This window comes from Carica papaya, chromosome 2 (genome assembly GCF_054855325.1).
Source record: "Carica papaya isolate Zhongbai chromosome 2, ASM5485532v1, whole genome shotgun sequence".
Lineage (NCBI taxonomy): Eukaryota > Viridiplantae > Streptophyta > Magnoliopsida > Brassicales > Caricaceae > Carica > Carica papaya.
The window spans coordinates 10,473,156-10,609,086 of record NC_142310.1 but is presented as its reverse complement, the minus strand read 5'-3'; the positions used below and the strand labels follow the sequence as shown (position 1 = coordinate 10,609,086).

The window sequence follows — 135,931 nt, the reverse complement described above, 5'->3', positions numbered from 1 at the left end:
TGTGCAGCCCCTATTACCCTGTATTCTAAAAGCATCAGGTGAGCTAATATACCTACACTTTCTGCTGAGTGCGTTGGCTACCACATTACCCTTACCTGGATGATACAAGATGTTGGAATCATAGTCCTTGAAGAGTTCTATCTATCTTTTCTGATACATTTTGAGATCTTTTTGAGTGAATGTGTTTCAAGCTCTCATAGTTAGTATAGATCTGAAAGGTCTCGTCATACAAGTAATGGTGCAAAGTCTTCAAGGTGTGGATAATTGCGATAATTTCTAAGTCATTAGTGAAATAGTTTTTCTCATAACTCTTTAACTGCCTGGACCCATAAGCTATGATCTTCCCATGCTACATCAGAACACAATCCAACCCTAGGTAGGAGGCATCACTCTAAACTGTGTATCTACCTGCTCCCTCAGCAAGGCCAACACAAGTGTAGTAGTCAACCATTTTTTTAGTTCTGAAAAACTCTTTTCACAGTCCTTGTTCTGCTCAAACTTGATGTTCTTCTTTGTGAACCAAGTCAAATGAGCAACTAAGCTATAAAATCTTTTCACAAACCTGTGGTAATATTATGTCATCCCCAGAAACTACGAATCTCCTTGAGCGACGTAAATTTTTTCCAACCGAGTAGTGCCTCAACTTTTTCAGAGTTCACTAACAATCAATCTCTTGATATGATGTGCCCTAAGAAGGTAGTCTGCTCGAGGCAGAACTCAAACTTACTCAACTTTGCATACAACTTCTTTTCTCTGAGAACTTGCAAAACTTAAGTCAGATGGTGAACGTGTTCTTCTCTGATTTTTTAATAGACTAAGATGTCATTGATAAATATAATGACGAACTGATCTAGGATGATAACTTGAACACATGTCTATTTTAAAGAAGACTTAAGCACCCTACAATTGATCAAAAAGGTCATCGATCCTTTTGGTTTAAAAATATGTGAGACAAATGAATGTGAGGTATGAGTATCAATGAAAACATGTGCAAGATGATTACAGATAGTGTACGTATCCTGTATCACATCTGAGTTAGCTTCTGCATCTTGCTGAGTGAAGTTATAAGCGTTGCCCTAGATAGGAGGTCTGGTATGGTTCTGATTCTTCGGGCACTCTCTCGCGTACTGCTGGACACACCCACATATACAACAAGCATTATTGAGGCGATAGAAGGGTTGGTCCCCATGATCCTTGCCACAGTGCTGGCAAGTCCTACTGCCTCCTGTTACCAGAATCTGAGGAGGAGCTTGAGTCACTAGCCTAGGTCTCTTATTCTGCTGAACAGGTGTAGTGGGTGCTGGTCTGCAGTGTAAAATTGGGGGCTTGAGGTTCCGCACTGCTGGAGAAAAATGGCAAAGGTCCTTCTCCACTAGCTATGTCTTGGCTAGAACAGTTGAGTAAGTACTAAGCTTGAACACATATAGCTACTGTCTAATTTTAGGACGGAGGCCCCACTCGAACTTTCTTGTCTTTCTGCCTTCATCCATCATGCTCTCAGGGGAATACCGGCCCAACTTTAGGAACTTTCGAGCATACTCTGATAGAGTCATATCACCTTGGACTATGTGTGCAAATTTTGTTATTTAAAATATCAGAGATGCTCTGGGAGGTACTCTGTATTGAAGGCCATTAAGAACTTTTCCTAAGTGACTAGAACAGGTAGGGTGGCTTGCTTGAGCTGCCACCAACGACCTACCTCTCCCACCAATATGTAGGTGGCAAGTATAACTCTCTGTTCAGGAACCACCCCAAGAGTCGTGAAAGCCTTGTTTGTTTTAACTAACCAATACTCAATCTCTTCAAATGAGGACGTCCTTATAAAAGTAGATGAGTTTAGCCTTTTGTACTTCTCAATGTAGTCAAAATCCATCATGGGTGGAGCTGGGTCCCATTAAAGAGGGATTGGATTGTGCTGGGGAGGGACCCAATTCCCCCGTGGTGGTACTGGATGATACGGTGGAGGCGTCGAATTGTATTGTGGTAGTATTGGGTGATGCCGTATGAGCACCATATCATACTGTGGTGGTGCTGGATGGTACTGTGGAGGAGCAAGGTCGTACCAGGGTGGTTCAGGATCTTCTTGCTACAGGGGTGGCTCAAACTGTGGCAGCAGGGGAGGGTCAGGTAGCTCCCTCCTTTCCTCCTAGGCCTGTTGGGCAGTGATGAGTTTCTCCAGTATTTCAAATAGTCGGTCAACATTCTCTCGAAACGAACCCTCTCAGGCTTCTCGGTTTAGTGGGTTTCTTCCTCTCTTCATCTATCTATACTTACATTTCACAAGGAATTGTTGAGCGATAATTCATTTTTTTGGTGTTTCCTTAGGTCTTTGTTTAAGGAATGGTACCGGAGAATGCGGCTCTGATACCAACTATAAATACTCGGAACTTAAATAGAAATAAGGTCATAAATTAAATATAGAAATGTATAATAACGTTAGAGTTTATATTCCTTACACATAAATTATCATGCCTAATAGGGCTACATAAATGTCCCTTTCATAGCAGTTTATAAAACAAAAAACGTAATAACATATGAAAATGGTAAATAAATGTTGTAGGGAGGTTGACCTCCACTAACTCTCGATAGGATCTGAAGGGACACCTACTCACAGCCCTCATATTGATTAGGATCTAGATCTTGATATTCTTGATCTAAAATGGTTAATAAGAGAGGGGGTGAGCTACACTAACCCGATAAGAATATCACACTGCTCACCGATACAGAAATCAAAAGTTGGCAAAAATCATATAAATAACCAATAGAACTTTTAATTTAAGTAAATTCATTTATCATAAGGAAAATCATTTATTGCATATTTACCGTTGCGAGATTTTTAGAACCGATCTATAAAGACAATAACTAAAATAACATTATGATCTCATATTCAAGTGAGTAAGAACAACAACTTTCCCTTTTTATTTTGCTTACTGATATCATTAGGGGTCTATAAGGGTGTCCTACTACGCGTAAACCTAATATCCAAACTTGTCAACTAACCGGTCGTCCCCATACTCCGTCCGGTATGAGCACCAAAAATATCATTTCTCGATACCTCGTCTAACATGAGAGTGAATCGGGTCGTCTTTATATCATGTCCGGTATAACCACTAAAAATACCATCTTTCGATACCCTGTCTGGTATGAGGTAACATTCATGGTACGATTTTCTATGTATCCGATTTGTCAACTATCTCTCAGGATATCTAGTAACACAACTATTCATTAATTCACATAACCAAGCAATTTCTCATTTGTTTATTAATTTCAAATTTCATAAATACCCCGTAAATCACGCAAGACAAACTATATATGTGTCAAGAAAGTACAACTGAATCATTTAATTATTCTGATATATTATCATGTATTTAAAGTTGTAAATTCAAATAATCTGTTAAATATGACAAATAAATAACTAACCAGTTCCGACTCCATTAGTGACATATAATTATTCTCAAAGTTTTTCTAAATTTCATAAAATACCATATTATTGATTATTAAGTTTCAATTCCATAACAGAGAATAGGGTAAGAGATTCTTATCCGAATTAGTATTTGAAACACTTAACTTTCTACTGTGCCTACTGGCAGTCCCCAGATTTCTTGACTTTTCTTGCAGAGATTAAAACATGTTTCACGTACCTAAAATACCCCAAAAATCCAAAATTGTTGTTAAAAATCCTTTTTGGCCAATTTTGGGATTCTAGCACGGTGACACCGTTGTACTCCGACGACGACACCACTGCCTGCTGCAGTGTTTTGCCTCGATTTGGCCATTTTCGGTCCATTTTGGCCAGTTTTAGTTACCTTTATACATATCCCTGCGAAAAAATACATTAGGGGACCTCAGTTGGCCCAAAAAAAAATTCAGAAAACAAAAATTTATTGGTGGTGGGATTTTTTGGGTGCAGTGGCTCCACTGGCTTACTTTCGCGGCTGGAATTATTTCTTTGGTGAATCTATAGAAAATAGAACGGTGAATATAACGGTAGAAAAATTGCATAAAACGAAAAATGAGAAGGGGCTCAACGGAAAAGGTTGCGAGTTTTGCCCATGGCGGTTCTGTCAGGCTTTGCCCACGGTTTTCAGCTCAACTTTCATTCATTTTGCTCCGATATGGCCACATGAGTGCTCGCAATCAAATTCTGAGCCGGTAGGAGAATTTTTACTTTTTTTGAAGGTCGGAGGTGGCTCCGGTGCGGCGACAGTCGGCAGTCGACTCCCTTCTCCAGCAACTGATTCTTCTTCTCCGGTGGGAGGCTGGCGGCTAGGGTTTGGGTTCATTGGGATGTGAAATATTTATACCCATCTCGCATTACGTCTGATCGTTCATCGCGTCTGATCGTTCGATCGCGCCTAAGGAGGAAACTAATTTAGACCGTTCATCGCGTTTTATCTCGACCGTCCGATCGCGCCTAAGGAAAAAACGGATCCGGACCCTCCACACCCGTGAGATTGCTTCTGGGTCGTCCGATCGCGGGGCACACGGATTGATAGTGTAGCTTCCCGCGTGGCACCGAGTCAGTATGCCTTGCCACACGCCGCACTTCAATTCATTAAGGCTACTGACTGGGCGGTCCTATGTGACCAAAATTTCTTTATTTGCATTCTAATCCCTAATTTCTGATTTTTTTTTTCAAAAACACCATCCGAACACATATTTTCACCCATTTTTGCCAAAATTATTTTTAATTTCATCCTTAATTTATTTTTTCCAAATATAACAAAAATTTTATTAAATTAATTTATAAAATATATTTTTTATGCATCTCTAAATTAATAAAATTTATCCCATACCAATTTTTTTGGCCTAGTTATTGCACCATTTGTAAAGGAAAAAAAAAAGAGGACAAGAAATAGAGATGTTGGACAGAGATGAGAAGTTGATGGCGGCTGATCGAGGAACCAAAACAAGAGAAAGCCCAATTTTTATGTCTTTCACATAATCTAGCTGTTAGAATATAATTGTTATGCTCAAGATCTAACTATTCGTGTAATATATTGAATACATTATTATTTAATAATTTATTTTAATATATGACAATAATATTTTTATTTTCATATTTATTATCTTATTATTTAATTTATATGATAAAATATTTACCTGAATTTAGAAACTCTACATCAAGATAGAGATATTGATAATGAGAGTAAAACTTTTTTATAATTTAATCTAAAATATTTTTAATTATTGGATCATCAAAATAAAATATTAATGATTCAATAAAATTAATATATATGTGATGGTTTTTATAAGATAAAAATTAGTTTATTTTATTAAGTAAATTACACATATATAAATGATGCATATGGAGATATGACCATTGAACTGATCAAATTAAGAATTATTAATGGTTAATATTATATTAAATTATTAATAGAATATTCTTTTAAAATGATGAGATGCAAAAATTTTCTTTAACATGAGATCATTATAGTAATTAACAAGTTATTTATCATATTTTAATTATGAATACCTATAATCATAGAAGTATAGCTAAAAGGATATGAAGTGTGATTAAATACTTATAGAATTAATTATTTAGCAAAACAAAATTTGTCAACTTTGGTAAACTACTAAGTTAAAACCTTGATCAGGACAATTGAATGATGCAACAAAAAAATTTCTTATGTCATTCATTAGTCAGTTATAATTGATATAAAACATAGTTGGTTAACTATTAGGATTTGACAATTAAACCATATCATAGAGTTAACCCGAAGTAATAATAACGAAAGAAAATATTACATAATTCTTTAGCAAATTTTTAAAAATAATTATATATTTCATATTATCTAGTTATTAAGGAGTATTGTTAGACATTAACTTTAATTGGTAAATTGATTTGATTAATTTGTTACTGGTTTAGATTGAATTTATGGGAGTTGCACTCTAACGAGTGTTCTAATTTTTACTAAATGAATTAATTATTTTAATTATTTGATAATTAAATTAAAAAAATTAATTTAATAAAATAAATAATTTTTTTTATATAAATAAAATATTATTATATTTTTTACTTCCGTGTATGATATAATTAATATTGGAGATAAATTAAATTTTATATTTTAAAAATATAAAATTAATATTTATATTTTTAAGTTATTATATTATTAATATAATAATATAATATATGTGATTATTATAATAATAGAAATTTTGTAAAATTTAATTTAAAATTGAATTATTTTATAAAATTATTTTATTAAGTAATAATAATAAAATAAAAGGCAACATATATATGTATAAGAAATATATATATATATATAATTAGGTGTTGAAAAGAAAAAAAAAATAAAAAGGAGTCCAAATTAGTTTGGACGGGTACAAAAAGTTGGACTTGATAATTATATAATATATATATATATATGTAATTGGGTGCTGGAAAAAAAAATAAAGAAAAAAAAAACAGTAAAGTCCAAATAAGACTTAATAACTACCCATACCACCTATATATATATATATATATGAGTGGGGATTGCAAAAATTAGAGAAGTGAAGAAAAAATCTAGCCTCACACACCATAAGAAAATAAAAAAATTGAAGGAATTTTTTTTAATTTTGTTAAAATTTTATGAAAATTTTTTAACACAAATATTATTATATTCGTTAGCGCATTTTGTTTATCAAATAGTTGATTATCAAATATTGGTTTCAGTGTAAATATTCATAGAATGTACGTACTTTCAAATAATTTTAATTTAAGAATTCACTGTTATGTATATTTTAAATTTAATATTTAACTTATAATATAATTTTTAAAGTACAAATAGATTATATTAAATTTTTTTATATTTTTCATCACATGTTATAAATATTTTACAATCTTTCGCGAATATGAAAAAATCGAAAGAGGAATATTAGAAGATAAATAATAAAAAGGCATGAAAAAGGAAGGGGCTCCGATCAAAGTGCTAGTGAAATAAATTTAGCATTGACTTGAAAGAAAGAGGTTGCAAATAAGAGTAGGTGTCTAAACTGTAATATTCGGGTATGAAATTTAGTCTGAGATTAATTTTAAAATTAAAAAATATATATAAAATATGATTTTTAAATTTATAAATTTTTATTTAATGTAAAATTAAGAAAAAAAATAGGTAGATGATAAAATTAAAACAATTTTAGAAAAAAAGGGTGGGGTGAAAATTTAGGTTCATATGGTATTTTAAAAAAAAAATAAAAAATTGAGAGTCAAAATGCAATTAAGAAAAATTATGCCACATACAACTGCCCAATTAGCAGCCCCAACAAATCAGAGTGCGCTGCGTGGCAAGACACGCTGAGTCGGTGCCACGCAGGAGGTCACGCTGGCAATCTGCGTGTCCGCGATCGGACGGCCGAGATGCATTCCCGCGTGCGTGGACAGTCCAAATCCGTTTCCTCCTCAGGCACGATCGTATGGTCGCGATTAAACGCGATGAACAGTACAAATTCATTCTTTTTTTAAACACGATAGTATGGTCGAGATCAAATCGTGATGAACAATCCAGATTTATTTTCTCTTTAAACATGATCGAATCGTTGAGATCAAAGACGATGAACAACCAAGATTTAAGAGATATGAGTATAAATATCTCGCATCATACCGAACCTAAACTCTAACAGCTAGCTACCCGCCGGAGAAGGGAGCCGACTGCCGTCCCCCGCTGCGCGGGAGCCATATCTGACTGTCAAAAAATAAAAAAATTTTCATATGCGCTCGAAATTTAATTTCAAACACCCCATGGCTAAATCAGAGCAAAAAGAACCGCGGATGAGTCGAAAAAGGGAAATGTAACGGCCCCAAAAATTAAAAGAAAATGTATATATTTATTCTAAGTGCGGAAGCGAAATAAAATAGATTATGATTAACATCTCTTACACAATAACCAAAACGAATTAAACATATGAAAGAATAAACTAACTTAAAGGAAATACTATGAATGAATGCTATAAGGAAAACTAATAAATTCTTTGGCTTCTACTCGCCGTCTTCCTGCAGAACAGGCTCAGAAACTAAGTCCTCCTGATCTGAAATGGTTAAGTAATGAATGAGCTACACTAGCCCAGTAAAGACATCACACTATCTCATTGTCACAGAAGTAAAGGTTGGTAGAAAACAAAAACGACCAATGGAGCATAATTTATAACAAACTCATTTATCAATAATAAAATCCTTTACTGTCCACCTATCTCGGTGAGATTCATGAAAACAATTTATGAAAATAATTATATCATAAATATCATAAGATCACGCACACTCTATAACATAACACATATCATATTTTTGTATTTCAATCATCAGGCAACAAATTTTCTCTTTTATCAGCCTACTAGTATCCATGGGGATCCATAGGGGGTCCTTGCTACACGTGAACCATTCACATTAATAATTTAATTTCAGGGTCGTCCTCATACCCCGTCTGGTATGAGCGCCAAAACCATAAACCTCAATACCCCGTTCAGTATGAGAGTGAAACGGGTCGTCTCCATACCCCGTCCGGTATGGACGCTAAAACACATAAAGTCTCCATACCCCATCGGATATGAGAGATCACATTCCCGGTGAGGTTCCCTATGGACCCGGTCCGTCCACCATCTACCAAGATACTAGTTAGGCTGTCGGCATTATCCATTTATCAATTCACATACCTTTTTTCATTTTTCTTAATCTCAATTATCCAATCAAACATAAACACGTAAACCAGTAATGGACACCAAACAAGGCAACACAACATCGGGTTCACAATAATTCAAACCATAATAAATGAAACCGTGATTCATGCATACGAAACCATAAGATAAACACATCAAGCACCATACTGCATTCAAAACTATAAAATAAATCAAACAACACCTGGCCGAAAAATACATCAGATTCGAGCTCCATTAGCAATCTTAATTAATTATACATATCTATTAATTCATAAAATATCGTTTTATTTTTTATTATTTATTAAACTTTAATGACATGATAGGAAATAAGGTGAGAGATCCTTACTTGTTTCGGAATCTGAAATCGGGTTCTCACTGCGCCTACGGGCAGTCCCTAGATTCCCTGAATTTTTCTCCGGAAACTGAAACACACTTCTGATACCTGCACATGTTCCCAAATCAGACCCAGGGCCTTTTCGGCCAATTTCAAAATTCCGGCACGGTAGCTCCGCGACGGCGATCCACCTCGAGTTGGCCGTTTTCGGCCGAATTCAGCCAAACTTGCATTGGTTTCTGTGATAAAACACCCCTAGGGCCCTCGATTGGCCAAAAAATTACAAAAAACTGAGACTTACCGGCGGCAAAGCTCTCGGGTATAGCGGCTCCTCCAGCGCGAGTTGCGATTTGGTATTTTGCTCTGATCAACCTGTAGAGAAAAGGACGGTAGTCACATTGGTATAAAAATTATATCGAACAGATACCAGGAAGGGCCTCATCGGAGGCAAAAATTGAGAAAACCCTCGGTGGTGCCGTTGGGCTTCGGCGGTGTTTTTCGGCTAATCAGCCGGTGGTTTGGTTCCGATTTGGCCACAGGGAGGTTCAGCATCGAAAAACAAGCCAAGAGGAGAAATTTTACCTCGTTTGGCGGGCGAAAAATCCTCTGGTGCGGTGGCGGGTGGCGGCGGCTAGTTCCTCCGGTAGCTGGGTCGTCTTCTCCGACGAGGGTTCTGGCTGCTAAGGTTTGGGGTTGGGTGTGGATGCGATTATTTATAACCTTCTCCTTTTAATATGAGCCGTCCATCATGATTTAATTTGGGCCGTCCGATCGCAATTAAGTTGGAAATAAATCTGAACCGTCCATCGCGATGCGATCTGACCCGTCCGTGCGTGATCAAATATGGGCCGTCCGCACGTGTGAGATTTGGGCCGTCCATGCGCGCTTTTGATTTGGGCCGTCCGTGCACGTGGGAACGGATCTGGGCCGTCCGATGCGCGCACGCGGATCGCCGATGTGTCTCCATCCCGCGTGGCTTTCCGCATCAGCGTCCCTGCCACGCGGCGTGTCCTGGTTGGCCGGGGCTGCTGACCGGGCTGTTGATGTGTCACTATTTTTCTAAATTGCATTTTGACTCCCGGTTTTCGATTTTCTTTTCAAAAACAAATATAAAATTCAAATTTTCACATATTTTTCCCAAAATCAATTTCAATTAAATCCCAAAAATAATTTTACCATATTTTATTATTATTATTATTATTATTATTTCTATTAAATTAAATTAAATTAAATTAAAACTTTATAAATTAAATATTAAAATATAATAAAATTAAACAAAATTCTAATAAAAAAATAAAATAAAATAAAAATAAAAATAAAATAAAATAAAGGAAAATTTTGGGTGTTATAGGAAAAGGGAAAAATAGAGAAGGATTTTTAGGGAGAAAGAAGAAATAATAAAGAGAGCATGCTTAAAAGCAACAAAAGAATAAAGTAGAGAGTTCAAAACTGAACGAGGGAAGAGGAGAGAAAGAAAGTAATTTGTATTTTCTAAAATGTGACGGCCATGAAATGATACATCAAGACCTAATGATATTTCTTTGATTGTATTTTTTATTGATCTAACAAAGTATGAACAGATTTTGTATTTTCTTTTGATATATCCTCAAAAACAGATAAAAACTTTGAATATTTTCTATTGATGTAATTTTATTGGAGATTAAACGTATTTGAATCAATTGAGAATTGACTGAGATTGTAGCACCCGGAAAGGAGGAGAAAAAAAAAAAAAAAAAAAAAGGGCGGCCACGTCAGCAGCCACGTCAGCAGGCCCAGTCAGCAGTCCCGGCCAACCAGGGCCTGCCACGTGGCAAGACCGCGTCACTCCAAAAGGAGCCACGTTGGCGATCCGCGTGGGTGCGATCCGACGGCCCAGATCAATCACGCGATCGGACGGCCCAGATTCAATCGCACGGACGGCCCAGATTCAATCAAAAACGAACGGCCCAGATTAAAACAAAATGAACGGCTGTGATCAAAAGGCAAGGGGCTATAAATAGAACCCCCACACCAGACCACAAACCCTAGCCGCCAGCCGCTCGCCGGAGAAGACGAACCAGAGGCCGACCGCCGCCACCCGCCGCCAGTCGCCGCCGCACCGGGGAAATTTCCGACCGCCGATCGAGGTAAATTTCATACCCCCGACTCGTTTTTCCCCACTGATTCCTCCTATGGCCAAATCGAAGCCGAAATCCCGGCCAAACGGCCGGAATACGCGGCCGAAGCCCAGCGGCGCCGCCGCGCCCCCTCTCGGTTTTTGCCTCCGACGAGGCCCTTCCCGGCCTCCGTTCGATGCAATTTTTATATCACCGTGATCACCATTCTTTTCTCTACAGGTTGACCGGAGCCGAATCACCAAAACACGAACCTCGCCGGAGAGCCGCTGCACCCGAGAGCGCTGCCGCCGGTAAGCTCCGTTTTTCCGTGATTTTTTGGCCCCCCGAGGGCCCTAGGGTTGTTTTCTGACAAGGATCAATGCGAGCGTGGCCGAATTCGGCCGAAAACGGCCGAAAACAGTCAACCCGAGGCGGCTCGCCGCCGCCAGCGGCGGCGCCGTCGCCGGAGCACGGCGGAGCCGCCGTGCCGGAGTTGCGATTTGGGCCGAAAGGGGCCCTGGGCCTAATTTGGATTTTTTTTGGAACACGTGCAGGTACTGTTAGTGTGTTTCAGTTCCCCGGGAAAAATTCAGGGAAAATTAGGGAAGGCCTGCAGGCGCACTGTGAATCGTATTCGGATCTCGAAAACAAGTAAGGACCCCTCACCCTATTTCCTATCACGGTATTAAAGTTCAAAATGATAAAACGGTATTTCTTGAATTAACGCATGTGTGAAATTGCTTAAGGTTGCTAATGGAGCCTGAGTCTAGTGTGATTGATGATGTACTGTTATTTGGCCTGTTTACAGCTTTAAATGCAAGTGAGGTTTGATGTGTTCATTTTACAGATTTGTGTGCATGTACTACGTTTTTATTAATTATGGGTTGAATGACTGAAAAACTGATATTGTATGTTGTCTGTTGGTATGAATTACGATTTGCTTGTTTAAATGTGAATTGATGATGTTGATTGAGGAAAAGGAAAATGAAAGATTGTATAGACTGATAATTGTATTATGGGGGTCAGCCTGACTAGATATCCTGGAAGATGGTGGACGGACCGGGTCCGTAGGGAACCCTACCGGGATTGTGGTCTCACATGCCGGACGGGGTATGGAGATCTTATGGTTTTGGCGCCCATACCGGACGGGGTATGGGGACGGCCCGTTTCACCCTCATACCGGACGGGGTATTGAGGTTTATGGTTTTGGCGCCCATACCGGACGGGGTATGGGGACGGCCCGTTTCACCCTCATACCGGACGGGGTATTGAGGTTCATGGTTTTGGCGCCCATACCGGACGGGGTATGGGGACGGCCCTGGAAACTGATTATGAATGTTAAAGGTTAACGGGTAGCGGAACCCCTATGGACCCCCACGGATACTAGTAGGCTGGTAAATGAGAAAGGGATATGTTGTACAATGATTGAATTACAAGAGGCGTGATAAGTGTTATGTTTTACAGCTTAGATTATTCAATGATTATGATGATGTTATTGTTTTTCTCATATTGTTTTCATAAATTCCACCAAGGTAAGTGGATGGTAAAAGTTTTATTATTGATAAAAGGTTTTATTGTAAATTATGCTCCATTGGTCTTTTGTGTTTTTCTACCCACCTTTACCTCCGTGACGGTGAGATATCGTGATGTTCTTACTGGGCTAGTGTAGCTCACTCCTTATTTAACCATTTCAGATCAGGAAGACATGGTTCCCGAGCCCGTTCCGCAGGAGGACGACGAAGGGGATACCTAGAGACTCTGTAGTCATACTCATAGTTTTATTTTCGAGTTTCTCTCTTAGTTAGTTTAATCTTTTATATTTTAAGTACGTTTCTGGTTTTTCGTGTAAGGGATGTTAACTGAAATTTTGATCTCGCTTCCGCATTTGATATATTTAAATACTCATTTCATTTTAACATTTCCGGGGCCGTTACAGTTGGTATCAGAGCCGCATTTCCTCGGACCCATCCCTTACACAATAATGCCTTAGAGTAATACTCACCGATATATCGTTACCCAATCATTCCTTGTGAAAACGAGTACACGGGAATGAGGAGAGGAAGGCCCCCACTAAACCAAGCGGCCCAAGATAATTCGCTTCGGGAGGATTTAGACAGACTATTTGAGATGGTGGAGGCTCTCGTAGCTGCCCAGCAAAGGCAAGAGGAGAGAAGGGAGTTACCCGGACCTCCTCCGCTAGCGCAGGTTGAGCCCCCGCTACAGCAGGCTGATCCCGAGCCACCCCGGCAGGAGCCTGTTCCTCCACAGTACCACCCGGCGCCACAGCCGCGGTACGACCCTGTACCACAGCCACGGTACCAGCAGGCGCCGCCACAGCATATTCCAGTGCCCCCACCCCATCAGCAGGCGCCACCACAGGGTCCCCCAGTTCACCCTCAGCCGGCCCCAGTTCCTTTACCTCGGGACCCCGCTCCCTCCTTGATCGACCCCGGCTTCATAGAGAGGTTGTCTACAGGGCATGTGCCGTGGAGATAGCAGATAGAAAATTGAGGGTAGACCTGATAGGGTTAGACACAGGGGATTTTGATGTAATCCTAGGAATGGATTGGCTGGCGGCGTATCACGCCACCATAGACTGCTTTAATAAAAAGATTGTATTTAATCCTCCCAACGAGGAGCCATTTACAAGTTAATAAAATTATTCGGTACTGATTCTCCCTAATGACAAATTCTTTTCTTCTTAATTCCCAGTGCGTTGATATTGTATTTTCCCTAACTAGGTAAACCCAAGAAGGAAGTTTGTATCCAAGAGATTCCAGTAGTCCGAGACTTTCCAGACGTATTTCCGGATGAACTGCCCGGTCTACCAGGGGACAGAGAGGTCGAGTTCACCATAGACTTACAGCCAGGAACCCAACCCATCTCGGTAGCTCCTTACCGAATGAGCCGCATCGAAATGGAAGAGCTAAGGAAACAAATCACTGAGCTACAAAACAGTGGCTTCATTAGACACAGCATTTCCCCATGGGGTGCCGGGGTTACTTTTGCAAGGAAAGGAGATGGAACGTTGAGGCTGTGTATTGATTATAGAAGGATAAACAATGTAACAATTAAAAACAAGTATCCTCTCCCCCGGATTGATGACCTTTTCGATCAGTTGCAGGGTGCACAGGTCTTTTCCAAAATAGATCTACGATCAGGTTACCATCAGGTAAAAGTGAGAGCAGAAGACATCCCCAAGACGGCATTCCGAACCAGGTACGAACACTATGAGTTCCTGGTTATGCCGTTTGGGCTAACCAACGCCCCGGCCATCTTTATGGATCTAATGAACAGAATCTTCAGAGAGTTTCTGGATAAATTTGTCATCGTGTTCATCGATGATATCTTAGTCTACTCAAAAAGTAGAGAAGAACATGCTCATCATCTTGCCCAAGTCCTCCAGGTACTCAGGGAAAAGAAGTTGTATGCAAAGTTGAGCAAGTGTGGATTTTGGCTCGAGCAAACCGCCTTCTTAGGACATGTTATATCGAAGGAAGGGGTGTCGGTGAACCCCGAAAAGGTTGAAGCGGTACTTGGTTGGAAAAGGCTGACAACAGTTAAGGAAATTCGCAGTTTCCTAGGGATGGCGGGTTATTACCGCCGGTTTGTCGAAGGGTTCTCCAGTCTAGCGGCCCCTCTAACCCGACTCACAAAGAAGAATGCAAAGTTTGATTGGAATGAGAACTGCGAAAGGAGTTTTTCAAGCGACTGACTACTGCACCCGTGCTGGCTCTACCGAGCGGATCAGGAGGGTATACAGTTTATAGTGATGCCTCCTATCTGGGCCTGGGTTGTGTCCTGATGCAGCATGGAAAGGTTATAGCATATGGGTCTAGACAGCTAAAGAATCATGAGAAGAACTATCCTACCCATGACTTGGAGCTTGCCGCAATCATACACGCCTTGAAAATCTGGCGCCATTATTTGTATGGAGAGACCTTTCAGATCTACACCGATCATAAGAGTTTGAAGCACATCTTCACTCAGAAGGATCTCAACATGCGTCAGAGAAGGTGGATGGAACTCCTCAAGGACTATGATTGTGACATCCTATACCATCCAGGTAAGGGCAACGTAGTAGCCGATGCCCTCAGTAGGAAGAGTGCAGGCACCCTAGCCCATCTGATGGTTTCGGAATGCAGGTCCATTGGGGCTACGCAGCAGGTTCGACTGCAAGATCTGAAGAGGGCCACATGTTTGAGCCACCTAGCAGTCCAACCCGAGTTAATCCAAAGAATAAAGGAAGCCCAGTCAGTCGACCCCGCCCTAGTAAACCGCAAGAAAGATGCAGAACAAGGAGTGAACTCAGACTTTCAGATCTCCGCCGATGGATTGATTCGTTTCAAGAACAGAATGTGTGTCCCAGACGACAATGAATTAAAAAGAGACATCATGACAGAGTCCCATAGTTCAAGGTTCGCCATGCATCCAGGAAGTACAAAAATGTACCAAACTATGCGACCCCGATTCTGGTGGAATGGGATGAAGAGAGATATAGCCGACTTTGTATCTAAGTGCTTGGTATGTCAGCAGGTCAAAGCAGAACATCAACGCCCAGGGGGGTTGCTTCAGCCTTTACCGATTCCAGAATGGGAGTGGGAACACATCACCATGGACTTCGTATCGGGACTACCCAAGGCACGATCGGGACACGATGCCATATGGGTAATTGTTGATCGACTCACTAAGTCTTCCCACTTCCTGGCCATCAGAATGACTGATTCGTTGGACAAGTTGGCAAGAATGTATGTCCGGGAAATAGTCAGACTGCATGGGGTCCCGGTAACAGTGGTGTCCGACAGGGATCCCAGATTCACTTCTCGGTTCTGGAATAGTTTCCAGCAAGCTATGGGAACAAAGCTGTCCCTTAGTACTGCCTTCCACCCCCAAACCGATGGACAATCAGAGAGGACAATCCGTACGCTGGAGGATATGCTCCGAGCTTGTGTCCTTGACTCCGGAGGCCATTGGGACGACCATCTACCCCTGATAGAGTTTGCCTACAACAACAGTTACCAAGCAAGCATCGGCATGGCCCCATACGAGGCGCTATACGGTCGTCCGTGCAGGTCACCGATTTGTTGGGAGGAAGTGGGCGATAGAAGATTGTTTGGCCCGGATTTGGTGGAAGAAACCACGTCCAAGATAGTTAAGATCAAGAAGAACATCCAGACGGCTCAGAGTAGGCAAAAGAGTTATGCTGATACCCGGAGGAGAGACCTGGCCTTTGAGAAAGCTGACCGGGTGTTTCTTAAAGTCACCCCCTTCAAGGGAATTAGTAGGTTCGGCAGAAGGGGAAAATTAAACCCCAGATACATTGGACCCTTTGAAATCTTAGACAAGATTGGTACCACTGCCTACAGACTTGCACTGCCCCCTGAGCTCTCCCGGGTTCACAATGTGTTTCATGTATCTATGCTGCGCAAGTACAATCCGGACCCTTCTCATGTCGTGGCTCATGAACCGCTTTCACTCCGAGAGGACTTGTCTTATGAAGAAGTACCGGTCAGTATCACAGACCGAGAAAGCAGAATACTCCGTAACCGGGAAATATCATTTGTAAAAGTCTTGTGGCAGAACCACACGCCTAGGGAGGCGACTTGGGAGCTGGAATCAGAATTTAGGGCCCAATATCCTCATCTGTTTGATCAAGAGTAATGAGGCAAATTTGGGGACCAAATTTCTTTATGGGGGGGAGAGTTGTAGCACCCGGAAAGGAGGAGAAAAAAAAAAAAAAAAAAAAAAAAAAAAAAAGGGCGGCCACGTCAGCAGCCACGTCAGCAGGCCCAGTCAGCAGTCCCGGCCAACCAGGGCCTGCCACGTGGCAAGACCGCGTCACTCCAAAAGGAGCCACGTTGGCGATCCGCGTGGGTGCGATCCGACGGCCCAGATCAATCACGCGATCGGACGGCCCAGATTCAATCGCACGGACGGCCCAGATTCAATCAAAAACGAACGGCCCAGATTAAAACAAAATGAACGGCTGTGATCAAAAGGCAAGGGGCTATAAATAGAACCCCCACACCAGACCACAAACCCTAGCCGCCAGCCGCTCGCCGGAGAAGACGAACCAGAGGCCGACCGCCGCCACCCGCCGCCAGTCGCCGCCGCACCGGGGAAATTTCCGACCGCCGATCGAGGTAAATTTCATACCCCCGACTCGTTTTTCCCCACTGATTCCTCCTATGGCCAAATCGAAGCCGAAATCCCGGCCAAACGGCCGGAATACGCGGCCGAAGCCCAGCGGCGCCGCCGCGCCCCCTCTCGGTTTTTGCCTCCGACGAGGCCCTTCCCGGCCTCCGTTCGATGCAATTTTTATATCACCGTGATCACCATTCTTTTCTCTACAGGTTGACCGGAGCCGAATCACCAAAACACGAACCTCGCCGGAGAGCCGCTGCACCCGAGAGCGCTGCCGCCGGTAAGCTCCGTTTTTCCGTGATTTTTTGGCCCCCCGAGGGCCCTAGGGTTGTTTTCTGACAAGGATCAATGCGAGCGTGGCCGAATTCGGCCGAAAACGGCCGAAAACAGTCAACCCGAGGCGGCTCGCCGCCGCCAGCGGCGGCGCCGTCGCCGGAGCACGGCGGAGCCGCCGTGCCGGAGTTGCGATTTGGGCCGAAAGGGGCCCTGGGCCTAATTTGGATTTTTTTTGGAACACGTGCAGGTACTGTTAGTGTGTTTCAGTTCCCCGGGAAAAATTCAGGGAAAATTAGGGAAGGCCTGCAGGCGCACTGTGAATCGTATTCGGATCTCGAAAACAAGTAAGGACCCCTCACCCTATTTCCTATCACGGTATTAAAGTTCAAAATGATAAAACGGTATTTCTTGAATTAACGCATGTGTGAAATTGCTTAAGGTTGCTAATGGAGCCTGAGTCTAGTGTGATTGATGATGTACTGTTATTTGGCCTGTTTACAGCTTTAAATGCAAGTGAGGTTTGATGTGTTCATTTTACAGATTTGTGTGCATGTACTACGTTTTTATTAATTATGGGTTGAATGACTGAAAAACTGATATTGTATGTTGTCTGTTGGTATGAATTACGATTTGCTTGTTTAAATGTGAATTGATGATGTTGATTGAGGAAAAGGAAAATGAAAGATTGTATAGACTGATAATTGTATTATGGGGGTCAGCCTGACTAGATATCCTGGAAGATGGTGGACGGACCGGGTCCGTAGGGAACCCTACCGGGATTGTGGTCTCACATGCCGGACGGGGTATGGAGATCTTATGGTTTTGGCGCCCATACCGGACGGGGTATGGGGACGGCCCGTTTCACCCTCATACCGGACGGGGTATTGAGGTTTATGGTTTTGGCGCCCATACCGGACGGGGTATGGGGACGGCCCGTTTCACCCTCATACCGGACGGGGTATTGAGGTTCATGGTTTTGGCGCCCATACCGGACGGGGTATGGGGACGGCCCTGGAAACTGATTATGAATGTTAAAGGTTAACGGGTAGCGGAACCCCTATGGACCCCCACGGATACTAGTAGGCTGGTAAATGAGAAAGGGATATGTTGTACAATGATTGAATTACAAGAGGCGTGATAAGTGTTATGTTTTACAGCTTAGATTATTCAATGATTATGATGATGTTATTGTTTTTCTCATATTGTTTTCATAAATTCCACCAAGGTAAGTGGATGGTAAAAGTTTTATTATTGATAAAAGGTTTTATTGTAAATTATGCTCCATTGGTCTTTTGTGTTTTTCTACCCACCTTTACCTCCGTGACGGTGAGATATCGTGATGTTCTTACTGGGCTAGTGTAGCTCACTCCTTATTTAACCATTTCAGATCAGGAAGACATGGTTCCCGAGCCCGTTCCGCAGGAGGATGACGAAGGGGATACCTAGAGACTCTGTAGTCATACTCATAGTTTTATTTTCGAGTTTCTCTCTTAGTTAGTTTAATCTTTTATATTTTAAGTACGTTTCTGGTTTTTCGTGTAAGGGATGTTAACTGAAATTTTGATCTCGCTTCCGCATTTGATATATTTAAATACTCATTTCATTTTAACATTTCCGGGGCCGTTACAGAGATTAAATCAAGATTTTTATGATATGATTGGCAATATTAGATATTTCCATTTTCCTTTTGAAATTTGTTTCAATGATAAAGTGCATGTGAAGCATATTAGTTCATGATGCCTTCATTATCATTTTTAGACTTATTGTGGACGTTCAATCCCCTTTATTTTATTTTCTGTGGTTATATCGTCTTCAAAATCATTTTATATCCTAAATATTTATCTTTGGCCAAGGTTTTAATTATTTTATAGAGGGGATTCTTTAAATAATTATTAAAAAGAATGTCTTAACTTCCATTTCACATCTATTTTATTTATAATGAAAATATAAAGTGTTAAATCTTTATTTTTATATTATTCTTAGATTAATATAAATATGGTAAATCTTTGTACAATAATATTAGCACCTATATAAATATATTGTAAATTTGGATGGTTGATATTTGTATGTATATTTTCGAACAAAAACTAAAAACTAATTATTAAATTAGTTTTTTAAATTTTGATACTGACTATAATTTAATATATAATATTTTTTAATTATAATTTGATTCTAACTTTTTATTTTTAAATTTGTTTTAAATATTTATTTATTTTTAATTTTTAAATAGAAAAATTTAAAATAAATATTTAAAAAAATAGTTTAAGAAAAATTTTTGATTAATTAATTTAAAAAAATTATAACATAAAATTAATGTAGTTAATACACAGATTGAAACTTTACAATTTTTTAAATGTTATGACTAAATCTAATAAAATATGAACATTTTGTGAGAAGAAAAGAGAAACAGAGCAATTACAATCCCGCCAAATTCCCGCCATTTTTCTAATCTCCCTGGACGCTCTCTTGCACCGGAAGCAGCGTTCAGCGTCTCACTCATTGAGTCACTTTGCTGGTTCTTGCGTCAAACTTTGATGTTAACTTTCCGTTCATGCAATTTTCTGCTCTACAAAGCTTCTCATTCGCTAAAGCCTCTTTCTTTGCACTCCCTTCCATATAAACCCTTCTCTCTTAAACCCCTTTCCTTTTTCATTGTTGTAAACCTTCACTCACGCAGAAACATGTCTTCTCGTCCGTCCGCCTTCGACGCACTTATGTCCGGAGCTCGCGCTGCCGCCAAAAAAAAGCCGCCACCCCAGTCTTCTTCTTCTTCTCCGAAGAAACGCAAAACCCTAGATACCCAAATTCCTAATCCAATCGAAACCAGCGATTCATCATTACTCAGTGAAAAGCCTCAGGATTCGGTTAAACCTGCTAAGGCTCCCCTAAAGCCCAATTCGAATCGATCTTTGCAGCCCCAAGATTCGGGAAATGAGGCCAAACAAGACCATGAAAAGGCCAAGCAAAAGAAGGTATTGAGCGAGAAGGAGAGAATTGGGGAATTGAAGAGCAAAGTGGGGCTTTTGAAGAAGAAGGCCGCTGATTTTGACCCAAAAAAGGTGGCGTGTTGGGGGAAGGGAGAGAGAGTGCCGTTTCTTTTCCTCTCGTTGGCTTTTGATATGATCTCGAACGAGACAGGGCGGATTGTGATCACCGACATTGTATGCAATATGTTGAGGACCGTGATTGATACAACTCCGGCGGACCTGGTGGCTGTCGTGTACCTTGCCGCCAATAAGGTAGCCCCGGCTCATGAGGGGTTGGAGCTGGGAATTGGGGACGCGTCCATTATCAAGGCGCTCTCGGAGGCGTTTGGGAGAACTGAAGCTCAGGTTAAGAAGCAGTACAAGGTGATTGTTGCTGGCGGGTTTTGTTTATTCATCATATGTTTTGCTAAAATGACTATACAATCATTTTGAGGTGGATACATGCTTGTCATTTCCATTTGTTTTGGGGTCTTCTTGTTCATGTAGGAATTAGGAGATTTGGGTCTTGTAGCTAAAGCAAGCCGATCATCTCAATCTATGATGCGCAAGCCTGACGCATTGACGATTGCCAAAGTTTTTGAAACATTTCAGCTAATTGCTAAGGTACATTATCTTCATCACTTACTGTTCTAAAACCATATTTAAGAATTTTATCTAATTTGTTTGAAGGGGAAAGAGTTTGTTATTGGGGACTGATTTAGGTGTACTTCTCTATACTATCTTCCTCTGGCCTTCCTGTTTGTGTTTGATATTGCAGTCGTTTGAAATTTTATTATTATTGCAGTTTCTAGTTGGTGTCCAAAATAAGAGTTTTTTTTTTTGAGTGCAAAAATAAGAAAAGTTGTCTAGGAAGATTGAAGACAGCTATATCCTAGGATGTATTGTCCTTATCCAAGCCAGTTTGCTTGGGGAGATTGAAGACAGCTAAATGTACCTTTTAGAGGTCCAGTTATGTACCAAAATAGTGGAACAAATTATTGTTGCGGCTTCTTCAAGAAAGACAAGTGGATATTACTATTGTTTAAATAGTTGTGGATTTAACTGATGTTAGCACGGAAATATTGTATACACTGCATAAGCACCAGTGTACCGTGTTCCTTCTGGACTGGTGCCATTGTAACCATGTCGCATCTTGTCTTCTTCATCCATAAACCTGAACTTCCGGCTAATTTTATGATAATCTCACAACTCATTTCTTTGCCTTACCAATCTCCACATATCCTATGAATGGTCGTCAAAACTTTAACCATTTTAGGTGAGGGCATTTTTAATGGAACTATAAATTTTGACTTAACTTAAAACAGCAAGAAAGAAAGATGTTAAATTTAACAGTTCCAAGGTTGCTGTTTTTATTTATATAGCTTATGGAAGTGATAAAGAACACAAAGTTTTATGAGTTTTAAATCTGTTGATCTTCTAGCCAATCGATTTTCTTTGATTGGTCAAGTATGTAATTTTAATGATGTGAGCAAACAGACTCCTGGTAGGTTATCTTTTCTATATGTGATTTCTTTCCCTCTTTGCAATTCAATTGCATGATGCAATTTCTTGGTTCCGTAGTTGGTTAAGAAATGAGAACTCGTGCCTGAAATACGAGACTGTTAATTATGTTTATCTTTGGTTTTTCTTACAACTTGCACGTATTGTATATTGATCTTAATAGGAGGCTGGAAAGGATAGTCAGGAGAAGAAAAAGAATCGCATTAAGGGACTACTTGTTGCAGCTACCGACTGTGAACCTCAATACTTAATTCGTTTACTTCAGGTTGCAACTTGGATATTACTTTAAGATTAGCTTTGTTGGCTCCTTTTGAGCTTTTCCTGGATTTCCTCTGCAGGCAAAGTTGCGAATAGGTTTAGCGGAGCAGACTCTTTTGGCTGCATTGGGACAAGCTGCTGTGTATAATGAAGAACATTCTAGGCCACCTCCCAATGTTCAGTCTCCTTTAGAAGAGGTTAGCTGTTTTCTTAGGTGAAATAATGATGCTATTCTATCTTATGTTATCTACCAGGATATGCCAACTGTGATGGTGGACTCGAAATTGCTTTTGTCATCCTGTTCTCTTTTTGCTGTTTCAGTTCCCTATTGAAGTGCTAAGACCGTCTTGACTTCTTGATGGTATCCAGTAAAAATATGGAGAAAATTTGATATTTGTTTAGGCTGAGTAGAAGGTTGATATATTCTTGTATAATCGGGATTGGATTATGATGAGGGACCATCTAACCTTATAAATACATGGGTGATTGGTGGTAGTTAGACAGACTATTGATGAATAAAGCGTATTGGTATTCACTAATTGAGTTGAGTGCTTAAAAACCTGTAAATGTAATCATAATTGTGATCGTGACAACCCCTTTCACTGTGATTTTGGTTTTGTTTGCAAACCTTGTGATTATTGATTAGATTTATCTTTTTCTTTTCTCTTAATTTTTTTTTCTGTTCTCTAAACCCCATTTCATTGTGCAACATAAGATCAACCTCTCATTGTTGTGTTACGTAATATCTAATCAAATGCAACAAACCTATGTACTAAAACAATGATTTTAGTTTATGCTATGGACATTTAATTCTAACTTTTACTTATCAAAGCGCATGGAATTTTTGCTCCTATATGCATCTTTAGGTACTTCAGGGTTTTGAGCATCATTTTGAATACATGATTGCTTTTGATGAGAGTGCTTTTTGGTTAAAATAGCACATATGCCATAACGTTTAAGAATTTGTTGTCTCTCTTTTCATTCTTGATGTTCTGTTTGAAATATCTCTTGGAAATAAATTGATGTGGAATAAAAAGATCCCAAGTTGAGGCGTAGTCAATACTAAGACATACTTGTGCAATTGAAATTATGTTATTAAGGGTTTTAGGTTTTTTAAGAACTTTACCAATAGGCTTATTGTTAGTATGAATTTATTATTACATTTCCTATTTAGCAAGAGTTCTATTTAATTATTCTCTATCATAGATAATTCAATTAATTAGCTCATCTTCTTATTCGGCTTATTTCCTAGGTAGAGTTAAAATGTTCTTATTTTATTATATTTAGTGTCTATAACTAGGATATTTTAACTTAGTTGTTATATAAATATTGAGTTATTGATTTAACTAATGAGATATGAGAGCTTCACTTTTGGTTTTTAATAATGTTTTGGTGAGTGTTGTTTTCAAGTTCTCTTTGTTCTATATCATTTGGTATGAGAGTGTAATTTCAATTTGTTAGACTATATTTTTATGCCCCAAACTTTATAATCCCATAGCCCAAAAAAAACATAAACATGGTCAGTGGTGAGAAGCTCATGGCCAACATTTACAAAATCTTGTCGAAACTCTTTCTGAGAAAACTTGAATAGAGTGGTGGGGAGGGTTTTAGGAGCACGTTAAACATGCTTTTGTAGAAAGAAGACAAACACATGATGCAATTGTGGTTGATAATGAAGTGGTAGATAGCTTATTGAGATGTAGAGTTGAATGGGTGATTTGATTTACAAGCTAGATATAGAGAAGGCATGCAATCATGAGTCTTGGAGCTGTTTGCCGTATATATTATTTAGGATGGGTTTTTTTGCCCTAGATAGCATTCATGGATAAAGACTTGTATCCACTGACTTTCACCTCTGCAGCTCTAGTCATCATGGCCCTCCAGATTTCTTTAAGGTATCAAAGAGCCTAAGGCAGGGAGATCCCTCTCCCCACATCTCTTTATTATTGTAATGAAGATCTTAAATAGACCGATTAAGAGAGCTAGAGACAACCAGGTTTTCAGGAACTTGACAGTGGAGGGAAATAGTGATAGTAAGGAGGTTATCCACCTTTTTTTAGATGATGCGCTACTATTTTTCAAGCTTGAGTTGTAATTTTTATTCAAAATTAGATATGTGCTCCTATGCTTTCAAGCATGTTTAGTCTCAAGATCAACATATCAAAGTCATAACTTGTTAGGATAGGAGACAAGAGGGTCGATCAACTTGACTAGTATTTTGGGATGTAAAGGGGCTGTTTTTCCTATGAAATGTAGAATTTATTCTTTGGTGCTAAATTCAAATATATAACCATCTGGGACCCCATTGTCAAAAAATTTAAAGCTAGAGTAGCAGTTTGGGGGAGATGACTCTCATTGAGAGCGGACTTACCAATCTCCCTACCTATAATTTTGACTATTACAAAGAGCATGATAAAGAAATTGAAAATATCCAATTTAGATTCTTATTGGGTGACACAAATGAGAAGAGGACCTTTCACTTAGTTGAATGGAAGTCAATTAAAGATCCGTATGATAAGGGTGGCCTAGGTATCAGATCAATTTTAGTTCAACTAAATATTACAAGGAAAGTGAATTTGAAAATTTATGGAGGGAATAGTTTGTGGTGGAGAGTGATCACAACGGAGTTTGGTATCGACAAATTAGGGTGGGATCCTAGAAATTCAAGAAGTTCTTATGGTGTCGGGTCATGGAAGAAGATTGATATGAGAAAAAAGAGCTCCAAAAATTTATGGCATGGACGGTTGGTACGGGTCAGAAGGTGAGATTCTACGAGTGGATAGAAGATGGTTAGTGATGCGGAACTCAAGATTAAGAAGTGTCATCCAAAACCCCCACACATAATTTAACATGTCAAAACTTAATCTCTAAATAAACGTTCCCTACTTAATCCACAACCAATCTGTGACTGCAAACAATGGTAATTGGAAAAATAAATAGAATTGAGAAGACGTCTTGAGAGTTGTCTCAATAAATAGAAACAATTTTTCACTCAACGAGACGGTTGAAGAAAACCTCCCAAAGAGCCTCACACTAGCCAAAAGCTAAAGATTGAAAATAAATTTGAAATTTTACAACCTGCATAGTAAGGCCTTTATATACTCATAAGCCTTATTAATATGAGTAAAAATGAGAATTAAGTCCTAGGAAAACTTGAAATACAACCTTATCTAGAATTCTAATTAAAAAATTAAATTGAAGACTCATAATCATAAATGAAATAAAACTCTTCTCTCTTGAATGGAGTCTTGATTATGGCCGAATGCATCTTTGCCTTTATCTTGGACACTTGGATCGGATTGGACTCTCATTATTTAATGAATATTTGAAGTAGAAATTGTGTTGAAGATGATAAAAATTTTAGCTATGTTTGAATAGAAAACCAACTCTTTTTTCTTGTGGGAATCGGCCATGAAGAGGAATCCTTATCTCTTTAAGCTTTCCTACTTCAGACATGCTTTAGACTTTTTTAAAATATTGATTTATGAAACAAGAAATCTAAATAGGATTCTTAAAAGGCTAATTGGCATTCTTGGGATAAAATTGCCACAATTCCCAGTTGCTTTATGAATCCCAAGGCTGAATGCCACCAAGAGAGGAAGAGATGGGAAGAATTCCTCATGGGAGAGAGTTTTCTTCTCAGGCGGAACTCTCCTAAATCTCGGTCATGTGTCCTAACTTGTAGGAGGATGCATGGCCAAGGCTTATCTTTGGGCCCCAACCTCCTATTTTATGGGCTTCTCTCTTGGTTTCAAGCTTGCTTCTTCGTGGATCCACTCTTAGACAAATAATTGGAATGGTTGCTTGAGTTTTTTACTGAGCTCTTGTGATTGATCAATTAGGCATCATTATACTCTTCCCAAGTGGCCCAAGTCCATCATTCGTCATGTGCAAACCTTGTTTTCCTTGTTGGGGTTTATGTGTGGGCACTTTAGGGTCCAAACTGCAAGGATCATTTGTTGGACATCCTTGGCCGCTTGCTTGCTCACCTGGACAGCCCATGCCATGGCTTGGATGGATGGAGTAGTCCCTTGAATGTTCCATGTCGTCTAGGATCATATCAGTTAGAGCATCTTTTCCCTTGGATCTTTTCTTTAGCTTGGATCATAGAGGCAATGATGAGAAAATTCTTTCTCATATCCAAGGGTAATGAAGTCTGGACGGTGGATCGGAATAAAGACCTTGATGATTGAGAGGTAAACGAGTATGCAAGCTTAATCCAATGTTTATGATGAGGAAGACTTTCTGAAGAAATGGATAAACCAGGTTGGAGACTTAAGCCAAAAGGGACCTTCTCTCTAAAACCTTATCACTCCCATCTGGCCGCAAGTGGAAGTATCATAGAAGTTTTCCCATGGAAACTGATATGGAAAGTCAAAGCATCTTCTAAAGTAGCATTGTTTAATGTATCCTTATCATAGACAATTTGATTAAGGTGGGGAAGGTCATCATGAATAGATGCTATTTATGTAAGAGACACGGAGAGTCTGTTAACCACCTCCTTTCATGCCCTGTTTTCTACTGACTTTGGTGTTTGGCTTATAGTCTTATGCGGGGATAAGGTGGGCTATGGTTGGTTAGTTAGAGAGGAGATATAGGTCTGGAAAGACATTCATGGGGATAAAAGCTACAACAAGGATTTGAGTCTCATGCGGCTGGCTACACTAGGTTTAATTGAAAGAAAGAACAGAAGAACTTTTAAGGATGTTGAATAGTCTTTTGATAGGATTAAAGATACTTGGTTCCAAATCCAATGTTTTTTCATTAATGGTCATTCTTCTTACACTAGTGAGTATTTTGAGGGCTTGATTGATATATTGATGAACTTGTAAAGTTTTTATAAATGGGATGTATTCCATTGGTACTTGTTAATATTGTACTTTTACTTAAAAAAAACCGTAATGTAGAAGTTAGTTGTATCAATAAGGCACATAAACTAACCTAGATCTTTGGCTACACATGTCCGTCGACCATTGTTAGGAGGTGGTTGACACCTCCCTCGTCATTGGCATTAGAGGTTCCCCATCAACCTTCCATTGGTTCTCAATCCTCAATTCTTTAGAGTTTTCCTTACCTGCTAGTAACAACTCTAAATAGCCATTTTCTTTCCAGAACTTGACATTGTTAGGCATTTAGAAAACTGTCAATGGACACATCAATAGCCCAAACCTCGAAGGCCAATGGCCACCAGATGACTGCACATGATCATCACAAGCTGAAAAATGTGAGTGGAGATTTTGCAAGCTGTTCTATAGTCGAGTCGTTTTGGAATGCATCATTTTGGAGTTTTAATCTTGTTATGAGCTGAGTTTTTTTCTAGAGTCGAATTGTTTCTAGAATTGAGCCATCTCTAGAATGGAATCATTTTTGAAGCCTAGCCATTCTTGGAGTTGATTCAAATTTTGAGCTGAGGTGCTTTTAAATTAATTTGAGCCAAACTTTGCAATTTTACTGATAATTTTTAAACAGTTGCTGATTTTGAGTTTTGTTTAAGGTAAGTCGGACAAAATGTGCTTGAATTTGCCCCCATAAATATGTTCTTTCTCATAAAAGAGGGATTTTGGACAGGTTCAAACATGAATGGAGTTAATTATGTCTCTTTGTTACATTCCAAAAGGCAACTAGTTCAGTTACAAAGGATGAGGCACAAACGATTTAAAGGAATTTTTTGATCAATATGGCTATTTGGACATGGGATTCTCTAAGGATATTCCTTACATGATAGTTGTTATCAGATAGAAATTTAATATTATTTTCCAAGGTCTAAAGTAGGAGAAACAAGCGTCTCCAAATTTGAACTCTTAGGAGGCTTGCTGGGAGAGAATTTTAACGCTTGACAAGGTGAGAATTAGAGGTTAGATTTTGGTGAACAGCTGCTATTTCTGTCTGAAGGCGGAGAAAACTTGTAATCATCTTCTGCTGTGGTGTCTTACTGCCTACAGCCTTTGATGTATGGTATATGGCCTTTTGGGGATTGAATGGGTAATTGCTGGTTCAGTTGGTGGGGAAATTTGGGGTTGAGACAGCTTAAGTATAAAAAGAAATATTAAAAATTTAATCATTTTGACTGTTTTTTGGGTTCTTTGGAAAGAGAGAAATGGTAGAGATTTTAATAATATTAAGAGTAGCATTTATAGACTAAAAGATATGTGAATTTACTATTTTGGGTTTATTTTATTAGATTATTAGATTATTAGTGATGTGAATTTTAGGAATGTTATAAATACACTAATATTATTGTAAATCTTTTGTACATAGGTGTATCCCCGATTTTGATATCTTGTCAATATATACTATTTATCTAAAAAAAATGCAAGAGAAAAGAAATCACAGGAAGAATGTGCAATTTATATCCTTTCAAAGTTGATATCGAGGATTTAAAATTAGTTGTCTAGGAATTAAGTGATAAAATTGACATGTTTAAACCAATGATTGAAAGTCACTTAGGCTAAGCAAGTCTTGGATATTTTATTACACAAGAACCTAGTATATCTAAAACTTTAGTATAACATGATACCAAAGGATGAAAAGGTAAACGAATTGGATAGTGAGCAAAATTTTGTAAAGGTGCAACAACTTAATGATCAATCTCGAAGTTATAAACATAAATGAGATAACTGAAATAGTAAAAGAGATTGTAGAAGATGTTTTGGTTTAGTGTCAGCCAATAAGCTTGAGTTATCGAGTGTGGGTCTTTCGATTTAGTAGCAAGCAAAGACATTACCATGTTGAGCATAAGGATATTCTAGTTGATTGGAATTTCATGAAGAAGAAAGAAGCCATACTTGAAGAAACTATACCCCTTTTTCTTTTTATAGCCACTATTGAAAGTTAGAGTTTAACAATTCTTCCATTTGTATTTTCAAAAACAAATAATTCTTCTATTTGTAGATTTTGTCATGACTAATTGTTCGTCTACTCCTTTGGAATCCATGAGCTTGGAAGCATCTTGTATTCTCAAGAAAATTTCAAGTTTTACAAGCTTATAATTGTTTGGAAGATAAATTTTAGTTTTTTTTTTTTGAAAATAAAAAGTATGATAATATTCATTACTTCATAAGCACCAAGATTATTGCCAACCTATGCAAATAAGCTTGTAGAAGATTTTGGTTTAGTGGCGGCCAATAAGCTTGAGCTATTGAGTGTGGGTCTTTCGATTTAGTAGCAAGCAAAGACATTGCCATGTTGAGCATAAGGATATTCTAGTTGATTGGAATTTCATGAAGAAGAAAGAAGCCATACTTGAAGAAACTATACCCTTTTTTCTTTTTATCGCAACTATTGATAGTCAGAGTTTAACAATTCTTCCATTTATATTTTCAAAAACAAATAATAATTCTGTTTGTTGATTTTGTCATGACTAATTGGTCGTCTACTCCTCTGAAATCCATGAGCTTGGAAGCACCTTGATTTCTCAAGAAAATTTCAAGTTTTACAAGCTTTTAATTGTTTGGAAGACAAATCTTAGTTTTTTTTTTTTTGAAAATAAAAAGTATGATAATATTCGTTACTTCACAAGCACCAAGATTATTGCCAACCTACGCAAATAAAGCAACTCTTGGTGGAGCATTAGTCTTCCAGATCTGTTGAAAAGATAAACTTGTCTCCTTATATTCTTAATTAAATAATTATGGAAAGACCTTATCGAGAAAGAACCTTTAGTATTAAGTCTCCAAATTGGTTGCTTATTACTTCTGTTAATTGAGGCGAGTGAGACCATATGAAGGAGAGTCTTACAATTGATAATTTACTAATCATTGAGATTTCTCGTAACTTCCACATGCCACTCCCTTTTCCTCTCTCCCTTCAATTATCTTTAAATATTTTTAAACTGAAGAATTCTTGTTCTATGCAATAGCATGGATATGGAAAAACTATTCTTTGAGTGATCCCTCGCTTAACCAAGTGTTTTGCCAAAAACTAATTCTGTTCATGATGCTAAACCTCCACTTGATACAATCCTGACAATTTTTTTATTTTCTACTTCAACATTATAGAACTTGAGCTCAAGTTTTCACAAAGTGGGGTAGAATGATACAGACCAAGAAGATCCTAATTAGATATTTAGTGAAACATATTTATGTAATTATAACACATATGTATTATTAATGATATTTAGATTATTTGGAAACTATTGCTTGTAGGCTTGTTTTTGGTATGAGTTTATTATGTTTCCTATCTAGTTATTTTCTATTATCTATTATAAGTCATCAAATCAATTAGCTTATTTCCTAGGTAGACTAAAGTATTCTGTTCTGATTATGCTTGATGTCCAAAATAAAGTACCCTAGCTTAGTTGCTATTCAAACTATTCATGTAATGATTATACAAATATTAAGCTATTGATTTAATTATTGAGATAGAGGATCTCCAATTTTAATTCTTGATAAATTTTTACCTGGTATTGTGTTCAAGCTCTCTTTGTAAAACATCATAAGTATATCATAAATGTCTATGCAGGCTGCAAAGATTGTTAAACAAGTGTACTCTGTCCTTCCCGTCTACGACAAAATTGTCCCTGCACTTCTTAGCGGTGGGGTGTGGAATCTAGCAAAGACATGCAACTTTACGTTGGGCATCCCAGTTGGACCAATGCTTGCGAAACCAACCAAAGGTGTAGCAGAAATCGTAAATAAATTCCAGGACATGGAATACACATGTGAATACAAGTATGATGGAGAACGTGCACAGGTGGTGCTATTGTCTTAGATATTTGGTATCTAATTTCCATAATTGCTGCTATACATGTGGCTTCTTTCACTCATTTTATGCAGATACATTACATGGAGAATGGTTCGGTTGAGATATACAGTCGAAATGCTGAGCGGAACACTAGCAAGTTTCCTGATGTTGTTGTTGTAGTTTCAAGGTAGAGTTCTGTTACCATCATGGACTTTTTACCTGAATGGTGTATTAATTATTTAATAGGAGCTTCCTCAGAGAAGTAAGGAGCTTCTAGGAAAATTATAGGATAAATTAAGGTTAATTTGTGTACTTAAAAATTTTGAGATAGAAGGTAGTTATCACACCTTAAATTTCTTATATATTATGTCTAAGGATTCTTTAAGTATCACACTTGAGTATTTTATTACATCATACAATTAGAAAACTAAGCAAATTCTCAAGGAACTAGTTATCGAATAATTGGCCTCCCTAAAAACTGATACTAGAAAGGTATTTATAGTGCTTTTTGTGAAATTTCAAAAATTAAATTTCTTGTTATTGAGAAGGAATACATACGTGGGTGTATATAGCTGATGCAAAGAGAAAATAGAAGAAAATAACTTTAGCAAACGAAATAAGATAAAATTAAATCTTTGTATTAGTGGGACTCCCTAACTAGTGTCCCATTTATTAATAAGTTTAATTTCCTAACATTGAGATAGAAGATTGAGGGATTTTGCAACACTTTCCCTCAAATTGATAAATGAGCATCTTTTATTCCCAGCTTGTAGATAGGTCCTTGCAATGCCGATTGTTGAGTTACTTTGTTAGTACACGTACTTGTTGGCCATTAGTTGAGACTTATAGAGTACAAATCAATCTCCTATTTGACTTTTCTTTTTTGAAGTGTTTATCTATGTCTTCGATGCTTTATTGCATTTGATCATGAGTAACGTCAATGGCGTACTAGTTTTTGCCAAATAATTCTATCTAGTTCTTAAACACTTCAAAACTATCTTAAGTCGTAATAATTCACACTCCATATGCCATTGCCCTAAAGTTTACATTTGTATTTGATCTAGTGACCACATTTTGCTTCGTGTTCCTCTAGGCTACAAGATTGTTCTCAAGGAAAGTATAGTAACTATAGTAAATTGCCTATCAACTAGTGAATATGCATAATCTATGTCAGTGTATGCTTTAGAGACCAATCTAGTGTACTTTTTGAGTAGAATTCCTTTTCCATGATTAGCTTTTTCATAATTTAGTATTCTATAAAGAGAATGAAATTGAACCTTTTATTGGTTTACGCATGAATTGGCTAACAACACTCATGATATATCTAATGTTTGGTCTTGTATGAGCAAAATATACATGTTTTTTTCTTATCATTCTCTAGTACATCTTTTTGCCCATAGTTGAATCTTCATTTGCCTTTGATTTTGCTCAATTGGTGTGAAAATTGGTTTACAAGCTAACTATCCTATCTCCCTTAGGAGATTTCACATATCTACTACAAGATGGAGATGCCTTTCAACAATAAGCTTCTTCAATTTCTAGAAATTACTTCATCTCTTAAGTTATTTTATCACGAATTCTCTAATTAGTTGCTTGTTAATGCTTTATTCTTTCTCATTATTTTTTGCAACAATCAGGTTATAAACATATACCATGAGAGCCGTGACTCCCCATGAATTCTATTGTTTTTATGAGTGTATGATCTTCCTGACTATATCCATACATTGCTTTGGCAAGTCTTCCAAACCAAGCCTCAGGGACTGCTTTAGAACTTGTAATGCTTTCTTTAATGAACACACCTTATTGTCTCTTAGTTTTCTCTTGAAGTCCATAGGATATCTATGTATATGTCTTTCTTTGAGTTAACATTTGTTAACATCTAAGTGTTTCAAATACTAATCAAAGTTACCTGCAAATGACAAGAAAACTCTTACAAGTATTCGTTTTTTTTACTAGAGCAAATATCTCCTCATAGTCCATACCATCGGTTTATGTATATCTACTTGCCATGAATTTGGCCTACATCTTTATAAGGAGTCATCTGACTTGTACTTCATTGTACAATTTCTTATGTTTTGTTCTTCTCTAGTGCCTGCATCTCTTATCTCGTAGCATGTTTTCACTTCTTATAAAATAGTATCTCTTTAGATTTTAGAGAAAAAAATATTAACTTTATTTTCTCATATACTTATGAGATTACAAGTAGATTATTTATACAAAATTTCTATATACGAATAAGGAAATTTATATTGTTGTAGAGATTTTAATTGATTTTACTAATTAATTACATCATCCCCGTCACAATAATCTGGGTCATTTGGAAGGAAACAAACAAGCGTGTTTTTGACGGAAAAGAATTAGAATTCAACACTTTTAAAAAACCATTGATTTCATTATTTTGGCTCTACCATACTTGAACATGATATTGATAGTAATCTTGATTTTGCTTCTATTATAAATATATTTATCGATTTATAAATTTTGTACATGGGCGGTGCCCCCTTGGCACCTGTATCAATACATTTTATACTGTTCTTTCAACAACAAAAAATAAAGAAAAAAATATCTTAATTAATGAGATAATGAAATATTTTAGTCAATACTCCCCTCTAGTTGATGCAAAAAATATCACACATGTTCAACTTGTAAACTAAGTTATGGAAAGATTTGTTGCGAAATCTTTTAGTGAAAACATCTGCCTCCTGTTTATTAATAGACACATGATATAGGAATAAGAAGCCATCAACCACTTTATTTTTTATGAAGTGTTAATCAATTTCAATAGGTTTTGTCTGATCATGTTGAATTGGATTATAGGCTATGTTAATGGTTGCTTTATTGTCACAAAATAAGAATATGGTATTTTCTTTGAACAATTTTATTTCTTTCATTAGCTGTTGCAAATATAATAATTCACATATTTTTTGGGTTATTGCTCTATATTCTGCTATAGCATTGGAATGAACAACTAAATTTTACTTCTTACTTTTGCAATTAATCAGGTTGTCTCTCACAAGTGTGCAATAACCAGTAGTAAACTTGCTATCATTTGGTGATCTAGCCTAATCAGTATTTGTAAATGTTTCTATCTTACAGTGACTATTTTTGGAAAAAAATAGATATTTTATTAGTATAAATTTTAAATATCACAATATGCGAAAAACGACATCTAAATGAGGCTTTCAAGGATCATGCATGTACTGACTCACCAGACTAATTGTATATACTATATTAGATCTGGTATGTAAGAGATAAGTGAGTCTTCCAACCAATATCTGATATCTCCCCAAGTCTACTGATGTATCGATTTCCACTTGTACTTTATAATTGCTTTCAATAGAAAATTCTGCCGGGTTGCAGCCCATTATATTAGTTTCTTTTAATAAGTTTATGATATATTTTCTTTAAGAAATGAAGATCTCTTTATTAGATTTGACAACTTCAATTCGGTATAAGTACTTCTGTTTTCATAAATTATTTATTTCAAACTCTTAAATAAGAAATTCTTTCAATCGAGTCATTTCCCTTGCTTTATCTTTAGTCACAACAATATTATCTACATGAATAATGAGAATAGTGACCTTACCTTCATAATATTTGTTGAACATGGTATAATCACTATTGCTTTGTTGATATTTAAGAGAAATTATAACTCTTCTAAATCTTTCAAACTATATTCTTGGAGACTACTTCAATCCGTATAAGGTTTTCTTTAATTTACAAACATTCTCTTGTGTTCTTTTATCTTCAAATTCATGGGGAATATGCATGTATACCTTTTCCTCTAAGTCTCCATGGAGGAAGATGTTTTTCACATCAAACTATTGTAAGTCTTAATCAAAGTTGGTTGCACAAGATAATAATATTCTGATTGTATCCATTTTCGTGACAGATGCAAATGTCTCTTGATAGTTCGCTCCATAGGTTTGAGTAAGCCCTTTAGCCACTAATCTAACTTTATACCTTTAAATTGACCTGTCTGTTTTGTGTTTTACAGTAAACATCTATTTGCAATGAAACATCTTTTTTCCTGATGGAGGTGAAATAAGCTCCTAGGTTTCATTCTTTGTTAAAATTTTTACTTCTTCAATCATGACTTTCTTCCATTTGAGATCCCCTAGAGTTTTGAAATATACACAGAGAAAAGAAATAAAACGAAAGTTATATAGGAGGGAGATAGAAAGTCATAAGAAACAAAATTAGATATAGAATGTTTAGTGCAAGACTTGACTCCTTTTGTAAGACCAACGAGTTTATCCACATTATCAGATAAATCACAAAGTAAAGTTAACTCACTATTTTTTTCAGGAATTGAGGAATATTCTTGACTTGAGTTAAACTGCACGATGACTTTTAATGTCTTATTATTCTTTAAATATCTCTTTAAGTCTAGTTTATATGGGCGCCCCACATTATCTTCTTGAATGAGACCTTGCGCGGTACTCTCCTCGTGAATATAATTGTCAAGAGTTAATATGTCAAGAGTTAACAAACTGAGAATAATCTCTTCTTTCTCACTCTCTCCCTGAAAATATGTTGGGTTTGGATTGAAATAAAACTCGGATTCTCTAAAAGTAACGTCCATAGTCACAAAAGGGATAAAAATAATTGTAACCTTTTTGAGTAGTGGAATATCAAAAAAATATACATTTAAGGATGTGGGGTTCCAATTTGCATGCATTTCTAACATAGACAAAACAAACATATTTGGGGGAACAATATATGAATTTTTTCCTTGTAAAACTTCTAAAAAACTTCTAAAATCGAGAGTTTTCAAAGACATTCTGTTCGTAAGATAAGTAACTATAAGAATTGTATCTTTCCAGTAACTTTTCAGTAGATTCATAGTGAACATAAGAGACCGAGTTACCTTTAATATGTGTTTATTTTTTCTTTCAGCAATACCATTTTATTCACTGGTATAGATACAACTCATCTAATAGATTATCTCATTAGACTTTAAGTAGGTACGAAATACACCATTTATATATTATGTACCATTGTCTGTTATTAAAATCTTAATTTTAGTATCAAATTGTGTATATATCATTTTATAAAATGACTGAAAGTATGAAAACACATCGCTTTCTGTTTTCAACAGATAAATTCATGTTAATCTAGTACAACAGTCAATAAAAAAACGAATTATTTATGACCAGATAAAGAGGTGTTTTGAGTAGGTCTCCAAACATGAGAGTGGATAGTCATAAAAGGGGGTAAGATTTTTATGATTATTCACATGATAGGAACTCTTATGTTTAATTTACTTACATACATCACAAAATAAAGAATCCGTGTTTTGACTTCTATTCAAAACATATAAGCCGTCCTGCAGTCTATCAGTGTCAATTGTCTTCCCTATTTGAGATGCTGAAGGATATAATAATTAAGAAAAAAATTAATTTTATAGTTAAGATCTCTAGTGATGGGACCGATGGATTAAAAATTATAAGAAAAAATAGGTACATGAAGGACTGAAGAGTCTGCCATGTGTTTGTTAGTTATATAGTTTACAATCCAAATATTGGTATTGGAAATATCAGGGAGATGAGTAATACTTGATTTTACCACTTTTGATGTATCAATGATTGATAAATGGTTAAATTGAGATATGATACGTTTCAGGATTTGAATCTTCTTGTTTGAAAAGATTCCAATAGTTGATGAAGGGTAATTTGAACTAGAAACAATTAATTTCTTTGCTTTTATCATTGTTTAAAGTAACTAGAGTTAAGGGCAGTACAACATTCAGTAACTAATCACAGCAAGGTAGAATGCACCATTTGACCAACACCAATGAAGACCAAACAACCGTTGCAAGCCTGGAGGCGGTGACTAGAAACAACCCAGTTTGGCGAGGAAATGATGGCAGATGCAGCACGGATCAGATTGGCTCGCTCGGCTCGGCTTAGGGCGAAAACGAAACAGATTAGAATGGCCTGATGTGTAGAATGATTAGATCTGGACGTCTCCATGCGCGGAAGGTCAGAATAGTGTGACGAAAGGTTATGACCGGCGGATGCAGCATGACTTAGTGTGCGGATGGAGCAGATAAGGGCAACTCGACTTGCAGAAGGGCCAGATCAGGTCGATTCTGTGCTTGGAATGGCCTGAACAGTGCGATGGAAGGCTTTGATTAGTAGATTGGCCGAAAACGTGGCAGCCGCGTGAAGGTAGGAGCCGGGAGGCGCAATTCGCGTCGAATTCGTGTGACAAGGTTGGATTTGTCCTGATCAGACTTTTCTCGCGGCAATACAACGCGATTCGGGCCGGATCCGTTCGATTCTGCAGCGCATGTGGCTCACTCACTCTGGAGATGGTCACCTAAGTCGGAGAGCAGGTCGGCGGTGAGGCTGTGACTTTGTTGGGAGTGGCGATGAGATTAGATCTTGATAAGTGGGTACCAACTAAGTCTATTTTGTTATTTAGAGTTTGGAAAAAATTTTGAAATTAAAATATTAAAAATAATTTTATTTTGTCTTTGATACCATATAGATTTTAGAGGAAAAAATATTAACTTTATTATCTCATACACTCGTGAGATTACAAGTAGAGTATTTATATAAAATTTCTCTTTATGAATAAAAAAATTTACATTATTGTAAAGATTTTAATTGATTCTATTAATTTATTATGTCATTATAAAGAAAAAAATATCTTAATTAATGAAGCAGCGGAATATTTTAGTCAACAATATCAAATAAAATATGGAGAATATTTGAACATTGTTTAAACTAAGTAGAAAGCTCCAATTTGAAGGTGAGAATTTTTCAAATAACACATCTAATTATGTCACAACGTTCAATATTTTCTCTAATAGGTTTGGTGTGAATGGGCGAGGATGTTGACACATATAGAGGTGATATGATAAGTGATACATGTGGAGTGGCATGGGGACTTTGCTAGTGGAAAAGTAAAACAAAGTCTTTTCCTACTCAAAAGTGATATAGATATAAGACAAAAAATTTCATGGTTGGTGGATGGTAATGCTCATACCCTTTTTGGATTGGTGAATAATCGACGAATATACACTTGATACCCCGTGCATCTAAAGACTTACAGGATGAGATAATTTGCTGGTTTTAGATCAGGCTTATGAATCTATAATCTATAAGTTTCTAATTGGTTCATCTCTGATAGTTAATCATTAATTAAGAAATGGAAAAATTACTTGAGAGTGCAAGCAATTTTTCCATGGATCCAGACGAAGGCAGTCCAAAGACTTACAGGATGAGATAATTTGCTGGTTTTAGATCAGGCTTATGAATCTATAATCTATAAGTTTCTAATTGGTTCATCTCTGATAGTTAATCATTAATTAAGAAATGGAAAAATTACTTGAGAGTGCAAGCAAAACATACACCTCTAGGCTTGATTCTAGAAGGCCCCTTATTTTCTTGATCTTCTACTTATCAAACCCAATCATGTCTAAAAACTTCTCTTGATTCATGATGAAGTTGAGTTAGTACAATTTTTCTGCTATCCTCCTCATTGACCGCATACTCAGCTTGATGGCTTACCATTGAGTTCTAATACTTCTTTTTAGGATGTCTTGATTTCTTGCAATAAATACAGAGGGACGATCCTTGTTATACCTTCATGAGGATCTTGACAAACTTGTCCTCCCATCTTTCTGTGTTGAAAATCTTTTTGTTTTCATCACCATTATTGAACCTCCTAGGACATTAGGTTTCAGCATAAACCCTGTGAAACTCTTCTTGGCTCAAAAAACAAGAATAGTTTCATTTAAAGATGCTAACTGTTCCTTGCATGGATATGGACCTTGCTTTGATCAAATTCAATGTTGAGCCATGCAAGAAATTGATAATTTGATCTTTTCAATAAAATGCTACAAAACCATGGCAATTTTTTTTTGCCCCTAGTTTAAGTGCAATGATAATGGTAAAGTTCTTCCCATAGGATCTATAATAGATTTCCGTACTTGATAATAATTTTACCACTTTGTTCGTCTTCCTAGTTTTACTTTAATCTTGTCCATTTGTGTTGCATAACGAGTCTTAAAATACGTCTCTCAAATAGTATTCCAAATTTCCTTACCTGTGGATAAAGGATATATGTGTCACTGATTGTATGATTCATTGAATTCCATAACCATGACATGATCATTGAATTTGCTTCATGTCATGCATCGAAGGTTGGATTTCCTTCCTTTAGTCCCGTCTCTTTGAGAAGACTGTGTTTTCCTTCTCTTAAAATATTTTTCAATAAATTGGGATTAGTTAAGTAATTTCCATTCAATCTATTCTTTTTGGCTATTTTGGAACTCATACCATTTGATTGATGAGGACGTTTCTGGTTTAGGCAGTGGTGTTGAAAGACAAAATCATCTTTCTATTTTTGGCATCTTTTCCAGAATGGTTATAGGTTATCCTTCTGCAAGGATCTAAGAACAGAAAGTCCAACAAGAATCCTGGCGACTAAGGCTGTGGATTGAGAATTTGAGTATATTGAAGGAGTCAGCAATGACAGTCAGTGTTAGCTATGTGGTGATGAAGGCCATGAAAAAGAACCAATTAGAGCATAGGAGATAGTGCATCAGGGTTGGCTTTTATGCACACAGGCACATGTAGAAAGAGTGAAAGCGTGCTAGGATGGACATGTGTTGAAGCGGGTTCAAAGATAGACACATGAGCAGAGGAACAAGTCAACAATAGGGACAAGTCAACAATAGGAACAAGTCAACAATAGGAACAAGTCATCTACCAGCTCATTAGCAATCAAAACTGCACCCAACATTTGTTTGCTACCCCATAAATCATGTTGACACTCCCCACCACCCTTACCATTCTAGTCATTCTTCTCGCTGGGACTTTTGCAATGAGTTTGTATTCACAACCCACTGAACTGACACATGGAATCCCTGATACTTGTTGCCTCCTTAATATTTGGGATGATCACTAGAAAGTAGAGTTAAAATTTTGGAAAAGACCAGGTCATGAAATTCATTAAAGTGGTTGTTAGTCACCTTTTATTATGTGCTAAAAACTCTAAAGAAAATCCATGTTAAAACCATTTGGTCCTGGGTATTGCATAAGGCTTTTCAAGATTTCCACCTCTGAAAATTCTTGATCTAGAAGCGGTTTGTCATGTTTGTCCAACTTCTTGAACTCCGTCCCATCAAACATAGGCCTCCAATGAGAGTCCTCAGTGTACAACCTTTTAAAAAAAGGTTTTGTCCATTCCCTCAACCCCTCATTCCCCTTCACCATTGATCAATTTCTTGTTCTTCGATATAATTAAGTTGCCTACGATGATTAGTTATGCCATGGAAGAATTTTTTATTTCTATCTCCCTCTTTGGTTTTTGTAACTCTCGATTTCTATCTTTAAAAAATCTTATCCATTTGGATTCTATTAGCCAATTCAAGACGTGAACACTCTCTTTTCCCTTGGTCCTCCCTAGACAACCCACTTTTCCTATTAGCTTTGTCAAGATTCTCTAACTTCTGTAACAGGAAATGTCTAGTCTCTGTCTCTCCACCCAATCCTCCTTGCACCACTCCTTTGTTTTTGGTTTTACTGCAATGAGCTTCTTGCCATCCTGTAACTTGCATTACCTTCTACTTCAGCCACATTCCACTATTCTTTGACTTTATCCTGGAGCTTTGTCACCTTCAACCATTTATGCTTAAATCTTAATAGGTAGACCTCATTTAATCCCTTTGGAATCCAATCAAATGGAAAAATAATCGGAAATAGTATGTTGAAGGAGCTTCTAATATACTCTAGATATCCGGGACTGACAAGAGATCGAAACTAGAAATCCATGAATCATGAAGAATCTAGGACTAGATCTTTGGTTTGACTAGGTAAATTTGCCTTCAGAGAGTAGCAAGTCCTTGAAAGACAGCCTGTTCATTGTATCCCGAAACTCCTAAACACAAGCCTTGGAAAAGTGATCCTTATCTCCAAAAAAATTATATTGAAGTCCCCGCCAACAACCTACGGAAGGTCCCATCTCCTCCTACACTCCTCTAAGTCTCCTAACATTTCCCTCTCCCTTCCCTCTCCTCTACCATAAACACCTGTAAACGCCCAACGTCCCTTCTGCCTTCAAACAAATATGACATAGAGCACTCTCCCACTAATACATCAAGGCATCTCAGACTGTTTTTGCTCCATAATACAGTGATGCCACCTACAGCCCAGTTGCAGGCAACTCCCTCAAACCCACCCCCTTTATCTTCCAAAGTGCCAAACTATTTGAGAAGGAGTTCACTTTCATTTCTTGAATGCAAATGGTTATTAACAAATAACCTACTTTACCCTCAAAAAATTTAACCTCCTTTACCCTCACAAAAACTTGTTAATTACACATATTCCCCTATTTATAAATCATGAACTCTTACTGTTAATAAATTATTATTTTAAATAGAAAAAAGATGAAATTTTAAATTTGTTATTGTTAGTCAAATATTATTAGAACTAAAATAAAATGGTATTTATTGCAGGAGATGTCACCTAAAGATCTATGTTTGGCCCCAAAAGAACTAGGAAAGGTGAGAGAGTCAGCCTTCTTTCTTAGAGTGGTCTGTTTTACACAGATGGGTTAAAGGATGGCTTCGGTACTGTCATTGGTACTGCAGTCGAGCACATGCACCTGGTGTGACCCTAGAATCATTCTTTTCGCTCCTCTTCAACCAGTCGAGCGGCTTTTGCTCCTACTTTAGAAATTGCCGAGCTTGTGTTTTTAGGGTCAGCAGGCCGAGCCTGCAGTTCTAATGATTTCATATATACAGAAAGACTCATTCTTGTCTTTCTATTTTTTTTTTTTTCATAAAATCAATATTAAAACATCAACTTTAGGCTTTGTGGATTAAGGAAGAACTCATATGATTCTCCTTCCTCGACTTAAATACATGAATTCATATTTTATTTATTAATACTTACTGTAAAATATTAAATGTGCAATTGTTCAGTTATATTTTAAACTAAAAGTAAATAATTCAATTGATATATATTTGTTGAATTTAAAAATAACTTAAAGAATTAGAAGCAGAATCAAAGTAACAACCAAAATTATTGAAATATCTTACTAACTTCCTATACAGTTTTGGTTATTTCTGTTTATACAGTTAGTTTTACCAAGCAAAATAATTTCCACTTTTCGAAGTGACAACGGTTTCTATAGCTTATTTCTTCCAAACACATAACAACTTCTTCATTAAAAGCCTTTTTACTAAAAATTTATTTTAGCAATATTTTTACGACTTATAACACAAGTGTTAACCATACCAAATGGACACTTAGAATACTAAATAAGAAGTAAATGCTGTACTGTATCAATGAGTACTGGCCTATAATGTTGTATTTGTTGTATGATGTACATATATTGTCTTATTGGAAAATACTGGTCAATATTGGCGAACCAGTCAATATTGGCTGTAACAGCCACTTTTTACAGACTCCCCGGTATTGAATTTGATATTTTTAAGTTCATAAAATTTCATACTTCTACGAAATTCAAAGTATTATTTTTTGAATATTGATATGTTATTAAGAAAGCTAGGGAAAGTAACTACCCAATGTGCTTTGGAGTCTGTAAGAACTACTCCTTCATACTTCTTATATGTTACAAAGAACAGTGTGACTTAATTTAGTTTCTATTAGCTTATTTAAAAAATTGATTTATCTTGATATTAAAATAGGTCAAACATACGAATTTTATTTAACATTTAATAAATAAAATTACAATTGTACCCATTTGTAGTTACTTGTACCTGTTTCTCTCTTATTTTAGATTTTTCATTCTCTCCCTCTATCCTTTTCCGTGTGCAGCAAAGGTCAATCATCATAGATTCTTCTTCAGCTCCAAAATTCTAAAAGAAGAAGAAAAATAGTGCGGATGCAAGAATATTAAATAGCGGTAGACATATGATTTTATTTACTAATCATTAAATAGTTCTCATATTTTTAGGCTACTTTAATGTTAATAGAAATCAAGCAAAGGGTTATTGCTATTTGCAACGCATGACAAGAGTTGATAGTTTTTACCACTGAAATGTTAGGGATAACTGTTACCAGCACCAAAATATGGCAAATAATTGTTGCTTTTCCAAATAAAAATTATATTTACCAAAATTTAAATTTCTAATTACTAAAAATTCAAATCCCTAACCCTAATATCAAAATTTTCACACTCCCTCTCTCTATCTCTCTCTCTCTCTTTCTCTCTCTCTCTCTCTCTCTCTCTACCTCTCAGGATTAGGAAGGTCTCACTCTCTCAAGTTTTGATGAAAATTATTGCTAATTTTGATAGATCCAAAAACACATAGTTCTAGACCTTAGGTTTTTTGCTTAAGGAGGAACATCCTCTTATTTTTTTGAGGATCTAGGGGACCTTATAAATGTTTTGCTTGACATATAAATTTTGCATATGGGTTGCACCTCCTTTTGTGCTTCTGATAGATGTATTTTTAGAAAAAAAAAGTTCTAATGAAAATATTTCATTTTAGTATATTTGTGTATATTGTCTTTTTCCCTCAACAAAATTTTATGGTTTTAGTATGATCTTAGTCTTTTGTAATTTTTATTTGAGTCTGACTTATTTAGTATGTCTGCAAAGTAAATATTCATATCCAGTTGTTTATGGAAAAGATTTATATGTAATTTACGTTGCTTGATTTTCTTTTAGAAACAATATCTTGTTTAAACTCTGTTGTTTAACATGGCTTGTTTAGTTTAAATAGTTATTGTTTTTTGGAAGGACCTTGCTGTTACATTTATAATTTGATATAGGTAAAATAAAAGTAACAAAAAATCTGAAACATGCCAAAAGTTATGGGAAGTTGGTTGATAAAGAGTTTGTTTAAATTAAATTTATCTGATTTCATTAAATTTTTTAATAAATATCTTTAATTTATAATTAAAATAAAATAATTTCCAAGACATATTTTATAATGCATATTTTAATTAAAAAATATATAATATATTTAATTTAATAATAGATAAATAAATACATCAGCAAACTTTGAAACCAAATATTTTTAGATTTGGTTTGGCTCGTGTAGCTGAACTAATCTTTTTTCATGCTTGAATTTGGACTCGAGCCTAAATTTAAACAAGTAAGATTCTTTGCGATCCTATTTGGCTCATTAGTGGTCCTATTTAGAATACGAGAAACTACTTCGGGCTATCGTGTCCATGCAGTCATCATATGAACGAACTTAGTTAAAAATTTGGGTAACATAGACTATGAAACTACTAGTGTTCCCAAAGTTTTAAACCTCTTCAGCATTTTTCTTCTTTTTCTTATACCTGGAGGTAGGTGTCTTCAAGACATTATTAGAATTGTATGATGATAATTGTCTTAGCTTTTTGCTGAAATTTACTGTCTGCAGGTTAAAGAAGTCTTCTGTGAGATCTTTTGTTTTGGACTGTGAGCTTGTTGCTTATGACCGGGAAAAACAGAAAATTCTGCCCTTCCAGGTGAAGTTTTTCAGGTCAACTTCATGATCTTGTTTAGTTGTCAATACTGGGGCCTGTCATTTCTTGCTGAGTAGTCTTTTGACCTGCATAGATTCTGTACAAAAATGGAAAATGTTATTAATTACGCAGTATCTTGTGGATCACAACAAGGTCAAAATTTTCTTTATGCTGTAACTTTCTGTTTCTTCCCTTGATTTCACTTGCTGTAAGCAATGTGACAGCAGTCAGGGTTGTTAATGTTGTAGGGTTTGCACTGGTACGCATATAAGGAGGGACACATTTAGTCTGTGATACAACTTTTCTTAAACAGAAAAGGAGATAAATTTTTTGATTTAAAGTTCACAATATTCCAGCCAAGTCCTTTGACTGGTAAAGATCTTCCACTAAATGATCCCTATGCTCTTGCTACCCCTGCCCATAAAAATCTTTTCTTGCACCTAGCTGCTACCACTTAGATTCCTGCCAATTTGACCCTGGTGCATTTGACCAGTGTAGGTGACCTTGTACTATCAACTCTTTTCCTGGAATAAGGTTGGCTCAAAATTCCCTTGGAAGCATATTGGAAGGAAAAAGGTTTCCTTTGTGTTGCCTTCTTTGCTTGACACAAAATCTCATGATGTATAACTTGAGGGAGTGCGGTAAATTCATTGTTAATGGTGCCTGATGTGCTCACAAGAGGATGAATTCCTAAACCATCAACTTCTATTGTGTAAAGAGGCTAGAAGATTGTGGGATTCATCTTTGGCCTTCCTAAACTTGTCTCGAGCAGCCAATGATTTGATTGTGGACAAAACACAAAGCTTGAGGGTTTGACTTCGCTTGCCTTAAGCATCATTGGCAAATACGCCTTGCAGGCTCCTTTTTGCAAAAGAGGAAGTAACAGAGGTATTGTTTTCTTGCAATTGTGATAAAACTCTTGAACCTAATAAAGTCATCTTTGTCCTTCCTAAACTTGTCTTGAGCAACCAAATGACCTTCTCGAGCAGCCAATAATTCATCTTTGACTCAATAATTTTAGTTAGAAAGAGTTCACCCTTGTAAAATAATAGAGAAAATAGGAAAAATATTTTTGGTATTTTATTCTAATGGGTTAGAGATATATATATGTACAAAAGATAGATGTATATATGACAATATAAATCATTTTATTAATGATAGAAAATCAACTAATAATTATATGAGAATATTCCGTAATATATTATGTAATATTGTAACACTCCTCTTTAAGCTGAAGCATACATATTAATTATGCACAGCTTGTTACGACGATATTCAGTTTGATTTCTATTTAAAACCTTTGTAAATATATCACCTATTTGTTCTTCTGTCTTTACATAACCAGTAAAGATCAAGTTTTTCTAAATCTTCTCGCAGATGATGTGATACTCGATATGTTTAATTTTTTCATGGTATGCTGGATTTGAGACAATATGAAGGGCAGCTTAATTATCACACCAGAGTTTTGTAAGTAATATGAGACTCTAACCTACTTCAGCTAAGAGGTGTTGTATCCATAAAACTTCATATGTAAACTGGGTCATAACTCTGTATTCGAACTCTGCACTGGATTGAGATGCAACGGTCTGCTTTTTACTTCTCTATGATACCAAGTTCCTATCAACAAAAATACAATAATTTGTAGTGGAACTTCTATCAATTTTAAATGTAACCCAATCAGCATTTGCAAAACATTCATTATGCTTATGCCCATGAATGCTAAACAATATATAAAGTCCTGGAGTACATTTTAAGTAACACAAAATTTGTTTCAAAACCTTTCAATGTTTGACTGTAGGTGCGGACATAAACTGTTTAACAATACTGATATGATATGCAATATCTGAATGAGTCATTGTGAGGTAATTTGGTCTCCCAACTAATCGTCTGTACTTTTTCGAATTATCAAAGGGGGGTCACCATCATCTTTAGTAAGTAGATCAAGTACATATTTCTTCTGAGATAAAAAAATCCATTTCTTGCTTCCTGTTACTTCTACTCCCAAGTAGTATTTTAACTAATTCAAGTTTTTGGTGTGAAACTTGGTATGTAAGAATGACTTGAGAGAGGATGTTCTTATACAGTCATCTCCTGTAATGACAGTATTGTCAACATAGACAATAAGAAATATAAAAACAACTACTGACTATTTATAAAAGATTGAGTGATTCACACTTGCTCTTTTTCAGCCCAAATTTCAAAGGTACTTCACTAAATTTGTCAAACTACAGGCGGAAATTCTGTTTTAAACCATACAAAAATTTCTTCAAATGACAAATTTTTTCATATTCTCTCTGAGCAACAAACTTAAGTGGTTGTTTCATATACACTTTTTTTAGAGGATCGCAATGAAGGAATGCATTTTTGATATCCAATTAGTATAAGAGTCAATTTCGAGATATTGCAATATAGATGAATAAATGGACATATGTAAATTTGGCCACTAGAGAGAAGGTATACCCTATAAGTTTAAACATAATCTTTTACTACAAGTCTATCTTTAAAGTCTTGTTACAGAGTCATCTAAGTTTATTTTGATTGAAAATACTTATTTGCACCCTACAACCCTTTTTCCTTTGGGTAAATCTACCAAATCCCAAATGTGATTTTTATTGAGAGCATTTATCTTCTCAAATATTGTATTATGCCAATCAGGATGATTCACAGCTTCCTTATTTGTTTTGGGTATAAAAATTGAATTTATAAAAGTAATGAAAGAGAGACGAGAGAGACAAATGGTCATATGAAATAAAATTAGCAATATGATAAGTTTGATCAGACATATGCACTGATGTTTATCTTTGCGAAGACCAATGGAAAGATCAAGATCTTGTGGGATAGAATCAGATGACGAGGGAACTGGTGTAAGACATTTATCAATAGTCTGTTGTTTTCTTGAATAACATGAACAATTGGTGGTGGTACTTAGGTCAGAGGCACACCAACACTATCATCAGTTTGTTCAAGTAGAGCTGAAGATGTATCATCTACAAAAATACTATTATCTGTTTATTTAGTAGAGACACTTGGTGTGAACGTATAAATGAGCCGCTCATCGTCCGCTGTCTTGACTTGTAGAATTGGATAATGAGGAGAAGAACGACGTATTATCTGAAAATATCACATCAATTGATACTAAATATTTATTGACATCTGGAGAGTAGCTTTTCCGAAGACGAGAATATCCAAAAACACACTTTAAGCCTTTTGGTTTCAATTTTATCAAATTAGGTCGCACATTTCAAACATAACAGATACTACTAAATATTGTAGGTTGCACCAGAAATAAAGATTTATTTGAAAAAAGAAAATTGTAGGGAGCATCTCCATCGAGTACTGTAGATGACAGATGATTAATCAAGAAATAAATTATAAAAAAATCAGCTCAGAATTATTTATGGACTTGTGTTTGGAACAAGAGGGCTTTAGTTGTATCAAGTAAATGGCTGTTCTTCCTCTTAACGACTCCATTTTAAGAGGGCATATCAACACACGATGATTAGTAAAGAATCCCGTATTGAGTTATATAGTTCTGAAATGAGTGTGATATATATTTCTTGACATTATCATTTCTCAATACATATACAGAAATATTGAATTGGGTATTGACTTCAGTATAAAAAGCGCAAAAGTGAGAAAATATTTTAAAACGATTTTTCATAAAATATATTAAAGTCATTCGAGAAAAATAATTCAAAAAGGTAACAACGCACTAGAACGCCTTTGTAGACGATCCTTTACTCTGACAACATCTAGGGTTTCTCGAACAATGTGATCTCACACCGGGTAAATCCTTAACCCTTCCCCCTCTTACTAAGGCTACAGAATGTTCTTGTGAATTATGGTCAATACCGGGTATATAAGCAGTGATTTCAAATCCTAAAATATTGTTTTGGATGAAACAAGACAGGGGCTCCAAATATCAAAATGAATTAACTCAAAAATAGACTCAGCTTGTCTATTAACTTTTAAACCTAACGAATTACGGTGATGTTTCACAAACCGACATGATTCGCAATTCAGTGAAAATATATCATGAAATTGAGAATATAGTTTCTTCAACACAAGGAGGGAATGATATTCCAATTTACAATGTGTTTCAAATGGAGAAATAACATTAGAGCAGACAACCAATTGAGGCACCCATGTATCAAGAATGTAAAGATCATCTGATACATGTCCTTTACCAGTAATCTGCTTCATCATAACATCTTGAAGAATACAATGATTAAAAAAGAATGTATAAAACAATTAAAATCTTTAGTAAGTTTACTCATGTAAATCAGATTAAAGGTAAGTTTAGGTAAACTTAATACAAATGATAAGATAATAGATGAAGTTAGTTTTTTGGTCCTGGAATTCACAATGTTATTGATCGACCCATCAGCAATGGTTATAGGAAAATGTGTTTTGTGTAGTCGAAAATTAGAAAATATATTAGAATTATCTATCATGTGATTTGTAGTATTAGAATCAATCGCCCATATGTTGGAGGAGAATATATGATATTTTTTCACTGATTCAGTAAGAGTAGAAAATTTATTTCAAGATTCTTGATACTGAGAAAGTTTAGAATATTCATCAGCTGAAATCATAACAATTCTATCAGAAGATGAGATAGCAGTAACAATAACAATATTAGTGGTTTGTGTCCTCCGATTAGAATTTTGCAATTTCTTATGTTATCCTTAATATGCCCTTGTTTACGACAATAGTAGTAAATAATATTACTACCCATTTAAATCTAAAAATTATACTGTCAGATGAGAACCACTTGAACCACCTAAAAACTCAGCAAGCAGGAAAAAAAAAAAAACGAATACAGATAATTACTACTATAAAAAATAAACAACCACTCACAGGGAGACATCACTGCCCAAAAAGAACACCGTACGCAACCACTGGAGCACCCTACGCACTGTTGGCATCAACCACGCTCTGCCACACGTTAACGCACATGCTGTCACTGGAACTCCACGCGCCACCGTCGGCCACCACCTGTTGTCGTGATCTGGACCAAAACCACCACAAAAGCTCGCGACTCGTTAGATTCGGCATGAATCTGATGAAAATCGCACTGGAAAATGCCGGATTTGGCCTTTATGCATAACCGGCTGCCGCAGGCTTCTTCTTCTCCAACAAGCTCTGTCGCATGTAGAGCCACACGCACACCGTTCTGCCTTCCTTCTCCAGATCTCTCTTCACGCAAATCTCAAAGATCGCCTATCGCGATCGCTCTCTGGCCTGTTGCGACCAAACTACGCCGAAGCCTTTTTTCTTTCCATCTGAAGGCTCCCTTCGCACAGATCGAAACCGGTCTTCTCTCTCAATGTAGCAACGGCGCACCAACAGATCTTCTTCTCTTCCACGTTGTGTACTGCCGCGCCTTCAATCCGTTGCACATCCCTCTGTTTCCTCTCTCTTTGATTTGTTATGTTTTCTTTTCCTGACATTCTCTATTCCGATTCCCTCTAAAACTTTTGTTATGATACCATGTAAAATAATAGAGAAAATAAGAAAACATTTTTGGTATTTTATTCAATGGGTTGGGATATATACATACAGAAGAAAGATTTATATATGATAACATCAATCACACTATTTTATTTCAAAAAGAAAAACATAAATCACCCTAGTAATATTAGGAAATCACTAATGATTACATGAAAATATTCCGTAATATATTCTATAATATTCAAACAACCCTAAACAAACCATCTTTCACGAGAAGCATGTGTTGGTCACTGCCAAAGGGGTCAATCCAACAGTCTGTCATAAAGCCAATATAAAACTCAAATCATCAACCATCCAGTCATTTGCGTTCCTTTTTGGTTAAGATAAGTTTCAAACAGATCATCATTTACTTAGTAGGAACCACTCATTAAAGCCTCCTCCTCTTGAGCTAAGCCATAAATGCTAGCTCGAAGGCCTATCACCACACTACCAATCACCAAAAAGTTGCCAACCTTGAACTGAACCGGCTACACAACCCTCCATTCACGACTAGTCCGTCCTTGGAAACTAGATTCTCTCTTGATTCTTGTTATTCCATCGCCTCCGTTCAAGGTCATACTTGGAGTAGACTTTCCACCTGAGAGGACCCTCCAGGGCATTAATCTTGATGGCCATTTAGCAAGCACAGAAATCCACAAGAGATTTGATGCTCAAACCCTCAACACAAAGATATTATTTTATGGGTCTTGAATGATAAAATTGCATATACTGTAAGCTCATTTGAATCCCTGGAATGGGACTTAACATTAGACAGATTTCAATCACTTTGTCACGAAGAGGGAGTGACAGTTGGTGGGAAAGTTAGACAAAATACTTTAGTAAAGAATGAATGCACCTCCATTGGTAAGGAAACCTCTCTTCCTCCTTGCAAGCTCGCCTCTCCATCTCATCGAAAATGGGTCTACTTAAGTAGTTTATATTATCCCTACTAACATATTCTCACCCTTGATTTCTATTTGTTATTAGGTTTCTCTCATATTATTTGTCTTTCGTTTGTGAGAAGCAAAAATTCTTATCACATTGTTTATTGCTTCTTGTTTGCTAAAAATATATGATGTAGATCATCTTATGGCCCAACCTTGCTTTAAATCATATGGATGGTTGGCAATCATTGTCTCTATTTTTGTGGCAGATCCTCAGTACTCGAGCTCGCAAAAATGTGAACTTGAGTGATATCAAGGTTGATGTATGCGTCTACGCATTTGATATGTTGTATCTTAATGGCCAACCACTTATTCAGGAGGAGTTGAAAGTTCGTAGAGAGGTATGCCTAATTATAGCTCATTTAGTTTTGAACTTGCAGTGCATTGTTTTGCTGGTTGAGATCTTTCCAAGTGATGATTCTCTGTGGATATTTCTAGTTGTTATCTAAGTATGTGGCAGGGTCATTTTACAGCTTTAGGTATCTATTCATCATGCTTATTGGCATCTTATTTCCACTATGATGAGTTCCTGTTAATGTTTCAAAGCAGTAGGGTAGTGGAATTATTCTACCTCCAGTGTACCACTTAAGATTTATGAAGGTACCACTTGAAAGTTATGATGTTTAACTTGTTCAATTTATTTACTTTCAAGACAGGAGTTAATTGGTTACTTCTTGTTTGCAGTAAAAAAAATAATACTGATTACATTTTTTGTAACCATGGAATTGAAAAACTCTTCTATTTTTGGCTTTAAATTTTTTTGGGGTCAAAATAAGTTATTATGAACGTTTTTCTCTCTGATGTTATCAAGAACATTGGTTGACCCTAAATGATGTTGATGCAATATTTTACATATTAAAAGTTATAAGATGATGCTTTGGATTCCAAATATTGGTCTACTATTTATTATTGTTGATTCGCATGGAGATGCTGATGGTTGAGGAAAGGTGAATAGATTTGAGCAATCTGAGTTTCAAAACATGTTGGAAGATTTTATTATGATTCTCCATCTAGAAGAGGTGGTGACTTGATTATGCTTGTTTCTCATTTTGTGTTCTTCTTAGTTAGAAGTTTACATTTTCGACTACAGCTGTAAAACCTTTGATCCTCTTGAGCTAATCTTTGTATCACAGTATTTTTTCTGACTAAAAATGTTACTTTTTGTTTGTTCTAATTTATCTCGGATCTTTATAGATTTTTGGGAGTTAATTATATGCCTACTTTTGGCACGTGGCTTTTGCTTGTTTCAGAGGCTTTATGATTCATTTGAGGAAGAACAAGGGTATTTTCAGTTCGCAACAGCGATAACATCAAATGATATAGATGAAATACAAAAGTTCCTTGATGCTGCCGTTGATTCAAGGTATTTATTGCATGCTTTAGATGATACGCTCTAGGAATGGATATGAATCTCGTATTTCGGGAAACATACTGATAGTTCGATATTTTGGTTGCAGCTAGCCTTGTCCTAAAGAAAATGTTAGTCTCATGGTCCTTGCATTAGGATCTTGCTATGGGGGTTTAACCCCCCACAAAAAAAAATCATAAGTTTGGAAGATGAATACTTCTTGAATCATCTTCCTTTAGTTTTTATTTTGAAGTAATAGAATGGCCTCCTTTAGAAAAACCTGCTAGTTCTAACAAAAGTAAGAAAATCCTCAAGAAACCTTTTTATTGGAAACTTTTCACTACCTACCATTTGATTCTTCTATTAACATTAAAGGGTGTTTAAAATTGTGGAAGAATAAATATATATTTTGTCGAATATTAGGTCGCTACATATACAAGTGAATAGTAACAATATAAGGAAACAATATTAATTACAAGGGTCATAAAGGTCAAGATATATTACTAATATACCATTTACCCTAATTTAGCCCTTATATACACTTCTTAAGACTCCATGTTAAAAAAAATACACTTCATAAGACTCCATCTCAAATTAGTGAATAGATATTATTCATTCTCAATTTGACAATAATTGTTTGAAATACAAGATTACTTAATCCTTTAGTCAATATACCAACGAATTTCAAGGTGGCGGACATGAAGTACATTTGACCCACTGTCCAATTTTTCTATGATGATGTGTCTATCTATTCAATATACTTAATTCTGTCATGTTGTATTAGATTGTGAACGATGTTAATCGTTGACTTATTATCACAGTAAAGCCTCATATGTCTGTTTTGTTGAATCTTTAAGTATTCTAAAATTATTTTCAACGATAAAAGCTTATACACCCTTTGAGTCATAGTTCTAGACTTTGACTTTGCACTAAATTGGAGCTATCATATTCTGCTTCTTACTTCTTCAAGTCAGTAGATTCCCTCAGATAAAGGTACAATATCCAGAGGTAGATCTGCTATCAACTAGTGATTCCACATAATTCACATCAATGCATATTTCAAGAAACACTCTATTGTTTTTGAACATAATTTATTTCCCCATCTTACCTTTCAAGTAGTGAAGTATTATGTTGTCAATTTGTATGTGCATTTCTTTGGCTTGCGTATGAACTGGTTCACCATACTAACTGCATGTGCAATGTTTGGCCTGGTAAATGACATATATCAATTTCCCTATTAGTCTCTGGTATATTTCTCTATCCATAATTGGATTTTCTTCTATTAGTCCTAGTTTATTACTAAGATCAATGAGCATACTATCATACTTGTATTCTAGTTTACTAGGTTTCTTCTGTCAATCCCATTTTATGATTGAGATCAATGAGATGAATATTATGGATTTTGAGTATGTTACCTCTATCTTGAGAAAATATTTTACTTCCTAGTTCTTTAATATCAAACTCTTTAGTCAAATATTGCTTGAGAACTATCTTTTCTCATTTATCATTTCCTGCAACAATTATGTCATCTATATATGCCAGGAGGATTGTGACTCTCTCTAACTCGAGGTGCTTAATGAATATGGTGTAATCTCTTTGATTTTGTTGTATTTCATGGATAACATTATCTTTACAAATCTCCCAAACTATGCTTGAGGAGATTGTTTTAACCTAGAAAGTGCTTTTTTTAGTTTGGTGTATCTTGTTCGTTCTTACTCCCTTAACAAACTTGGGAAAATTTTCTACGTAAATTCCTTTTTCCAATTCTCCATGTAGGAAGGTATTATTTGCATCAAACTGCTGTAAGTGCCAATTGAAGTTAGCCGTTAAAGGTAGTAGGATACATGCTATATTCATCATTGCAACGGGTGCAAATGTCTTTCTGATAGTTAATATCATAGGTTTGAGTATACCTTTTGGCCACCATCTTGTCTTGTACCTCTTATTGTTCCATCGGGGTTGTACTTGATAGTGAACACTAACTTGCACCCAACTATTATCTTTCCCTTAGGTAAGTCTATTACTTCCCTTATTTAATTTTTTTTCAAGTGCTTGTGTTTCAATACTCATGTAGTTTTTCATCCCTCATAGTTTAAAGCCTTAGATAATGTTTAAGGGATGGATACTGCATCTAAACTCATGAAAAATTCATGTACAATAGTGAATATTTTTCAAAAGAGACAAAATTTAAGACTTGATAGAGTTGATGCTTAATGCATTCTCGTGTCCCTTTCTTAAGTGAGATATGCCTGGATGAACTTGCATATGGTTAATGTGTACTTCAAGAACTAACTCATTTAATTCTTTTTAAAAGAATCCTCTTCCTGGACTTCTTTTAGATATTCTAGGATTGTATGAGCTACTTGCAAGGGTACTTCCTTGGAGTCTTGCATAAATAGACTCATTGAACCAACCGAGTATGCTATATTCAGCCTTTTATGGTATAGATAAATGAGTTTCTCGACTAAATGTTGGTACATATCTTGATCAACACTAAGGTCTTCACTAGATTGATCAAGTTTATGGTTAGGATCTATAGGAGTTGGAACAGGTTAACAAGCCAGTCTTCCTGTTTCTTTTAGGAGATTAGCAACATTTTTCCTTGTGAAATGAATATCTCCAATTCGGAGTGAGCTACTTTAATCTCCAGAAAGGAATTCAACACTCTCTAACTCCTTTATTTCAAACTCCCTAACTAAATGTTCGTTCCCTTTTTTTCTTTTTCATCATTGGTAGTCATAATTATATCATCAACTTAGAATACAAAACTCTAAGTTCCTCTGAATCTGAATTCTTGATAAGCAATGTATGATCTCCTTGGCTTTGTTTATAATTTATAGCCAAGTTACCTTAGCAAATCTTCCAAACACACCCTCAATGGTTGCTTCAACCCATAAAGAGCTTTCTTTAATTTGCAAATTTTATTAGCTACCATACTATTTCTTCTTCCAAATCACCATAAAGGAATGCTTTCTTTATGCCAAGGGTAATGTGACCTTCATAGTGTTCATTTTTGTCATTGGTACGAAGTCTCTAGATAATCCACTCCATGTGTTTGGGTGTATCATTTAGCTACTAATCTCACTTTATACCTTTACAAAGATCCATTAGTTTTGCATTTCAAAGTAAATATCCTTTTACATTCCACAGTTTTTTTTTTTTCTTCGGCAATTCAACCAATCCCTAAATTTTATTTCTCTAATGAATCCATCTCAATGGTCGTAGCTTTCCTCACTTTTCATTAGATAATGCATTAGATAAGGTCTTAGGTATGAGAATAGTACTTAGGTTGTTAAGGGAAGTTTTATGGGAAGGCGAGAATCTATGAAAGGATACTGTGGGATAAGGGATACAGAGGTTGTTTGGTACACTCTCAGATTTCTTTCCTCGAGGGAATAGGGAACTTACTGTCATCATTCTAAGTTTTTGTTTCACTAGATTTTTCAGAAAGGGTGGGTTCTGATATCTCACATACTCATTTACTGGATGTTCCAGAGTAGATTCCTGGATTGCTATCGGATCTGGAAGGTCAACTAGTTTTTTTTTTTTTTTTTAATTCAACGATCCATATCTCTTTATAACAGTAATAACTTTTGTAGGCACTTTATCATGTATGACTGAGTCACTAGGATTAGGTGCCCTATCAGACTCAGATGATTCTATCCTAGGAATGGATGACAAGGACAACGGTGAGAGAGAGAGTTCAAAGGGGTTATCCAAGTTATCCTTCTTGTCTTCCCAAGGTACGCACTTTCTAGATAAGGTTGGGAAAAATAGGGTATAGCTTCAGCAAATATTATATCTGTAGACATGTATTTTTTTGGAAGATGGATCGTAACATCTGTAGCTTTGAGTTGGTAACCATCTTGTAAATATTCATTTGACTGCTTGAGGTTCTAGTTTTTTTTGTTGAGGACCATGTACATGGACAAATGTTGTGCAACCAAAAACTGGAGGCATCAGGTTATGGAAAGTTCTGACATCTGGATAAAAATTGAGAGAGATATTGAATGGAAGTTTTTGAACCTAAGATCTTCGATGGCATCCTATTGATCATATATACAGATGTGAGAACAGTTTCCTCCAAATGTGTTTTTGGTGCATTATGATGAAATAGGAGAGCCCTAACAGTGTTTAAAGGATGATTATTTTTTCTTTAAGCCATTCCATTTTGTTGTGGTGCATAATTGCAAGATGATTCATGAATAGTGTGTTCCTTTTGGAAAAAAAGATAACAATTTCCTTTTAGGCGACAGTTTCCTTATTCATGAGCAGCTAAGCAACAATTTCTTTTTCCACACAGCCATAAAAATTATCCTGTAAAGATAATGGCATCAAAGAGCACCACATGCACTTTCTTAATGTAAAACCAGAATATGCAAAATGTGAAATTCGTCCTTGCTGTGCCCAATTTTTGTTGTTGATGTGGTGAATGATAGTTACACTGCTTTCCGTAGTGTTTTTATCCCATGTGAAAATATTTATTGTCACCTGTTATCTGCTGTGCAGTCTGAACTCAATTCTAGATTTTACTTGAGCACCAGGCTACTAAAGAGCATGTGCAAACAAATCTCTTTAACTTTATACATAACTCTGTCTTGCTCATTTGGGCTGATAAAATATGAGTGGCTGCATCAGATATAGCAACAAACATTATGAGTTGCTTATGTGTTTGTGAAAATGAGATCGCAATTATATATTATTTTCACCTATTAAAGATATCTGTATTCTTATGGAAATCTTTCTTTTCTAGTTATTAACTCATTTTAGTTTGCAGTTGTGAGGGTCTAATCATCAAAACATTGAATATAGATGCTACATATGAGCCTGCAAAGCGCTCACTTAACTGGCTGAAGTTGAAGAAAGATTACATGGATAGGTAACAGTTAGATACTGAGTATATCCTAATTTAAATCCAGCATTATGGTTTTTAAGTTTATATCAGTTCTTTGCAGTATTGGAGATTCAGTGGATCTAGTACCTATTGCTGCTTTCCATGGTCGAGGGAAACGTACAGGTAATTCCCATGTAGCAATTTAGGTCACATCTTTTACTGTATATACGATGTACTTACTCCAATTTCCTTGATGCACTATTTCTCTGTCAAAGCTTTGTATGACAGAAACAGTATGTATGATGCTTTTCTCTTGTCACTTATATCTTTTGGCATGTCTTCAGCAATGTATTTATCCTCTTCTCCTTAACAGGTGTCTATGGTGCTTTTCTCTTGGCTTGCTATGACAGCAACAACGATGAATTCCAAAGCATTTGTAAAATAGGTATGCAAAATTCTGCTGCTGCTAAGTAGCTACTTAGTCCCTACAATTAAAAACTCTTCTAATCTATTCCTCTGATTTTCCTTGGTCATTTGAAATGGTGGACAGGCACTGGATTTTCTGAAGCAATGCTTGAAGAGCGTTCTGCTAGTCTTCGTTCAAAAGTAATTCCTAGCCCAAAGGTTTGTGTTTGATGCAATCACTAGCCATTATGTATTTGTATTATTTCTTATATTATATTGTTGTTAATTCCAACAACCATTTCTTTTCCAGCCATACTACCGGTATGCAGATGCAATCAATCCAGATGTTTGGTTTGAGCCTACAGAGGTAAGATTGTAGTAGACTCATTCTATTCTGGAATCTATAATAGTACTTGTATGAAATATAGTAACTATACTGTATGTTCGAAAGAAATATAAGTAGTTACAGGGATCTCTATGCCAAGAAAAGAAAAACTATGAAGAAAATTTTAACAATATGAGAAAGATTTATATTAGAAAATTAAAATATAAAAAATATATTTTATATTCTAACCTTCCTCTTAACTGGAGTATACCATATACACAAAACTTGTTATAAATGAACTTCATGCGAGCCCCTCCTAAGAATTTTGTATTTGGTCTACTGACTTTACATAGTATTCCAAATCATATTTTATAGAAAATTTTTCTTGGATAAATTTACAATCATCTCAATGTGGTTAGTTCTCATGAAATACTGGTTCGTAACAGTAGATTGCTCCTGGTTATCCTGTAAGGATTCTATGGTTTGGTGATTGTGGACAGCCACATATTTTAAAGTTTTCGATATAGTTCATAACAAAGTTGATGGATCTTTACTAGATCCCCTTCCCTAATTAACTTAAAAATGATTCTCATTCTAGCTTATTCAAAACTCCTAATCTAAATAACATTTTTTCCTAATTAAAACTAAAATACCAACCTAAACCTAAAAGATGGTCAATCGCATAGAGAGATCAGCCCGAAATTCTGGTCACTTGCGGGCCTGCACCTAGAGTGTGACATATTTTTCTGCTGCTTATTTTCTCTCTTGGTTTCTTCCTTTTCCACTTAATTTTCTTTCTTTTTTTTCTTTGCTTGCATCTGGGACCTGCTTCTAGTTTTGATATATGAAAATATTTTTTAGTTTTCATTTTCTAAATTCATATATATTTATCTTATAAGGTAATATATTTATGATTTCCTATTGGCTAAGTTTTTGCATAACTGGTCTCAATTATTTCATAGTTTAGGCTTAAACATGTGAACCGAAACAGAATTTAGGACATGATAGCTAAAATATGATATGACATAGGAAAGAGCAGAAAGTTATTTTAATTTTTTTAGAAAATTGGTTTTGTTTTTACTTAATTATACTCTAAAATAATGTTATGATTTTTTTGAATTAAAAAATTTATACTTTTGAGTATCCTACAACAATACCACCATTATTAATTTTTTAAAAAAACTGTTTATGCACGTCTCTGAATTTAAAAGTGAAAATTTAAAAAGAAAATTATGCATAAAGAGAAGCTGTGTATTTTCTTAATCAGTGATTTTCTACCTCCTTTGTTTGGATTTTAAAACAAGAGTCTTTTTCTAGGAATCTGATCAACAGCCTTAAATGGTGGTTTTAGATTTGGTAAAAGGAGCCTTTTGTTTTCATGCATATGATATACTTGTTTGCTAACCTAACAATACAAATGTTCTTACAGGTTTGGGAGGTGAAAGCTGCAGATTTGACCATTAGTCCTGTTCATCGTGCAGCTATTGGCATTGTAGATCCTGATAAGGTTAATAACATTACCCTATGCATAGATGTGGTGCTTTTAGTCAATTGAAAAATATTGTTTCCTGTATTTCTTGGATAAAGGGTATTTCTCTACGGTTTCCACGCTTAATACGTGCTCGGGAAGATAAGACTCCAGAGCTGGCTTCAACATCTGAGCAGGTGAAGAACAACTGCTAGTTCCTTTGTCTGATATAAATTCACTTTGTAATCTTTTTTGCTTTACATCTTTTCCTATTTTTTTTTTCTCAAGGTTGCTGAGATGTATTCTGCACAGAAACACAATCATCCAAACAATCTCGATGACAATGAGGAAGACTGAGGAACTGAATTTTATGCTCTCCTTGTTATTGGGGACTTCAATTTTCATGAAGTTAAAATGGTGTTCATGCTAGACCCATATGAGTAGACTGTGACAAACTCTTTGCCTCAGAGCCCCAAGCCTAACTTCAGAAGCACCATTATTGGGTCTATAACATTTGTAAGATGGTGGAGGATGCATAGTGGAATAAATTATTGATGATAAAAAGTTGATCACAGTGAATTATTCTTCAGACTCACATTGATATGATTGTGGATGTATTGCTGCTGCAAGATTTATGAGTGGTCTGATCTCTTACAAAGCGATTAGGAGAAGCAGCGGGAGATGATTATTATTTATGGAATTTCTAAGTTCATTTTTGCATTCTCTATATTAAGATCTTAGCCTAACAGCTCTCAGATTAACGAAAGAAATGTTCATCAAACATCATTTTCCCAAAAGCACAAGTTTGCTGGTGGACCAGGATGCTTATCGGGATTCATCCAGATTCTTCTTTGTAATGCACATACATACTATAAGATGGTAAATGAAGTTTCCAAGTGATCAAAAGTTGTTGTATTTTAGCTGGGGCTTCTTGTTGGTTTTCCTAGCTTGTCCGGGGATTGGTGAAATCCGAAAGGGATGAATCATCTATCTGTAAATTCTATTGCTCTATTAAAGTTTTTATGAACCATCTCATTTGATATTCTTAAGTTCTGTTTGACAGCTTTTGGATCGAGTTTGTGCCGATTTATGTGTTATAACTCCGAGAATCCATGTTGGAATTATAATGTTTATGTAATTTGAGTCGTAACAGGTTTTGTGTTGAAGAGGTTAATTCAACTTTGTTATACAAGTGGCATGGCCTGGAAAAATGATCCTTATAATTTTCTTCTTCAACAAATTTTGCAGCTAAGGATTGTATGATGGTGTGTGGTGAAAGTTGTATGCATAGAAGGGTTATAGAACCTCTAAGAGGCAGGAAGGGAGGGAGTCCGATGAGAATCTTGAAAGTAAGTCTCTTTTGAATGATTACATGGGTCTTCGGTCAATCTTACTTTTCTTACTTTCTAAAGCTTCTGCCTGGTGGATTGGTCTAACCTCTTGCAGTGTGTACTTATCATTTGCTGCCTGACATCTCAGTTTGCCTCTTACATGTTCTCTATTTTCTGATAATGTATTGTTGAAGTTTCTGGGATTTCGTTCTTGCTGAATATGATAAAAGGTTCTGCCTGAGTAGTATATTATATGGTAGATTATTTAAATCGTCCAATGAAATTTGAGATATTTCAAAAGGAAAAGAAAAAGAAAAGCATGTATAGAAAAGGAGAAGATTGATTGGAACTTAAATAGTCAAGAAAGGAGTTAATAAAATGATACAATCACAAGAGCAGCAGATCCTGATTCTGATTTGCGGGATCCACTTGGCCCGACAAGCTGGGCTCTTTAGGCTTCCTGGTTGTTGCTTCTCTTCCAAACCCCCAACAACTTCCCAATACTCACACAAAAATCTCCACTCTCTCTCTCTCTCTCTCTCTCTACTGAATTCAAACTTGTGAGCATGTCACTCTGCACACCTTAACAATTGATACAGTTCGAAAAACCCATCAAGCTTATCATGCCCTACAACACATTCCAAGGTTTTGAGCATGAGATATGGAACTTATCATGCCCTAAAAACATTTTCAAATATTTGAGCATGATACAGTTTGAAAAACCCATCAAACTTATCATGCCCTACAACACATTCCAATGTTTTGAGCACGAGACACCAAACTTTTCATGCACTAAAAACATTTCCTAAGTTTTGAGCATGATATAGTTCGTAAAATCACAAACTTACCATGAATTGGGCCACGGTGTTCTCTTAAGGTTTTTAGGCCCTAATTATATACCAATACCTTTTCTAAGTAGCAATAAGGATATATAGGATATGAGTGTTAGAAAACTACTATACAAAAATCACTACTCTGGGATCACTCTCTGGGGTCACTTACCCATCTTCATCAACTATCACTAACCTACATATATATATATATATATATATAATAAGAGTAAAAGAAATTAAGAATTGTCGAGTTGTTTGGGGCTACTGTGCCGTGGTAGTGGTAGTAGTAGTCAGTCAATGGAGAACAACTCTTTGAAACTTTACTTCTGTGGGAGAATCTGACCCATCACACGCAGCTCTTTTCCTGTTGAGTTTGCTACCGCAGCCATTGACGCTGAGAAAGGAGTCCTGGTGGAGAAGCTGCGGCGGCGGTGATGGAATTGTGACCGGTGGGATCTCAAAGGACTCCAGCGGTGGTGGTGGGTGTCTCCATTGAGGCAAAGGTCCGGCCAGGAGAAGAGTCTGCAGAAGCGGACCGGCTTTCATAACCGCCTGCAAAAGCTTTCCCTTCTCAGGCAATGGCTTCTCTGGAAGTAACTCAATTGTGGACTGCGATAGAGGTTGAGGTAGCGGTGGAATTGTGTCAATTACCGGAGATGAGACAATGCTTTCTTCACAGTCCGATGAAGAGAAGCCATTGTGGGATCTAGGTTCATCTTCAATGCTTGAAATTCCAGAAAGAGGAGCTGTTTGTTGTTGTTGTTGTTGGAGAAGGAGTCTCTCAAGAAGTAGTGTTTGGCACTTGATTTGAGCTTCGTCTCTTTCCTTGGCAGTCTTGGAAAGTAGATCTTTGAGTAAGAGTAGCTGATCATCTCTCTTCTTCAGCTCCTGCTGAACTGCAATTCTTGTTTGTTCAAGCTCCAGAGTAGTGTACAAGAGAGAATGTTTCAAATCTTCCATGGTCTGCAACATCCAAAACCCATGAACAATTTAGTTCCCAAAACCCAAAAAAGAAAAAGAAAGAGTGGGAAGAGAGAAAGAATGTACCTTTCCCTGGCAGCAATAAGCAAAGGTGAGAAGAGAAGAGCGATGGTTGTCCATGGCTGAATAGGTAATGGAATGTTGAAGGGGGAAGAGGGTAATTATAAGGAGAAAAGAAGAGGAGGTTATTAGACAAAAGTGGAAAAGGCCAAAACCCAAACCCTCTTTTTTCCACTCTCAACACTCTCTCTCTGCTTCTTTCTACTCCCACACAGACCCTAGCAAACAAACAAACAACTACCATTTCCTTTTTCTTTTTTCCCCTTTTTTTTTAATTAGATATATACATATATATATACACATTATTTATATATTGGAATTCTTCCTTTATATAAAAGAAAAGAAATAATGAGAACTACTTCTTGAGTATTTAACAGTGTGAAGATTAAACCAAGAAATTATACAAATACATGAAGATTTGATTTACTCTTGCAAACACTAAAAATCACAACCTACTAGCACTTAATAGTCTTAACAATCCCAAGTTTTAATAGGAAAGATGATTTTGATGGGTATACCAAGTGTTAAATTTTAAACCAAATTTATGTATTGAATATACAATCAATAAAAGATAATTGGTAAAAATACTTAATTTGTTTGTATATATAATTTATTTTCTAAATACCAAAACGTTTTTTAAACATTTAATTAATTGTTAACATGCCTAATCATGTTTTTGACAATACAAGAGATTTCTTACACGTGAGCTGCCTCTCCATGTAAATTATCATTTTCATCCATTTGCTCGCTAACCGTAATTTTTTCTTTAATCTTCTTTTTTTTTAATAATAATAATTAAAAAAAACGTGTAAAACGAAGCAAAAAATAATATTAATATTTTATGACCTTAATTTATTTATTAGCAGGAAAAAATCATGTGTAAAATTAATTTATAACTATGAAAATGATTTTATACAATGACTACGTATGGGTTTGATATTCGGTTTTCATTAATAATTTTATAAAAATTTTAACTTTGAATAAAAATCTAATACTACATTATTGCATACTTATTCATTATATAAAATACTGTTTTTTTTTATTGTGTTTAGTTAAATTAATTCCAATAATTATTAAGTATCCGAGTAAAGAAATTAAATTTTTTTTAATTAAAATAGCGGTACCGAGATAAAAACTTTATTTACTATTTTGAAATATAGTTGACCTCAAGTTTAAAAGATCTATCACCGAATAGATATCTTTTGCGACTAATTTTTTTGATAATATGGTAACCACACTGATACATATAATAATTATTAATATAATTCATGCAACTATTTATGCATTAAACTAATTTTTTTTCTTGATCAAATATAACTAACTCAGAACCGGTAATATTATTTTAATAGTTTCTGTTCAAGAATCTTTTTAAATAATTAATAAGATAATAAAATGTTAAAAAAAGAGGGAGAAGGTAGCTAGTAATATTAGGTTAAGGTAGAATTATCTTACTTTTGCCTTAGAAATTCGAGAGAATTTTTTCCACGCAATAATCTACTTGTTGTGGTAGGATCTCTTGTGGTCCCTTTTATTTTCTTTTATCCATGCAATAATTTACTCAACTTAATATCCTTTTTATAATCAAGAGAATTAAGAATAATATTCAAATAATCCACTAATGTTATGATACTGATAATTAATTATAATAATTTAAATTTCAAACTCATAATTCAGAGTATAAGAATGAAAAAGTGAATTATCTCCTTTTGGATTAGCTTAATCAAATATTTAATGTTTAAAAAAAAAACTTTTATTTTTTTATTTTTTATTTTTTCCATTCTTATTTTTCATTTGGGTATTTTACATTCTAATCTAAGACTATTTAATTTTAAATAAAATTATCAAATAAATTTTTAAATCACTACTAGTCGTTCATACTTAATGGATATAGGATCATATATTTTAATGTCTAATTTAACAAAGTGTGTCTGTGAGTGAGAATGAATAGAAAAAATATCCTTCAACTAGTAACGAACATTATGCTAGGTATGACCAATCTATAAAGCATAAATATGTTGACTTTGAACTATATATATATATATATATTCTAACATAAAACTATATAATAGTAAGAAAATGATTCTTTATAACTTGGATTTGCTTGATCTTTCCCTTAAGTAAAACTTTCATTGGATGTAAAAGGCTTTCTAGGATCATAATCCCTTTTCATGAATTTGTTGAACATTATTATTTCTAAAATAATTAAAATTAACCTCATATAAAATCTCATTTGGTATTTAAAATAATCCTTCTAAATTTTCAGAAATGTAAAGCATATTGTTCAAAATATATATAAAATTTCATTGCAGTGCAGTCAATTATTTTTCTAATAAATTTCTATTACCTATTGGTTAAATTAAGTGTAAATTTAAAAGTCTTTTTAAATTTGTCACAATTATGAACTCTAAGAAATTAAAAAATAAAAATTCAAAAAAGAAACTAAAATATATTTTACAAAATTGATAAATTATTATCCAAAATCGAAAACTTCTCAACTGACTAATTGATTAGGATTTAGAAGAATTTTCTGCTACATACTATTTTTTTCTCACTTAGGCAGCATTAACGTACTTATGGTAGAGATGTTTATTGACATTTTAATCCGATACCATCGAGAAGTCTTTTTCCGGTACATGTACATATAATTTTTTTAGTAATAAGTTCATACACAGAATTATATCTGTAAGAAAAAAAATTATATCTGATTAAGCAAAATATCATTTACATGTTTTTGTTGACAAAAAGAACACAATCAAAAGTTCAATATTATAGAGGGATGGTTAGTACTACTTTTTTGACTTGAGGAATGTTTGCATTCGCAATTTTCTTGCTCATATCATATTCATCGCAGACGACTTCACAGTTTGTAATGTTTGTATGTGCATGTGCGTGTGTGTGTGTGTGTGTGTGTATATATATATGTATATATTATACATTTTTCTTCAAAAATAAAATAAACTTCCATAGTGCTTTCCATGTTCCCATATATGTTCAAGGGTCAACGGTTGTCAGTTTGATTGATCAGCAAAGGGAGCTGGTAACCAAACCAAACTTTTTCACCTATATTTTTGCCAAAGAAAGTTGATGGACACGTTTTGAACAAACCCTTACTGAGTCTTCTTTCTGGGGGACAAATCAAGCTTCTCTTTGACTATTCCAAGACTAGATTTATACTTCTCACTCCTATTTAGTTATATTTATTTATCATACATCTAACTATCACTTGGGTGTATAACAAACTTCATCTTTCCTCTCTACTATACCAACACGTGGCAATTACTCTCGTATTGGATTAGAGATTGGGATGGATAATATGGTAACATGTCTTTGTCTACTTCGAATGAGAGTAAGTAAATTAATAAATTAGGGGGTAGTAAAGAAAAGTACATGTAATAAATTATTTGATTGTAATGCTACATATTATAAACTTTACCTACTTGCACCTAACATGACCCATTTCCTTTGATTTGTGTATGTATATATATACATATCTCATTTTTTTATATTTGAGTATTAATCACATACATATATTTACATATAGCTGCTCATTATCATACACCTATAATTTCCTTTTCAAATTTCCTCTCTCCTCTCTTCCCTGCACGCTGTTGAGTAACTCATCCCTTTCATAGATATAGTTGTTATCTACATAAACAACAAACACTCTTTGGAGTATCCTATTGCAGGCCAAGCTATAATTCTAGGAGATGATGAACAAGCTTGAAACAGAGAACACAATTAAGACAAATAGCTTTCGAGGACACATCTTAGACAAACAGCTTGCGAGGAATGACATATTTTGCAAGTCACGATTAACAACCATTTTGTTTCCATTAGCAATGCTTAGTTAAAAGCACAACGACCATTTGAAGGGACGATGTCTTCCACATCCATGTTTAACACTTTTCATGATCACAAGTAGTAGCCAAGTACGTAATTTCTTTTTCACAGTTCATTCTCTTGTATTTTTTTTCTTAATTTTTACTAGATAACTTTGCTCACTTGTGGTCTTTATTTAATTTTTTCTCCTTCATATAGCTAAATTGCTAAGTAGACAACCTCCAATTCTTCTTGATTGGAGTCTAGGTTTTCTTTAGTTTTCACAAAGTTTTTTCCCTTATATTGGCACAAGCAACTAGAATTTACTTATGTAATTCTTATTTTATATTTTTTTTAAACTGAGATATTTTACGTATTATTTATTTATTATATATTTTATTTGTTTGCTATTACTACTATAATATTTGCTTCATTTCACATTATATACGTACATATGCATGCACTTTGTTGGCTAGTATTTTATTTTATTCGAAAAATAGACATTCTTAGTTCTGATCTTTCGTTTTTTTTTTTTTTTATTTTCATTCTTTGTCATTAAAAAAGTTCATAAACGAAGGTTGTCCATCGAGCACATTAAAATTGACCCCATGATTGTAGATTTGTTAATGAAAAGATTATAATAAAGATATCTAATGAATATATTAAGAGCACTGGCATTGTTGAAAACAATTATTTATATTATGATAATATTTAAGTTATAATGAAGTTTTATGTTCTTTATGTATCTGAGACTCTAAGTTCATTTAATTATTATTTCTTATATGCTTTATATATTATCTCATTATGTTAGTGTATACATAAATGAGCTACATGATTATAAATTGAATTTGTCTCTGATAAAGACGTTATCAAGGACCATTATGATATTTTTCATAAAAGATCAATTGAGTAAGAACTAATAATGTGATACGTGGAAGGAAATATGTCAAGACAATGATATACGACCTCTATGATTCTTTTTAGTTTTTCTACTTAATGATAATTTATGATTAACAAATGTAATGAAGAATTAACTTATGATCTATTCGTTATTATTAACTAAAGCATAAAGTTATAGGACATCACAATGGACAAGTAAAAGAATGTAACAACTCATTCGCATATAATTCAAATTGACTTGTTGGACATATAATAACTAACACTCATGCAATTTGTTGGCATGTGACCACTATATATTCTATGGTGTATACAGATTTTTCTCACTTGGCCATTATGAAACACACTCTCCGTTACTGAGAATGGGACGAGTTTTGAATTTAAATTTTACTTAAAACAATCTTATCGATTTCGTTTCGTAATGTTTTAATATTAATATCTCATTATGTATTTCCAATTATACAAACAAGGTATCAATAAAAACCTTTACAATCTTAAGAGTTCGTGATAAATTTTCAACGCCTAATAATTAGATTAAAATTTAGAGAAATAGTATGCTAAAATAATGTAAAAGTGGACATAAGAGACACATGGAAGGACATTTAATCGAAAGACTAAAAAGATAGTTAGGGAGAAGTAGGAAGAAAGATTCAAGTCTCAGAGAGACCTATTACTCGAGCCCACATCAAAAGCATATAAAAATCCTTCAATCTTCTCATTCAAAGTTGGATCAATTAAGACATCGACCTTGAAGCACAAGAAGCTGCAAGAACAAGTCCAAGAAAATAAGAAAAAAACTGGTCATATATGATTCTGACTTAGGAATAGCATGACCGAGAACATGGAGGTGCAGACTGGCTCACTTGCACCAAATTAGGAAAGCCTAGATTGTGTTTCTCTTTAGGGAAGGATTTAGCTCTCTCAATGGACTTTGACTACCTACAAAACAGAAGCAAACAGTTAGGGAATAATAGAAACAAAAGTTGAGGTGAAGAAGTTAAAGAAAAAAGAACTCCTATAGCATATACACACCAAACTAGAGAATGATTCTCCTTATTGCAAGCCATATTATAGTTTCTAAAGTTGTTTCCCCTATCTATAATAAAGAAGAAGAAGAGAGGAAAAATGTCAAAGATGAGTAGAAGAAGGAAATTGAAAAGAGAGAAGAGGAAAAAGGCCACACAACATGGGAGAGTGGGTGTCCGCCAAGGGAGATGGAGTCTTGCTTGACTTCTAAATTCTCAAATTGTTCACAACTCTAGAAGAAGTAATATGTCCAACCACTACCTACATAAAAAATTAAATAATAAAGAAATCCGAAGATTGAGCCATGTGGAAGACAAATGTCAAAGTGCAAAAGGGAATCTAAAACCTACTAAAGATGAGGAGTCTAGCTTAGTTAATTCCAGCCTTTTTTATTGCAATTTTTTAGTTTTTGAGTTTTAATTAAATTAAGTTTTTAGTATTTTATTGATATTAGAATTAAGAATTAAGTTTAAGATTCTTATTTCTTAGTTTGAGTCAAATAAGGATAACCAAACTCTATAAATAGAAGCCACCACCCCTTTATGTAAACACAATTCATTTATTAATAAAATTCAGGTATTCTTCCTTTAAGCTTCTAAGCTTTCAAGAGTGAGTGAGTGGGTCTTCAATCGATTTGTTGTGTTAGGAATTGGAATCTTTTATTGAGGTAAGTCTCATTGTATCTTTTTAATTCTAGTTCTTTGTTTCTGTCCCTATAACCTTAATTTTCACTCTCATGTTGAGTGCGTGTCAAATAAGAAGGGTTTACTTAAGATTTTGAGTTTCTGGTTACTAATGTATATGTAGAATTTTGGATTGCATTCTTGATGACGGGTTCTACATCATAAAAGCTTAGCTTAATTATAAAAGATTTTTTTTCACTTTAATTTGACAAGCTTTTAGAGAGAACATCAACTCATGTAAAAAATTGAAGAAAGAAATTTTTGTAGTTTCCAATACTTGATTATATCTAAATAGTACCTTGACCAATGAGTAATAAAGAGAATTGACATACCAAAATAACTATCTTATACTAATTGAGATTTTTTTATTTCTAAGCAAAGATTGAGATATGTTTGCATTGTTATTACTAGTATCGCCATTTGCTTCATTATGGCTGGAGCAACAACCAATAAAAAATTTTATGATCTAACACTTATATAAGCATGATGATTTTTTTGAAGAGAGTATAGAGATTGTTTATGGGTGTAGAAAAAATCATGTTTTGTTTTCCCTCATGTCCTTTTTTATGCTTAGACATATGTATTTTATGAGCAAGATTTTCTCTCTTTCAAACTCATATTAAGAAAGATCTTTAATAACGATTTTTTCTTAAGTTAGGATCCACCAATCATGAGGAATAAATAATAGATTTAGGTCCAAAACCGACCAAATATTAATAAATTACATCTTGGCCTTTTAAAAAAAGATTTTCTTATAATTGAAATGTGAAAAGATAAGGTTTGTTGGTTATACCTTAGCCATATAAAAAGACATTTTATAATTTTCTTTTCAATGAAAAATTTTAAATCATTAGAAAGTCTGAGGTAGTAAGAATAAGTAATTTAGAGATCTAAAGACTACATAAAATTGTAAAAAAAATCCTATACTACCTTTGGGATAACATACGCCCTCCCTCCAACCTCTCAAACAAACAAAATGTAGGGCCCGTACACATCAAATTTGTGTATGTAGGGGTATGGTACATTTGGGTACCATAGGTTTTGTATAGTTGTGTTCATTTATTTCTTTTATTTTGTGTTATTTGACTTTATTGTTAACTTTTCTTATAAATTTTTTAAAAATATTTTTATCGCTAATTATTTACTCTCATCAACCTTTACTCACTTGCAATTTATGCCAGTATTCTCAGAATCAGTTGTGGATACAACAAAAAAGTTGAGAACCAACATTAATGACACTAGTTATTTAGAGGTCATGCATGCGTGGTAAAATATCATAAAAACAAATGACATGAAAGATAGCATGCGATAAGGGTTGATCTCTTAGGTGAATATCGTGTAGAGTATTATCTCATACACAACCTCAATATATGATATATGTAAATACATATTTTATTTTACAGATTATGTACAAAATAATATACTTTTTTTTTTTCTTTGAACATGTATAAATCACAAAAAAAATTTCTTTTTGAATTCGTAATAATATATTTTAATTTTACTTTTAAGGAAAATTCAAAACTAAGATCTCTATCTTACATTATAACTCAAGTAATTGCAAAATCAACACATGTTGGTTTATCATTCACAAAATTATATACATAGATTTGCACGTATAATTGTTTATATTATATACAAATTAAAGGTATAGTTAAATCATAATATTAATGTATTGATTCTTGACGCTGAAGGATCAATTGGGTTGTTACATATAAATTGATTAATAATAGGGTATAGTCTGGATACTAGTAAGGCACTTTTTTAAAATTTCTTTTAAATAATTTTGAAATAATCTAACAAAAAAAATAAATACAAAGTTCAAGGGGAATAAAATGGGAGCCGTGCCTTTATGTCCCATCTGAAGAGTCTGATTATCTTTGGCATTATATATATATATATATATATGTCTTTATCAAAATGAATTAATTAATTACATCTATATATATATGTATATATGTATATATGTATATAATATAATATAGAAAGGGTAGGAAACGGCAAATTGAAGCATGAGACCAAGTGAATATACACGGCCACACACTGCTTTCATATCACCTTGAGAAAAAAAGTTGCAAAGATTCGCTGCCCACTTTCTTCCTTTTAACTACAATAATAATTTTCTCTAGTATTTTATTTGACAAATTAATTATTCATTTTTAATATTTTAGAAGAAAAAAAAAAAAGAACCCTCTTTAATTATGATGTAAATAAAATGTTTTTTTTTTCACGCATATAATATTCAGGATCTTTTAAAAAATTTGTGGTAAAAATCAAATTTTGTATCTTTGTCATTGTAATATCAAATGATTGGAATTGCAGTAAGTCATATAAGGTTGTTTGCACAAGGCAATGTTATGAGAATGGATATGTATATATATACATATATATGTATATATATCATAGTAATAATAATCATGATAGGCATAATGGGCATTCTCATAATTAATGATTATATTCTCAATTAATTAAAAACCCATTTCAACTTTAATAGCAGGAGCAGACAGGATAAATGATTGCTGGATCTCTTTTACCAACATAATTTATCTCTAATACAAATAAATTAAATTAATTAATTAATTTATAACACATATTATTATCGTATTAATTTGTAGTGCCTCTATTATCATCCGGTTTGCAGCATGCACAACATAAATGTTATTTCCATTTCATTTCCCTCAAGAAAAAAAAAAAAAAAAACAAGTATAAGTTTGTTCATTACGGAATTTTGTCGGCCAATTTCTGGTTTCATCATTAATTAATATTTTTAATTCCGTATTTATCAACTCCTAATTTGTTGATTAAGAATTTACCGGCCATAATTTCAAATTAACTTTTTTGTTATTTGATAATATTTTGAATTATATTAATCAAATCCTATATTTCTAAGCTATACATTCTATCTCAATTTTGTGGTACTATACAACCATTATTTTATATGAAATATATTAGTTATTGATTTTGCGATCCGCGTACAAAAATATAAACTATGTATTATATAATTTTATATTAAAATAAGTAGAGTTTGAAAAGGATTATTAATATTAAATTCTTCCAAATCCCATCATCTTGATTTGCTTATGCAAGCTTCTAATGAGATGCTAACAACTATATATATGGTTAGGTTTTATGGAGGCCCCTTGTATTATTTATTTGATTGATTTCCCTCGTTTATATTTAAAATAAATATATATACATATAATTCTTTTGTTCCCCAAATAAAACAAGAGAAAAATCTGTTTCATACATGTTTGTGAGAAAAAAAAAAAGTACATATACATACATATATACATATGTATGTATATGTAAAACCTATTTTGTTTGACTACATTTCACATTCAAAATCTTACCCCTTTAAAGCTATTTCTAACAAATTCAAATTTTTATGAAATTTTTAAATAAATTCATACTTAATTTAGTTGAAAATAATAAAAGAATTTACAAAATTAATCTCACATAAATTAATACGAAATTGAAATATCTATTTCTAGTTCTCTTTAATTGAATGAAATTTAAAATAATTAATTATATTTTAAAGTGGAATTTATTAATGAAATTAATTCTTGTTATTTTCTAATAGAATTTATGCCTCTCCTAATTGAACAAAACACTATATATTTTCAAATAAATTTTAAAAGATTTTTTTATGTTTGTTCCTAACACAAATTAAGACTATCTTTGCTAGAAATTAAAAATATATTTATATATATAATACATTTATAAATTTATATTTAATTTAACTAGAAGATGATGTCAATTATATTAAGAAGACACATTAACCTGAGTAAAAGAAACCTTGGACATAGACAATGACATATGATTGAATTATTTTTTCAATAGGTTTTATAAAAAGAATACGGTATTCTGTCAGGCTCTGGCATTTTATTGGAGCCTATATCTTTGAGGTGCATTGTAAATTTCTAACTCTTAAGGAATACTTTATTTTATGTACAAAGACATAGTTATCCAGCTATTAAGGCTCGAGTTAGACCTTAACAATTAGTTGCTATGATCTTCATAAGGGTAAAGGGTGATGGGCTTACCTTTTAAGGATGAGTTATTAGTTGTGTAGATAAGTGAGGAAGAGTATGTGGTGGGGTTGACCTTGGAGTAAACTGAGAAGAAGAGGCTACATGGTACATACTAGGCATAAGACAAGAAGATTTTTTTGGGTAAAGGGTTGGTTATGGGTTTATGATAGGTGGGGTAAAGATATATACAGGCTGAAATAGTAGTAGTAAATTTTGTTAAGAATTTTGTTGGGCTTGTTTGAAGGAGGGACCCATTAAGATCGGTAGTACTACTCTCTTTGGACTGCAAGTGGGGTTATTTATGGGCTTCTTGTGGACTGGGTAAGGGTAGAAGTAGCTAGATTGGTGCCGGAAGCCCTCGATAAGATGGGGAAGAAAAAAAAGAGTATGGAGATATTGGTGTAATTAAATGAGAAGTTATAGATAAAACTTAGGAAAAAATAAGGGATCCATAAGCTTTAAGGGAAAAGTGGGGTATGTTCAAGTATATAGTTGTGAGGTTGACGGGTAAGACGAAGGGAAGTAGGACAAAGAGGCAATGAGTGAGTTGGGGGGGTGGGGGGAAAACTGATGAGCTAGTGAGGGAGAGAAAAATAATTGTTGTGGTTTGAAGAATAGAATAATAGTTGAAAAAGGTAGTTCTTGTCATAGAGTTTGATTGTACATGGGGGTAGGGCTGACGTGGAAGAGCTCTTAGAATTCCATACAGGATGAGGTCAAAAAAATTATTGGATAATAGCTGCCTCAGTTTAGGCATATTAAAAATTAGGAGAATTAACATCATCTTTTATATGTGTACTGAATGGCCTGAAAAATTTTCTTGAGGAAAAATGATAATGACGGTTTTAATGATAGGATAGGAAAAATAAATATAAAAAATAGATCCATAGTTGTAATTGCATATTGAAGATGGACCCAAATTTCTTCTTCATTATGTAAAGTATTGGACATATTTGGTAGAAATATATTATTGAAATTAAATTCTACTTTAATTCGTAAATAATCTTACCAATGTCTCGAGGTATTTGAGATTTTGACATTTAGAACTTGGCCTAAAAGACTTCCTATTTAGGTAGCATTTTGTGTATTCATCATGCCTAAATGTAAGCTTTTAACTAAAACTAGAGTTAGCCAATAGTAAAATCCATAGTTTCTATGATTGTGTGGTGGGAACAAGGCTTCACGGTTAAGGGTTTGCCTTTATTTGATTAAATACCTCTATTTAATATATGTTTCTTAAAAATCAAACGGGCAAAATAAAATAAAAAAAGTTTTGTTTTAGACCTTGGATTCTATTAATTGTTGAGTTTCGTAAATATTATTTAGGATTTATGTTATAACTGCGATAGTAATGAAAGCTGGTGATAGAATTTTACCTATTAACATGCTTAAACATTTATATTCTGTATTATCATAGTTCACAGTGTGCTTTAAATTAATATAAACTAATTAACTTGTTTGCTAAATAATGAACCCTAAATTTTTTGTAGAAAGACATGGAGATGGTAAGGGGGAAAACAAGGCTGCAGAAAAGGAATAGAAACAGAGATAAAAGTTGAGAAAGGTAAAAATGATAATAATCAAAACATACAAGTACAGAGAGATGGTAAGACATGAGAAAATGGGATGTAGCATCAAAAATTATTTATAGTAGGGAAATGTATTACTCCTTACTAGGAATATACATCCTAGAAAGGAAACCGACAATTCTGTAACATCTTATATTAAAAGTTATAACCAAAGCCTCACTTGAACATAATATAAAACACATGTTTGTAATCACACTTTGTATTTTGTACTATTTATTAATTGATAAATATTTAATAAAAAATTATTGAGTTTAGTCATGTATAATAAATATATTATTGTTTATTATTCTTTTGCGTAAAATTTTTTAAGAATATCATTATCAAATTATGTAGCTACTTATTTTTCTCATTAACTTTGTCGTGCACATTTAACTTGTTACATTTTCCGTTCTTTCTTATACATCATACATGTGCACGCAACAACCTTTCCAACATATATCAATCTCGCATGTGCATACGTGATTAATTGTATTTAAGTTAGAAAAACAAAAAAAATGTAAAAACATGATGTGTTTTAAATCATACCAAATATAAATTGATAAAACTTATAATCCTAATCAAATCAATATATATATGGGTGTGTGTATATAAAGAATATCCTTGAAACTACATGGAGAGAATTTACCAATTGGAATAAAACAGAATTGATTGTAAGATATATGTAATTGAATGTTACATCCATAGATGGAATATACCTCCTTGATTTGTGTTGTAAATTATTTTGTTTCTTAACCATTTAAAACAACTTTAATGTAATTAAGTCTTTAAAAGAGAAAAAAGAGAGAGAGGAATGGGGTCCCAACGGCTAATACCTGTCGGGTGGGGTCCAATAAAATCATGGATGCCAACTTTTGATTAACCGTGTGGGTCCATCTAAAAAATATAATTTTTTATTTAAAGAAATAAAAAATAAAAGTGAAATAGGGTGATTGGGGCGGGGCGTTTAAGTCTTTAGGTAGGTCGTCAATTTCAATATCCCAAATCATATCATGTTTAGGATCTTTTGAATCCCAAGCGGTGGTTATGCTTTTTTTAGGTTGTGATTATTGGCCTCATCATACTAATTCTCTTTAATTAAAAAGTTTTTATAATTAATTCTTGATAATACTACTGACTGAGAACCCATTCAACTAGGAGGTTAAATATATATATATATAGTTGAATAAAGTTTGACTCTATATTGATATATATATATATATATATTTATGGATGATAGTAATATAGAACTCATTTTAATACCTTTTTTTTTTTTTGTATTTCTGGTAATTTTCATCATTATTTTTCCATGGTTAAGCTGGTTAAAAGCTAATATTGTCCTAAAATTTTATAATTTAGGGAAAATGCTAGAGCTAACTTAAGAGTCATAACAAATTTAAAGCTTTTACCTCTTTTTTAGATGTAAAACATAAGTTCCCTAAAAATCATTTGTCATTTTGAATTATTTTTATTAAAAATATTATTTTAAGTTAATCAATCAAGATTTAAATTAATTTGGTTAAAAATAAAACTATAAAGATTTTAAGTTTAAAAATAAGGACTCAGAAATTTTAAAAACAAACATAAAAAACACAAAGAAGAAAAATAAAAATTAAAAGAAATACAACCAATCTGAGTCTATTTGAAGTCTTAAAATGATGTATCATACATTCTTTGAAAACCTTCTCGTGTCAACTAGGTGATAAGTCTTTTTACGATCTCTAACAGGTGGTATTATGAATTCTATTAAGTGTGAGATCTCAAAGTAATTATAATGAAAAATTAAAAGAATGTAGTCCCAAAGATGAAAAGTTAATAGAGGATGTCACTAAGGTATTCCTAAAGTCAATTAACACAGAAGTAGGTGGTCAATGATTAAATATAGAAGTATAAAAGTTAGGGGTCAATAATTAGAAGAACATAACAATTGTTATGAAGCACATGACATATTTTGGATTTTTATATTTTATTTTAAATTTTATGATATACGAAAATCTCACGAGAAGATAAACTTGGTTAATTTGAATAATAATTTTTTTACTATAAATTTTGAATATAAGAAAGATATTATTGAAGTCCTCTTAAAGGGGTTATGCATCTTATTTAATCATTACTTATAAATTGAGAGGTAAGTTTTGGCTTTTAAACCTCTTTGTGATGAGGAGTTGATTATGGATGCTACCAAAAAACTATTAAAAACTCATTGATATTCGATGAAAAGTAGCACGAAGGATATGTATGCCAGATTTTGTGTTAAGGTGAATTTGCAAGCTCCTCCCGTAATTTATTAATCATAAATCTAATTATCCTAAAATCCTTAAGGTGATGTTGAGGTTAAGGAGATGCAAGCTAAGCCCAAAGGTAGACAAGATGATGAGAGAACAAGATACTCTCTATACATGTGTTATATGACATGTATCATTTTGATTTACCAAGACTGACATATAGAATAGATAATGACATATAAAAGACATCCATATTATCTAAGACATGTAAAGAGATTATGATTATGAAAGTGGTATAATCATAAAAGATAAGCATTTTTATCTCCTATAGAGGATATGTAAACATATGGAGTTGATGATTTTAAAATATTAGGGGCGCAATAAAGGGTGGGAAAGAAGAATTTATTAGATTTCTTAATTTAAAATTTGTGCTATCAAAAAGGAATGAGGATTGGTTTTTAAGGACTTTGAAAGCTTAAATATGGTTATGTTTGTTAATCGTATGTGACACCTTATAAATACTCCTATATACTCTCAATCAAGATTATGATAACAAAATATTTTTTCAAATATGCAAATTTGCTTAAATAAGACACAATTCAAGTTACAAATGATGTAGTATCCTTTAAAATAGAAATATATTGGATTTGGGCCTATGATGGAGAATTAACAATGGTCAATACATTCTTCTATAAAGGGATAATTAATCACTCTCTGAACCGATATCACTAGTTTTAGTTTTCAAAACTAGCATATCTGTTGTAACACTCAAAATTTTTTATTTATTTATTTATTATTATTATTATTTTACCGAATTATTTTTAATTAATTCTAAATAAATATAATTAAGTGTTAATCGAATTTAATTTATTTTAAATTACTTTAATTTATATTAAATAGAAATAATAATAATAAATATAATAAAAGGGAGTAAAATTATTTTAGGAATTTAATTGAAAGCAATTTTGGGAAAAAATGGTGAAAATTTGGGTTCTGGGGGTATTTTTGAAAGAAAATTTGAAAACCGGAGGTAAAAACGCAATTTGAAAAACTTGCGCCATGTCAGCAGCCCCAGCCAACCAGGACACACCGTGTGGCAGAGACGTTGACGCGGAAGGGAGCCACGTGGGTGATCTGTGTGCGCGCGATCGAACGGCTGAGATCCGTTCTTGCGTGTACGGAAGGCTCAGATCAAAAGCGCGTACGAATGGCCCAGATTACACGCGTACGGACATCTCAGATTGAATCGCCCACGGACAGTCCAGTTTGTATCGTGATGAACGGCCCAGATTTATTTCCTATTTAATCGCGATCGGACGGTCTAGATTAAATCACGATGGACGGCTCAGATTAAAAGCAGAAGGTTATAAATAATTTCATCCACACCCAAACCCTAACCCTAGCAGCCAGAGCCCTCGCTGGAGAAGACAGCTCAGCCACTGGAGGACCGACCACCGCCACCCGCCGCGGCACCGGAGCACCTTCCGGCTGCCAAACGAGGTAAAAATTCTCCCCTTGGCTCGGATTTCGATTCTAAACCCACATGTGGCCAAATCAAAGACAAAACACAGGTCAATTAGTCGAAAAACACCGTTGAAGCCCAGCGGCGCCACTGCGGGTTTTCTCAGTTTTTACCTCCGATGAGGCCCTTCTCGATTCTCGTTCGATGTAATTTTTACACCATTGTTACCACCGTTCCTTCCTCTACAGGTTGACCGGAGCAAAACACCAAATCGCAATTCGAGACTGAGGAGCTGCCGCACTGGAGAGCCTCGCCGCTGATAAATTTCAATTTTCAGTGTTTTTTCAGCCCATCGAGGGCCCTAGGGGTGTTTTATCACAGGAACCAATGCAAGTTTGGCCAAAAACGGCCAACCCGAGGAGGATCATCGTCGCCGAAGCACGGTGGAGCTGTCGTGCCGGAATTTCAAAATTGGTCGAGTAGGCCCTGGGTCTGATTTTGACTTATTTGGGGACATGTGCAGGTACAGTAAGTGTGTTTCAGTTCCCGAGAAAAAAAATTCAGGGAATCTAGGGACTACCCGTAGGTGCAGTGAAAAATCGGTTTGAGACTTCGAATCAAGTAAGGACCCCTCACCCTATTTTCTATCACGGGATTAAAGTCTAATAAGTGATAAAACTGTATTTTATGAATTATATAAATACATGTAATTTATTACGGTTGCTAATGGAGCCTGAACCGGACGTATTTCCCTGTCAGTTCCTGTTTGGTTTATTTTATAGTTTTAAATGCAATATGGTATCTGTTTTATTCATTCTAGGGTTTTGAATGCATGAATCACTGCTTACTTTATTTCGGCCTGATTTCGTGAATATAATAATATGCTTGCCTTGTTGGGTGCTCGTTAATTGTTTAAGTATTCATGTTTATGTGGGAAACGGAAAACTAAGAAAAAAATAGAAAAAGTATGTGAATTGATAAATGGATAAGTTGATAGCCTCACTAGATATCCTAGGAAATAGTGGACAGACCAGGTCCATAAGGAACCCTACTGGGAATGTTGTCTCATACTGGACAGGGTATGGAGACTTTAAATATTTTGGTGCTCATACCGAACAGGATATGGGGAGTGCCCTAGAAATTAAGTTTGTTAAGGGAATAGTTTACAGGTAGCAGGGACCCCTATGGATCCCCACGGATACTAGTAGGCTAATAAAAAGGGAAAACTGTTGTTTGATGATTGAAATATAAAAGTATGACATGTACTATGTTACAGATTGTGTATGAACTTATGCTATCTATGATATTATTGTTTCCATATGTCGTTTTTATAAATCCCACTGAGGTAAGTGGACGGTAAATAGTTTGATTATCGATAAATAAATTTACTTGAAACTTATGCTCCATTGGTTGTTTTTTGTTTTCTACCAACCTTTATTTTTATGACAGTGATATAGTGTGATGTCTTTACTGGGATAGTATAGCTCACTCCTTACTTAATCATTTCATATCCGGAGAACTTGGTTCCCGAGCCCGATCTACAGGAAGACGGCGAGTAGTTACCTAGATGTTCATTAATTTCTCTTATAGTCTTTCATTTCCAGTATTTTCCTTTAGAGGACTTATTTTTGATATTATTAGTATGTTTTAGTTATTGTGTAAGGGATATGAACCAAAACCTTTTATTTTGCTTCTGCACTTATATTCTTTATATATATTTTCCTTTTAAATTTTTGGGATCGTTAAAGTTGGTATCAGAGTCGCGTTCCTCGGACTCGTCCCTTACACAATAATACGTAGAGACATACCAAACCAATGAATCATTACTCAACCATTTCTTGTGAAATATAGGTACAGAGAGATGAGGAGAGAAATACCCCCACTAAACCAAGCAGCTCAGGATGGTTTACTTCGGGAGGATGTTGACAGAATATTTGAGATGCTGGAAAGGCTCATTCCTGCCCAGCAAGGTTGAGAGGAGAGAAGGGAACTACCCGAACCTCCCCCACTGCCACAAGTTGAGCCACCACTACAGGAAGAGAATCCCGAGCCACCCTAGTACGAGCCTGCTCCTCCACAGTACCACCCGGTGCCACCACCGCAGTATAATTCGGTGCCCCAGCCGCAGTACTGCCCAGCATCGCCACAGTACAATCCGGTGCCCCCACCATACCAGCAAATGCCACCACAGGGCCCCCCAGTCTATCCTCAGCCCAGCCCAGTCCCCCTTCCACGGGACCCAGCTCATTCCTTGATTGACTCAGGCTACGTAGAGAGGTACATGAGACTGAACCCTCCCACTTTTGCAGGGGAATCCTCTTTTGAAGATGCCCAATACTGGTTGGCGGAGACGGAGAAGGCTTTCAAGACCCTAGGAGTGGTTCCCGAGCAGAAGGTCACTCTTGCTACCTACATGCTGGTGGGAGAAGCAGATCGTTGGTGGGAACTCAAGCAGACCACCTTGCCTGTTCCAGTCACTTGGGAACAGTTCTTAGCAGCCTTCCATGCGGGTACCTCCTAGAGCACATCCGACATCTAAAGGAGATGGAGTTTGTCCAGTTAGTCTAGGGAAACATGACAGTGTCGGAATATGCTCGTAAGTTCATGGAGTTGGGCCGATACTCTCCTGAGACATTGATAGATGAGGGCAGGAAGGCTAGGAGGTTCCAGTGGGACCTCCGCCCAGAGATCAAGCAACACTTATTTGTACTGGAGCTCAAGACATACTCAGCCGTTTTGGCAAAGACACAGTTAGTGGAGAGGAGCCTCCACACCCTTCCTCAGTCAGTAGGGAGTCACAGACCCTCAGCTCCACCCCGTAGACCAGCACCTACTGCGCCCATTCAACAGAATAAGAGGCCCAGACCAGTGATCCAGGCTCCCCCTCAGGCTCCAGTGGCAGGACGTGGTAAGATCTGTCAGCATTGCAGTAGGGATCACGGGGACCGACCATGTTACCAACTCAACAACACTTGTTGCATATGTGGTAGTGCCCAACACTATGTGAGAGAGTGCCTAAGGAACCAGAATCAAGGAAGACCTCCTATTCAAGGCAGAGTTTACAACCTTACCCAGCAGGATGCCGATGTCGACCTGGATGTAGTACAGGGTATGTATACTATCTGTAACGATTTTGCTCATGTTTTGTTTGACACTAGTGCATCGCATTCATTGGTTTCACCTGTTTTTGCATCCAAATTTAATGTATTGTCTGATAAACTTGATTCGATGTTAATTGTGTCTACTGTTGGGAGTGTAATATTACTAGGAGAAGTTGTCTACAAGGCTTGTACCGTGGAGATAGCAAATAAAAAACTAAGTGTAGACCTGATAGAATTAGACATAGAAGATTTTGATGTAATTTTAGGAATGAATTGGCTAGCAGCGTATCATGCCACCATAGATTGTTTTAGCAAAAAGGTTGTATTCAATCCTCCAAATGGGGAGCCATTTACAAATGAATAAAATCATTTAGTACTTATTACTTGATGACAATTTTCTTATTTGTCGAGTTCTTTGACCTTGCTATTTTCTCTAACTAGGCAAACCCAAGAAAGAGAATTATATTCAAGAGATCCCAGTAGTTCGAGACTTTCCAGATGTATTTTCGGATGAGCTGCCCGGACTACCAGTAGACAGGGAAGTCGAGTTCACCATAGACCTACTGTCTGGCACCCAACCTATTTCGTTTGCTCCTTACCGCATGAGTCGCGTTGAGATGGAAGAGCTGAGGAAGCAGATCACTGAATTGCAAGACAGTGGTTTTATCAGACATAGTGTGTCCCCTTGGGGTGCCGGAGTCACTTTTGCCAGGAAGGAAGATGGAACGTTGAGGCTATGTATTGATTACAGAGGATTGAACAGGGTCACAATAAAAAACAAGTATCCCCTTCCTAGAATTGATGACCTCTTTGATCAGTTGCAGGGTGCGCAGGTCTTCTCCAAAATAGACCTGCGATCAGGTTACCATCAGGTGAAAATAAGAACAGAAGACATCCCCAAGATGACCTTTCGAATCAGGTATGGACACTATGAGTTCTTGGTCATGCCATTTGGACTAACCAACGCCGCAACCATCTTCATGGATCTGATGGACAGGGTCTTCAGAGAATTCATAGATCAATTTGTTATCGTATTCATCGATGACATCCTAGTCTACTCAAAAGGCAGAGATGAACATGCTCACCATCTAGCCCAAGTTTTGCAGGTTCTCAGAAGAAAGAAGCTGTATGCAAAATTGAGTAAGTGTGGATTTTGGCTTGAGCAGGCCACCTTCCTAGGACACATCATATCAAAGGATGGAGTATCAGTGAATCCTGAAAAGGTTGAAGCAGTGCTCGGCTGGGAGAAATTGACATCAGTCAAAGAAATCCGTAGCTTTCTGGGAATGGCGGGCTATTACCGCAGGTTCGTTGAAGGATTTTCTAACCTAGCGGCTTCCCTAACCTGACTTACAAAGAAGAATGCCAAGTTTGAGTAGAATGAGAACTGTAAAAGAAGTTTTACAGAACTGAAGAAACGGCTGACTACTGCACCCATGCTGGCCTTACCGAGTGGATCGGGGGGATATACGGTTTACAGTGATGTCTCATATCTAGGCCTGGGTTGTGTCCTAATGCAACATGGGAAGGTCATAGCTTATGGGTCTAGACAGTTAAAGAGCCATGAAAAAAATTATTTCACCCATGACTTAGAGCTTGCCGCAATCATATACGCCTTGAAGACCTGACACTATTATTTATACGGAGAGACCTTTCAGATCTATACCGATCACAAGAGTTTGAAACACATATTAACTCATAAAGATCTCAACATGCGTCAGATAAAATGGATAGAACTTCTTAAAGACTACGATTGTGATATCTTGTACCACCCGGGTAAAGAAAACGTCGTAACCGATGCACTCAGCAGAAAAAGTGCAGGTATCTTAACCCATTTAATGGTCTTAGAATGTAGACAAATTGGGGCTACACAACAGGTTCGACTTCAGGACTTGAGGAGAGCCACATGTTTGAGCCATTTGACCATCCAACCTAAGTTAATTCAGAGAATAAAGGAAACTCAGTTAGTTGATTCCGCCCTAGTGGCCCTCAAGAACAATGCAGGATAAGGAGTTAGTTCAGAATTCTGAGTCTCTGTTGATGGGTTATTCTGATTTCAGAAGAGGGTGTGTGTTCCGAATGACAGTGAATTGAAAAGAGACATTATGACAAAGGCCCATAGCTCAAAGTTTGCCATGCATCCCAGAAGCACCAAAATGTACCAAAGCATGCGACCCCGATTTTGGTGGAATGGGATGAAAAAAGACATAGCTGACTTTGTGTCTAAGTGCTTGATATATCAGCAGGTCAAAGTAAAGCATCAGCACCCAGGCAGCCTACTTCAGCCTTTACCGATTCTGGAATATAAATGGGAACATATCGCCATGGACTTCGTGACAGGGTTACCCAAGGCACGCGCAGGACATGACGCCATCTGGGTAATTGTTGACCGGCTCACCAAGTCTTCCTACTTCTTAGCCATCAGAATGATCGATCCCTTGGACAAGTTAGCAAGAATATATATCCAAAAAATAGTCAGATTACATGGAGTTCTAGTGACAGTGATGTCCGACAGGGACCCTAGGTTCACTTCTCAATTTTGGAGTAGCTTTCAGCAAGCCATGGGAACGAAGCTGTCCCTCAGTATTGCCTTCCACCCGTAGACTGATATACAATCAGATAGGACAATCCGTATACTTGAAGATATGCTTTGAGCTTGTATCCTTGACTCTGGGGGCCATTGGGACGACCATCTGCCCTTGATAGAATTTGCCTACAACAACAGTTACCAAATGAGCAATGGCATGGCCCCGTATGAGGCATTACATGGGCGTCTATGCAGATCGCCGATTTGTTGGGAAGAAGGGGGCAGTAAGAAACTGTTCGGCCTGGAGCTAGTGGAGGAGACCACATCCAAGATAGTTAAGATCAGAAGGAACATTCAGACGGCTCAGAGCAGACAGAAGAGTTACGCGGACACTCGGAGGAGAGATTTAGCGTTTGAGAAAGGTGATCAGGTGTTCCTCAAGGTCACTCATTTCAAGGGAATTAGTAGGTTTGGCAGGAGGGGAAAACTGAACCCCCGATTCATTGGACCATTCAAAATCTTAGATAAGATTGGTACTGCCGCCTATAGACTAGTACTATCTCCAGAGCTTTTCAAGTTCCACAATGTGTTCCATGTATCCATGCTACGTAAGTACAACCCAGACCCCTCTCATGTCTTGGCTCATGAACCGCTTCCACTTCAGGAAGACTTATCTTATGAGGAAGTACCACTTTGTATTACGGACCGAAAGAGCAGATTACTCCGCAATCAGGAAATATCCTTTGTAAAGGTCGTGTGACAGAATCACACGTTAAGGGAGGCTACATGGGAGTTAGAATCAGACTTTAGAGCCCAATACCCCCAGTTGTTCAATCAAGAATAAGAGGCAAATTTGAGGGACCAAATTTCTTTAAGGAGAGAATTGTAACACCCAAAAAACTTTATTTATTTATTTATTTATTATTATTATTATTATTTTACTGAATTATTTTTAATTAATTCTAAATAAATATAATTAAGTGTAAATCGAATTTAATTTATTTTAAATTACTTTAATTTATATTAAATAAAAAAAATAATAATAAATATAATAAAAATGAGGTGAAATTATTTTAGGGATTTAATTGAAAGTAATTTTGAGAAAAATGGGTGAAAATTTAGATTCTGATGGTATTTTTGAAAGAAAATTTGAAAACTGGGGGTCAAAACGCAATTTGAAAAACTTGCGCCACGTCAGCAGCCCGATCAGCAGCGCCGACCAACCAGGACACGTCGCGTGGCAGAGATACTGACGCGAGAGGCCACGCGGAAGGGAGCCACATGGGTGATCCGCGTGCGTGCGATCAAACGGTTCAGATCAGTTCCCGCGCGCACGACCGACCCAGATCAAAAGCGCATACGGACGACCCAGATTGCACGCGTACGGACGGCCCAGATTGAATCGTATACGAACGGCCCAGATTGAATCGTACACGGACGGCCCAGATTGCATCACGATGAATGGCCCATATTCATTTGCTATTTAATTGCAATCGGACGGCCCAGATTAAATCGTGATGGACGGCTCAGATTAAAAGCGAAAGGTTATAAATAATCTCATCCACACCCAAACCCTAACCCTAGCCACCAGAGCCCTCACCAGAGAAGACAACCCAGCCACCGGAGGACCGACCGCTGCCACTCGCCGCCTCACTAGAGCACTTTATGACCGCCAAATGAGGTAAAAATTATCCCATTGGCTCGGATTTCGATTTTAAACTCACATGTGGCCAAATCGGAGCCAAAACATCGGCCAATTAGCCAGAAAACACCGCCGCCGTGAATTTTCTCAATTTTTACCTCCGATGAGGCCCTTCCCGATTCCCGTTCGATGTAATTTTCACACCATTGGGACCACCGTTCCTTCCTCTACAGGTTGACCGGAGCAAAACACCAAATCACGACTCGAGCCGGAGGAGCCACTGCACCGGAGAGCCCCGCCGCCGGTAAGTTTCAGTTTTTGGTGTTTTTTCGGCCCACCGAGGGCCATAGGGGTGTTTTATCACAGGAACCAATGCAAGTTTGGCCAAATTCGGCCAAAAATGACCAACCCGAGGCAGATCGTCGTCGCCGGAGCACGGCAGAGCCACCGCGCCGGAATTCCGAAATTGGCCGAGTAGGCCCTATGTCTGATTTTGCATTATTTGGGGACGTGTGTAGGTACCGTAAGTGTGTTCCAATTCCTGGAGAAAAAAATTCAGAGAATCTAGGGACTGCCCGTAGGCGCAGTGAAAAATTGATTTTAGACTTCGAATTAGGTAAGGACCCCTCATCTTATTTTCTATCATGGGATTAAAATCTAATAAGTGATAAAACTGTATTTTATGAATTATATAAATATACGTAATTTATTACGGTTGCTAATGGAGGCCGAACCGGATGTATTTCCCTTTCCGTTCCTGTTTGGTTTATTTTACAGTTTTAAATGCAGTATGGTATCTGTTTTATTCATTCTAGGATTTTGAATGCATGAATCACTGCTTACTTTATATCGGCCTGATTTCGTGAATATAATAATATGCTTGCCTTGTTGGGTGCTCGTTAATTGTTTAAGTATTTATGTTTATGTGGGAAACGAAAAACTAAGAAAAAAATAGAAAATGTATGTGAATTGATAAATGGATAAGTTGATAGCCTCACTAGATATCTTGAGAGATGGTGGACAAACCGGGTCCATAGGAAACCTTACCGGAAATGTTGTCTCATACCAGACGGGGTCGTCCCCATACCCCCTCTGGTATGAGCACCAAAACATTTAAAGTCTCCATATCTCATTCGGTATGAGACAACGTTCCCAGTAGGGTTCCCTATGGACACGGTTCGTCCACCATCTCCCAGGATATCTAGTGAAGCTGTCAACTTATCCATTTAACAATTCACACCCATTTCCTATTTTTTGTTAGTTTTCTGTTTCCCATATAAACATGAATACTAAAGCAACTAACGAGCATCCAACAAGGCAAACATATCATTAGATTCACAAAATCAGGCCGAAATAAAGTAAACAGTGATTCATGCATTTAAAACCATATAATAAATAAATCAGATACCATACTGCATTTAAACTGTAAAATAAATCAAATAGGAACTGACAGAGAAAAATATCCGGTTCGGGCTCCATTAGCAACCGTAATAGATTACACATATCTATTTAATTTATACAAATACAAATTTATCATTTATTAGACTCTAATCCCGTGATAGAAAATAGGATGAGGGGTCCTTACCTAATTAGAAGTCGAAAACCAGATTTTCATTACGCCTACGGGCAGTCCCTGGATTCCTTGAATTTTTCTTCTGGAACTGAAACACGCTTATCTTACCTACACATGTCCCAAATAACTCAAAAATCAGACCCAATCCCTATTCGGCCAATTTCAGAATTTCGATACGGCGGCTCCGCCGTGCTACGGCGACGGCGCTGCCGTGAGCGGCGGTGATCCGCCTCGGGTTGGCTGTTTCTGGCCGTTTTCGGCCATATTCAGCCAAACTTGCATTGGTTCCTGTGAGAAAACACCTGTAGGGTCCTCGATGGGCCAAAAAAACACCGAAAACCAAAACTTACCGGCGGCGGAATTCTCCGGTGTGGTGGCTCCTCCGGCTCGAGTCGTGATTTGGTGTTTTACTCCGGTAAACCTGTAGAGGAGGGAACGATGGTCACAATGGTGGAAAAATTACATCGAACGGGAATCGAAAAGGGCCTCATCGGAGGCAAAAATTGAGAAAACTCGCGACAGCACCGCTAGGCTTCGTCGGCATTTTTCGCCCAATTGGCTGGTGTTTTTCCTCTGATTTGGCCATATGCGGGTTCAACATCGAATTCTGAGCCAATGAGAGAATTTTTACCTCGTTTGGCTGTCGAAAATTGCTCTGTTGCGGCGGCGGGTGGCGGCGGTCGGCTCCCTGGCGACTGGGCTGTCTTCTCCGGCGAGGGGCTCTGGCGGCTAAGGTTAGGGTTTGGGTACGGATGAGATTATTTATAATAATCCGCTTTTAATATGAGTCGTCCATCGCGATTCAATCTGGACATTCCGATCGCGATTAAATAGGAAATGAATCTGGACCGTTCATCGCGATGCAATCTGAGCCGTCCGTATGCGATTCAATCTGGGCTTTCCTTGCACGTGCAATCTGGGCCGTCCGTGCGCGTGCAATCTGGGCTGTCCGTGCGCGTTTTTGATTTGGGCCGTCCGTGTGCACGGGAACGGATCTCAGCCGTTCGATCGCGCACACGCAAATTGCCTACGTGGCTCCTTTCTGCGTAGCCTCCCGTGTCAGTGTCTCTGCCACGCGACGTGTCCTGGTTGGCCGGGGTTGCTGGCGTGACATAATTTTTCTAAATTACGTTTTAATCTCTGATTTTTAATTTTCTTTTCAAAAATACTCCCAAAACCTAAATTTTCACCCCTTTTTTCCAAAATTATTTTAAATTAAATCTCTAAATAATTTTACCCCTTTTATTATTATTATTATTATTAATTCTGTTTAAATAAATTAAATTAAATTAAAACCATATATTATTACATAATAAATCATTATATTATATAATAATTACAAAAATTAAAATAAAATAATAATAATAAAAGAAAAGGGTTGGGGTGTTACAACTCTCCCCCCCTTAAAGAAATTTGGTCCCTCAAATTTGCCTCTTACTCTTGATCGAACAAATAGGGGTACTGGGCCCTAAAGTCTGATTCTATCTCCCATGTAGCCTCCCTTGGTGTGTGATTTTGCCATACGACCTTTACAAATGATATTTTTCGATTGCAGAGCAATCTACTCTTTCGATCCGTAATGCCAACTGGTACTTCCTCATATGATAAGTCCTCTTGGAGTGGGAGGGGTTCGTGGGCCAAGACATGAGAGGGGTCCGGGTTGTACTTGCGTAACATGGACACATGAAATACAATGTGGACCTTGAAAAACTTTGGAGGTAGTGCTAGTCTGTAGGCGGCAATACCAATCCTGTCTAAGACTTCGAATGGTCCAATGAATCAGGAGTTCAATTTTTTTCTCTTGCCAAACCTACTAATTTTCTTGAAAGGAGTGACCTTGAGGAACACCCGGTTGCCTTTCTTAAACGCTAAATCTCTCCTCCGAGTGTCCGCGTAACTCTTCTGTCTGCTCTAAGTCGTCTGAATGTTCCTTTTGATCTTAACTATTTTGGATGTGGTCTCCTCTACCAGCTCTGGGCCGAACAATTTTCTATCACCCACTTTTTCCTAATAAATCGGCAATCTGCATTGACGCTCATATAACGCCTCATACGGAGTCGTGCTAATGCTCGCTTGGTAGCTGTTGTCGTAAAAAAATTCTATCAGGGGCAGATGGTCGTCCCAATAGCCCCCAGAGTCAAGGACACAAGCTCGAAGCATATCTTCAAGTGTACGGATTGTCCTTTCTGATTGTCCATCAGTCTAAGGGTGGAAGGCAGTACTGAGGGACAGCTTCGTTCCCATGGCTTACTGAAAGCTACTCTAAAATCGAGAAGTGAACCTAAGGTCCATGTCGGACACCATTGTCACTGGAACTCCATGTAATCTGACTATTTTCCATATATACATTCTTGGCAACTTGTCCAAGGGATCGGTCATTCTGATGGCTAAGAAGTGGGAAGACTTGGTGAGCCGGTCAGCAATTACCCAGATTGCGTCATGTCTTGTGCATGCCTTAGGTAATCCTATCACGAAGTCCATGATGATATGTTCCCACTTCCATTCCGAAATTGGTAAAGGCTGAAGTAGCCCGCCTGGGCGTTAATGTTCTGCCTTGACCTGCTGACATATCAAGCATTTAGACACAAGGTCAGCTATGTCCCTTTTCATCCCATTCCACCAAAATCGGGGTTGCATGCTTTGGTACATTTTGGTGCTTCTAGGATGTATGAAATACTTTGAGCTATGGGCCTCAGTCATAATGTCTCTCTTCAATTCACTGTCATTCGGAACACACACCCTGTCATGAAATCGGAGTAACCCATCGGCAGAGACTCAGAATTCTGAACTAACCCTCTATCTTGCATTGTTTTTAAGGGCTACTAGGGCAGGATCAGCTGACTGAGTTTCCTTTATTCTCTAGATTAACTCAGGCTAGACGGTCAAATGGCTCAAACATGTGGCTCTCCTCAAGTCTTGAAGTCGAACCTGTTGTGTAGCCCCAATTTGCCTACATTCTGAGACCATCAAATGGGCTAAGATACCTGCACTTTTCCTACTGAGTGCATCGGCTACCACGTTGTCCTTACCCGGGTGGTACAAGATATCACAATCATAGTCTTTAAAAAGTTTTATCCACCTTTTCTGACACATGTTGAGATCCTTTTGAGTCAATATGTGTTTCAAACTCTTGTGATCGGTATAGATCTGAAAGGTCTCTCCGTATAAATAATAACATCAGGTCTTCAATGCGTGTATGATTTCGGCAAGCTCTAAGTCATGGGTGGAATAATTTTTTTTATGGCTCTTTAACTGTCTGGACCCATAAGCTATGACCTTCCCATGCTGCATTAGGACACAACCCAGGGCTAGATAGGAGGCATCACTGTAAACCGTATATCCCCCCGATCCACTCGGTAAGGCCAGCACAGGTGCAGTAGTCAGCCGCTTCTTCAGTTTTGAAAAACTTCTTTCATAGTCCTCATTCTACTCAAACTTGGCATCCTTCTTTGTGAGTCGGGTTAAGGGAGCCGCTAGACTAGAAACTCCTTCAACGAACCTGCGGTAATAGCCTGCCATTCTTAGAAAGCTACGGATTTCTTTAATTAATGTCAATTTCTCCTAACCGAGCACATCTTCAACCTTTTCAGAATTCTCTGATACTTCATCCTTTGATATGATGTGTCCTAAGAAGGTGGTCTGCTCAAGCCAGAATCCACACTTACTCAACTTTGCATACAGCTTCTTTCTTCTGAGAACCTGCAAAACTTGGGCTAGATGGTGAGCATGTTCTTCTCTACTTTTTGAGTAGACCAGGATGTCATCGATGAACACGATAACAAATTGATCTAGGAATTCTCTGAAGACCCTATTTATCAGATCTATGAAGATGGCTGGGGCGTTGATTAGCCCAAATAGCATGACCAGGAACTCATAGTGTCCATACCTAGTTCGAAAGGCTGTCTTGGGGATATCTTCTATTTTTATTTTCACCTGATGGTAACCTGATCGCAGATCTATTTTGGAGAAGACCTGCACACCCTGTAACTGATCAAAGAGGTCATCAATTATGGGAATGGGATATTTGTTCTTGATTGTGACCCTATTCAATCCTCTGTAATTAATACATAGCTTAAACGTTCCATCACCCTTCCTGGCAAAAGTGACTCCGGCACCCCAAGGGGACACATTGTGTCTGATAAAACCACTGTCTTGCAATTTAGTTATCTATTTCCTCAGCTCCTCCATCTCAACGCTGCTCATGGGGTAAGGAGCAACTGAAATAGGTTGGGTGCCAGACTGTAGATCTGTGGTGAACTCGACTTCCCTGTCTACTGGTAGTCCGGGTAGTTCATCTGAAAATACATCTGAAAAGTCTCGGACTACCGGAATCTCTTGAATACAATTCTCTTTCTTGAGTTTTCCTAGTTAGAGAAAATAGCAAGGTTAAGGCACTCGACAATTAAGGAAATTTGCCATCAAGAAATAAGTACTAAACGATTTTATTCATTTGTAAATGGCTCCCCATTAGGAGGAGTGAATACAACCTTCTTGCTAAAGCAATTTATGGTGGCGTGATACGCCGCTAACCAATTCATCCCTAAAATTACATCAAAATCTATCGTGTCTAATTCTATCAGGTCTACACTCAGTTTCTTATTTGCTATCTCCACGGCATAAGCCTTCTAGACAACTTCTCCTAGTAATGTTGCACTCCCAGCAGTAGATATAAATAACATTGAATCAAGTTTATCAGGTAATACATTAAATTTGGACGCAAAAACAAGTGAAATAAATGAATATGATGCACTAGTGTCAAACAAAACATGACCAAGATGGTTACAGATAGTGTACATATCCTGTATTACGTCCAGATCGGTGTCAGCATCCTGCTGGGTGAGGTTGTAAGCCCTGCCTTGAATAAGAGGTCTTCCTTGATTCTGGTTCCTTGGGCACTCTCTCACATAGTGTTGGGCACTACCACATATGCGACAAGTGTTGTTGAGGCGGTAACATGGTCGGTCCCCGTGATCCCTGCCGTAATGCTGACAGATCTTACCACGTCCTACCACTGGAGCCTGAGGGGGAGCCTGGGTCACTGGTCTGGGCCTCTTATTCTGTTGGACAGGTGCAGTAGATGTTGGGCTGCGGAGTAGAGCTAAGGGTCTATGGTTCCTTGCTGACTGAGGGAGGATGTGGAGGCTCCTCTCCACTAACTGTGCATTGGCTAGAACAGCTTAGTATGTCTTGAACTCCAATATAAATAAGTGCTGCTTAATCTCTGGGCAGAGGCCCCACTAGAACCTCCTAGCCTTCCTGCCCTCATCCATCAATGTCTCAGGGGAGTATTGGCCCAACTCCAGGAACTTACGGACATATTCTGACACCGTCATGTTCTCCTGGACCAACTAGACAAACTCCATCTCCTTAAAATGTCGGATGTGCTCTAGGAGGTACTCTGCATGGAAGGCTGCTAAGAACTGTTCCCAAGTGACTGGAACAGGCAGGGTGGTCTACTTGAGTTCCCACAAGCGTTCTGCTTCTCCCACCAGCATGTAGGTAGCAAGGGTGACCCTTTGCTCAGGAGTCACTCCTAGGGTCTTGAAGGCCTTCTCCGTCTCTGCCAACCAATACTAGGCATCTTCAAAGGAGGATTCCCCTGCAAAAATGGATGGATTCAGTCTCCTGTACCTCTCTACGTAGCCTGGGTCAATCATGGAAGGAGCTGGGTCCCGTGGAAGAGGGATTGGCTAGGCTGAGGATAAATTGGGGGGCCCTATGGTGGTACTTGTTGGTATGGTGGGGACACCAAATTATATTGTGGTGGTGCCGGGCAGTACTACGGCTGGGACACTGGATTATACTGCGGTGGTAGCATCGGGTGGTACTGTGGAGGAGCAGGCTCGTACCGGGGTGGCTCGGGATTCTCTCGCTGCAGTGGTGGCTCAACCTGTGGCAGTGGGGGAGGGTCAGGTAGCTCCCTTCTTTCCTCTCGACCCTGCTGGGCAACAATGAGTCTCTCCAGCATCTCAAATATTCTGTCAACGTCTTCCCGAAGCAAACCATCCCGGGCTGTTCGGTTTAGTGAGGGTCTTCCTTTTCTCATCTCTCTGCACCTGCATTTCACAAGGAAGGGTTTAGTAATGATTCATTGGTTTGGTGTTTCTCTAAGTATCATTATGTAAGGGACGAGTCCGAGGAACGTGGCTCTGATACTAACTATAACGACCCCAGAAATTTAAAAGGAAATGAATATGAAGAATGTGGACGCGGAAGCGAAATGAAAGGTTCATATTAATATCCCTTACACAATAACTTAAACGTACTAACAATATCAAAAATAAGTTCTCTAAAGGAAATACTAGAAATGAAAGACTATAAGGAAACTAATAAACATTTAGGCATCTACTCGCCGTCTTCTTGTGTTTCGGACTCGGGAACGAGGTCCTCTTGATCTGAAATGGTTAAGTAAGGAATGAGCTACACTAGCCCAGTAAAGACATCACACTATATCACTGTCACAGAAGTAAAGGTTGGTAGAAAACTAAAAACAACAAATGGAGCACAAATTTTAAATAAATTCATTTATCAATAATCAAACTATTTACCGTCCACTTACCTCAGTGGGATTTATAAAAACAATCAATGGGAACAACAACATCATAGATATCATGAGTTCATACATAATCTGTAACATAACACATGTCATACTTTTATATTTCAATCATCAAACAACAGTTTCCCTTTTTTATCAGCCTACTAGTATCCATGGGGATCCATAAGGGTCCCCGCTACACGCGAACCATTCCCTTAAAAAATTTAATTTCTGGGACCGTCCCCATACCCCGTCCGATATGGGCACCAAACAATAAACCTCAATACCCCGTCCGGTATGAGGGTGAAACGGGTCGTCCCCATACCCCGTCCGGTATGAGCACCAAAATATTTAAAGTCTCCATATCTTGCCTGGTATGAGACAACGTTCCCGGTAGGGTTCCCTATAGACCCGGTCCGTCCACCATCTCTCAGATATCTAGTGAGGCTGTCAACTTATCCATTTATCAAATCACACCCCTTTCTTATTTTTTCTTAGTTTTCCGTTTCTCACATAAACATGAATACTAAAGCAATTAACGAGCATCCAACAAGGCAAGCATAGTATTAGATTCACAAAATCAGGCTGAAATAAAGTAAACAGTGATTCATGCATTCAAAACTATAGAATAAATAAATCAGATACCATACTGCATTTAGACTGTAAAATAAATCAAACAGGAACTGACAGAGAAAAATGTCCGGTTCGGGCTCCATTAACAATCGTAATAGATTACGCATATCTATTTAATTTATACACATACAGATTTATCATTTATTAGACTATAATCCCATGATAGGAAGTAGGGTGAGGGGTCCTTACCTAATTCGAAGTCGAAAACCAGATTTTTACTGCGCCTACGGGCAGTCCTTAGATTCCCTGAATTTTTCTCCAGGAACTGAAACGCGCTTAGGGTACCTACACATGTCCCAAATAATTAAAAAATCAGACCCAAGACCTATTCGGCCAATTTCATAATTTCGGCACGGCGGCTCCGTCGTGCTCCGGTTCGCGGCGGTGATCCGCCTCGGGTTGGCTGTTTCTAGCTGTTTTTGGCTGAATTAAGCCAAACATGCATTGGTTCATGTGAGAAAACCCCCCCAGGGCCCTCGGTGGGCCAAAAAAACACCAAAAATCGAAACTTACCGGCGGCGGGACTCTCCGGTGCGACGGCTCCTCCGGCTCGAGTCGTGATTTGGTGTTTTGCTTCAGTCAACCTATAGAGGAGGGAACGATGGTCACAATGGTGGAAAAATTACATCGAACGGGAATCGAGAAGGGCCTCATTGGAGACAAAAACTAAGAAAACCTGTGGCGGTGTCGCTAGGCTTCCGCGGTGTTTTCTGGCCAATTGGCCGGTGTTTTTGCTCTGATTTGGCCATAGGTGGATTCAACATCGAATTCTGAGCCAATGGGAGAATTTTTACCTCGTTTGGCAGCCAGAAATTGTCCAGTGCGGCGGTGGGTGGCAGCGAATGACTCCCTGGTGACTGGGTTGTCTTCTCCGGCGAGGGGCTCTGGCGGCTAGGGTTAGGATTTGGGTGCGGATGAGATTATTTATAACCATCCGCTTTTAATCTGAGCCGTCTATCGCGATTCAATCTGAACCGTTCAATCGCGATTAAATAGGAAATGAATCTGAACCGTTCATCGCGATGCAATTTGGGCTGTCCGTGTGCGATTCATTCTGGGCCATCGTGCGCGTGCAATCTGGGTCGTCCATGTGTGTTTTTGATCTGGGTCGTCCGTGCGCGCGGGAACACGTGACTCCCTTCCGCGTGGCCTTCCGCGTCAGCGTCTCTGCCACTCGGCGTGTCCTGGTTGGCTGGGGCTGCTGACGTGACATAATTTTTTTAAATTACGTTTTGACCCCTAGTTTTTAATTTTCTTTTCAAAAATACTCATAGAACCCAAATTGTTACCCATTTTTTCCAAAATTATTTTCAATTAAATCCCTAAATAATTTTATCTCTTATTATTATTATTATTATTATTAATTTGGTTTAAATAAATTAAATTAAATTAAATTACCCATATATTATTGCATAATAAATCATTACATTATATAATAATTACAAAAATTAAAATAAAATAATAATAATAATATATAAAAAAATACACACATTGATATGATTGTCTTATTTTATTCTTTTAGAGTTGACTTTATTATTAGACTACTATTCTTTTGGATTTGAGTTTATTATGACTTTCTACAGAATATTTTTTATTTTTGGGCGTTTAAAATTTGAAATAAGGTAATACATAAAAACTTTAATATATTTATAATTATATATTTTTCTCTCTAAAAAAAAAAAGGAAAGGATGGCCCAATGGATCACTTCATATTTATAATTATGTTGAAAGAGATATTTCAATATTTAATTTGAAATTGAGATTTGGTAGAGATGCCTAAAGGTCACGAGAGTGACTGATTCTCTTTCTTTTATTAATCTTTTTTTTTTTTTTTTTTTTTTGCTCAAGAAAAATAATAAAGGCTATTTTAATTTTAGAAAATACATAATTATTATAAGCTTGTAATTCAAAACAAATGGTGATTAAGGAGTTAGATTCTGCCATCAATGCCAATTTAAGCAGAAGATTTGATGAAAATTTGAAAGGCCCCACACGGTTTTCTTATTATATGATGACACAAAATTTTAAATTCAAAAGATTTTGTGGTGCATAAGACACAATCGAGGATTTGTTGTATTTGACTAATAAGGCCTAGTCACATGGTATAACAATTTGGTCATTACCCACTAATTATGGTCATTAATAATGTATTTTGAAATTAGTTAAATTAAAATTTGTTCATATTCATCATATTAAGAAATTTTCTTTAAAAGAAGTTTTATTGTAGTATTGGGGATGGATTCCTAACTAAGTTAAGTGCTACGACAATTAATAAAATTAGAAAAGGGTTGTCCTAAGATTTACTCATAATATTTTCAAAATTCGTACTTTTTTTTAGTTAAATAAAAAATTTTCATACACTTTGTTCTCTAAAGGAATGATAAGAATTAAACTTCACTATTAATTTTAATTTCTAGGTGAGAATATCATATTATCTAAATTGTATACTTTTGACATACACCTAAAGCTTTGAATTTAACTCGAATTATAAAATTTAGAATTATTATTATGTCTCTTAGTATAGTAGTATTTTATTTTTAATAAAAATATATTAATATATTAGTACATTTGTATCATAATATAATTAAATAAATTAATAATAAGTTTAACGTAATTTAACATTATAAAATTCTTTTAAATTTAAAATATAGAATCATTTGCACTCAAAAAATAGACAGAACTACTCACCCTATAAGTTCAAGATCAACTTCTTGCTCTCTCTTGTCAACTCAACCATTTCTTTAAAACAAGGCTAATATATGTTATTTCACATACGGATAGCAATTATCCAAGTATGACCATCATACTTCTCATTATTTACATAATAATTTTAAGTGAGTAAAAAATAACGTTTGATGTAAGTAAACGAAGGTTGACAAATAAGATCAGTAGTTGATAAATAAGAGTAGGAATTGATAAATGAATGGGAGAGATGAGGTATGGGTAGAGGTTGATAAATAAGGAAAAAAATTGGATCACACACTTCTGCCAACAAAAATGAATAAATGACAAACTTTGGATTTTATCCTTTAGATCATTACAATGTTCAAGTAAAGAAAACGAGTTAACAAAACCTAAAAAGTAAGTAAAAGCTTCTAAAGTGAGTTATGAATGTAAAATATAGAGTGTTCTCCTTAACTCATTCTTTGTCTATCTGTATGTTACCTACTTTATAATTTATGGTATCAAAAGGAGTTTTATAAACATTATAATATGGTTATAACGAAAGCATAATGTAAGAGTTATGCCATAGTAACGTAAACTTAAATCCTAGTCTTTAAGGGTAGATTGACTATCTTTAGTGGAGCTTAATTATCCTTGTCATTGCATTTTACTTGGTTTCTAGGTGTCACTAACTTGGTTATCATATGTTGCTAACTTAGCTAACAAGTATCCTATATGACTTGATCACTAGTCATTCTAGCTTTATTATTAATAATCTTATTCCTCTTAAATATCGTGCTACATACAATATAATAGTCACATATTAATGTGTGAATTTTTCACTTTTGGAAGTATTAGATGACCCCTACTTCTATTAACTTAGCGAGTGAGTGGAAATAATTACTAAAAAAAACTTACAATTTTCTATAAAAGAGTTTATATGATAATATTCTAATTTTATCTTATCATAATGTTAATATAATTTTTTTTACAGCCTCAAAGGATGAACTAATGTGTTCACCTTGGGTCATGGATTATTGTGTTCATGCTTTGGGTTGACCCTTCTACCTGCCCTTCATGTTCTGTTTGGATGATTTTTGTGATGGTTCATTAATGTAAGATAATATATGATAAGTGTACAAGATGGTAATTGATAGATTATGACATGTTTAGAAAGACAATATATTAATGTATGGTAATGACAACTGTTTTGTTTGGATTGATAGATTGATATACTTGTATATTAAGTCAAATTACCACATTGTCCATGTCTTACTATACATAATATTGAAGTGAAAAAAAATACTTATTTAAATTGTAATTAAGTTATTTAACTTGAGAAATTATTTAAACTGTAATTTTTATTAAATTTTTTTATTAAAATATTAAAAAATAAATTTGTTATGAAGAATAAAAATTTATTTTTTATAGTTAGTATAAAAAATTAATTTAAAACTATAATTTTTTAATTTTTAATTATAAATTAAAAAAATCTAAAAAGAAACAGATTGAGAAGAAGAGAAGAAAAGAAAAAAAGTAGGTTTGGCTGCTGAGAAGGGTTTTTTCGAATGTAAAATAAAAGTTATAAAAATTTAATAAGGGTATAAATATAATAAAAAAGTTAGCCCGTCAAAAACCACCAAATATGTGGTTTTAAAAAGTTACCTAAATTTTGCTTTTAGAATACCATAAAAAATCCTAAGGTAACCATACTATCAGCAAACAAATATGATTTTGTCATCATTCAAATATAGGGTTAGAGTTGGACTAATATGTCTACCCTCTAAAGTCAGGTGTGTCTATTTGCTTTCTTAGGGTATACCTTATTGTCCCATTTAAAGGCATACAACCTGTATCTCTCAAAGTAATCTCTTCTATTTGACATTACAGGTGTAATGACCCTGAAAAATTTAAAAGGAAATGCATATAATAATTTGAGTGCGGAAGCGAAATAAAGGTTAAGGTTAACATCTCTTACATGATAACTCAAAAATATTAACAAACATCACAGAACAAATTCTCTAAAAGAAATACGAGAAATGGAAAAAAATAAAAGAAACTATAAAGTATCTAGCATCTACTCGTAACCTTCTTGCGGATCAGGCTCGGTAACCGAGTTCTCCTGATCTGAAATGGTTAAATAAGGGATGAGTTATACTAGTCCACTAAGGACATCACACTATATCGCCGACACAGAAGCAAATGTTGATAAAAAACTAAAAACAACCAATTGAGCACAAATTTTAAACTAATACATTCATTAAAAATAAAACTATTTTCCCTTTTACTTACCATTATGGAATCTGTGAAAACAACCTATAAAGACAATAACATCATACAGATCATAACTTCATGCACAATCAGTAACATAGAACATATCATAAATTCATATTCATTAATAATAACTAATCATCATTGTTTTCTCGTTTCACCAGCCTACTAGTATCCATGGGGATCCATAGAGGTGTCTCCGCTACACGTGAACCATTTTTCTTAACAATCTTAATTCCAAGGCCGTCCCCATACCCCGTCCGGCATGAGCGCCAAATGACCAAGTTTTCATACCCCGTCCGGTATGAGACAACATTCACGGTAGGGTTCCCTATGAACCCAGTCCGTCCACCATCTCCCAGGATATCTAGTGAGGCTGTCACCTTATCTGTTTATTAGATCACATCCCTTTCCTTTTTTTTTCCCTTAATCTCCGCTACCAAATTAAACACAATCACATAAACAATGAACATGCACCCGGTAATACAATCATATCTTAAATCCCAAAATCACACAGTGGTTAAGTAAGGCAGTAATACATGCATTTAAAATTATAGAATAGATAAACCAGATTTCATCATGCATTTAAACTGTAAAATAAATCAACAGGAATAAACAAAAAATAATGTCCGATTTCGGGCTCCATTAGCAATCCGTAATTAATTATGCATATTTATCTAACTTGTACAAAGAACCGTATTATTATTTATTCAAACTTTACATCTATGATAAAAAATAAGGTAAGGGGTCCTTACCTAATTTGACACCGAAAACTAAGTGGTTACTGCGCCTACAGGCGATCCCTGGGTTCCCACGAATTTTTCTTTGGGAACTGAAACACGCTTATAGTACCTACACATGTCCCAAATAACCGAAAAAATCAGACCCATGGCCTACTCGGCCAATTTCAGAATTCTGGCACGGCGGCGACCCACCTCGGGTTGGCTGTTTTCAGCCGTTTTTGGCCGAATTCAGCCAAATTTGTATCAGTTCCTGCGAGAAAACATACTTAAGGCCCTCGGTGGGCCAAAAAAATGTAGAAAATCAAAACTCACCGGCGGTGGGGCTCTCTAGTATGGCGGCTCCTCCGGCTCACGTTGCGGTTGGGTGTTTTGCTTCGGTCAACCTGTAGAGAAGGAAACGATGATCACAACGGTAGAAAAATTACATCAAACGGAAATCAGGAAGGGCTTCATCGGAGGCATTTTTCCAAACACCCCGCGGCAGCGCCACCGAGCTTCGGTGGTATTTTTCGGCCAATTAGCTGGTTCTTTCACTCTGATTTGGCCATGGGTGGGTTTAAAATTGAATTTCGTGCAAGAGAAAAAAATTTTACCTCGTTTGGCTGTCAAAAATTGCTCCGGTGCGGTGGCGGCGGTCGGCTTCCCGGCGGATGGGTTGTCTTCTCCGGCGAGGGGCTCTGGCGGCTAGGGTTTAGGTTTGGGTGCAGATGAGATTATTTATACTCATTCACTTTTGATCTGGGCCGTCCATCGCTTTTAATCTGGACCGTCCAATCACGATTAAATAGGGAGTGAATATGGGTCGTTCATCACGATGCAATCTGGGTCGTCCGTGCGCGATCCAATCTGGGCCATCTGTGTGCGATGCAATTTGGGCCGTCTGTGCGCGTTTTGAATCTGGGTCGTCTGTGCGCGCGAGAACGGATCTCAGCCGTTCGATCGCGCGCATGCGGATCGCCCACGTGGTTCCCCCCGCGTGACCTCCCACATCAACGCCTTTGCCACCTGACGCGTCCTGGTTGGTCGGGGCTTCTGACCAGGCATCTGACGTGGCACAATTTTTCTAAATTGTGTTTTGACCCCCTAATTTCTTATTTTTCTTTCAAAAATATACCCAGAACCCAAATTTTCACCATTTTTCTCCAAAATTATTCTTAATTAAATTCTTAACTAATTTTTCACCCTTTTTATTATTATTATTATTATTTTCATTAAATCAAATTTAAATAAAATTCAATTAATAAATAATTACATTTATTAAAAAATAAAATAAAATAAAAAAATAAATATTGGGTGTTACAACAGGGTAGTCAAATTTAAGGATGAGCTTAGAACCAAATTCAGACTGAGCTAGAGTAGACCAAAATTGAATAAAGAAGCTTCTTAGACCAAAAACTAGACAGATATAATTTTGATCGAAACTACAATTGAATCAAAGTTATAACTTTTAAAAAAATTATATCTATCTAGTTTTTGGTCTAAAAAGCTTGTCATTTGCTCAAAAAAATTAATTTTTTAAAAAATATATTATTTATTTATTAATATTTTAATTACAAATAATATATATGTGTTATTTATATATTTAATATTTTAATTTTTAATATTAACAAATGTTAACTGATCCATACCCGATCGGACAAAACTAGACCGAATATTATTTGATTCGGTACGGTTCATAATTAATAATATTCAGCCATCGACGAACTTATCTACCTATCAGAAATAAAAATAATATTCATCTCATAGTAAAGTAAGAAAGAAAAATACTCACACTATTTTGTGTTTATACCTCATCATCCTCTTAGAGCTCCACAAAAATTATGCCAAGCTCATATTTGCTTCAATTTTATAGCTTTGACACGCATCAATCGCATGTCTTCCTCACGTGGCAACTTAGTTGATCTTCAAGTTTCCTTGGGAACGCTAATTTGACTGCCGCCTAAAGACAAATTATGAAGCTCATTTCCAATCTCAGAAGTTATTTCTGCCCTAAGTTTGATGGCTTGACTTCTGTACGATCATGTTTTAGGATGATAAGTTTTAGGTTATTATTACCTTTTTAACATTGTTTTCATTTTCACAACCCTTAAGATTATTATTCTTTTTGTCAGGATAATTTTTGTTTGTCGTTACCATTTGCACTCTACTATCATTTTTACAACAAATTTATGACGTTATTATTGTAGAAAATTATGACAATGTTATTTGGAATAGTTATTTATTTTACTATTTTTTAAAAGAATATTTTTACATTATCTGTTTATTATCACTATTGTTTATCTTCATCTTACATGTGAAGGTGAACATTATTCAATCAAGATTAAAAAATCGGATCGGATTGGACCAAAAACAGATCAGATAACACTCGGTCCGGTCTCGGACTCAAAAATTTTTGTACCTACAATTTTAGTCTAATTCGATATAGATTTGGTATAGTCTGGTCTGGTCCAGATTTAATTTTAATCCAGGTTTAACGAATAAATTTTAATATTGAAAAGTAAATGTTAAATTGATGAATATATAAAGTTAAAACCTAAACCTATTTCTGAAAAAACGCAGCAACCAAACACCAACGGCTATTTTAGTTTTCTCTTACTCTGCCTTTTCGTTTCTACTGTCGGATACTGCTTCACTTCACTTGCCGTGATTCAACTTACATATAAGTTTGTCTTCTCTGCACATGGCTTTTGCTTTGGTTATGGTGGTCCCTATTTATATAGATTTGTTTGTGTGTGTGTGTTTATACATATACATATATGTACATATATATGAATATTAGTGGATTGCTATTGCTCAAGAAATCAAATATAAAATTGTTATCAAAGAAAATATATTTTTTAATTTATTTGAAAGTAAGAATTTAAATTAATTGGGGGAGAAAAAGAAAAAAGAAAATTGTGTTTTCCACTTCAAACAAAACTGCAGATTATGATTGAAATTTTTGTTTTTTTTTGTTTTCCTTTTATTGGCATGAGAATCTTCAACAGTTGATTTTATGGTTCTTCACAATCCCAAGTAGATTCTGATATTGTTTTCCACTTTCAAATGCAGCACATAGCTACTATAAGACAAATATATATATATATATATATATATTAGCTGTATATTAGTTGTTAGCTTAACAAATAGTTATGAAAATTATATAAAAATATCATTCTGCTGTGAAATATTTAACATAATTGAAAATAAATTAATAATTAAAAATAGACTTAATTAATTCAGCTAATTAGTTAAAGTTATTTTTTAATTATTTTTTAAAGCAATTAAATATATTTTAGCTATTTTAATTTTTTTCACTAAAAATATAAAAGAAATAAGAATCTAAAAAAAAATACCATGAATCAAATTATAATGGAAAAAAAAAATCATTATGGACCAAACTGTAATAAATGTGAGATTTTAAAAAGTAAAGTCATAATTTATTCTAGAATTTAACAAAAGGAAAAACAAATTCAAAAGCCTGTTTTACATAAAAGAGTATTAACACGTGGAATAAGAAAATACATATATATATATATATATATATAATTCTTAATCTTTTAGCATATAAATTATAGGATTCCTTTCCGATTCTATTGAATGTTTATAAGAAGAAAACAGGTTCATGGTTAATCTAAAAATTCAACATTTAAATTAAGAAGATCCCACAAAATATGTGTCAACATCATAAAGATTTCAATTTTAGCATCATATTAGTATTAACTTAAAACACTAATAAACTTATATTCCAATGTTAAAAATTTCAGGTAATTTCCAATATTTTAAATTAAATTTTGATTAATGCAAATTCAAAACTCAAAATCTACTACCTAACTCGTTGAAGATTAAGTCATGTCCATTTTAGATTTTTTTTTTCTTCATAAAAAAAATATATTTTTATTTATTTTAGTTTATATGAAAATATAAATTTTATATTTGTAAATTGATTAGGCCCAATTTTTTATTTAACAAAAATTATTGTCTTCCATCCAAAAACTCTTTAAGAAAAAAAAAAAAAAAATGTCTTCCATCCAAAAACTCTTTAAGAAAAAAAAAAAAAAAAAAAAAAAAAAAAAAAAAAAAAAAAAAAGTATCAAAGATTATGTTGCTTTCTACTTCGTCTACCTCCAGCAACTTTGACTTTAGAGAAAGTAGCAGGTAAAATTTGAGGCAGCGCCAACATCCCACCATCTTCTTCCAATGTTAAGCCATACTCACCAGTAGAGAACTCTTATTCCATCTTTACTCTTCGGCTCACCCAATTTGATTTATAAGATTATGAAATCATATAATTTTCTTACAAAACAATTTTAAATGAATCAAACATGAAATCATGAAATTAATTATAACATCATAAAACGATTAACTGGCTAACCGACCTTTGCCACCTCTGTTCAACTCAAACTTTTTTGTTAGTTCGTTTAGTTTCTTTTTGCACTGAAGTGAAGTTTAAACTCACTCAAAAGAATCCAAGAGAAGAATGGGAATCATTAAACCACTCCAAAATTATAACTATACACCATACACCAGTATATACATCTAGATTCAGTGAACAGCAACATAATTCGTCATACATCATGAAGTGAAAATATGATTATATAAAAGCAGTTAAGAGCTGGAAATTGCGTATTCTTTAAAATCATATACACACACCTGTTTATAGCAGGTTTGTGCTGCACAAAACTTCAATGCACTATTCTGATTCATCCACATCAAGCTGCTTCATATATATCCTTTTCCGGACATGTATGTTTTTTTTTTTTTGCATACACCCGAGCAGTTCTTCTCTTGTATATTCCCCAGGCACCATGAAGGTGCATTGCTAAAAATGAACATTTAATAATTGCAAGTTAGGAAATCAATGAACTCTACAGAGTTCCCTTCACCTACAACAAAATGGAAGTAGTCTACATATTACGTTGTCCAAATACCATTTCATGATATACAGGACAGTTCAGAAACATAAATAGAAGGAAAATGTATTACTATGAACTTGTAAAACATAAGGATGCTAGATATGTATTAATTTGAACCTGGAAAACATAAGGGTGCTACATACACGCAACAAAAGTTAAAGAAAAAAATAATAACTGCCATTTTACACATCAAAAGGCAAGCAAGTCCAATCTCCTAACCATGAAGATACACTATAATTATGCTGACAAGTAATTAGGATCCTACGAACACGTTAAATTATCAGCTACTAGGACTCCAAACACAGACAGGATCAACATTGCTGCCATTACTGTTGTCAATCTTATCATCTTATCTTCAATAAGAAACAAAATGTTCATTAAAATATCCACCTTAATTACAAGAAATAGGTTTTATATCCTTTCTATTTTAGCTAATAATGATCACTCATGCTGACATAAATTCTTCCTTTTTCAGTGTATAGAAAAGCAACAGTTTTTTGTGGTTCTTTTCCCATTGTGATCACATAATTTTCCACAGCTTTGGGGGGAAGGAGAAAAATGATGACTGTCCAGATTTGCAGATCAATTTTCCTCAATATCAATCCTCTAATATGAAAAAACTTCAGGAAATAAATGCACATGCATAGCTTATAATCTAAAGGCAGCGCAAAAAATATTCAAACCTTCTTAAAATCCTCCTCTTCATTCGTCCCCCTTCCCTGTTATTGCACAAGTGATAATTACCTGGAGTGACTAATTATTCACACATCCTTGTAAAATGTACGAGGCTTTGTTACGAACCTGAAGAATAAGTAGAAAAAATTATAAAACATCACTGAAAGGGGCTGATACAAGGAAAAAGACTGATGTCCAACACACCTTCAGTGCATGAGGCCTAAGATCAGTGCTTGCAATTTGGCATGAGCAGTTTCGTAGATAAAGAGCCCACATTTCTTTCATTATAGGATTCTCATCTAGTATTGAGCTTGATAAAAGCCAATGCTCTGCCAAAGCCAAGAAGATGTACATCTTGAAAAGATCACAATCCTTGTCCTTCATATTGATGGACATCAAAGCACTGAGTATCTCCTCATCCCTTACCTGAGAAATAATGAAAAACATGAACCCGGATAAGTGTAGTTGACTTGGCTTGCAGGATAAGAAAATGGAAAGCACAAGAGGCTGGATTGTGCATTCAGCTGGCTGCCAAGTGGCATAAAATATCAAAATTACTCGAGAGAAAAGACTCATCCAGCATTATCTACATCTCAGTGGGAAAGGAAAACAAGCTACCTTATTATGAAAACAAACAACAAGCATCTCATGAGCAATAGCACTTCTAAGATCTTTACTACGTCTTTTGACTCCTGAAATGCATTCCACTGCCCGCAAGCAGTTCAAGTCCTTAGGGACTCTGTATTAACATTGCAAATAGCATTCAGTAAAAAGAGAAAGAAAGTAGACAGAGTATAAGGCATATTAGAGTACGCCCCAGGTTAGTAAATACAGCTCCATAATTGCATTAACCATAAAGACCTGAAAAGCCATCTAAAATGCTCATCAGAATAATTTAAGAGTCTGTTTCCCCTTAATTACATGCAGTTGCAGCACATATAACCCAACAGACCAAAAAAGGATAATATTTCAGATCTTGTTTTACCTTTCTTTATCAAATTATTAATAACGAATTTTATCTTAACACAGGTACAATAATAGACCAGCAAATGAAGTGTTTGAAGACTCATTATACATACTCCTAGACGTTCATAAATTCTCTTTCCCAGTTCTCTTCTGATGGAAGACCATATATCAATCACCCTGGTCTTGCTAAAAAAAATACATGGGCACTATTGCAAATTTTGATGGAATGATGATCGAACATCAAATTCATGGACCTCTAACATCTTTTCTGAAGAAATATCTTATTATATGTAAAATTTCACGTGGTATCTTCATTTAAAGAACCTGTCAGCTGAGTAAGTCAAACAGAAACTTATCAAAAGCTGAAAAATGGAAGATGGGCTTTGCATAAATCTAAGAAACCAGAAACAGAATACCAAGATTGCAAAGCAGGGGATAAGGATGTTTGAACTTGAAACATCCACTAATTTAATTATAGAATTGCTATCCAAATTTGCAACCTTCCCATAGAAAATCCTCCAATAACAACAAAAGCAATGATATAAACCCATCATTGTGTAACTTTTGAAATTCTGACTTTTTATAAAAGTGCAATCTCATATAGATTGGTATTTTTAGTGAAATCTACTTACAAAACAGAATTATAGTTGACTTCCATAAGTTAAAGATCTTTTATTTTTATGGAACTGATTTATATTTAATTTTTTACTAACTCTCTCTAATTTTCTCTTATATATATCCAGATACTATAAATTAAGTATCGTGAAGAAAAAAATTCAATATTTAATTACAAAATCTCATGGTATCAAAGCAATATATCTGAACCCTAACAAAAACTTGTTTTCCTCTATCTTACTATTGACCAAATATAAAAAGACCACCGCATGAACCAATGACATCTCTGAAGTCATATATATACCTAATCGAAAGCTATTCAAATTCCGATCACCAGCCATAGGCTAAATAAAAACAACTATATTCAACGGTCTCAATCGGTAAAGATATCTATCTGTGGAAGATGGAGAAGAGAATACCTCACCGGAAAAGTTACCCAACCGAGTACCGAAAACCCAAAATCCCAAACTTGGAAGGTCGAGAATAATTTGCTCATGTTGTAGCTAATTAGCTCCATGAAAAATGATATCGATGAGAATTTCCTATTGTACGGGATGCTACACGAAATTTGGGAAGTTGCCAAAGAATTCTACTCGAGCAAAGAAAATATATTCAAAATTTATCACTAAATCTAGCCTCCACAACTTATGACAAGGAGATCTATCTATAATCTAGCACTACAGCATGCTTACCCATTATTGACAAATGCTCAATGCATTTGAGGAACTTGCATTGAGCTATCCAGATGATACAAAACACTACAAATAAATTTTAGAAAGAAAAAAAAATTTCAAATTTCTTGTGGGATTGAAGAAAGATCTGGAGGAAGTCTGGAGGAAGAATACTCGAAATGAAAGCACTAATTGGTATTCATGAGGTATTTTCTGAAGTAAAGAGAGAAGTAGAAAAAAGATAATTTTGAGAGATGGATTTATAAGCCCTACTACTGCGCAAAACTTTGCCTCAGCTGCTCAAAAATCTCATCCCAACTTAGACAAACGACAAAGAAAGGAAAGGCCTTGGTGTAATCATTGTAGAAAACTAGATCCTAGATCATACACGAAAGAATTGCTGAAAAATTCATGAAAAGTCAACTGATTTTAAAACCACAAACAAAGAAAGTAAGAAAAATCATGTCTCTATTAATGAATGTGTCTCTACTAAAGAATCATACTCATTCAGCAGAAAGTAGATAGATGCCCTCCAAAAAACTGTTCTTACATCAAAACTCCATCAACATAGAACTTGGAAAAACAGCCCAAAAATGTAATTCATTTAGTGTTTCTAATGCTATTTCAAAAAATCAAATACTTGCCTCATTAACTCAGCGGTATTCGACCATATGATAAGAAATAAAACATTATTTCAAGAATATAATTCATGCAAAGAGAACATCACCATAAAAATAACGAATGGATCTCATTTAAGAGTGTCCGGGATGGTGGATATCCTCATCTCGAAACAGTTAACCTTAAAGGGAATACTTCATGTACCTAATTTGAATTGTAACTTGTTATCAGTGAGCAAACTTCCCCAGGATCATAATTGTCTTGCTAAACTTTCCTCAAATTATGTGAATTTCAGGATTTGGATTTGAGGACGATTGACAATGATAAAAATGTACTTCGGGCTCTTTTCTCTTTAAGAATAATGGATCTTTCAGAAGGAAAATGCAGCATATGTTGAGTCTCAATACAATTCAACTTACTTAAACAATTTTAGTACAATTATATTATGACATTGTCAATTGGGACATCTAAATTTTGTACGCCTTAAACAATTGTTCCCTTCTTTATTCATGAATAACAATTCAAAAACTTTCGTTGTTAAGTATATCAATTAAAAAACATATCTCATATTATACTACAAAACTTCTAATCCGTTTGTTATGGTACATAGTGATGTCTGGAGTCATCTAGAATCAACAATATTAATAATATTAAATTATTTATATCCTTTGTAGATGATCATACAAGAATTACATGATTACTTCTTATGAAAGAAAAATTAAAAGTTGACCAAATATTTAGAAATTTCAACATGTTCCAAACCCAATTCCAAACAAAACAACAAGTGGTGAAGACAGATAATGGAAAAAAATACTTTGAAAAATAGGTCAATATGTATATTAGAAAGAAGGGGATTGTTTGTCAAAATTCATGCATTGATACTCCTTAACAAAATGGGATAGTCAAAAGGAAGAACAGTTATCTCTTGGAAGTTGCATGTTTCCTCATGTTCTACAATTTTTCTGGGAGAAACTGTTCTAACTACGACTTACCTTATCAATAAAATATCTTCTCAGATTCTTGAGTTTCAAACATCCTACCAAGTTATACTCTAATACTTTCCTACCACTCGACCCCGCCTATCAAAGTTTTTGATTGTTCAGCCTTTATTCATATACACAACCATCACAGAAACAAACTAGACTCCAAATCAATGAAATGTATTTTGTTGACTATTCATCAAATAAAATGGATATAAGTGTTATTCATCACACATCTATAAGTTCTATAACATCATGAATGTCATCTTTCATGAAAATCAACTATAGTACAAATAGGTACTCAATAAGAGAAAAATACACAAGAATCGCAATTTTGGGACTCTACTATTGAATATTTTCATCCTCCTCCAACTAAACCTATTCAACACAGATCGAGAAAAGACATCTGAACCTAATTACCACCATGAAAAGCCTAAACTTTAGATTTATATCATAAGGAACAAGAACCAAGAAGAGAAAGAGCCACCACCACCTGAGTACTTCAGGTAAGTCAAGTTCAGATCTCTCCCTCGATAATATGTATGATGATAGACTTATTACCTTAAGACAACTAAAAAGTCATGTGTTGATCGTCCAATTCACAATTTTGTTTCATAAAAAGATCTATCTTAAAACCACCAGGCATTTATTAGCAATATTGATAAAATACAGATACCAAGGAAGATACATGAAGTATTAAAAGTACTATAGGGAAACAGCAATAATGGAGGAAATCCAAACCTTAGAAAAACATGAGACTTGAAAAATAAAAGAATTACCACATGGAGAACATGTAGTTAGTCGTAAATGGGTGTTCACAATCAAGCATAATGCCGATGGTAGTATCGATAAGTTTAAAGCTCAAATTGTTGTCAAAGACCTTACTCAATCCTATAAAATCGATTATCAAGAGACTTTTGCACCAATAGCAAAACTTAACACAGTTTGGATATTAATGTCCCTAGCTACCAATCTTGATTGATCATACTCCAAATAGATCTAAAAAATGTTTTTCTTAATGGAGAATTAGAGGAAGAAGTTTATATGAAAATACCACCAGACTTTGAAAGTCAAGTCACTAATAGAAAGGTCAGCAGACTCAAAAAACCTCCATATGTATCTTTCAAAAAAGAAGTTTCTATATTAACTCAAATAATATCTAAGAGCATGGTTTGACAAATCCATTAAGACAACCAAGAGGTATGGATATAATCAATGTCAAACAGATCATACTACATTTGTCAAGCATGATTCTTTAGGGAAAAAGCAATTGCTCATCATATATGGGGATATAATAATTATAAAGGATGACATAGAGGAGATACTCAAGCTACAAAATATCTTAACTAAAGAATCTAAGATTTTAAGAAATCTCATATATATCTTGGTGAAAATTGTTAGGTTAAAGAATCTCAATTTCTCAGAAAAAGTATGTATTGGATATTCTAAAGAGACAAGAATTCTTAGATAAGAGCCTGCAAACACACCCATGGATCCCAACATTAAATTGAAAAATAAAATTAATAGTATTCCAGTTGACAAAGAAAGATACCAAATTTTAATGAGTAAATTGATTTACCTCTTATATACTAAACCTGATATCAATTTTGTCGTCAGTGTGGTAAGTTAGTTCATGAATAATTCAACCGAAAAACTTATGGAGGTAATGTTTCGGATTCTCAACCGAAAAGGCCTTTCATCAAGTTTCTTGGAAATTTATTGATTACATGTTGGATATGATGGGTTTTGGTGAGAAATGGAGAAGATAGATCCACACTTGTATCTCCATGACCAGTTTCGCAGTAATGGTAAATGGTGGCTCTTCCATGTTTTTTTCAACTATGAGGGGTTTGAGACAAGGTAACCCCCTCTCCCCTTTATTATTCATCATTGTTATGGAAGGACTAAACAAACTCATCGAAAAAGCTAAAAATTTACAATTATTGAGGGGTATTGAAGCGGAAAATTTTCACAAACAGTTGGAAATCACTCATCTTTTCTTTGTTGACGACACCCTAATGTTTTGTCAACCGAATGCTAATTCACTTCTTACTCTAAGGTGTATTCTTATCTATTTTCAAGCAGTATCTGGCCTTAAGATTAACTTGCATAAATCAGAACTTGTGGAGCTTGGCACTGTCGGTAATGGGCAGATCTTGGCTCGGGTCTTAAACTGTAAAATTGTTCAATTACCCATCAAATATTTGGGCATCCCTCGTTGCTAGATACAAAGATAGGAAAAGTTGAGACCTGATCATTGATTTTGTGGAAAACAAATTTTCCGGTTGGAAAAGAAATTTTCTCTCCAAGGCGGGTAGATTAACACTCATAAAAAGCACTCTATTGAATCTTCTGATTTATTATTTATCCATGTTGCTCATCCCCACAAAGGTAGTTAAGAAATTAGAAACTATTCAAAATCACTTCCTTTGGGGAGATGAGGTCAACAACAGAAAAATTCACCTTGTCAGATGGGAAGATCTCAAACACCCTAATGCTTATGGAGGATTGGAAATCAGATATGTCACCACTCTTAATCAAGCTTTACTCGGTAAATGGACTTGGCGGTTTTGGAATGATAAAAACAGTCTTTGAAGGAATGTTATTATTCAAAAATGGTATGGGGAAGAATTACATAATTCCAATTTACCATATCATAGTCTGCATGGTTACAGCTTGTGGAAGAGCATTAAGCAGTCGGGGGCTACTGTAACTCACTACTCCAGGTGGTTAATCGGTAATAGAAGTAAGGTGGGATTTTGGAAAGATATTTGGAATGGCCACAAAATGTTCCAGCACAGATTTCCTACAGCTTGTAGAAGAGCATTAAGCAATCGGGAGCTCTTGTAACTCACTACTCCAGGTGGTTAATCAGTAATGGAAGAAAGGTGAGATTTTGGAAAGATATTTGGAATAGCCAGGAAATGTTCCAGCAAAGATTTCTCAACATTTTTGCTATAGCCAGAGAGAAAAACGCATTCATTGACAATATTCTGGGGTCTGACTCAATTGGGGACTGGAATTTGGCTTTAAACAGAAATTTACAAGATTGGGAGATGGAGGAATACCTGTCTATGGCACAGATTCTGTTCAGCATTAGATTAAACAGCAACAAAGACAAATTAGTTTGGAAACTGAGTAAAAATGGAGCTTTCTCAGTAAAATCTCTCTACTTCCAACTGGCTGGTCACACTAGCTCTGCCAGTCAGAAATTTCCAGCAAATATTATTTGGAAATCTAAAGCCCACCAAGAATTTCCTTCTTCGCTTGGGAAGCTGCTAAAGAACGCATTCTAGCTCTGGACAATCTCCAAATGAGAGGTATCACCGAAGTCAATAGATGCTACCTTTGTAAATCTGATTTGGAAACTTGCAACCACCTTCTCCTTTGGTGCCCACATTCTCACTCTCTCTGATCTCTGGTTTTCAGCATCATGAATTTACCCCAGGTCACTGCCGGGTCTGTTAGTGGTGAACTAACTGCCTGGGCCTTTGTAGGAGAGAAGCTAATCATAAAATCAAACCCCTAGTTATTTTTTGGATTGGTCTGGAAAGAAAGGAATAGTAGAGCTTTTAAGGAAAAAGAATTGGATGTTGTTGCTATCAAGGACATATGGCTTCATCTTTTTGGATCTATTGTACTTGGTCACAACTTTGATGGCATCATTGATTTTAGTTCTATTGTAGATATATTTATTGAGTTGTAAATCTTTTGTACATGAACAGCATTTCCTTGGTGCCTACTATCAATACATTTTACACTTTTATTTCAAAAAAAATAACAGTTGGACATGAACTATTTTTTAAAAAAAATATAAACCAAGAAATTAAAATATATATTGATGCAGACTGGGCTAGTTCTATAACTGATAGAAGATTTATATCTCGATACTATATGTATGTCTAGCGAAACCAAATTACTTGGAGAACAAAAAGAGCAATTAGTGGTATCAAGAAGTAGTGTTGATGCTAAGTTTAGATTTTTATCTCATGACATCTGTGAAAGAATGTGGCTACAAAGGATATTTGATGAATTGAGAATTCCTTCTTTGGAGCATATAAAAGTGTTATATGACAATCAATCTACAATAGACATGGTAAAGAACCTACTTCATCATAATTGAATCAAACATGTAAAAATTGATAAATACTTTATTAAAGAGAAAATAGAGTCAGGAGCACTATTCTTGCGACACGTTCAAACTTGTCATCAAATTGCAGATATTTTCACAAAGGCATTAATTAGGAAGACTTTCGAAGAATTGAGTTCTAAATTTGATTTGCTCAACATCTTCAACTAGAGTGAAAGTGTAGGAATCCGACTTTTTGTTTAAGTCCAATCCCTATACAAATTAGTATATTTAGAGATGTCTCCCTATAAAGCAAAATCATATTCGATTCTTATAACTAAAAGATTTTATCATTTTATGGAACTGATTTATATTTATTTTTCTACTAAAACTCTCTTTAATATTTTTCTATATATATTCAGATATTGTAAATTAAGTATAGAATAAAAATTTAATATTTAATTACAAATTCTCAGTAATAAATAAGGAAAGCTATACACATAGAGTGAGTTGGAAGAGCATATGGATAAGACAGATCCAACTGACACAATATTGGACTACGGCACACAGATCCTAAAGAAATTAGAAGTAAAAGGTCATAACCTGCGAGCAAGAGATTTGGCTATTTTCTCACAGCTGCTAATCCATTCTTGATCTTTAAAGTACTCAATGAGTGATTCAATGCACTCTTGCAAAAGCACCAAAAGACCTTGAAGTTGGCGATCCAAAAGAAGCCAAATGATAACTTCGGCCAAATCCTCGGCTTCTGATACCAAAAAGAGTGGTTGTTTGCTCCTGCAAAAGAAAATAGAATAAATCAAATTTGAAGGTTAGAGAACAATCAAATGGAGAACCAAACATCCACATTAATTTAAACATAGGTATGGTAAAGGACAAGCAATGTAGAATAAGAAGATTCAACTACAAATTTAGAGAAGTTTTATTAAGAACAATACTTAAAGGTCTTGGACCTCAATAATCAAAATAATATCTCAATATAAATAATAATCATAAATAGTTTACTTAATAATTAAACTAGGGTACCTTATTTATAGGCACCAAAATACATCAAAATAGAAAATCTAGAAAACCTAATAAAACAAGAAAATAAATTAATAGAAGGAAACTACGAAATCTTCCCATTTCCTTTTATTATAAACAAAGAAAACTTAAAATAGGAAAATAAATTAAACGGAAGGAATTAGGAACTTAGGAAATCTTTCTACTTCCTTTTATTATAAAACTTTCCAAAACTTTATTTCTACAATAAAAAAAATCAAAATTTCTTATTCCTTTTTGTGGAAAAGAGAAATTAAAATTTCCTACTCCATTTACCGTAAAATTTCCTAAAACGATTGTTTTCTTTTATTGATCTTGTATCAACAAGGTCCACTATAAATGTTAAAGAACACCGATTGTCATACCAAAATCTCAATGTCAAGACGACTCTTATATTTGTATGGACTTCAAGTATTGGCAATCACATACTTGTTTTTAGTGTAAAAGAACACACCTCAATTGAGAACAAGCTGTTGTAACTTTGATCCAGGCTCTAATATTTTGTGGTGCCCCCCTGTTACCAAACTCTTAAAGGCAAATATACAAGCTAACATGAGAAGAACCCCAGATACCAAGATTGTATATATTTTGAAAGCATGTACACATCATGTGCAAAAATATGAAAGTAAAGTGTAAAGCAATGAAAATAAGGGTCACTTTATCCAAATACTTATAAAGTTTGAAGAAGTTGACAACCAAATACACAGCGTTGCAACAATGCCAACCTTGATCATTTCAATTGATAATAAATCAAGAAAAGATTTCTATTGATGCAAAAGTAAGATATAAATGAAGGTAATTTAGAAATAATTATATAAAGGATAATTACATAACAATACCATGCAGTCTTAATAAAGCTTCAATCAGGACCTCTATTTGCGATTATATCTCTTTAAATAACTTGTTTTTTCTCTAAGCAAGATTTTTCAGGTGACAGTTTCGATAATAGTTGTCACGGAAATATCTCACATGCTCAACACACGTGAACAGGTTGTGAAAGGACAAAAATACCCCTAACTGTAATAGAAAAAAAGCTGCATTGTGCATCTTCCCCACTCTCCCGCTCTCTTGGGCAGCTATTCTTTTAACACCATTGCTTACAATTGACAAAGACCAACCAACTGTCTGCACATGTCCAAGTTACTGGAAAAGCAAATGCTGATTGCAATGACTGCTTCTCCCTCAACAGAGACCAGTTTGCTGACAATAAAGGAGACTGGACAGCACATTTGTTTAATTACCACCGAGCATCTTGACTTTGAAGGTGCCCATTTTTCATGGCTGTTGCTCAACTTCCAACTTCTATTTGTTTCTGCAAATCTAAGAATTCGTCTAAGTTGATGAAATTTTATATGGATTAGGTTTCTTTCCCTGTCTAGTTGGTTTTTGGCAAGGAACAGAAGCATATATCAATAATCAAAGAGTAAAGTCCACACCGAGAAGGAAAGCCATATTATTGGAGCCTCCTCAACCCAAATTTTGTTCAGTAGAAAAGGAAAAAGCTAAAATGGCAAGAGTGTGCTCAGCTTTGTGAAAAGGGCTACGAATATAAGCAACATAAATGAATCCGACTGTGTACCAAGCTGTTTATATCATCCAAATCAAGCAATATTCAGTTCCCAGTGACCACTAAGATCTTGCATAAGGAGCTAAGCATCATTTTCAACTTCAGTACTGCTAAAATCCCTCTCCACGGCTATTTATTTTTTAAAAAAATAAAAAGGATAAAGTATATCATTGACAAGAAGGCACAAAGGGAATGCCGACTATATACAAAAAATTTACAATTAAGTTAGTATATCAATAAAATTTTCAAAATCTTCTACCCTATTTATGTCATGACCCAAATATAAAGAGTCTAAATAATGCATCTATCTATCCCTCAATTTCGGAAAATCGCCCTCAATCCCTTCAAACGCCCTTTGATTCCTCTCGTTCCACACAACCCACAAAATAGTAAGTGGTATTAAATTTACAATTTTTCTCCCCTTACTGAATCATCCCAACCCCACCGCTCATTTTTACAGAACCAGCAATAACCCAATTGATCTCCAGTAACCCGTAAACTGATCTCCACAAGCTATACGCCACAGGACACAATAACAGGATATGATTATAATTTTCTTCAGCTCTTCTACACAAGAAACACCCATTCACTAAAATATTATCCCTTCTCATGAGTTTATCAATTGTCAAAATACATTATCTTCCCGCTTCCCAAGCAAAAAAAATGCAACATGAGGTGGGGGGGCATTCACTCTCCAATCTGTCTCACCAGGAAACCGTTCTCATCCGAACCTTTCTGATTAACCAGGTAATTATAATAGGATTCTACAGTGAATAGGCCTTTCTTTTCCAGTTCCATAACAATGTATCCCTTTGCTCATTCAAGGATATGTTTGCTAGCAACTTCAGCAAATTTTCATATTCTGCCACTTCCTAATCGTTGAGGTTTCTGATCAATTCTATGTTCCAGCTTCTTTGATTTTCCCCTGCACTGTACGCTTCGTCAACAGTAATAAACTTGTTGCAAGCAATTGCATAAATCTGTGAGAATAGATTGCTGAGTCTGCCCCCTTCCACCCAATCATCATTCCAGAAAATTACATCCTTCCCATTACCAACCTTCTACTTAATGCACAACTAGATATTCTGTCTACCCATACTAATATTCCTCCAAACACCCACCCCATGTGGTCTAGTTCACTCATTGATCCTCATACCCAGGATCCACCTGCCCCATTTTGCATCAATCACCTTCCTCTAGAGTCTATCCTCTTCTCTCACATACCTCCACAGCCATTTACCAAGAAGGGCTAGATTCAAATCAACAAAAAATCTCAGCTCCAATCCTCCCGACTCCAAAGGTCTTTTGACCTTCTCTCACCTCATCAAGTGATACCTTCTTCTTTCTTTAGTGTCTACTCACAAGAATCGACATTGGATGGTCTCAAATCTTCCCACAACCTTCACCGAAACAGTTAAGACAGATAGATAGTATATAGGGAGATTCTCCAGAGTAGTCTTCACCAGAGTTAGTCTTCCCCCCTTTGAAAAAAATCCATCCCGCCAATCTTTTTTCAAACACCTCCATGACCGGATCCCACACCCTCTCATCTTTATATCGCACGCCAAGGGGGATACCAAGGCACCTAATCGGAAATTTCGCAACTTTATAACCCAGGACACTAGCATGATCCTCCTGGTCACTCCTGTTTCCCACCCTTACCAATTTAGATTTTTTTAGGTTAATCTTTAGACTCAACACCGCCTGGAAGCATAACAAAATACACCTAAGTTAAATTAAGCAGCATGTTCTGATCAAGCTAACAAAAATAAGTGTATCATCAGCGAAAAAAATGCGTAGTGTCCATTGTGTCATCTTTTTTGCCAACCGTCAACCCCTTGATCTATTCCAGTTCCTTGGCCCTCATTAAAAGTTTATTCAAAGCCTCCATTACCACTATAAAAAATAACGGAGATAACGGGTCTCCCTGCCTCAACCAATGACTTGCCTTGAAAAAATTTGAAGCACCCTCATTAACTAACACAACAAACAAGCTAGTGGTCATAGAAGTATTCATCCATTTCCTCCATTTTGCACCAAAACCCAATCTCCCAAGCATTTAATCAACAAAACTCCAACTTACATGGTTGTATGTCTTTTCCATATATAATTTACACAACACACCCCCCTTCCTAAACTCCAAATCACCCACCACTTCATTCATTATTAACACTGCCTCCATAATTTGTCTTTTCTCCACAAAAACATGTCAGCATTCCCCAATTACTTTCCTCATCAACTTGGACATCCTTCTAGCCAAAACTTTTGATGTGATTTTATATACGCACCCCACCAAACTTATATGCTTGAAATCTTTCATGCTATATGCTCCATCCACCTTAGCAATAAGAATCAAGAATGTAGAATTCAAGGCTTTCACAAAAGTCCCCCTTCTCATGATATTCTCTGAACACCTCCATGATCTCATCCCAAATGAATTGCTAGCACTCCTACATGAAACCCAAAATTAAACCTATGAAGCCCCAGAGATTTATCTTTGTCACATAGCTTAATCCCTTCCCACACCTCTTCCTCGGAAAATTCCCTCTCAAGGTATTGTCTACAGTCGTCATCCAGTTTATTAAGCTGAAGCTCATTTAGTTTAGGCCTTCTATTAAACTCTACAATATATAAATCTTGGAAGAAATTCTTAACCTCCTCCCTCAGACCATCGTTGCCCCAAACCAGCTGATTCTCAATCATTAACTCCTCCACATAATTAACTCTTCTTCTGGAATTAGCCAAACAGTGGAAGTATCTGGTGTAACGGTCCCCCTCTTTCAACCATTTTTCTCTAGCTTTCTGCCGTCAAGAAACCTCCTCCATCTGCATTCTGCTGGCCAGTTCAGAGTTCAAGGATATTCTGCTAGCTATGTCATCCTGTGAAAGACCAAACTCTCCCTCAACAATCATCCCAATCTCATGCAGCGATAATTAAACCTTCGTCTCCTCTCTTCTACCCTCCTCCTTAGCCCACATCTTTATCTTTTCTTTTATCATCTTGAGTTTACTTGACACTCTGTAGCTAGCCTTTCCAGTAACCACAGTTTCCTTCCACCAATTCTCCACTTTACACAATAAACTTTTCACTTTTAGCCACTTATTACCGAATTTGAAAGGCACCGGTCCCCATTTGATCCCATCCGAAGCCAAACAAATGGGAAAATGATCTGAAATAGGCCTTTGAAGAATTTTTTGGCAAAGCCATGGAAAATGACTATGGCAATCAGAAGAAATCAAGAATCTCCCCACGGCTATTTCTAGTCCATAGACTTGGAAAAAGAAGGTTTTCTGTTAAATAATGAAGAAGTCACTCACTCTTAAGTGGCCAAACTAACATGTTTTGACTGTTGTAACTTCACTCTAAAATGGTGGAAAAAGAAGTGGTTTAATATTTTATTATGATAAATGTTATATATTGGCTGAAAAACATTAATAAGCCTGTAGAGTGCAGTTTTTTCTTTTACTTCTAAATTTAGGGATATTTTTTTATTTCATAATATTCACATCTGAGATATTCTATTATGGTTATTATCGGAAAAAATACAGAACATCCCTCATTTGAGACAAAATAGATATAAAATGTGTCAAAAAGTAAAATCAAACCGAGATCTTAATTTGAAATACAAGAACAAAATGTTTCTATTAAAGTGCCCATATACACACACATTGATGAAGATAAGAATTAAGCATGTCCATCCTTATCAACATGAAAAGAGTATTAACAAAAAAGATTCATTTTCCCAATTTTATTCCAAAGTAAAATCAATAAACAAGAACAACAGTGGACATTGCAAATATGTATTTTTTTTAATTAAAAAAAATGAATTATTTTAACAAACACCAAGAAGGTGTCAAGTCGTATACAAATTATCTAGATATCTACTAAGCTGTCAACAAGTCTTCCAAATCTTCCATGAAATAAAGAAGATGACTAAATATCAAAAAGTCAAGAGTTTGGAACCATCAATTTTTAATCCCATCAAAATCCCCCATCACCAAAAAAATGGTGAGTGGAATAAGGTCCATGAATTTCCTCCACCAACTTATGCTCTTCGACACCCAGATTTCATCTCTGATCGAACCTGCCACCACGCAACTGATGCCCAATAAACCGTAAACCATTGACCATAGTTTACATACTACTAGACAGCATAAAGGAACATGACTATAAGTCTCCTCAACACCTTTACACAAATAACAACCATGCACCATAATCATTCCCTTTCTCATCAATTTGTCAATGGTTAGAATGCAACCCCTATCGGCTTCCGATACAAATAAAGCAACTCTGGGAGGAACTTTAGCCTTCCATATCTATCTAAAAGGAAACTTGTTACCTTCAATTTCCTATTTAGTCAAATACTTGTAAAAGGATTTGACCAAAAAATATCCAAAATTAATAAGACTCCATTGAGGTTATTCATTACTGTCATCCAGAACAGTGAGAGACAAGGTACCTGGAGATTCTCATATTCATTGATCTCCAAATCATTAAAGTTTCTCAATACATTTACCTGCCACTCCTTTACTCCTCCCCTATATCGTTGGAAGTCATTAACCAAAATGTCTTTCTGTTGTGCAATAACGAAAATCTGAGGGTACTGATCTCTAAAGACTCCACCATTCAGCCACAGGTCTTCCAAAAACTGATTTGGTCACCCTTACCAGCCTTCTATCTAACATATATCTGAAATCTATCTCTACCCATGCAAATCTTTTTCCATAATCCTTTTTCTGTATGATCTTGTCAATGTTCTGGTATATACCATTCCTCATCTACACCATACTTCTCTTCTATCACCCTTCGCCATAACAAATCCTCTTCTTTCCATTTACTTTGTAAAGCCATGTTCATATCCAGAAGAGATCTTAATTCTAATCCTCCCTGGGGAATTGGCTTCTTGATCTCTTCACAAGCTGCTAAATGATATCTTTTTTTTTCATCTAAATTGCTCCATAAGAATCTATATTGTATAGCTTCAATTTTCTTGGCAACACTCGCTGGAATACTGAATAGGGAGGATAGCTTGCCCAGCGTGTTTTTGATGATTGTCAACCTCCCTCCTTTAGAAAGAAAAGCTCTCTTTCAGCCCGTCAACCTATTTCTAAACCTATTCAACATCAGATCCCAAGCCTTTACCTCTTTGTAATTAGCCCCCAGTGGTAACTCCAAATACTTAGTCGACAATTTAACAGTTCTGCATCCCAGTACCCTCGCCAATCTTATGATATCGCTATCATCTCTCAATCTAATAACCTCAAACTTGGTAAGATAAATATTGAATCCCAAAAACCAGTAGGAAATCCATCAAGACCCATATTAGGTTGAGTATTGCATGCTCATCTGGCTCACAAAATAGCATGGTATCATCAATGAACAACAAGTGTGTTATCTCCTCAGCGTGTTCCCCCACTCCCACCATAAGACCTCTAAACAAAACTAGCTCCCTTGCTCTTATCAGCATCTTATTTAAAGCTTTCATAATCACGATAAATAACAAAAGGGATAACAGAAAACTTTGTCTTAGCCCTCTATAAGCATTGAAAAGACGGCCCTTCAATTGACCATTACCATGAAGGATGTGGAAGTGATACAAGATTTCATCCATCTACGCCATTTAACACCAAATCCATTCTCATAAGCATAAAATATAAAAAACTCTAATTTATGTGATTGCATGCTTTCTCCATGTCAAGCTTACATAGGATTCCTTCTGTTTCTTAATCACCAAATCATCCACCACCTCATTGGAAATAAGGGCGGCATCGAGGATTTTTCTACCACCCATAAAAGCAATCTAGACATTTTTCTAACAAGTACCTTTATAATAAGTTTATAAATATTTCCTATCAACATCAGGACCATGTCCCTCACCATTATCATCATCAAGTTGCGATTTCCGTGTTAGTTGTATGGATTATTGAGAAATTAATGGAGTGAAAAGCGCGTGCGCGGAAGAGGAAGAGATGTCATGGATTGATGTTTGCTAAAAAAAATAAAAAATAAAATAATATATATAAAAAAAAATAATAAAAAAATATACTAAAAAAATAAGTTGAGGATGATGTCCAGTTTGATGAAGATAAAGGCTTGAGCGAACGCTGCTTACACATCCCAACAGTTTCCTTACCTTAACCTTGAGGGTAAGGTTTATTTTCAAAGGAAGGGAATTGTTGAGAACCAGTTGCACACACAAGACAACTAATAGGAGAACATGGATCCAAAGGGTGCATGAGGCAGATGGTGAAAGCATCTGAAGGGAACCATACTGTCTTAAAGATATCCCGAAAGATTAAAACACATAGGGCGATTGAGGAAAACATGGCATGTGTGGGGCCTTCCTAACCGGAGCATACAAGACACATCTATGTCATGTGATGAGAGGATCCTGGCCATCAAACATGCATTCCCGGGCACATGGACGAAGATTAATATTAGGGTTTCCTGGCACCTGACAAATGCGTTACAGCCACTCGGGATTCCTTTGAACCTAACTCTAAGGCTTCTGGCGAAATGGGATAGATTCAGAATATTTTCGACTCTTTTCTTTGTATCTAACCACAAATTTTTGAAGATGTAAGCATAGAATGAATTATTTAAGTATATTTTCATCATCTCACTCAAATTTTCTCTCTCTATCTCGATGTTCTTCCTTTTCCTCTCCGAAATCGCTTTTCCTCTCTTGGTTTCTTTCTTTGTTTCTATTCTCTTGACCTTCTAAATCTTTTTTTCTATGTCTCTCTTTCTCTTAAAATAGAGACACTTACCTCCTAGATACAAACCAAGTATCAAGTTCGTAACAAACACATTCAACATGAAATATCACACCTAAAACATGCAATCTTCCATTCTTATCACACAATGCATACATGCATATTCACATTTACAATCACAAACATAATCTACCATAGGAGAATAACGAAAACAAGATACGTATCATCTTCCAGTCCATGATACTCAAATCCAATTTGTTGCCATATCAACTAAAACAGCAAGTATAAGATGGAGCTCACAAAAGGAAATATATCATTGGCTATATGTTGCAAAGCACTTAACAGAGAAACTTCCTCAATAACCATGATAGTGTACAGTACCCACGGGAACTAAAATGAACCATGATACTGCATGGTACCCACAGGAACTAAAATGAAAAGCATCATGGAACTTCAACTATATAGCAAAACTAGAAGTGTAGAACATATAAAAGCTCTATAATTTGGCAAGGATACATGATCTCACCTTTTCTTTGGTTTTGTTACTCTAGTTAGAGCAAAACACCTAGCATGCCAATGCACATTAATTGATTAAATTGGAAATGCTCAAATTGCATGCAATTTAATAAGATACCCCAGAACTTCAGATGTGATCATAAACTATGTCAAACAAAACGGCAAGGATAAATATACGCCTCTTGCACAGTAGTGCAGACTTAACACTCTGCAGTATGCATGAAATTTTTTCAGAGTTAGGAGAGCTCACCAGTTTGGTCTGATCGGGTGTTGGATGAAAAATTGAAAAGGAACCCATATGTTTCAAGAGCCTCTTTAAGTTCAGAGTAGCTAGGAAACCAATCAATTTTAATAGAATGCGCATTGACCTGATTAAGGATGATAACAGAACTCAGCCAAGCCTATTAAAACGAACGCAGAGTCCCGTAGGCTGTAAATAATAAGCATGCTTAACTAACTTCTAAACAATGGATGACAAAATTGGTTCACCTCATTTTCAGAAGAAAGTATTTCGCACCAAAAATCACATGCAGGTACCCTCAACTCTTCTCTTGATGAATACAACACTGAACCAAAACCAAAGGATAAGTACATGAGAAACTACTGACCATTAATAGACAGGTTAAGAGAGATGGATGGACTTACACAAATTGAATGTCCAAGTGGCTATTGATTTTTCCACATGACCACATGTCAACGCTAATTTCCGAAGCCACCCATTTGTTAATAATCCTTCCAAGAAAGTACCACCTGCATGAAAAGATTGACTAAGAAACACACTTGAAAAATGTATCCTCAGGCATACTGCTTGGAAGTGGTTAGAATTGATAGCAAAGCAATGGTTTAAAGAATTTATATTTCTAAGAAACATAACAAGGACTTAAGAGCATAAGTAGAGAGCAACCATCCAAGAAAAGAGAGTATGAGAAGTAAAAATGGAAAATACCTTCTTCTTCAACAAGCTCCACCAAAGAATTGAGCTCATTACCGATGAAGGACTGCAAAAGTGAGCAACTTTGAAGTCCAGAGTAGATTGAAGGTGGTGGAGGCTTCTGCATTTCATATAGAGGAACCAGGCATAACAAAATATCAGTCATCCTATACATGTCTTCCTATTGAAAATTTCAACAATATTCAAATCCATAACTATTAGTTAGGCAGAATTAAGATTAGATTCATTCATTTACATTTAAAAAAAGATTAGATTCATCCATTGAAAATACCTGATTTCCAAAAACTATTAAACCCCATTCATCATTCTCTTCCTCGCCACTTAATTTCTCCATCTACCGAGGGTTATAAGAAAATAAGTTTCCACTTCACCATATCTAACAGATAATAGATGGTTAAAAAATGGAACAAATTATAAAACCAAAGCTTATCATGCCTCATCCTGGCAGCCATGAAGTAAATTGGATAGTGCAGCTTCTTTGCCATCATCATCTTCGTCAGAATTGTAGTTTTTACAGGCTTTTGCTCGTTTGTTTTCCTTTTCAATAAGCTTGCTTTTTTCCTTGTAAAAGTCGGTCAAAAGATCATCCAACCCAATAACCTTTTTCCTGGTTTGACATTCAAACGAAATTGGATCATTGAAAGGAAGAACCAAACGCCACATTCTAATCTGTAGAAGCAAGTGATTCAGTAAAATCCTTATTTACTACAAAATAATAAGATCAATGTAATTGGCAGAAGAGAAAAACCATCTTTTCAGTTGACGAATGCACAAGTTCAAATCAAAATCTTAAGCTGGTTACAGATAAGGCCGTTTTAGTTTGATGGTTCTCAATAAGACCAAACTCTTTAAAAAACGAGAAAAAATAAACACTCCACAAAATGAGTCGAAATTTAAGCTTTTAATATACAAAACATTATTATCAACAGTTGGCATTAAGAAGGGGAAAATAAGAGCATAACGAGAGGACAATATAAGATGCAATTAATACAACGCAAAACCCTAAACCGTCCAAAAGGAAGAAGAATGACAGAAACCCCAGGTATCCAAATGAAAAATTGGGAGAATTGAACAAGATAAAAGAGAAAGAGGGGAAACCTTTTCTTATTAACAACAGAGGAATTGAGTAGGGGGTCTTCCTTCTCAAAATCAAGAGGACCATCCATATTCAACATCTCTCCCTCCGCCATTCTCGCTTTCTCAAGGAAGTACTTGTGTTGTTGTGATTTTATAGGCTGCAGAATTTTTTATCAGAGAGGCACGAAATTAGAATTTGGAGCAGCACTTCCCTAAAGCTTGGCGAGAGTTTGAGCGCGAACAAGTAGGAGGCGTTTGTAAGCTAAAAATGTTTTCTTTAAAAAAACAAAAATAAATAAAAAAGAATGCTAATGGTATAAAATAAATAAATACATTTTATAAAAATTAATTATTACATTATAAATAATTTATAATTTATATTATTATTTTATATAATTACTTTCAAATTGATATGACAAAATATAATTAAATATATTTGATAATTAAAACAAGTAAGAAATTGCAATTTCTAAAAATTATAACCCGTACCACACATCAAACAAATTTCACAAAATCGAAATTATTTGCTTAAGTAACAAACCAAATTTACAGTGAATTGGGTGTTTTTCCCTTCTTGAAATAATATGGGATTACTACTTTAAGTGGCAGAAGAACATTGTTTATTAAGAAAACTTTTCGTGCAAATTTAAAATTTAAACAATCACGACGAATAACATTCTCTAAAAGTCCTCATTTTTTCTAAATTATTACAAACATACTTTAAATTTTGTGCATATAAAAAATGATTGTCCCTAATTTTTAAGCATATATATTTAACTAACATCATTTTATTGTTAAATTATAATAATTTATCAATCATAATTTTTAAGTTTCAAACTAAAAACACACGTTGATTTATTAGTGAAAAAAAAAATTAATAGATGGTGCAACAAATGAGAAAAAGCTTGTAATCAAAAAGAAAAAGGCAACATTTTTCGGATTTATTTTAATTGACGAGACATGACATTTATGTAGAAGAAAAATCATATCAAATTTTGATGTGCATTTGAAGTTATCAGTCAATGACTGATTTTAAATATTTTTAAAACTAAAAATATGACTTTGAATCTTAAAAATGTATAAAAACTTTTTTAAAATTTTATTAATAATATTAAGGAGTTAATTATAACATTTTACCTCTATATAATACATATATATATATTTTATGAAAAAATATTAAAAAAGAAAATATATTTTAAAAATTATTATATAAAAATCTTAGTATTATTTATAAATAGTATATCTGTTCGTGAATAATTTTATTAATAAATTAAAAGAAATCTTAGTATTACTATAGTTTTGTATTTAATTTTAATTTAAATAATAAAAAAAATTAAAAAATAAAAATTTATATTTGACTGAAGAATACGTTCATCTTTCAATAACAAATATAACCTGTTTCTTTTTTGCTATTCAACGGCAATCTCCCTCGCTCTACGTATCTTCATAAAAAAACCAAACAAAAGAAATAAAAAACTAAATCAAAACAAGCAAATATGTATGAACCAAACTAATAAATGATTGGTTTATAATTATATTTATGAAATGAACTAAAATAACAGTTTATAATAGATTTCATCCCTCCATTATGTAGACAAGTGAATAGTATGTATGCATTGAATTTCTCATAACTAACCAAAACAAAGAAAAAGAGAGAGAGAGTAAAATGATAAGGCAAAGACATTGAATATTAGTGTTTTTCAAGGCAACGATAGAGACAAATCAAGGTGAAGATCAAGACATTTATGATAAAAATATAATTCATTTTATTAAATTTATGGAATTTTGTTAATTTTTTTTTTAAAAATAATATTTGCACATCAATAATAACATATAATACAAACTATTAATAACAACACACAAAAATTGATTTAAACTTGCACTCTATTTTTTTTTTTTTATGAGTTGAAGCAAAATCAGTCATATAGCTCTAATTATTAAATGCACTACTAAGAAAACAATAGCCCGTGATTGTCACTGACCATTATATATATATAAAAAACAAAACAAAAGAGTTGCTTTAAATCATACTACTTTGTTTTATACAAATGGAAGTGGTATGAGAAAAACCAACCCACTGAAACAGCTTCATATATTTTAAGTCAATTGAGAAGAAATAAAAGCAACCCACCAGTCAATTATAAAGATAGGACCAAATCTAGATGCCTCCTATTCATTGAGATCCCATTTGATTACTTTATCAAACTAGGTTTTTCTTATTGTTCCTTTTTTTTTTTTTTCTTTTCTTTTGTCTTCTTCTCCCAAAATTAGAAAACTCCCTTCTACTGTGGCCTCTTAACTGGTTCCGATTTAGGAGCTTCTGCATTTTCTCTGAATTTCTTGTATATATCACCACTGTAAAATTTTCTAGTTCTCATAACCAGAACCAGAGAAGTACAAGCTCCGAAGAATGTAGCTGCAGCCATGATTACAAAAGATAGTCTGTAACATCTTTTACCAAGACAAGTCAGTTCTTTAACAGCAGCTCTGGTCAATCCTCTGGCTGCAAGTTGTTTCTCTGCTTCTCTGTCGTAAAGCAACCCAGCTACTTTCACATTTAGAATGTAAGATCCGAGAGGGCTTGCTAATTGCCCACAGTTGAATAATGTAGAGAAGTATTTCAACCCAAAGAGCTCTGAAATAATGGCGAATAGTAATGGCAATTGAGCACCAAATGAGAACCCAATGATCACTGATGCAGCGTAGAGTGAGCCAGGGACAGGGAACGCGATGAGGAGATGACCTACACTGGCTAAAAGAAGAATGAAGGTCATCATCAATGGACGTGGAACTTTGTATTTGACGAGTAGAGATTCTGAGACGAACCCAGAAAATACTCTTCCGAAATAGTTCCATATACTGACAAGTGATACAAATGAGCTCACGGTTCGAGCTGGGTAACCTAGAGATTCCCCAATCTGACCCAGATTATCAACAGCTGATAAACTTGCTCCTAATCCACACAGTGTGGCGATGAAGAGGATTAACATGTCCGCGCTCAGCAAAGCTTGTAAGATTGTGTAGTCTTCTCCTCTGGGTGGTTTGTCACAGACGGTGACGAAGCAAGATTTCTCAGCTTCCGCCACCGTTCTTGGCGAAATAGGAAGCTCAGATGCCTCCCGAGTCACTTCATTCTCTGGTTGTTTGTGGGTTACCACCTCAGTAGGAGGATCTACAGGCTGTTTCTTGAGATTCCAGAGATGAAACTCTTCTCTAATGGCGACAAAAAGAGGTACAAACAACATGATACAAACCACAGTGGTAACGATAATCTGGACTGCATGAGAGAAAACTACTTGTTTCTGAGCTAGATTGAGTGCCATTAAGAACAAAGCAAGAACAATTGAGACATAAAGAAAATTGTAGAAGACGGAGAGTTCATTGGGATGTCTCACAACCTTCATGATTCTAATTGTGTAAACAAAAACTATAGAAATTGCAGCGGGTAACCAACCAACGAGAAGAATAAGAGATGTAGCATCATGGCCATAAACAGCCAAATAAATCTGAGTCATGATAGCTCCACTCAATCCAACAAAACCCTTCAACAGACCCAACATAACACCTCTGCTTTCTGGGAAATTCTTAACACAGGTAACCAAAGCTCCTGTGTTTGCAAAATTCTGAGAATTTGCACCTATACAAATATACAAACACATATGCCAAACTGCAGGTTTAGCAATCCTGCCGGTGACGGCTAACCAGATCATGAAGTAACCCACAAAATTCATACCAGAACCGACAAGGAGAACAAACCACGGCGGGGTAATCTCGCCGAGAAGACCGGCGGGGACTCCGACATTTGCACCAAGATCCTTAAAGAAACCTATGAGATTTAAGGTTGTCTGATCGTAACCAAGATTCTGCTTGATGACTTTTGAGTACGTACCAAACAAGTAAGTGCCACCAGCTCCAGCCATGACGAGAAAGGAAGCGAAAACGGAGAACCATCTTCCTCGAACAACCTGAACAAGGAAAGAGAAAGTGAGAGCATCTCTGAATCTGGTGGGTGGAGCTACGACGTCGACAACACCCATGATTTTGGTTGAATTGAAAGAAGAAAAGAGTGAGAAAGATTAAATAAGAAGAAGAAAATAAATATGTCAATGAGAGTGGAGAAAGAAAGCGAGAAAGGGGTGATTTGAGAGAATTAGCGCAACTTGCTTGGACAGAGGGAGGGATTGACACACGGGCAGGGAGCTATAAATAACGCCCAAAGAAAAAGTGGAAGGTGTTGAATAAGTTTATCTGATTAATGGTGTGATCTGTACTACTTATCTAATTTTTTTCAAAACTTCTATTTTTTTTTTTTTTTAAATTTGATAATACAGATGCAGTTGTTTTACTATTTAGGTTTCTTTTTATAATAAAAATATTTTAAATCAGCAATAGTAATAATAATAATAAAATTAACATTAGAGGGTCGATTGAAATTTATAAGAAAATGAACGTGAAGGATGTGTCTCGTATTTTTTTGGGTCACCATAATTTTATAGTTTTACACAGTCATTCAAAAATTGTGGAGCAGATGAATTATATTATGTTTAGTTAGTGTTCTTAGTTTATGGCAATTACTTATAAGGAATTAGATTGTCATTAAAACTAATGGAATACGTAGAAACTTCTTGACTTGACTTTTTTTCTGAAGCGGTGAGATGAAGGGTTTCTTTGTTTCTGTTGGGTAGAAGCTGTTATTACATTAAGAGAGGTCAATGAGTTGGAATTGTTAATTAAAAGGTCAAAACACTTGGATAAACCATATGATCTTTTTGTCTAACAGATTATTACAACTATAAATGTAAGGATATAATAAATGTGATTTTCTTCTTATAGATCATGACAACATTACATATGGGTTACAGTAGATAATTAGGAGAAGGGATTCAGAAAAGGTAAAAATAGATATATTTGAAGATTACAAAAACTTTGATACACAACTAACTCACAGCTGGATCTTTTATCTCCTACATGTTTGGAAGATGTGTATGCCCACCAAGAACGCTAATCTTAGTCGAATGTTTTGGATGAATATAAGTGAATTATTCATACGTGAACATGCCAAAGATTGATTTTGAGACAAACTTGTTTGCGCAGAAAATCAAAATCGAAGAGTAAGTGCTCCACGAAATGATAATCGAAAACTCGATTTTAAGTGTACAAGTGGTTTCAGTTATTTAGGTTGAAGCTGACTCTAAATTCTTGGAACCAGCTTGAAGGAAAAAGAAGTCACTGAGGAAGTTCGTGGGATGGTGCTGTCAACCTCGTGAATAATTCATTTATAGAGCAGTAGTAGTGGTTTTAGATTTTCCGGCACATTAAGTGGGTGTGCAAAATTGTAGATAACTAATGTTATTTCTTTTTCTTTTTTTTTTTTTATTTTCCTAAGTTAATTAATCTCAGAGTTTGATATTTAACATAAAAAGCATCATATTTAAACTTTGTCTAGCGCAATTAATACTGAAAATTAATTGATGAACAAATATGGAGTCTTAAATAATAATTTTTATTTAGTTGACTTGTTGAATCCTTTTACCATTTTGTATATATAGGCTATATAATTATTATATTAGTATTATTATTAATGAAACTAAGCGTGTATGAATACATGCAATAGCTTTTCTAGAATAACAAATAATTTATGATAATGTTATCTTGAGTTAGTGTTTAATAATAAAACCACAATCGGAGTTAAAATAATAAAGTAAAGCTGAAAAGTGTTCTCGAGTTGAAGACAAAAATGATGAATAAATAATTAGTCTTGAGTTTAGTAATGACATTTTGTATCAGAACCGCTTAATCTGTCCATTCTCTCCCTCTCCTTGAATCTAATGCACTAGAATTTTCTATGCTAAAGTGTGGGTTTGGATCGGTCAGGTTTGAGTTGGTGAAAAATTTTAAATACAAAAAAGTGATAAAAAATAAAATAAAATCTAGACTAATGATATATGTATAGATCTTATATGATGTCTCGTTCCCAGATTCTCGAGAACAGTCGTCAACCAATCGAATCACAATATGCAACCAAAAAATTTTATTCAAATGCAATAGATTAAATAAAAATAAACATCCTTGAGATTGAAATTTCAAATATGAATTCTATTATATGAGACAGTTGATTCACATAAATTAAATCTAATTTACAATAATTTCTACCTAGTAAATTTAAATTCGAAGTTAGGAGACTCTTCTCACACCATCACTGGTTGCTTACCTTATTAGGGTTTCTCTAACCTGAAAGACTATATGGATTATGGTGAATTTTAGGCAACTCAATAAGAAATATAGTACTAACAGGCTACATAAAATGTTTTAAAATTTCTTTTTAGTGCACTTAGTGAAAATCGTTTATAAAATGCACCATGATATTTTATAAAAACTTTTTTATTAATAAACGCAATAACAATCAATCAATCCATCAATCAATTCATACTTTACAATCGATATCATACAATCCCCAATAACATACATGTTCTCATTTTTCCATCCCAAAACTCGATTTAAACACACCTACAATCAATCACATGCAAGCTTTACGCATGTACCCGAACATGCACTGACACAATGACTCTGACTCATTGACTCTGGCTCTTCTTCTTTATTAAGTTCTTTATGTTCATTTATATCTTTAATTAGGTTTATATTGCCAAACCCATACTCATGGCCGTTCATACTATGTCCAAGGAGGCAATTTGGACATTAATCAAAGCCATGAATGGGGAAGTTAATAAAACAATAATGAATGCAATCACTTAATCTCTTTGATTACCAAACATGACTCCAATGGTTTAACTCTCCATTCCAGACACACTGAACAGTGGTTCCAATTTAGAACTTAAATACTAGCACCTGTACTCTGATCGAGTTCTAAAATAATACAATCAGATCAGAAAATTAAGTGAATTGAATTTTACCAGACTGTTTGGTTGAGTATGTTTTATTAAACTCTTGACTTGCCTGTTTTTTTTAGATACAACTCCTAGCTACCATAGACCTAACCAATTTTAACTCTACTTTGTTTCCTCCATTCTCCTTCTCTTGTTCTTTCCACTCTTACTGGTCTTTTTCCGAATTACATCTTAACCATTTGGGAGTATTTTCTCTCTTAATAGAAAATGATTTTCTAAATACATGCCTTTAATTAAGATGATTATGCTTAATTTAATAAATATGTTATTTAGTAAAACCTATGCCTATAATTAAGTTAATTATTTACAAGAATAATATTGACAAATAAGAAAATATAATATTACAATTAAATATAAATCTATTCTTATGACATCTCCCCTCAAATTGATGTTGGCCGATCAAGAAGCATCAATTTTCCTATAAAAAAAGGAATGTCTTTGATGAGTCAAGGCTTTATTAAATATGTCAGCAATTTGTAAATTAGTGGAAATATGCGAAAGAGAGATGACTTGATTGTTTATAGTCTCACAAATTGAATGACAATCCACTTCGATGTGCTTTATGTGTTCATGATAGACTGGATTAGTTGCAATGTGAATAGTGTTAATGTTATCTGCATGGAGAGATGTAGAACCATTTTGAGAAAAACTAAGTTCAGCCAATAATCCACGAAGCCAAACAATTTTAGACTGCAGCAGACATGACACGATATTCTAACTTAGTCAAAGATTTAGAGACATGATCTTGTTTCTTACTTTTATAGGATATCAGTGAAGAACCCAAGAACATACACTAGTCTGTTACTAAACAATGGGTATCTGGAAAACTAGCCCAATCAGCATCACTAAAGGCTTCCAAACAAAGAGAATAACCAGCAGAGAAAACAAGCCACGAGTAGGTGTGTCTCGAAGATATCTAATAATACGAACAGCTAAATAAGGATGGCAAGAAGTATGTATAAATTGACTAACCTATTGCACAACAAATGAGATATCAGGGCATGTGATGGTAAGATATTTTAAGCTACCAACCAATTATTAAAACATAGTAGGATTAAGAAGGAGGTCACCCTCAGTACTCCAATACTTCATATTAACTTCCATAGGAGTATCTACAAAGGAGGAATCTTGGAGACCTGGTAAAGCAATTAAATTTTGAGTATACTTATATTGATTCAAGAATATTTCTAAAAAATCGGTAGGTATCTCCAGTCCCAAAAAATAAGTAAGCTGACCAAGGTCCTTCATATAAAATGATTCCTGAAGATGTTGTTGAAGTTGTGGAATCAAGATAGAATAGTAGCCAATAATAATAACATCATCGATATAAACAAATAGAAGAACAACATCAGTGGTAATCTTGTAAAGAAACAAAGAGGAATCGTATTGACTTTATACAAATGAGAAACGAAACAAAGTAGATAAAAACTTTTCAAACCATGCACGATGAGCTTGTTTCAAGCCATAAAGAGACTGTTTTAACTTACATATAAGAGAAAAAGGAGAAGAAAGTAAGAATAAGAATAGAAGACAAAGTAGCATGAAGAGAAGTATGTGAGAAGTCATACCATTCAAGCGAGTAACTTTAGTAGAGTGCCGGAGACTTAGTGAAGGAGGCTCAGAATTTGAAGTAACTGTAGATGTTGCATCAGATTCAATAATAGTCGATTGAACTGGCTTAAATGATGGGTCAATATCCAGAAGAAGCAAAGTTGGGCGATCATCAAAATAAGGAAGAATACTGACTTCAAATAATGACCCAGTATGTGTATAAAAAAAATATTAATGCTAAAAAAAATGACGAGATATACGAATTTTATTAGAGAAACGATTATAATATATATAACCTTTGTGTGAAACACTATAACCCATGAATGCATATTTAATTGATTATGCAGAAAGCTTATGACATTCATGTAAAGGTAAATGAACAAGACAAACGTATCTAAAAGTGTGTGAAGAGAGTTATTTATATCCGTCCTCTTTTAATCTGGACGGTTCGATCGCATTTAAATAGGAAGTGGATATGGATCATTCATTGTATTTAATCGTGACCATCCGATCGCGTCTGATGAGGGAATGGATCCAGACTATCCATGCACACGGGAACAAATTTAGAACATCCGATCGCGGGCACGCGGATCGCCAGTGTGGCCTCCCGCGTGGCACCGCGTCAGCGTGCCTTACCACGCGACACATTCCAGTTCGTCGTGGCTGCTGACTGGGCGTCCCACGTGGCACAAATTTTTAAAATTATATTTTGACCCCTAATTTATGATTTTTTTTTCAAAAACACTCTCAAAACCCAAATTTTCACTTTTTTTTTTCAAAATTGTTTTCAATTTCATTATCCAATTAATTTCCTTCATTTTTATATTAAATGAAAATTCAAAAACTAAAAAAAGTTATATTTATACATTTATTTTAATTAATTAAGGGTATTACAAAAACATTGTTTTGCACGACTACCATGAGATGAAAAATGAAGAGTTTTACTCTTACCCAATTTACATGTAGAGCGTTCAATAGAAAAATGAGGAGAAACATGATCTTTATTTCCCACCACACTTAAGTTTAGCAATGAGACAAAATAATAGAGTTTGGATGACTTAAACATTTATGTCACATTACACTCTTATTATTAATTATCAAAGAAGTTAAAGACAAATAATTAGGAATAAAATAATTTAAAAGAAATAATCTCCCAACTTTAGGTCCCTTTGCGAGTATCTTCCACTTAATCCTGCACAAGACAACCATCACGAGAAAAATGAACATCAAAATTATTATCAACTAATTGACCAACTGAAATAAGATTAGAAGAAAGTTAGGGAGATACAAAAACATCACGAAAAGAGGAACTAAGATCCCCAACAGCATGAATATGCAAACAACTTCTATTAGCAATCTGTATATCTGTGGTATCATTACATAAGTAAACATTTTGAAGAGCATCGGAAGAGCTAGTCATATGATTAGAAGCACTCGAGTCAACTAGCCAAGTCGTAGATGGAGAAGCGTGCTTACTTTGGAGCCCCAAGGCAAAAAAAATTGAAACAATCATCTGTCGCACCATATCAAGAGTGAGAGTACTGTGTGCTGTCGTAGAAGATAAAGATTTTGAGGCTGTGTAAGTAGTAGTAGTAATTTTTTGATTCTGATGTCGAATATGACAATTTTTGATAATGTGACCTGATTGCTTGCAATAGTTGCAAAATTTCTTATAGCAATATAGTCATACTCCTTGTATTTGTAACATTGAACTTTGCTCATATCCATACCCTATACTCTCCTTTGAGCTGTATATGCTACTAGATTAAAAGGAACTAACTGTAGTGTAGCCTATGTGAGAAGACCCTGCTCTTCCCAAAGCAGCTCACCAAGACAATCATCCAAAGAAAGAGAAGGAACTCGATTCATCAAATTGGAGTGAGTGCTCTCAAATTCAGGTCGCAGTTTTACTAAAAATTGATCTCTCTTACTTCATTCATGAACCTCCTGAACAACTGACAAAGATGCATATGGTATTGTTGCATAAATCATGTCGGAAAGTTCTCCCCATAAATTATGAAAACCTAAAAAGTACTCTTGAATAGAAAGATTTCCTTGATTATAACTGGCAATCTCATACTCCAATTATTAATGATGTGCAGTGTTATTTTGAGTATAGACTTTCTTTAAATATTCCCACATTATTTTAGCAGTTTTATAAGACCTTAAATTAAACAGAATAATAGGAGCAACAAAACTTAATATCTATGTCATTACACGTGCATCTTTATAATCTATTGATCTAGTTCTTTAGCATCTGTAGGTGCTGGAGAACTACCATCAATATGACCTCACAAATCCTTACCAATAAAAAATAGCTGAAATT

The 135,931-nt window shown here is 35.4% G+C and overlaps 4 protein-coding genes across 9 annotated transcripts; 1 reads left to right on the top strand and 3 right to left on the bottom strand.

Annotated features, from left to right (window-relative positions):
• The first annotated feature begins 19,880 nt into the window (after positions 1 to 19,880).
• On the top strand, positions 19,881 to 60,222 carry LOC110824097 (DNA ligase 1-like). Its single transcript, XM_088213271.1, has 17 exons — positions 19,881 to 20,834; positions 20,958 to 21,074; positions 22,135 to 22,236; positions 22,310 to 22,426; positions 30,690 to 30,920; positions 31,004 to 31,098; positions 44,272 to 44,359; positions 51,003 to 51,134; positions 52,044 to 52,156; positions 56,919 to 57,020; positions 57,097 to 57,158; positions 57,349 to 57,420; positions 57,526 to 57,599; positions 57,691 to 57,747; positions 59,135 to 59,212; positions 59,293 to 59,370; positions 59,462 to 60,222. The coding sequence occupies exons 1-17, from the start codon at positions 20,019 to 20,021 to the stop codon at positions 59,528 to 59,530; spliced, it is 2,403 nt and encodes an 800-aa protein (XP_088069397.1). The 5' UTR covers positions 19,881 to 20,018; the 3' UTR covers positions 59,531 to 60,222.
• Positions 60,223 to 60,826: 604 nt separating this feature from the next.
• Positions 60,827 to 62,522, bottom strand: LOC110824117 (enabled-like protein (DUF1635)). Its single transcript, XM_022054657.2, has 2 exons — positions 62,385 to 62,522; positions 60,827 to 62,300 (listed from the first exon to the last, which is right to left on the bottom strand). The coding sequence occupies exons 1-2, from the start codon at positions 62,436 to 62,438 to the stop codon at positions 61,632 to 61,634; spliced, it is 723 nt and encodes a 240-aa protein (XP_021910349.1). The 5' UTR covers positions 62,439 to 62,522; the 3' UTR covers positions 60,827 to 61,631.
• A 41,710-nt stretch (positions 62,523 to 104,232) lies between these two features.
• LOC110823961 (actin protein 2/3 complex subunit-like protein) lies at positions 104,233 to 125,418 on the bottom strand. 6 transcript variants are annotated; one of them, XR_015816955.1, is made up of 14 exons: positions 125,171 to 125,417; positions 124,508 to 124,679; positions 124,344 to 124,406; positions 124,067 to 124,172; positions 123,766 to 123,870; positions 123,610 to 123,686; positions 123,371 to 123,488; positions 114,775 to 114,847; positions 113,865 to 114,056; positions 105,961 to 106,081; positions 105,547 to 105,768; positions 105,351 to 105,468; positions 104,546 to 104,573; positions 104,233 to 104,501 (listed from the first exon to the last, which is right to left on the bottom strand). XR_015816955.1 is itself a non-coding variant. In XM_088213269.1 (14 exons), exons 1-12 carry the CDS (start codon positions 125,260 to 125,262, stop codon positions 105,421 to 105,423), a joined length of 1,389 nt encoding a protein of 462 aa, XP_088069395.1. In that variant the 5' UTR covers positions 125,263 to 125,418; the 3' UTR covers positions 104,233 to 104,501; positions 104,546 to 104,573; positions 105,412 to 105,420. The 6 variants fall into 6 exon arrangements, 3 of the variants coding, with proteins under 3 accessions (XP_088069395.1, XP_088069394.1, XP_088069393.1); XM_088213269.1 differs by having other exon boundaries at positions 105,412 to 105,468; positions 125,171 to 125,418; XR_015816954.1 differs by having other exon boundaries at positions 104,233 to 104,637; positions 125,171 to 125,418.
• Positions 125,419 to 127,099: 1,681 nt separating this feature from the next.
• LOC110824225 (Major facilitator superfamily protein) lies at positions 127,100 to 129,380 on the bottom strand. Its single transcript, XM_022054801.2, has one exon. The coding sequence runs from the start codon at positions 129,184 to 129,186 to the stop codon at positions 127,432 to 127,434; it is 1,755 nt and encodes a 584-aa protein (XP_021910493.1). The 5' UTR covers positions 129,187 to 129,380; the 3' UTR covers positions 127,100 to 127,431.
• Positions 129,381 to 135,931: the final 6,551 nt, after the last annotated feature.

Excerpts from the sequence above, each read along its gene's own strand:
- LOC110824097 (XM_088213271.1), top strand. The coding sequence starts at position 20,019 with ATGTTAACTTTCCGTTCATGCAATTTTCTGCTCTACAAAGCTTCTCAT. Across the intron at positions 21,075-22,134 it reads CATTTCAGCTAATTGCTAAG|GAGGCTGGAAAGGATAGTCA; the intron begins GTACATTATCTT and ends TGATCTTAATAG. Across the intron at positions 44,360-51,002 it reads AGAAAATTCTGCCCTTCCAG|ATCCTCAGTACTCGAGCTCG; the intron begins GTGAAGTTTTTC and ends TTTTTGTGGCAG.
- LOC110824117 (XM_022054657.2), bottom strand. The coding sequence starts at position 62,438 with ATGGACAACCATCGCTCTTCTCTTCTCACCTTTGCTTATTGCTGCCAG. Across the intron at positions 62,301-62,384 it reads CTTATTGCTGCCAGGGAAAG|ACCATGGAAGATTTGAAACA; the intron begins GTACATTCTTTC and ends TGGATGTTGCAG.
- LOC110823961 (XM_088213268.1), bottom strand. The coding sequence starts at position 125,262 with ATGGCGGAGGGAGAGATGTTGAATATGGATGGTCCTCTTGATTTTGAG. Across the intron at positions 124,680-125,170 it reads TCTGTTGTTAATAAGAAAAG|GAAAAAGGTTATTGGGTTGG; the intron begins GTTTCCCCTCTT and ends ATGTCAAACCAG. Across the intron at positions 106,082-113,864 it reads GCCAAATCTCTTGCTCGCAG|AGTCCCTAAGGACTTGAACT; the intron begins GTTATGACCTTT and ends ATGTTAATACAG.
- LOC110824225 (XM_022054801.2), bottom strand. The coding sequence starts at position 129,186 with ATGGGTGTTGTCGACGTCGTAGCTCCACCCACCAGATTCAGAGATGCT.